The sequence below is a fragment of the Eretmochelys imbricata genome, chromosome 24, assembly GCF_965152235.1.
Source record: "Eretmochelys imbricata isolate rEreImb1 chromosome 24, rEreImb1.hap1, whole genome shotgun sequence".
Taxonomy (NCBI): Eukaryota; Metazoa; Chordata; order Testudines; family Cheloniidae; genus Eretmochelys; species Eretmochelys imbricata.
This window is the reverse complement of record NC_135595.1, coordinates 1,345,254-1,482,018: the sequence shown is the minus strand read 5'-3', so window position 1 is coordinate 1,482,018 and position 136,765 is coordinate 1,345,254. Positions and strand designations below refer to the sequence as shown.

The 136,765-nt window shown below is 54.7% G+C and overlaps 8 protein-coding genes across 15 annotated transcripts in view; 3 read left to right on the top strand and 5 right to left on the bottom strand.

Annotated features, from left to right (window-relative positions):
* The window catches only part of SLC39A1 (solute carrier family 39 member 1), a 7,152-nt gene extending 5,418 nt beyond the window's left edge, over positions 1-1,734 (bottom strand). Inside the window, exon 1 of one of the 2 annotated variants that reach the window (XM_077840960.1) lies at positions 1,669-1,734. The gene's annotated coding sequence lies outside the window, so the exon portion shown is untranslated. Of the gene's footprint in view, positions 1-594; positions 979-1,668 lie in introns of those variants that run through there. The other variant, XM_077840961.1, reaches the window with a different exon arrangement.
* A 4,399-nt stretch (positions 1,735-6,133) lies between these two features.
* CREB3L4 (cAMP responsive element binding protein 3 like 4) lies at positions 6,134-11,797 on the top strand. Its single transcript, XM_077841443.1, has 9 exons — positions 6,134-6,298; positions 6,896-7,121; positions 7,745-7,884; positions 8,271-8,366; positions 8,882-8,988; positions 9,238-9,306; positions 10,323-10,407; positions 10,850-10,946; positions 11,484-11,797. The coding sequence occupies exons 1-9, from the start codon at positions 6,134-6,136 to the stop codon at positions 11,795-11,797; spliced, it is 1,299 nt and encodes a 432-aa protein (XP_077697569.1).
* Positions 11,798-18,802: 7,005 nt separating this feature from the next.
* Positions 18,803-21,463, top strand: LOC144279945 (cocaine- and amphetamine-regulated transcript protein-like). The gene is made up of 3 exons (XM_077841650.1): positions 18,803-18,928; positions 19,567-19,650; positions 21,356-21,463. The coding sequence occupies exons 1-3, from the start codon at positions 18,803-18,805 to the stop codon at positions 21,461-21,463; spliced, it is 318 nt and encodes a 105-aa protein (XP_077697776.1).
* A 3,247-nt stretch (positions 21,464-24,710) lies between these two features.
* JTB (jumping translocation breakpoint) lies at positions 24,711-29,687 on the bottom strand. Its single transcript, XM_077841242.1, has 5 exons — positions 29,540-29,687; positions 26,869-26,909; positions 26,088-26,173; positions 25,737-25,816; positions 24,711-25,352 (listed from the first exon to the last, which is right to left on the bottom strand). Exons 1-5 carry the CDS (start codon positions 29,587-29,589, stop codon positions 25,196-25,198), a joined length of 414 nt encoding a protein of 137 aa, XP_077697368.1. The 5' UTR covers positions 29,590-29,687; the 3' UTR covers positions 24,711-25,195.
* Positions 29,688-31,521: 1,834 nt separating this feature from the next.
* Positions 31,522-44,749, bottom strand: RAB13 (RAB13, member RAS oncogene family). The gene is made up of 8 exons (XM_077841075.1): positions 44,586-44,749; positions 36,475-36,535; positions 35,934-35,994; positions 35,347-35,424; positions 33,463-33,552; positions 33,083-33,148; positions 32,524-32,574; positions 31,522-31,859 (listed from the first exon to the last, which is right to left on the bottom strand). The coding sequence occupies exons 1-8, from the start codon at positions 44,707-44,709 to the stop codon at positions 31,785-31,787; spliced, it is 606 nt and encodes a 201-aa protein (XP_077697201.1). The 5' UTR covers positions 44,710-44,749; the 3' UTR covers positions 31,522-31,784.
* Positions 44,750-47,514: 2,765 nt separating this feature from the next.
* Positions 47,515-50,108, top strand: RPS27 (ribosomal protein S27). Its single transcript, XM_077841440.1, has 4 exons — positions 47,515-47,648; positions 47,951-48,059; positions 49,047-49,157; positions 49,859-50,108. Exons 1-4 carry the CDS (start codon positions 47,643-47,645, stop codon positions 49,885-49,887), a joined length of 255 nt encoding a protein of 84 aa, XP_077697566.1. The 5' UTR covers positions 47,515-47,642; the 3' UTR covers positions 49,888-50,108.
* Positions 50,109-50,838: 730 nt separating this feature from the next.
* NUP210L (nucleoporin 210 like) lies at positions 50,839-94,515 on the bottom strand. The gene is made up of 40 exons (XM_077841180.1): positions 94,324-94,515; positions 92,992-93,128; positions 92,315-92,446; positions 91,303-91,396; positions 90,534-90,684; positions 89,336-89,468; positions 88,615-88,773; positions 88,021-88,089; positions 86,547-86,653; positions 85,400-85,540; positions 83,532-83,669; positions 82,460-82,615; positions 81,682-81,880; positions 81,180-81,325; positions 79,955-80,176; positions 79,247-79,420; positions 78,541-78,733; positions 77,129-77,217; positions 76,677-76,781; positions 73,489-73,590; positions 72,470-72,598; positions 71,123-71,250; positions 70,045-70,177; positions 69,351-69,413; positions 68,623-68,802; positions 67,492-67,572; positions 65,783-65,914; positions 64,987-65,145; positions 63,373-63,464; positions 61,970-62,144; positions 61,146-61,321; positions 60,651-60,871; positions 58,506-58,642; positions 57,843-57,969; positions 56,953-57,102; positions 56,405-56,655; positions 54,957-55,161; positions 54,042-54,146; positions 51,485-51,559; positions 50,839-50,975 (listed from the first exon to the last, which is right to left on the bottom strand). The coding sequence occupies exons 1-40, from the start codon at positions 94,494-94,496 to the stop codon at positions 50,884-50,886; spliced, it is 5,631 nt and encodes a 1,876-aa protein (XP_077697306.1). The 5' UTR covers positions 94,497-94,515; the 3' UTR covers positions 50,839-50,883.
* A 4,528-nt stretch (positions 94,516-99,043) lies between these two features.
* TPM3 (tropomyosin 3) lies at positions 99,044-134,333 on the bottom strand. Of its 7 annotated transcripts, XM_077841510.1 has the most exons (11): positions 134,220-134,333; positions 132,642-132,767; positions 112,700-112,833; positions 111,664-111,781; positions 111,340-111,410; positions 109,798-109,873; positions 109,035-109,097; positions 108,711-108,780; positions 106,780-106,858; positions 101,515-101,979; positions 99,044-100,242 (listed from the first exon to the last, which is right to left on the bottom strand). In XM_077841510.1, the coding sequence occupies exons 1-10, from the start codon at positions 134,331-134,333 to the stop codon at positions 101,958-101,960; spliced, it is 873 nt and encodes a 290-aa protein (XP_077697636.1). In that variant the 3' UTR covers positions 99,044-100,242; positions 101,515-101,957. The 7 variants fall into 7 exon arrangements, with proteins under 7 accessions (XP_077697636.1, XP_077697634.1, XP_077697635.1 ...); XM_077841508.1 differs by lacking the exons at positions 101,515-101,979; positions 106,780-106,858; positions 109,798-109,873 and adding an exon at positions 110,403-110,478; XM_077841509.1 differs by lacking the exons at positions 101,515-101,979; positions 106,780-106,858.
* Positions 134,334-136,765: the final 2,432 nt, after the last annotated feature.

Sequence of the window (136,765 nt, the reverse complement as noted above, 5' to 3'; positions counted from 1 at the left end):
CACCACATTCCTCCTGGGTGAGGCTGCCCTGTGGGACCCCAGTGGGCCGTAAGCCCCTGGCCCCCACGGTGGGGCTGGCACCAGCTGCGGAATACAGGCTGCATTCGGCGCTGGCGTGACCCGGCTAACTCCTGGGGCCACACCAGGGGGAGCTTGGAAAAAGGAGATTGAAGGACATTGAAGGAAAGCGAGGGGAGAGTGCTTCCTCTGTGAGCAGCATCTGCCCTGCAAACGCAAAACGGATGTCAGCAGCCCCGGCCCAATGCCACAGGGGCGAGTTAGCTGGGGAACCAGCAGGCATTTAGCAGGAGTGCTGGGATCCCAGCCTGCCCTCAAGCTAGCCGGGAATTTCAGGACTCCACGTACCCAGAAAAGGAAGCCCACATGCCCACCCGGGTTTGCCCAAAGCGTCCTGAGGTGCCAAACAGCAGCTGCGGGCACGTAATCCGGGCTCTGAGCTCTGCTGCATCATTCAGCCAACAATGAAGGGAATTTTGAACCCTCTCCCAACCACAGACAACCAATGGTCTTAAGATCAAAGTCCCCTTGGGAGTATTTATAAGCGGGTCTGCAGGGCAGGCTGGTACTTCCCACCTTCCTAACGATCGGAACATGGCCGCGGCCTGCGAGCCACCCGAGACGGGCAGCAATTCCACTCAGGGAAACTCCCGTCTCCACTCAGGGAAGCCTTCGCTCTTCCTCCCAGCATGCTCTGGCAAGAGCTGCCACTCGGTGCACGGTTCTCCGTAACTTCGCCCACGTCACCTCCTCGCAGCAGCTCTGCTGTGGCCATCCCCACAGGAGCGGGACCCACGCCTCAGCCGGCCTGAACTACTAAGCCACACGTGCCTTGGGAGGGCACCACAGTTAAGCAGTGTTAGCCCCTTTCCTGGAGAAACTGAGGCACGGAAAGGCACCTGCCCAAACACACAGGGCACCAGGCCTTCCCAGCTCCCAGTGTTCACCCCACCCCTGGCCCCCCGGCAGCGCCACCTTCTCCCAGCCCTCCGCAGTAGCAACCCCACCCTCGGTGTCATGACCGAGGTCGAGGGCCAGCAGAGGAAGTGACAAGGGGGCCATCGCCGCCTCCGGCTGGGGGGCTTTCCCGAGGGGGACCCCAGGGGCCAGCAGAGAGAAGTCCCGGGAAGCTGTTCACGGCCCCCCCGGGGCGCACAGCTCCTGGCCTGGACACGGCTGGGTCCGACCCGGGACCTCGCCCCTCCCGGGAGATCACACGCCGCGGGTCGAAAAATACCAGTCCCCGAGAGCCAGCGGCCGGTCCCGCTGGCGAAGCCCGGGGCGCTGGAGCGAGGCAGGAGCAGCCGCCCCGGGGCCCCCCGAGGCCGGGCCAGGGGCGAGCTCCAGGGGCCGGTTTTAGTAGCCCCGGGCCGGCAGCACAAATACAGACCGGGGGGGGGGACACTTAACCCCCCCGCGAAAACCAGCCCAGCTCCGGCTGGAGCAGGCGGGCGGGGTCATGCAGGCCCGGGGGGGCCCTACGGGGTCCGGCCCGGGGGGGCAGCCGGAGCGGGGGGGGCAGGGGGCGGCTGGAGGGGGGGTCCCCCCTCCCAGCCCTCCCGCGGGAACGGGGCTACTCGCGGGGGGCGGGGCTCAGCCGCCAGGCCCCGCCCCGCCCGGAGCCCCGAGGCTCCCCCCGCCCGGACTCACCTCCGGGCCTTCGCTACTTTGTCTCCGGGCCCGCTGCGAGCCGTGGCCGAGCGTTCGGAAGGGGCGTGGCCGGGGAAGTGCTTTCCGCCAATGGGGACGGGGAGGGCCAGCGATTGGCATCGCATAGGGGCCAATGAAAAGCAAGGAGATCCAGAGCCCGCCCCTTGCCTCCTTCCCCCCACTGTGCCCAGGCCAGGCTCCCGGGCCGTGTCTACACTAGGGGTAGTGACCGTGCACACTCCTTATGGCACACAACAAACCGCAGCGTGGGGAGAGGGAGGCTTGGGGGTTGGAGGAAACAGGGCAGAACTTTGGGGTCTGTGCCCCACGTGGCTCCCGGCGCGCCTGAGCCAGGCACAGTGTCCCACTCCTTCGCCCTGCCAGAGCCGTGCACCCCCGGGTGCAGATACCCACTGCAGGGCGGGCACCGGCTCTGCACCGGAGCCTGAACCCTCCACGCCATCGCCAGTGGGGACGAGGCCTCGGCAGAAGGTGCACTGCTAAGACGCTTCGATCTCAGAGCAGACGGGGCTGCTGGAGCTCTCAGGCCTGCTGCCTGGTTGAGGTGAAGCCTAGAGTTTGCCCCTGCCAGCTAACCCGGGTTACGAGTGGCAGCTGGCAATGGCAAATCCTGCAGGCACGCTCCATCCCCATGCCCTGGTCACCCTGTCCCAGGATAACTTCCCAAAGCTGCAGCCAACCTGTTCCAAAATGTCAGGGAAGGCTCTAGTCTTCATTGGACAAAACCCGGGTGATTCTGGAGAAAATCAGAGCAGGGAAATGGAGGATGCAGGGATAGGGCCACCCAGGGGGGAACCAGACAGTTTGCCCCGGGCCCCAAAACCAAACAGCATTGTGATCTGGCACAGGGGGTCGCAGCACCACCCACGTTTGGCCCGGCTGTCCTGTGACTGGGCCAATCCTGAGCGGTGCTGCGACCCTGCGCGCCAGGTCACGATTCCTGGAGCAGGAGCTCCTGCTGCAGGGGACATGCAGGGCTCCCCTACCCGTACCCCAACACAGGGGCCTTCCCTCGGGGGTCACTTTCTTGGCAGCATGGCAGGGGGCTTCAGCTGCAGATTTTGCCCCTGGGGCCTAAAAGCCTCTGTGCGGCTCTGAGAGCGCCAGACAGTTGGTTAGCAAACCCAGCAGCTGATGGCCCCATAACACCTTCCAGCAACATCCTGCACCTCAGCTCTGTCCTGCCCCCCTGAATGACAGCTCCCGGCCAAAGGAAAAGAAGAAGTAATGGCAGGGGGGGAAAGAGTGAGATTGGGGGTCGGGGGAGCCTGTTCTTTGCTGTGCCTTGTTCCCCATCAGTAACCCCGCTGGGATCCGGGGCTTGTCCAGCAATGAGGGAGTTATAGGCAGAGCTTCATTTGTAATGAAAGAGGCTATGGGGATTGGAACTGCCTAGCCCAGAGATGCCGGGGCTACAAAATGCCAGGCCCAGAGGTGCCGGGGCTCAGCCCTGGAAAGCCTCGATACAAATTAAGCAGTGGTTTTAGGCGTCTGTCCCGGTACCACTCCCCAGGTCTGATCCAGCCAGGCCCCTCTGCCTGCCCTCAGTTGGCTTCAGTGGGGTCACTCCTTATTTACACCCGCTCGGTGGAGCGAGAGGAGGATCCGGCCCTTGGCAGGATCATGCCAAGTACAGTTGCATCCTGCCGCCAAACCGGCTCCTGGGACAAAGCACTTTTCTTCGGCTGGCTGCACAGGGCTGCCTGCAGCCCCACCTCAGGGGGTCAATGTCCAACCTCCTCCGCCCGCCTGCAAGCTGCTTAAAAGGGCAATGCCAGCCTTCCCTGGCACAGCCTGGGGCCGGGCGCCCAGTGTTTGCTAATGGGTGTGGCCGTGAGCCAGCAGCACAGTGCCCCAGTGAGAGGGTCTGTCAGCTTGTCCTGGGGGCCAGTGACCACCCAGCAACTTCCCAGCACTGGCTTTAGTGTCCGCTCCTCATCCTCATCCACTGTCATCTAATTTATCCCCCACCACCTGTCTGTCTGTCCATCCCTCCCCTACACACCCAGCATCTATCTATCCCCCCAAAACGCCTGTCTGCCCATCCAAGCCTACACACCCGTCACCTAGCTAGCTAGCTATCCGTCGCCCCAAGCACCTGTCTGTCCATCCAGCCCTACACACCCATCACCTAGCTAGCTAGCTATCCGTCGCCCCAAGCACCTGTCTGTCCATCCAGCCCTACGCACCCATCACCTAGCTAGCTAGCTATCCGTCGCCCCAAGCACCTGTCTGTCCATCCAGCCCTACGCACCCATCACCTAGCTAGCTAGCTATCCGTCACCCCAAACGCCTGTCTGTCCATCCAGCCCTACGCACCCATCACCTAGCTAGCTAGCTATCCGTCACCCCAAACGCCTGTCTGTCCATCCAGCCCTACACACCCATCACCTAGCTAGCTAGCTATCCGTCGCCCCAAACACCTGTCTGTCCATCCAGCCCTACACACCCGTCACCTAGCTAGCTAGCTATCCGTCGCCCCAAGCGCCTGTCTGTCCATCCATCTGAAGTGACACTGGGGGGATCAGCAATTTCAGCAGGGTGGATCTGAGTGTGGCACCAAAGGTGTGTGGTCATGTGCACGAGACCCTGTTTGTGTGTGTGACAGAGATCATGTGACTCTGTGTGCGACCCTGTGTGTATGTGAGAGACCCTGTGTGTGAGCGATCACGTGACTCAACGTGTGACCCAGTGTGTGTGTGAGAGAGAGAGCCAGACCCTGTGTGTGAGCGATCACGTGACTCAACGTGTGACCCAGTGTGTGTGTGTGTAAGAGAGCCAGACCCTGTGTGTGAGCGATCACGTGACTCAACGTGTGACCCAGTGTGTGTGTGTGTGTGAGAGAGCCAGACCCTGTGTGTGAGCGATCACGTGACTCAACGTGTGACCCAGTGTGTGTGTGTGAGAGAGCCAGACCCTGTGTGTGAGCGATCACGTGACTCAACGTGTGACCCAGTGTGTGTGTGAGAGAGAGAGCCAGACCCTGTGTGTGAGCGATCACGTGACTCAACGTGTGACCCAGTGTGTGTGTGTGAGAGAGCCAGACCCTGTGTGTGAGCGATCACGTGACTCAACGTGTGACCCAGTGTGTGTGTGTGTGTGAGAGAGCCAGACCCTGTGTGTGAGCGATCACGTGACCCAGTGGTGCATCCCAGCAGGGTGGCTGGTGCTGCTGCCCGATGGGCTGGCCATGATGCGGGGCCCTGGCTATGTGGGAGGGCGGAGGGGCAGCATGAGGCTCCCCCAGCTCACTGGGCCTGGCTTGAGCTGGCCGAGCACTGTCGCAATCACACAGGCAGGACACCACAACCTGGCCTGTTTGCTTGTTCCCTCCAAGATCTGCTGCTCCAGCCAGGAGGGGACAGGGCGAAATATCAGGGCTGAGCAGCACCAGGGGACAATGCCTAATCAAGGGGCAGCCCCACACTGACGCGCCTCCGTTTGCCAGAGGGGGCGCTGGAGAGCACTACCCAAGGCCCTCTCCCCACGGCACCTGCCCCCGTCTTTGCAGGGCTCCCCACTCCCCTCCCCAGCCCCCCAGGCAGAGTCCTGGGGTTGCAGCCCTGTGTCTCTGGGCCCGGGGCCCTTGCAGGGAAATCCAGTCGCTGAATGCCAACAGCCAGGCCCAAAGCCTCCACCCACCACACACGCTGGTGGCTAAAGGCCCTGCCTCGTCTGGGTGCACTGGGGTGACAAGGAGCCCTTTGCCCTTTTAAGGCCTGGGGGTGGGCGTTGGCTGGGGCTGTCCAGGATGCCGGAGATCCTGGTCGGAAGCAAAAGGCTTCAGTGTTCGGTGCCGACCGGCCTGGCTGGGTAACAACCTGCTCCCTGGAACAAGGCGAAGGTAGGTTATGCGACATAATCGCCCCCGGCCCAGCCCTGGGGGCCCCGTACCAGCGGCATGGGGCCCCCGGCCGCTCCCAGCTGGCGCCTGGCGCTCAGTAACCAGGGCTGTTGTGGAAACGCAGCGTTCTCAGTGGGAACAGGGACTGACTTCCCCAGCACCAGCCCGCGTTGTCAGCACAGGTGAGGCTCATGCAGGTAAAAGTCAAGGCCTTAGGGATGGGCCTGGGCGGCGGTGCCCTGCCCCCTGCCCAGCTGGGCTGTCAGGACCAGCTGTGCCCAGAGCTGGGGCCGGCGCCGGAAGATGGCATCTTTGTTTGCTGACCGGCTCGCCCTGGGCCCGGCTGGATTTTCCCTTCCAGCCCCGACATGGGAGCCGTTCTGAATCGCTAGGTCCCCAGGGCACAGCCGCCTGGGCATCGGAGGGTCACAAGGGGACGCCCGCACTCAGCCATGCCCGAGCAGCCGGCCCGAAGGTGTGCAGGGGACCTCCGGCCCTGCCTGCCCAGGTTCGGCTGGCCTTGTGTTCTCGGAGCAGTGGGGTGGGGTAGGTGGGCAGGGATGCTGTCTGATGCGCTCTCTGTCTGTCTGTCTGTCCCAGATGGGGGAGCCGGACAGCCCCGCACTCCGGGCTGTTCTCTTCGAGCAGCAGAAGGAGCTGTTCCCCAGCAGCACCCTTCCAAGCCGAGATCCCCCGTTCGCCCTCCTGGAGCCAGCTCCCGCCCTGGAGAAGGGCTTTGACGAGTGGGCGGTCAGTGGGGGCAGTGTGAGTCGGGGGCCGAAGGCAGAGGTGGGAGGGGAAGAGCAAGCTGGGGGCTCGGACACAAGGTCCCCAGGTCCCTGTAGGACACCTGCTCTGCAGGAGCATAGTGCTGGTCTTTGCCCCACAGGAACCGGGTCTGTGCTTCCCAGGGCCCTGCCCCAGTTCCTTAGCCTCCCAGGGGCCTGCCTGTCTCCTCGGGGCGGGGGTAAGGCTGGCCTTGACCCTCCTGCCAGCCTTCTAAGGCAGCCACCTTTGGGGAGGGAGCCAGCAGCACGGGCCACTGCACGGGCCAGGGGCTGGAGAAGGGTCCCATTGGGGCTGCAGAGATGGGCTTTGGCCCGGGCAAGGGTGGTCATACCCCCATGCACAGTGGACGGGCCCTGGCACTGCCAAAAGTGCCAGCAGGCAGGGCCTGGCCAAGGCAGCAATTCCTGGCGCCTCAGCCCCATTCTGAGGCACGGAGACTGGCACTGCCCACAACCCCAAGGTGCCCGCTCCTGGGCATCTCCCAGCCGCATACCAGCCCAGCCTGGGCCTGCTTCCCAGGCCAGGCAGGCCAGGGCTGCCGGCTCCAGCCAACGTCCCCAGTGCCCGTTGCAGGGGCTGAACGACAGCGAGCCCGAGGACTTCCTCAACGCGATCATCAATCCCAACGAAGTGTACAGCCCGGGCCACGCGCAGGCCTCCCCAGGCAGCGACAGTGGCATCTCGGACGAGCCCGGCTCGGACAGCCCCCAGCCCGGCTTGGGGGGCCCCGGCACCTTCTGCGCCATCATCTGCGACCAGAGCGACCCCCTCCACAGCGACGTGGTCTCCATCCAGCTGGGTGAGCGGGGCGGGGGCAGCCGGCCCTCTGCTGCCCGGGGTGGGTGGCTCTGGGGCACAGCTCCCTGCCCCTCCTCAGGCTGGTGTTTAGTGGGGGAGGAGTGCAGCCTTAGGGCGAGGGGAGTCAGTCATCCCCCCGAATCCTCCATGCTGCCCCACGGCTGCCTATGGGGTGGCCGCCGGAGATGAGCGCTTCCAGCCTGCAAGGGGGCAGCTTCAGCCGTGTAGCCATCCGTGCCCCTCTGTCCATCAATTACCCCACCCCACCCCCATCTCTCTGGCCGTCTGCACTTTGTACCCCTCAGCCCCGACGTCACCCCGGGCTTTGCCCCTCACCCCAGGAACAATAATCAACATTTTAGCTCCTGCTGGCCCCAAGGCCCAGCGGCACCTCCCCCCTCACACCTGTGAAGCAGAGAGGCAGGGGGTCTGAGGGCAGCGTCTGAGGCCCCCACGCCCGGGGACACTTGGCCAGGTGGAGGTGGGCCATGGGGGTGGGCCGGAGGAGCAGAATCCCCACTCGGTCCCAGCCTTGGAGCTCCCCCCATTCCTGCCCCGCCTTTCCCAGGCTCTGCCCCAGGGAAGGAGCCATCCCTGACCCCTGTGCTGTGTTCTTGGCCCCAGGTGACTGGTCGCCCCCCCTGCTGATCCCTGACGCCTGCATCGTGAATGAGCTACCGTCTGCACCCCCGTCTGCCGTGGCCAGTCCTGGCACGGTGCCCATGGTGGTGAGCGCTGGGGACATGCAGGCAGCTGTGGCCCTGGTAAGTCGGCTCAGGACCCCCCTCCTCTCACACTGACTGTCCAAGCTGGCTTTCCAGCAGGGAGTAAAGGCCGGGCAGGGCTCAGCTCTCCATTGCCCACAGCAGCAGGGAACCACTTTGTGAGAAGGTGGCAAATACCCCTGGTCCCCACCCACAGTCCCTGGGGAATTGCCCCCCATGCCCACCACCAAGAGCCCCTGTAGCTGAGCAGCTGCCCACAGTGACCGACGTGGTTCCCCAAGCCCTCGCTTGTATCCTGGTCACTGCGGTTCCCATCTGCAGCAGAGAGAGGGTCATGCCCCTCCCCGGCCCTGAGGGATGTGGGGGGCTGGAGGAAGGGGAGGGAGGATCCTGCCCCGGGCTCTGCAGAAAGTGATTCTCTCCAGCAGCTGCAGTTCCCGGATCTGTTCCTGACGGACGAGGAGAAGCGGCTGCTGTCGCAAGAGGGGGTGTCCCTGCCCAGTAACCTGCCCCTCACCAAGGTACAGGAGCCAGCTGACGTGAGTGTGCAAGTGGGAGGCAGCACTGTCCTGAGTGCGCCTCCAAGTGTGCAAGGAGCGTGCAAGCCTGCACGAGGGCACGTGAGCGTACCCGTGTGCGCAGGCCCAAGCAGGAGAGGGTGACTGCTGGTGCCAGTTTGCAGGGCAGAGCGAGTCCACAAGGGAGCCTGTCCTGGCCCCAGCATGCGGCCAGCAGCTGCCAGCCCCACCAAACCGGTGCAGCCGGGCCCAGGGCAGGGAGGGGCCAGTCCAGCTCCACCCTCCTGGCCCCACCCGCCCCTGCGGGCCCTTGGGGTGCCCAGGGCAGGCGGGGCTCGGCCCTGGAGAGCAGAGCTGCAGCTGTTCACCCCCGGGGTGGGGGAGCCCTGGGGAGGGTCAGACAAGAGACAAGAACAGGGACTTGCCCCCCCAAACCAGCTCCCTGCAGCTGGGACCCCTGAGCCCTGGGGGGACGTGAGCCTGCCCCGCTGAGCTCTCAGGCTGTGTCTGCCCCCCAGGCCGAGGAGCGGCTCTTGAAGAAGGTGCGGAGGAAGATCCGGAACAAGCAGTCGGCCCAGGACAGCCGGCGGCGGAAGAAGGAATACATCGACGGGCTGGAGAGCCGGTGAGAACGGGGGCCCCTTGTGCACACACTGTGGTGGGCACACGCACGCACAGACCCCCTGCGAGGGCACTGCCTGCCCTGCTCAGAGCCAGGCACCGGGCTGCCCTTCTCCAGCAGATCCCGTGCCAAGGGCGCCAGCCGTCTGCCCTGACAGCCAGGTGTCTGTGCGTCCCGGGGGCAGGGAGTCCCTGGGCTCTGGTCGGGCAGCTGGCAAGGACCCGAACCCCCCTTGCTCTCTTCTCCTGGCAGGGTGGCAGCATGTTCAGTCCAGAACCAGCAGCTGCACAAGAAGGTGCAGGAGCTGGAGAAACACAATGTGTGAGTGCAATGCGACCACGAGCCCCTATGCCCCTCCCAGAGCCAGGAGAGAACCCAGGCGTCCTGGCTCCCAGCCCCCTTTTCCCCCCCGAAGATCAGGGTGCATTAGCAGAGCTGGGGGGAAGCCATGGAAGGTGCAGGGTGTCACGGAGTCCCCGGGCGATGCTCTGGAACTGCTCCCCACGAAGCCAGGCAGGACTCTGGGGCAGTCTCCTTTCTGTGAGCAGACTGTCTGCAGGACACACAGCTCACCCGGCTTCCACCTTCCTTGGTCTGACCTCGGAGCCTTCAGCCTCCTCTGCCCCTCCCTGCGCTTCCCACAGCCAGTCCGCCCAGGCGGGGTCTTGGGGAAGCCAGAGGGTCCTGCCCCCCAACTCTGCAGTCAGACGTGACTCTCAGCCAGCCAGTAACACAGAAGGTTTATTAGACAGGAATATGGTCTAAAACAGAGCTTGTAGGTGCAAAGAACGGGACCCCTCAGCTGGGTCCATTTTGTAGGGGGGGGGGCAGTGAGCCAGACAACCCCGTCTGCACTTCACTCCATGTCCCAGCTAGCCCCAAACTGAAACTCTCTCCAGCCCCCCCTCCTCTGGGCTTTGTCCCTTTCCCGGGCCAGGAGGTCACCGGATTCCTTTGTTCTCCAACCCTTCAGCTCTCACCTTGCAGGGGGGAAGGGCCCAGGCCATCAGTGGCCAGGAGACAGAGCGTCAGCCATTTATGTACCCTGGCCCTTTGCTCTGCAACAATTACACCCCCTTATCCCACCACCTAGAGACTTAAGAACTGCCTAGGGGAAACTGAGGCACCCCTACAGTATTCAGATGAAACATTAAGAACAGTCCCACTTTGCCACACAGAGGTATTGGAGGGTGGCTGGTGATGCAGGGGGCCCCAACACGATGGTGGCTCAAAGGCCACTGGGTGAGTGAGCAGCCAGCCTGGCTTCGTTGCTGGGTTGTGTGGCCCCCTCCCGCCCCGAGGAGCCCAGCCCCTCGAACGCTGTCTCCTCCCCACAGGTCACTGCTGGGCCAGCTGCGTAAGCTGCAAGCGCTGATGAAACCCACGTCCAGCAAAGCAGCACAGACCAGCACCTGCATCCTGGTATGGGCCGAGCTCCCACGCATGGCCCACTCCCAGGGGGCACAGAGCATGCGGCCTCATGCATGGCCCACTCCCGGGGGGCACAGAGCACGTGGCCCCACGCATGGCCCACTCCCGGGGGGCACAGAGCACGCATGGCCCACTCCCGGGGGGCACAGAGCACGCGGCCCCACTCATGGCCCACTCCCGGGGGGCACAGAGCACGCGGCCCCACGCATGGCCCACTCCCGGGGGGCACAGAGCACGCAGCCCCACGTGCGGCTGACTCCTCCCCCCACCAAACACCCCCCCACACTCCCCGCTCCTGCACACACCCGCAGAGCCAGGGCTGTGCCCACGCTCACAGACACACACAGGCTGGGCCCAGCTGTGCCCCTCCCGCCCCCCTACTCCCTGCACCTGCACAGGGGCTGGGCTTTGACCCTTCTCCCTCCTCCTGCAGATCCTGATCGTCTCCCTGGGACTCATCATCTTCCCCAGCTACAGCCCTCTGCGCAGGGGGTCGCGGGGCAGCCACGACGACTATCAGCCCACTGGAGGTGACAGCTGGGATGCTGGGGGGCGGGGCTGATCTTCCCCATAGACCCAGAGAGGGGTCAGCACCGAACACCCCAGCCTTAGGGCTGACCCTCCCCATTGAGCTCCCCAGAGGTGTTCCCCCTCAGGGCGGATCCGGGACCTTCCTGGTGCTGCCTGGCCTGGCTCTGCCCAAAGGGATCTGTCCAGAGACAGGGCCACAAACAGCATCTGTCTCCTCCTGTCAGCCTCTGACACAGGGCACTCCCCGCGCCCCCTCCCCGCTGGCATAGGGCCCCCCCAGCCGAAGGTGCCCCCACACTCCCGCCCTGCCAGCACAGGGTACCCCGCCCCGCCGACCCCCATCACAGGGCACCCCCCGCGCCTCCACCCCACTGGCACAGGGCCCTCCAGCACAAGGGGCCCCCTGCCCCACCACCCCCGCTGACACAGGGCCCCCCCACCCCCCAGCACAGGGCACCCCCCATGCCCCTGCCCCACTGACACAGGGCGCACCCTGCCAGCCAGCCCCTAATCCTGCCCTTCCCCCCACACCCCAGTGATCTCCAGGAACATCCTGAACCAGGGGGAGTTCTCAGAACTGGCCGAAGCCCCTGGCCCCAAGGAGCCGTGGGCCCCAGAGCCTGAACCACCCCCGGGGGAGCAGCTGGGGTCCGAGGCTGCAGTGGAGGAGGGAGTGGAAGGAGCAGACGGGGGCCCAACCCTTCTGGTTGCCGGGAGCCAGAAGAAGGGCACAAACACGTCCGCTCAGGCCCAGCCGGAGCAGCAGGTGGCTCCCAGGGGGCTGCCCCAGGGGAACAGACCCGGAGCCAGCAGGAATGCAGCTAAGTCAATCCACGCCGACGAGATGTGAGGGGCAGCAGGGACCAGACTGGCCAGAGAGCTGCTTTCCCAGGGCTGGCTGGGGGGGTACAGCATCTCCAGGGGTCCCCGGGACACCTGCCGTACCCCTCTCCCCACAGGCCCAGTTCACACTGGTGTCAGGGAGCCATCCCCAGCGCATGGGGCTCTCAGCTCTCACTCCCTGCCCAGCATCTCTGCAGCTGGGACATCCCACTCCGGTACCTCCTGCCGAGTCAGCTCCGGGGGCCCTGCTGGGGCGGGCGTCTGGAACAGCAATAAATCCCGTCCCTTCTGCCCTGCGGGGGCATTGCCAGACCTGGGACGAGGGGGGCCGCATGCAGCTCCCCAGCTGTGCTCTGAATGGCCCAGAGCTCCCTCCCCAACCCTCAGCCCCTGGGTCACACCAGGCTCCCCACGCAGGGGAGAGCCCTGGCCCACTGCTTCCCTGGGATGGGCAATGCGCTCGCAGCAGCCAGGCTGCCTCTCCTGCCTGCCCCATGCTGCCCTTCCCACAGGACAGCTCAGAGCCCAGGTAGCCCCAGGCAAGCGGACCAGCTCATCGGATCACCTACAGAGCTCGGATTGAGCCACCCATGCCCTTTCCTGGGCTACCTGAGAGAGTCACCAGCCAGTGCTGGGCTACAGGCTCCCCAGCCGCTCCCTGCCGTCTGTGCTGCTGGGTCGTCCCCAGCCCTGGGGTCCTGCTCTGCACGGCACCTTTGGAATCGGCTCCAGCTGCCTGGCCGGGGCATCTCCCCCTGCAGTGAGGTTTGTAGCAAGCCCAGGAAGAGAGGAGGCTCCTGACGCCTTCAGCCCTCGTATAGATTGTGCCCATCACAACACGTCTTCCGTTCGTCTCGTAGCCTGGCCTTCCTTCTCCCTGTGCGGCCAGGTCTCCTCAGGTCTGGGATGGGCGGCTCAGGGCGCGGAGAATGAGCACACGTTGCTCTGAGGATCTCAAAGCACCTCCTCAGTGCCCACGTTTCACTGCCGTACGACGCAGCTGGCCGTACCGTTGAGCTGACGAGGCCTTTCTTTGGCGGGCACTCGTCAAGATCTAAAGAACTAACGTCCAGTATGCCTGCTCTCCCATGTCTGCAAGCTGGTCACCAAAATAACAACAACCTGAGTCTCACAGAGTCTGGATGAGCAGCAGCCGAGAGAGCAGACAGGTTTTGAAGGAATTTCAGCACAATGGACCATATTTTCACTATAAACCGGAACACACGTTCCCTTTATGCATTGCCTTCATCAGGATGAAAAAGCATTCAACAGTGTAGAGCTCAATGCAGGGCTGAAAGCTCTCACAGAGCAGGGCATCGACACAAACTATACCAAACTAGTAAAGGAATTGGCCATTGCGCTACCTTGAAAGGGTAATTGCGGCAGATGAATTGGGAGGATGGTATTAACGGGGAGCAGTGAAACCAGCTCAGATTCGCAGATGATATTTTGTTGATTGCCGAAAATACGAGCGGACTACAGCACATGCTGCAAGAGCTCAACACAAAATCAGCCAAGTCGGACTGAAAAGTCACCGCTCCAAAATGAAATTTATGCGGCCTGGTACTTGGCGAAAAGCCCAAATAACAATCAAGAGAGAACCAATCGAAGAAGTTGAGCAATATGTCTATTTGGGCCGAGAAAGTAACATCAGGAAGATGAGCTCTCGTGAGAAAAGAAAGCATTCAAGTCCATGAAGGAGGCTTCTGACTGGAAGGAAATAAGTAGCCACAGTCAAGCTCCGTCCACAACCCCCAAACTCCACCCACAATTCCACACTGCCCAGCTGTTTCTACTAAAATGCTCAGCCAGGCAATTGGCCACCATTAGGTTCCAGAGTCAGCGCTGTGCCCAAGGCTGCTGGTGCCTCTCTCTGTGCTCTCTGCTGACCCGGGGATGCAGCCCCGCGGGGTGGGGGTGGGGGGCAGTTTGGTGGGAACCAAAAGGGCTAGAAAGGTTCAGTTTTAGACAAAAGCGGTAATGCTGTCAGCTGCACTAGGCGCAGACGGGACACAGCGGGTCTGGGCGGAGCCTGCCTCCAGCGCGTGGCAGGGAGCCGGGTTCATATCGCAGGGGGTGCTCGTGGCACAGCTGTTTTCTATTATGAGCCCCCACCCACCCTGTGCCAGTCGCAGGTGGCGTCTCCTGTGCGGGGAGGGATGTCGAATGTCTCTAGTTAATAAACTATCCTGTTTCGTTTCCCCCCGGCTCAGCATTGGTCTGGGATGGGCGGCTCGGGGCGCGGAGAATGAGCACACGTTGCTCTGAGGATCTCAAAGCACCTAACAGGCTCTGCAGAAACATGGGGTTTGCTTCACCTCGCCTGGAAATGCAGCTGCCTCTGGGGTGGGCCTCGGCAGCTGTTCAGCAGCAACATACACAACAGACTGGGCCCGGAAGTGAAGAGAAGCATCAGCTCCAAGTGGAGCTATGAGGGGAACCTGCCCTGGAGCCAGGGCTGAGGCACCGGGCGAGGGAAGCCCCGGCCTGCCAGGGGCTCATTTCAATCGAATTGCAGCACCCCCTCCCCCACACCCTGCAGCGCAGGGCCCCCGAGGCTTTGGGGTCAGCACGGCCTGCCAGGGGAGCGGCCCCCCACTGCATCCCCCAGCCCCTAGCTTGAGTAGCCGTGCTGAACCCCCTCCTTACTGCGCGGCCAGGCAGGGCCCTGTGTCCTCCTGGTGCTGCTGGCGGGACCAGGGCCTGGGAGCTGCCTCAGCCGAGGCCGGCCCCACCTGTGAGCGACCGGGCGGGCTCCGGCCCTCCCAGGGCTCTGCTGATGGGCGGAGCGGGGCGAGGGCCCAGCCGCGGGAGGTTGGCTCTACACGGAGATTCCCACGAGCGAACAGTGCCAGCCTCCGCCCGCCTCCTCCAGCTGCCTCCCGAGCGCCCCAGCCCCGGGCCTGCCTGCACTGGGTGTCCAGCGGGGACTCGTGGCCACGGAGCAGCCGGGGTCAGGGGCTCTGGGAGCCGCGTGCACGGAGCCCATCAGGCCACTCAGCCCCTGGCAAAAGACATCTCAGGGGCTTACCGGGCCAAGGCTGCCGGGGGCTCATTGTCCCTGCCCTGAGCCCTGCTGCCGGCCTCGTGCCCCACCGTGGGGCCTTGGGATCTGGGGCCCTCGGCACCCACCTGCCCCGCTGTCAGTGGCCAACACACAGGGAGAGGCCAGGCCACAGCACCAGGCTCATTTCCACCCAGCTGAGCTGTTAGAAGCTGCAGCCGGGGCCCCCCCGTGCTCCCCTCTGACAGCCTCCCCCCACGCTCACCTGCTCTGAGCCCCCGGGCGTTTGCGTCACTCAGGGAAGGAGATTTCCGTCCACGTGGGCGAGATGCTGCTCAGGGAGCCCCGAACCTCAGCCCTGCGCCAATGGGGCGGTCTCGCAGGCTCTTCCCAGACACTGCTCGGGTGGGGGGGGTGGGGGGGGGACTTGGAACTGGGCCTGTGCCAGGCGCCTGGCCGGGGCCGACACCCCCCAGGAAGTGGGGGTGCTGCTTCAGCCATTTATCACAGCGCAGGGCAGCAAATCAGAGGGCGCCCCTCCCCGGGGCCCAGCGGTGCAGCCCCCCCCCGATGCACAATCATGCATTCACACATACACTGCACACCCCCCCACCCCCGGCCCCAGGATGAGGCGAACTCACATCGCTGGTCAGGGCAGCCCAACACCCCTGCCCAGCCAGGGCCCGTTACCCCTCACCAAAAGGCTTCTCCCTGCAGGCAGCTGGGGCAGCCCTGGGCCTAGACTTCGGCCCCCCTCCTGGGGTCATGTAGTAATTTTTGTTATCAGAAGGGGGGTCGTGGTGCAATGAAGTTTGAGAACTGCTGCCCTGGAGGATCCCCGCCTATGCAGGGGCCCGGGGGTACCCAGATGCCCAGGGGCCCAGGGAGGTACCCGGCTGCTAGGACAGCTGGGTATAACGGTGACAGACTCACGTCTCTTGCAGAGACCAAAGAAATCCCCCCGACCCCCGGTGAATTCTGCCCAGCGCCGTGGCCCCATGTGGTCACTCTGCGAAAGCCCCTGAACTGCGAAGCCGGGGCTGAGGGTGAAGGGGGTGGCACTGGATCTTCCCAGGCGCCATTGTGATTGGTCTGCTCCAGCTGAGCCCCCAAGTTCTAGCCCCATGGGGGGGGTCTAGCCCCCTGCTAGCCCAGCCCCCACTCTGATGGTGCCCCTCAATCTCGACCCACAGCCCCCTGCTAGCCCAGCTCTGGAGCCCCTCCCCGGCAGCGGGAGGCAGATCAATATTAATGGCTTTTAGTTGAGGCTTCCGCACAGACTCATCCACCTCTCCCCTCCTCCCTTGGGGGCCACCAAGCCCCTTTTCTCCTCATCCCCGGCTGTGAGCCCCCAATCCCCGCTTCCAGCCTCCATGGGTGCCACTCCCCCCTCAGCCACCCCGGGGCGCTGCCGGGTCACCCCCTGCCCCCGGCCAGCCCTGCCCAGGCAGCCGAGGAGCCGCAGGAAGCTGCCCCCCCGGCTGTGGTTAATCCCAGTGCAGACTGGCAGGATTACGGGGGGGATTAGCGCTGCTTGTCCATCACTTACATAACCTGCCACATGGCGCGCGAAGCGGGGGACAGGGCTCAGGGCTCTGCTGATTTGGATTCATGGAGGGGGCTGGCGCTGGGCCAGTGTGGGGAGCGGGGGTTCCCTTGGGCCAGCGCCTCGTACTTGGGGGGTCAATTTGGAGAGTGACTCGTTCTAGCAGCTTGTGGGCAGCAAGGCACCTGTTAGTACCTGGGGAGAATTCGCGCAGCGATGCCAGGCGAGGCTGGCGGGGCAGGGCTGGACCAGGGTTTCTCCTCCCCGCGCCACCCATTATGCCGGGCGCTGCCCAGGGCCTCCCAACCCCCCATGACACCTCAGATCCACCTGCTGCATGTGGGGGGAGCTGGCAGGCCCCTACCTCCCCACAGCACTGGGCACAAATCCAGTGTGAGCTCACGGCGATGGGCGAGGCAGCGGGTGCCAGGCAGGAGCCAGGCTAACCTCCAGAGAGCATTAAAAGCCCCCACCCCCAGTGGGAATCCGCCTGCCACGGGATCCCACTGGCTGCTCAGAGCCATGCGGGGAGCTGAGCTGGGGCCCCCCTGAGACCTGATTCTCCAGCGCCAGCATCCCAGAAGCCAGGCCACACCCACTGTGTGAGTGAGGGCAGGACTGGGGGGGGCGGGTCCAGCCCCACGTGCTCTGGAGCAGAGACCGGCCTGAGACCTGGTGCCAGGGCTGGCAGGGAGGGGGGATGCTCGGTGGGGGCTCCCAGGGGCCCCGCCTGGGGAGAGGACTCAGCTCTCCTAGGCACAGGACTGGACCAGGCCCAGTCTTGGTGCTCGTAGTGCCAGGTTTGTGGCCGAGGGGCCAAGGATCCGGCTGCCTGGGGGTGCAGGACTAGGGTGTGAGGTGAAGGACCGCCAGGCGCCGGGGGATGGGAAGCAGGGAGGGGAATTGTTAGGGAGAGATCTTTTTAACAAGGGGGGTGGGGTTTGGCTGGGCTGGTGGAAAAATCACTGGGCTAAATCCCCCCCTGGTGTAACTGCGGCGTTGGGATCCGATTCACCCCGGGCGTCCTGGCTAGGTGCTGTGATGCTCGTGCCAACCTGGGCCCAGCTCGGGTGCCGCCCAGCACTGGACTCATGCTCTCACGCTTACATTACCTGAGCGAGGGGCACGACTGAGCTTGGGGCCATTGTGCCAGGCGAGGCCAGGCCCTGCCCCCAAGTGCTCACAGCCAGAGCAGGGCAGAGGGGCAGGGACTGGTCCATCCCCAGCAGGGCAGGTGCCCTGACCCCCAGCCCAGCTCCTTAGGCAGTGGGCGGGAAGCTGCCGAGCTCCTGGCTCAGGGCAGAGCCTCCCCCGGTGGCTTAGAGGAAAAAGCCTAAAGCTCTGGAGCACCCAGCGCAGTCAGCATCTGCCCAGAGCCTAGCAGGGGCTGGAGGCTCCAAGGTACCCAGATGCCAGCAGCCCTGCTCATGGCATGGGAGGGCAGCAGCTGCCAGAGGCACAAGGGTTAGCGTGTAACCTTGCGACAGGGTGCATTCGGGGACCCCCCAGTCTGCAGCAAGAACTTGTCACCTGGTTCCACTGGACAGCTGCAAACGGGGCCCAGGCCCTGTGCCCACAGGCCAATTCTGACACGGGCCAGGGTAAAGCTGCCCAGCAGACGCCCACCTGGCAAAGTCAAGCACAGCTGGGGCGGGATTTTATCTGTCCTGGGGCCGAACCAAGCAGGGAAGGGTCCTTTGTTCCCATGCTGGCTCCAAGCCCCGCAGCAAACGGACAAAGCGCGGGTCCAGGGAGAGCCCCGGCCGACAGACACCTCCTCTCTGCTCAGGTGCTGAGCAATCGCCGAGCTCCCATCCCCGGCCGAAGGGATTTGGCCCGAGCTCAAGCTGTCACCAGGATGGAGAGGTAGACAGGGCCGAGCTGAGAGCCAGAACCCCGGGGACGCCAGCCAGATGCTGGGATTAGCTAGATGAATGCACATGGGCCCAGCCAGAGCGCTCTGCCGACAGACGGATGAGCACTGAGGGGATAGATACCCAGACACCGAGATTAGCTGGATAGACGGGCGTGGGGGGGACAGACAGACACTGACAGAGAGATGTTGCTGCTGGTTGCTGGGGGGAGCCCTTGGGAGCTGGCGGACACGGGATTCGTTACATTTAATCCCCCTCTTCTTCGTCAAACACACTGTAACTCTCATCAATATTAACGGCCTCTCGGCCGCCCGGCTCCAGCCGCCCCCACCCCCCCTGACTCCTCCATTCATCCTAACTCAGCTGCAGCCTGTTTGGCAGCAACCCCCGCCCCCTCAATGGGAGAGGAGGTCTCAGGACCAGTCCCTGCCGTGTGCCCTCAGCCTATCAAGCTGCAGCCCCCTCCCAGTGCGTGGGCTGGGCCCGCTGCTTGCCAGGCCAGTCTCACTCTGCGCGTGGAGAGGCACATTGGCAGCAGGCACCGGTCCTGCCCCAGCGCCGAGCACAGCTCCCCACTGATTCCCCGCCATGCAGCGACCCACCATGCTCCTGCTCTGCCTGGCTCTCCTGGCCCACCAGCAGGCAGATGTGAACGCCCGGCTACCCCAGGACTTTCCCCTGAAACACTCGTACCAGCCGCAAGAGAAACAACTGGTGAGTTCCTGTCTCCGGCCTGGCGTGGGCATGGCCCCCAGTGTCTCCCACGGACCAGGGCATTCACCCAAACCTGGCTGCCTGTGTCTTTGCAGACACGCGCCTCCTGGTGCCACCCTGGGCTCTCTCACGGCCCCGAAGGCTGAGAGAGTCTGGAGAAGGGCAGGGCACCCCGATGCACACCCGGGAGGACAAGACTCTTAGAGGCCAGGAGGAGACCCAATGGGGGGGCAGCGTCACCCCATCACTACGGGGTTCTTGCTTTTTCCTCTGAAGCAGCTGGTGCTGGCCAGTGTCACAGCCGGGCGGCCGAGCTTGGCAGCCAGTCCCTGTGCTCCCATGTGAAAAGCTGGGTGGGACCGGCTGCTGCAAAGGAGAACAGAGGGGAGAGGGACTGGGCAGTCAGTTCTCTGCCCCCCAAATGGCTGTGTCAGTTTCACGAGAGGGTAAAGCTGGGAGCCCTGAATCAGAGCTCCCGGCAATGCCCAGATCAGGCAGAGGGAGGGGGCAGGGTAACTAGCTGTCACACCCGCTCCTTTAGCAAAGCAGCAATTTCCAGCAGGCCAGCTCCCCCCAGCCGGCCCTGGGGGCAGGGCTTTGCACTCACCTTCCTCCTTCTTGTCCCACGCGGCACCCAGCTGGAGGAGCTGCAGGACGTGCTGGAGAAACTGCAGAGCAAGAGGATTTCCACCTGGGAGAAGAAATATAACCAAGTCCCCAAGGTACCATCCGGGCCTGCCCCGGCCTGTTCTGATTCCATGGCTAAAGGATCCATGTGGGTAACGAACGCCCCAGCTGGGCAAGCCCAGTGCCCAGCAGTTCTGCGCTTCCATTTCTCTGCCTGCCCAGCGGAGCTTGCTGCTCGTTCCTCTTCCAGGTGCAGGCCCGGGGCAGCTCCCTGGCTGGTGGGCCCCTGTGCGGCCCTGCTGTGCTCCCTGGGGACCGGTCAGTGACCAGCCACACTCCAGGCCAAGGGTTTGTTTTAGCAGTCTAGGCACAGGGTGGGTGCAGTGGGGGCCCTCCCCCTGCCACAGCTGAGCCAGACAGGAGCATTTTGGAGCCATTAGAGTGATGGGGAAAGGTCACGTCTTTGCCTTCCCCCTCATTCCAAAGCTGCTGCCCCCCTTGATTTCCACGGGCATACTGGGGCACACCGGGCCCAGTGTCCTGTCGCTGGCGGGCCGGTGCCAGGTGCTTCACAGGGAAGGACCAGAACAGGCGATTCTCGAGTGATCCGTCCCATCGTCCAGTCCCAGCTTCTGGCAGTCGGAGGTTTAGGGACGCCCAGAGCATGGGGCTGCGTCCCTGGCCGTCTTGGCAAACAGCCATTGATGGACCTGCCCCCCTGAATTCTCCTTTGATCCCAGTGATACTTTGGGGCTTCACAACACCCCTGGTGACGAGCGCCCCAGGCGCTGTTGGGTGGAGAAGAAGCCTCCTTAGGTTTGTTCTAAGGCTGCTGCCGAGTCATCTCGCTGGGTGACGCTGGGTCCGTGTTACGTGAAGGGGTAAACGACACTTCCCGTGCCACTTTCCCCCTACACCAGCCCTGAGTCACAGCCCTCTGTCCTCGCCCCCGAGTCGGCTCTTTTCCAACCTGAACAGCCCCAGGCTTTATACTCTCTCCTCCTGTGGAAGCTGTTCCACTCTCTGCTCATTTTCCTTGCCCTTCTCTGCACCTTCGCATGGCAACGTGAGACCCGTGGCCAGAACCTGCAGCACCCACTGTGCCCGCCAGCCTGAGGTGCCTCCTTCCGCGAGGGGGCTGCCTCTCCCAGCAGCGTGGGCTGATGCTCGCCCGGGAGCTGCTGTTCTTGGCGCAGCTGGAAGGGCTTGGCTCTGAGCTCATGCTGCCCTCAAACAGCTGACGCCCCTGCTCTCCTCCCCTGGCTTCAGTGACCCAGCCATGCCCGGTGCTGGGCGAGGCCTCTGGGGATGGGCTGGGCTCAGCAGCAAGGGTGCCCCTCTCTGCTCCAGGGAGGTGGGATTCCTCTTAACACAGAGGGCCCAGCTCCCAGGGCAGCCCCCGGCACCTCAGCCTTATGCCACCAGCGCCGCAGCCTTACCCCCGGCCGCACTGAGGGGGCTGATGCGGTATGGGCACAGATCCGGCTGGGGCAGCAGCGGGACCCAGAGCCTGTTGCTTCTGGCAATTAACCAGAGGTGCCAACGCTGGGATCGGGCCCAGCCCCCACTTGGGCAGCCAGTGCCCAGCCTTTGCTCCCCCAGCGAGCTGCAGGCCCGCATACAGCCCCTGCCCCTCAGGGGGGATCGTACTGACCCCCCGAGACCCTGCTGCCCAGAGGGGTTTCAGGGGCCCGGCTGTAACCACAGGGTCGAAAGGCACCTGCCGGGGGGAGCCTTGTTTCCAAGTGCTGCCCGCTGGCACAGCCCCGCCCTTCAGCTGTGCCTCCCTTGTCCCCACAGTGCTCCATGGGCCAGGCGTGCGCGGTGAAGAAGGGGGCCCGCATCGGCAGGCTGTGCGACTGCCCCCGCGGAGCCACCTGCAACTCCTTCCTCCTCAAGTGCTTGTAGCCGCTGCCCGCGGGGGACCCCAGCCGCAGATCACCTTCCCACGCCGCCGTGTGTCGTGCTGCACATGCCTCCGCTCCGCCTGGGCGGGGAGCCAGGCCGGCCGTGGCCACGCTGCTCAGCAGAGCCCGGAGGAAGGGGGTGGTGAGAGACCGTGGCATGGCCAGCGTCTGCCCCAGGAGGCTGCCGCAGGGCTGGGGTCTCCTGCGGTCTCCAGGGCAGCCCCAGGTGCCGGCCACACCCCCACCCCCACCTTGGCAGCAGAGCAGACTGCAGCTGCCCTTTGGACTACGGAGACGTGGCCACAGCCCCCCCGGCATCACTCAGCCCTGCTGCACTCCGGCCTGCAGAGCCACCCCCCTCCCGGCCACCATGGCCCAGCCTCCAAATCCCCTCCAGCACCGAGAGGGGGACACTTCGGAACATGGGCTCCTGTGATCAGACTCCTAAATCCAGCTGTGAGCAGCCTGCACCCAGCGCAGCTGAACCAGCTCTATGCCCAGGGCCCCAACCCTGCCAAGACCTAGGCCCGTGTGCACCCTTATCCAACTGCTCCAGGGGGCTACTACTTGCCCCGGTCCCTAAAGCACTTGGCAGGGCTGAAGCCCCACGAGGGATTCAGGTGCCTGACCCCAGCCTCCTGCTCCTCCAGCCCCCCACTTCCCAGGGGCGCTGCTCGGCCGCTTGCACGTCACCCATGAGATGATGAAACCAGGGCCACGGGTTTTGTCTTCTTTCAGTTGCTGCCTGCAGCCCCCTAGCACACCCCGCTGCCCGCCTGGCTCCCCCACCGCTTGCCCCCTTAGCCAGAGGCCTCAACCTTACAGCCAAACCAAACCATTGCATTGAGTTTTTTTAATGACATTCCTGGTTCCATTCAGTTTTGTAAAAGCCTTTTGAAGAAAATAAACCCTGACTGTTCGAGCTAAGCCAAGGGTGGCTACCTGCAGCTTCTTTCTAGCAGGCAGGCGACACCTCCCCAGCGAGCTGGACCTCAGCGTGACTAGATTCGAGGGAAAGCGGAAGGGAGGATTTGAGCCAGCCTGCTGCCTGCTTTTGGGAACTGCCAGGCCTGGGTGCGGGTCTGCCCCAGAGATCCCATGGCAGCAGTGGGTCCCAGGGCACCGGCTCTGGAGCCTGGCGTTGCTGGGGAGAGGAACCAGCCTGGCACCAAGGGTCAGTCACCTCAGACCGACAGAGCAACTGAACAGGGCTCGGCCCCGGGGCAGCACTGCAGGGACCGGAACAGGAGGGAGCCGTGAGCTGTAACTCTCCCCTCATGGGGAGCAGCAGGAGCCCTGCAGGGCTGGCCGGGCACCTCCCTGGGCCAGTCACCCAGTGAGCGACACTAACTGCACCGGGGGGGCTCCTGCTGTTGCTCCGTCAGGGGGTCCTGGCCCAGCCCCAGCGATGGTTGCGGGGTGCTCTGCTGGGGGGAGATTGGAGAGTGCTGTGCAGCAGTGCACTGGGCTGCTCTCCACCAGGAGTGGGGAGCAGCTGGGCGCGTGGGAGGCCAGGCCCACCCGGAGCAGTGACACGGAACATCCCTCAGCTCACGGGCAGCCCCAGGAGGCAAGCCTGCCTCCCAACTCCCAATTAGCACTGCAGCTGCCTGCTCATCGGCACCCACACCCTCCCTGCCGATGTTTGGGGCGCCCCAGGGAGGGTTTGGCCCCCTGCACCTTCCATGCACCAGGACGCTTCCCGGCCTGTAACGCTGGAGACGGGCCAGCTCATGGGAGGGGATGTTTAAATGGCTCTCCAGACCGCAGCCCAGGCTGGGGCAGGGACAAGCAGGCTGCTGGGAAGCTGCTAAACATCCACTCATTCGTCTCGTCGGTCCCCATGCAGGGCTGCCCACACCCTGCTGTTAGCCCAGGCAGCCCAGAGAACACGGCTGGGAGCTTTCACCCCCCTCGCCCTTCACAAGGACTGAGCTGCAGCTGCGAGCAGGCGACGCTCAGCACTTTAATAAATGCTACTCTAATCTAGGGCGTTTAGGAGGAGCTGGCCCCAGCCTGCGCTGGAGGGAACCCACCTGCAGGGGGCATGGTTCCCTGGCCTTTGAAGGGGGTAATTAGTGACAGTTGTGCTGTGGGCTCCCTGGCACGCTCAGATCATTGTCCGCAGGGGGCATCCAGCAGGATGGGACAGGAACATGGACCACTGGTCTTCTGGCATCAATCTGAGCTAACGCCCAGTACCAGCACCAGAGACATCTCCTCCATCCCCTCCCCATCCAGCCCCTGCCCAGGCTCTGGCTCAGCTGCCAATCGGGGCCCGCACTAGAGCAGCAGGGCGCAGTGTGACAAGACCCTTGGTTCCCAGGAGATGGGCCGGCGGAGTGGGAGGTCAGTGCTGGGACTTACCCCTGGAGCTGGTCATGGATCAAAGCCCTACGTCCATGAGGCATAGGCAGGCCCCCGGGGCAAATCTTTGCCCTGCCTGTTAGCTCCAGGCCCTCAGCTGGGAGAGACACTGGCTTGACCATGACTTGCTGCCATAGAACTGGGGTGATGGGGGCATGAAGGAAGCTGCTAACCTGGGTGTTCCTAGGGGGAAAGGGCGCAATGGTGCCAAGAGGCCTGGCCGAGCTCCTTCTACGCCTGCAGGAAGCGCTGTGCTGGCAGGGGTAATAGCATCAGCCCAACATGGCTCCCAGGGCAGGGGCCAGCCCAGCAATTTCCTACCACAGGGATCCCCACAGCCAGCTGGGGGGAGCAGCTCCCCCATCCCCTGCAGGCGGCTGCGTTACCCAGCTGGAGGAAACCGTGCCCACTTCTCCCCCGATCCTGGCACTCGTTAAAAGCAGAGCCATGGAGCTGGTCTGATCAGCCTGTATGCACTGAGCTTGACAAGCTTCGAGGCCCAGGAGACCAGCCCTGGCATCAGCACGGAGCAGCAGGGAAGTGGGTGCCAGCACCTGGCCTGCTGCTCTGGGGTCATGGGAGGGATGCACACAGGGCAGGGAGAGGGCTGGCAGGACTCCCTGAGCAGACAAGCCAGCTGCCCGGGGCTACGCATCCCCCTGAGGGAATGGAGGAGCTGCTGCCAAGGGCACCCCTCCTTTGCTTGAGGGCTGCTCTGCCCCTCAGCCAGGCAGGGTCATGCTTCACTCCAGCAGTAACGGGACAGCAAGTCCCCCGCGCCCTGCTGGCCGCCCCAGTCTGGGGCCTGTATTAACTAACAGCCCTCCCTCCCACCCTGCACCAGGGTGGACAGCCGGCACTGGCAGGCTCAGAGGCTGCTCCTGCATCCAGGCTCAGGGTTTATTGTCTCAGAACCTGCGAAAGGAGAAGGGCTGGGTGCTGTGTTAATTCCAAGGGATGCAAGGTGGCAGCCCTCGCTGGGCACACACCCCACATCCCACCAGGCGCTGCCAGCCACAAAGCGATTCCTCGTGTGCTCTGATGGCAGGAAAGAAGGAGCCAAGAAGGGATGGGACTCTGGTCCTCTGCATGGCAGGTGAGATGGACAGAGGGGAATCCCCAGTGCCTGGAGACCCAGCCGGCTGCCGAGCCTCCAGGGAGCAAGCAGAGCGGCGTTTGGTGTGGCTCTGAGTTGGCTGAACTGCAGTGCTCTCTGCCAGGACACAGATGATTTCGGTCTCTGATGCCAGTCCCCTTCTCCTACAGCTCCCTGGAGCAGGAAAGGGGATTAGCATCCATGCCCCAGTTCCCCGCAAAGGGCACAGAGGAGGTGGGCAGCACCAGGGCTGCTGGGAGTCAACAGACACTAAATGGACTCGATCTGCTTGCGAACTTTCTCCAGGGCCTTCCTGTCCAGCACCCTCTGGCGGTACATGACCAACAGGGCGAAGGCCACAGCGACACAGATCGTGGCCCCCTCAAACTTCCAGAAGCTTCGCGCTTCTGTCACCACTGAGCGGCAGCTGTAGAGAGAGGAGAGAGTCGACAGGGCTGGGATCCGAGCCAAGGGCAGGAGTGCTGCGCGGCCGGGCAGCAACCGCAGCAGGTCCCAGCACACGCTGCCCTGGGCAGTCCAAGCGGCTTGGGCAGTGGATGCTGGGAGCTGCCCCACTGTATTACAGGGGAGGCTGGCTGCAGCAGACCCCATTATAGCCATGCTAGGTGCAGTCTTGGGGCCCTCCAGCAACACTGCCCTGGCTGCCCTCCCTGAGCTCAGGTGCCCTGGATACAGCATGAAGCAGCCACACCCAGGAGCCCAAGATGCCTTCCTAGGCTCTGTCCCAGCAAGCCCTGGCTGCCCCATGCTGCGCCCGAGACGAACCGCAGGGTCCCGGGGCTTGGCTCACCTCTTGTACTCCTCCTTCTTGGACACAGCGCAGCTAATTTGCTCGATGAAGCCAGTCATGCTGCACTCGGGCATCGTCTTCTGCAATCAAACGAAACCCGTGTTCACACACTCTGTGGGGCGGGATGTGTCATTCCCCCCGCCGGTCCCGAGGGGTCTCTGCTCTGCGGGGCATGACACCTAGTGTCCCCCTCCCCCCCCGACTCTGAACCTTCGCCTGACCCAGGCAGGGTGCATCCCACTCAGCACTCCCCAAGCAAGGGACCAGAGCAGGGTGTAACCACCAGCACTTGTCAGCGAGCCCCCCCGGTCCCCACTACCTGGCTACAGGGCAGTTCATCTCCACACTTACTGCTTGGAAGGTTGTGCACAGGGCACAATCCTGAACAACGACAAAGTCTTCCACTTGCCAGCACGGCGTGGCCACCAGCGGGCTCACTGAGAAAAGAGGGGAGAACGGATTGCCTGGGCAGCTGGACTGGGCTCTGAACCTAGCAGCCAGGCTGCAGATGGAAGGGCAGCAGACTCCCAGGCAGAAGAAAGATTTTACTGTCATCACTAGTCAGGTTTCCACTGAGCCTAACAAGCTCGTGAGTGACACTGACTCTTCCCCAGCTGAGCACGCACCACGGTGCCCCCCCTCAAGAACAGGGTCTTTGACACTTTCTGGCCAACAGCCTCCCCCCCCCGCGATGTCACCAAAGGAGCCCGCGTCACACCAATACTTAGGGTGGGGAGCCAGGAGCTCCAGGCGCTGTCCCCAGCTCGCTGCACAGCACGAGTCACCCACCCCCATTCCCTGCTGGAGGACCATCTCCGTCCCACACAGGAGAATTAGCCGGGTCTGGAGCATGTGTATCCTCGCTGAAATGGGACTCGCTGCTGGGATTCTCAGACCCACAGGGAGGATAAATCCCACCGGGGGCAGCTGAGGATTTGCATTATGGCACCACAGCCTGCAGCTCAGCCCGGGGGGCTCAAGTGCCCAATGCAGGTGGGGGCTTTCGTGCTCCTGCCCTGACCCCGCAGACAGCAGGAGCCCTGCAGGCCAGACGCGCCAGCTCTCCACGAACCGGGCCCCACAACCATGGGCCGCTAGCCACGCCGTGGCGGCTCCACCCCCCAGCACCCACCTGAGCGCTTGGCCTCGCTCGACACCGTTGCCTCTGCCAGCCTGCAAGGAAATCAGAAAGGGGCTGGCCTAGTAAACCGGGGGGCTCCTGGACTGAGCAAGGGGGCGGCTCCGCCCCAGGGCCCTGCCCAGCCAGGGGGCCCAGGGCCGCTCACAGGCTGCCAGAGCCACAGGGGCTTCGCCGCAGCTCCACCCGCTTGCCAGGCTGAACCTGCAACCCCCGCCCTGCACCCGGCGCTCCAGGTGGCCCAGGCCGGGGGGGGGCCGGGCCCTGGGGAGGGCGGCAGGGGGCTCCCTGTGGGGCTGGGCAGGGGGGCGGCGGAGGGTCCCCAGACAGGGCGGGGGGGGACGCTAGGCCCTGGGGAGGGCGGCAGGGGGCTCCCTGTGGGGCTGGGCAGGGGGGCGGCGGAGGGTCCCCAGGCAGGGCGGGGGGGGACGCTAGGCCCTGGGGAGGGCGGCAGGGGGCTCCCTGTCGGGCTGGGCAGGGGGGCGGCGGAGGGTCCCCAGGCAGGGGGGGCAGGACGGGGGGGGCCGGGCCCTGGGGAGGGCCCTGTGGGGCTGGGCAGCGGAGGGTCCCCGGGCAGGGCCCTGGGGAGGGCGGCAGGGGGCTCCCTGTGGGGCTGGGCAGGGGGGCAGCGGAGGGTCCCCGGGCGGGGGGGGCCGGGCCCTGGGGAGGGCGGCAGGGGGCTCCCTGTGGGGCTGGGCAGGGGGGCGGCGGAGGGTCCCCGGGCAGGGGGGTAGGGCGGGGGGGGCTGGGCCCTGGGGAGGGCGGCAGGGGGGCAGCGGAGGGTCCCCAGGCAGGGGGGGCCGGGCCCTGGGGAGGGCGGCAGGGGGCTCCCTGTGGGGCTGGGCAGGGGGGCGGCGGAGGGTCCCCAGACAGGGCGGGGGGGGGCGCTAGGCCCTGGGGAGGGCGGCAGGGGGCTCCCTGTGGGGCTGGGCAGGGGGGCGGCGGAGGGTCCCCAGGCAGGGGGGGCAGGGCGGGGGGGGGCCGGGCCCTGGGGAGGGCGGCAGGGGGCTCCCTGTGGGGCTGGGCAGTGGAGGGTCCCCGGGCAGGGCCCTGGGGAGGGCGGCAGGGGGCTCCCTGTGGGGCTGGGCAGGGGGGCGGCGGAGGGTCCCCAGGCAGGGGGGGGCCGGGCCCTGGGGAGGGCGGCAGGGGGCTCCCTGTGGGGCTGGGCAGGGGGGGCAGCGGAGGGTCCCCAGACAGGGCGGGGGGGGGCGCTAGGCCCTGGGGAGGGCGGCAGGGGGCTCCCTGTGGGGCTGGGCAGGGGGGCGGCGGAGGGTCCCCGGGCAGGGGGGTAGGGCGGGGGGGGCTGGGCCCTGGGGAGGGCGGCAGGGGGCTCCCTGTGGGGTTGGGGAGGGGGGCAGCGGAGGGTCCCCAGGCAGGGGGGGCCGGGCCCTGGGGAGGGCGGCAGGGGGCTCCCTGTGGGGCTGGGAAGGGGGGCGGCGGAGGGTCCCCAGACAGGGCGGGGGGGGCGCTAGGCCCTGGGGAGGGCGGCAGGGGGCTCCCTGTGGGGCTGGGCAGGGGGGCGGCGGAGGGTCCCCAGGCAGGGGGGGCAGGGCGGGGGGGGGGCCGGGCCCTGGGGAGGGCGGCAGGGGGCTCCCTGTGGGGCTGGGCAGTGGAGGGTCCCCGGGCAGGGCCCTGGGGAGGGCGGCAGGGGGCTCCCTGTGGGGCTGGGCAGGGGGGCGGCGGAGGGTCCCCAGGCAGGGGGGGGGGGGCGCTAGGCCCTGGGGAGGGCGGCAGGGGGCTCCCTGTGGGGCTGGGCAGGGGGGCGGCGGAGGGTCCCCAGGCAGGGGGGGCAGGGCGGGGGGGGGCCGGGCCCTGGGGAGGGCAGCAGGGGGCTCCCTGTGGGGCTGGGCAGTGGAGGGTCCCCGGGCAGGGCCCTGGGGAGGGCGGCAGGGGGCTCCCTGTGGGGCTGGGCAGGGGGGCGGCGGAGGGTCCCCAGGCAGGGGGGGACCGGGTCCTGGGGACGGCGGCAGGGGGCTCCCTGTGGGGCTGGGCAGGGGGGCGGCGGAGGGTCCCCAGGCAGGAGGGGACCGGGTCCTGGGGACAGCGGCAGGGGGCTCCCTGTGGGGCTGGGCAGGGGGCGGCGGAGGGTCCCCGGGCAGGGGGCGGCGCGGAGGGTCCCCGGGCAGGGGGCGGCGGAGGGTCCCCGGGCAGGGGGCGGCGGAGGGTCCCCGGGCAGGGGGGGCAGGCCGGGGGGGGCCGGGCCCTGGGGAGGGCGGCAGGGGGCTCCCTGTGGGGCTGGGCAGGGGGCGGCGGAGGGTCCCCGGGCAGGGGGCGGCGGAGGGTCCCCGGGCAGGGGGCGGCGGAGGGTCCCCGGGCAGGGGGGGCAGGCCGGGGGGGGCCGGGCCCTGGGGAGGGCGGCAGGGGGCTCCCTGTGGGGCTGGGCAGGGGGGCGGCGGAGGGTCCCCGGGCAGGGGGGTAGGGCGGGGGGGGCCAGGCCCTGGGGAGGGCGGCAGGTGGCGCCCCACAGGGGGGCAGCGGAGGGTCCCCAGGAAGGGGGGCAGGACGGGGGGGGGCCGGCCCTGGGGAGGGCGGCAGGGGGCTCCCTGTGGGGCTGGGCAGGGGGGCGGCGGAGGGTCCCCAGGCGGGGGGGGCCGGGTCCTGGGGATGGCCCCAGACGGGGGGGGGGGGGGGTGAGGGGTCCCTGGCGGGGGGGGGCCCCGCTCACCTGAGGCCCCAGACCAGGGCGCCGAGCGCGAGCAGGACGCGCGGCCCCATGGCGGGGGGGGTTCCCGGCCTCGCTCTCAGCCGCCTCGCCCCGCCCCCATCTTGGCCTGCGCGGGGCCCTCTGGGAGCGGCGGGAGCTGCCCGCGGGAGGCGGGGCCAAAGTGGCGGCGGCGCGGGGCATGACGGGTAGGGCGCAGGGGGATCCCAGCCCGTGACGGAGCGGCTCGCGGGGGCGGGGCCTCAGCTCCTGGGGCAAGGGGCGGGGCCTGGCTGGGGGCGGGGCCCGGGGCGGGGCCTGGCTGGGGGCGGGGCGGGGCGGGGCCCGGCTGGGGGCGGGGCCCGGGGGCTGGGGTCTCAGCTCTGGGTCTCAGCCCCACGGGCAGAGTCGGGGCGGCTGCGGCCCCCAGGCCGGGCGAGCGGTGCGGGGGGGGCCCCCAGGCCTGGCGCTGCCCCCTGGGTCCCCCTTCCTTCCCCGCAGGGGTCAAGGCCGGGACGGGCTGCCTCCCGCCCCTTCGCAGCCCCATGGCCGGGGGGCGACGCTGCTCCGGGGGCTGCTCCAGGGGCCCCGGGGGCTGCTCCAGGGGCCCCGGGGGGGGAGACGCTGCTCCGGGGGCCCCGGGGGGGGGACGACACGCTGCTCCGCGGGCCCCGGGGGGCGGGAAGATGCTGCTCCGGGGGGCCCTGGGGGGGGGGCGACGCTGCTCCGGGGGCCCCGGGGGGGGGACGACACGCTGCTCCGCGGGCCCCGGGGGGCGGGAAGATGCTGCTCCGGGGTCCACGGGGGGGGGAAGACGCTGCTCCGGGGGCCCGGGGGGGGGGGGGAAGACGCTGCTCCGGGGGGCCCTGGGGGGGGGGCGACGCTGCTCCGGGGGCCCGGGGCCCGGCGGCGAGGGGCCCGGCCCAGGCTGCTCTGTCTAGCCCCCCTGCCGGAGCACTCGCCTCGGGACCCAGGTCCTCGTCCTGCCCTGGTCCCTGCAGGCGGCTCCGGGCCAGGGCCCTTCCCACCTCCGGCTCAGCCCTCGGCGTCTCCTTGGCCCAAGCAAGCCTGCGCTGGGGTTGGGTGACAGCCGCTCCTGTGGGCCTGGCGAGAAGGCGGGCAGGGCTCCTGGGGGGGGCTCCTGGCTTAGGGGGCCGGGAGCGAGGCCAGAGCCCAGGCACTGCAGGCAGCCGGCCCCATGGCAGGGGTCACGTGGCAAACACGAGGCTGTGCAGCTCAAAGGCTTTTCTCGGCCCCCAGCAGACGCTGGTCCAATAAAAGGTCTGAGCTCGCCCAGCCTGGCTCTGGGGATGGCAGCTGCCTTGGTGGGGGCTGGACGGGCCGGCCAGGAGCACGAGACCCAGGACAGGAAACAAAAGGGACCCAGGTGCCCATTTTCACAGGCTCAGCTGTGAGAGGCCCAGGAGGAAAGCAGAATCCGTGTGCGGGGTGTGTGTGAAATTTGCCCTTTAAGGCTCTTCGTGTCGACGATCTCGGGGCTGCTGGCTGGCACACGGGAGGGTCTTTGACACCACAGCAGCCTGCCAACCAGCCTCCGCGCTGCCCATATTCAGTGCTGTCAAAGAAACACCCCGGAGCCGAGAGCGAAGGTACAAGCTGGGGCTTTATGTCGTTAATTAAATAGCGCCGGGCACCCAAGATACACAGGGGGCTCTGCCGGTGCCTGGGAGTGGAGACACTGGGCCCCACGTTGGGCTTGGGGGCCCTGGGTTTTCAGACAGTCATTCCTACACGTGATGGAGCAGCGAGTCCAATTTACAGTGTTTGCCTGGCCCCCGGGGGACCCGCAGGCTGGTTTGGGAGAAGGGATCCTGGCTTGCCAGGGCTTCGAATCAACGCGCCCCTGGGAGCAACAAGCGGCCGAACCCTGCACCGTGGCTGCAGCACGGCCAGGTCTCCCCCACATCACTGCCCTCTCCCCCTTCCTTCCTGTCTGCAGCCCCCCCTCTTCTCCAGCTCCCCCTCTGCTCCCTTCCCCTCCAAATCAGCCTGCAGGTCGCCCCCGCCCTCCGTTCCTCCTCTCTCGGAGCATATGAGCAGTGGGAAGGTTGACTGGCTGTGGGCCTGGCCCCTCGGAGACACCAGCTCCGGAGCTCAGCTCTGCCCAGCCGCCCGGCTCCAGGGCGCTGCCCGGCCCCCGCTGTCACAGAGGAGCAGGAGCGTGGCAGAAAGGAGAGGAGTGGCACAGTGGCTCCGGCGTGGCGCCTGGTGGGGGGCACTATGGGGTGCTCCAGGGGCTTGGCTGCTGCTAGACCATGGCGCATTTACTGCTGCTTCTCTTCGGAGAACTTTTCAAGTCCAGGTGCCCTTTGGGGATTTTACCCTGAAAGAGAGAGTGAACGAGTCACTGTCGGGCACCCCTTGCCCGCTGCTTTGGTGCCGGGCTGGAGGGAGAGCTGGGTCACTCAGTGGGGGCGCTCTCGTCTGAGTCAGGGCGGTCCCCATGCCCAGGGCGGGCACCCTATGAGCAGTATGACTGAGCCAATGCCCCAACGGGGCGCTAGGCGGCACTGTGCTGCTGGGAGTGCCGTCTGGGGTCAGGCTTCGCCACCAGGGGTCATTAAAGATCCCAAATTACTGTCCTGGCCTGTTCCAATGTGGGGAGTTTCCATCCACCTTAGATACCATAGCCCCACCAGCATCCTGGCCTAGCCTGCTGTATAGCACGGCAGTGTGATGCTTAAACAGCCTCTGCGCCCCTCCCCAGAGGTGGCTGCACCTCAGCCCCTGGCGAGGGATCCTGTATAACCAGCCCCCACGCCCCACCCCAGAGGTGGCTGCACCTCAGGCCCAGGCAAGGGATCCCTGTACTGGGACCCTTCAGCGAGGAAGGTGCTGGAGAAAAGCAAGATCATTCACGGGGAAAGGCAGATTCATGCTGCTTTTCTGTCCCCATCTCAGCGCCTCCTGCTGGAAGGGGGCCGAGCTGCGCAGGTCCCCTCTCACTCGGGGGGGCTCCCAAGCCTGCCCAGACCCTGCATGCTCACCAGTTTCTTGGTGGATTTCAGCAGGATGTCCTGGGCCAGGGTGTTGAAGGCCTGAGGGGAGAGAGGAGCCGGTTAGGGGCGTCCCAGCACACCCAGCCGGGAAGGCCACCCAGGGACATGGGTGGGGGCTGAGGGCTGGCTGGGGGAGGGGACACTTAGCAGTGGGAAACAAGCGCCTCTAGGTGAATCTTACCGTCCCCCTCTCCCCGCTTCCATGGGAACACATGGGAAGGACCTGCCTGCCGGGGGACAGAGGTCCCCAGGGTGGGTCTCACAGCCTCATTGGAGCCCCCACCCCATCCACTCCAGGGACAGGGAAGGGATCTGCCCAGGGTCCTCCTACAGCCCAGATACTGGGAGAGACTTCTCCTCCCTCCCCACGGGCACTGCACCACCCACCCCCTAGCAGCACCCCTCGTGGGTTCGCCTGTGGGCTGTTTCTCCCAGGCTGCCCCTAGGCAGTAAGCGCCCAGTGCAGGGGGTTGGTGGCACGACGGGGCAGGGCCCAGGGACCTTGGGGAGCCGCCCCATGGCAGGGAGCAGAGCCTGCCCCGCTTACCTCCTCCACGTTCACACTGGACTTGGCACTGGTCTCAAAGAACCGGATCCCATGTTCCTTCGCGAGCTGCCAGGAGAGAAAGGGGCATTTGAGCCAGGCACCCAAAGCCCGCCCCCTCCCCCCCGACCTCCTTCTTTCTCACTAATGGCCCAGACCCGGCACAGCTGCCTCTCCGTCCTGGGGAGACACGGTCAAGGCCTCAGAGACACCCCAAGATAGGGGGGTGAGATGGGAAGAGCGGGGCCTGGCCCTTGGGACTCTGCTGCATTCAGCGCCTGCTGGGGGCTGCCACCTTGTGCCCAGCTGCCCCCACCCCCAGATCCAGCCATGAATGAGCATCACGCGCAACACCGGCCTGAGCGCGCCCCCCCCGCAGGTACCTTCTCTGCACGCTCCCGCTGCACCTTGCGCTTGGTCTCCATGTCACACTTGTTCCCCAGGAGGAGGCGCTCCACCCCTGCAGAAGCATTCTGGAGGAGAGAGCAGATCTGGGGGAGATGCCTATTTCCCCTGGGCCCCGAGCCCACCATCCATCCCCCGCTCTGAGTCCCCCTTCAGCCATCCTCCAGGTATCCCACCCCTCCCTCACATCTCCAACCGGACCCCAGTCCTGCATTCCCCACGGTCACAGCTCTGCCGGTGCCCCTCACTCCCGACCCACAGCCCCCCACCCCGCTCTGCCAGCGCCCCTCACTCCCAACCCACAGCCCCCCGCCCCCCCCCGGCTCTGCCGGCGCCCCTCACTCCCGACCCGCAGCCCCTGCTAGCCCCCACCCAGCTCTGCCGGCACCCCTCACTCCCGACCCACAGCCCCCCACCCCCACCCAGCTCTGCCAGCACCCCTTACTCCCGACCCGCAGCCCCCCACCCCCACCCAGCTCTGCCGGCGCCCCTCACTCCCAACCCACAGCCCCCCGCCCCCCCCCGGCTCTGCCGGCGCCCCTCACTCCCGACCCGCAGCCCCTGCTAGCCCCCACCCAGCTCTGCTGGCACCCCTCACTCCCGACCCACAGCCCCCCACCCCCACCCAGCTCTGCCAGCACCCCTTACTCCCGACCCGCAGCCCGCCACCCCCACCCAGCTCTGCCGGCGCCCCTCACTCCCGACCCGCAGCCCCCCGCCCCCACCCAGCTCTGCCAGCGCCCCTCATTCCCGACTTGCAGCCCCTGCTAGCCCCCACCCAGCTCTGCCGGCGCCCCTCACTCCCGACCTGCAGCCCCCCGCACCCACCCGGGTCTGCCGGCGCCCCTCACTCCCGACCCGCAGCCCCCCGCCCCCACCCAGCTCTGCCGGCGCCCCTCACTCCCGACCTGCAGCCCCCCACGCCCACCCGGGTCTGCCGGCGCCCCTCACTCCTGACCCGCAGCCCCTGCTAGCCCCCACCCAGCTCTGCCGGTGCCCCTCACTCCCGACCCACAGCCCCCCACCCCGCTCTGCCGGCGCCCCTCACTCCCAACCCACAGCCCCCCGCCTCCCCCCGGCTCTGCCGGCGCCCCTCACTCCCGACCCGCAGCCCCTGCTAGCCCCCACCCAGCTCTGCCGGCACCCCTCACTCCCGACCCACAGCCCCCCACCCCCACCCAGCTCTTCCAGCACCCCTTACTCCCGACCCGCAGCCCCCCACCCCCACCCAGCTCTGCCGGCGCCCCTCACTCCCAACCCACAGCCCCCCGCCCCCCCCGGCTCTGCCGGCGCCCCTCACTCCCGACCCGCAGCCCCTGCTAGCCCCCACCCAGCTCTGCTGGCACCCCTCACTCCCGACCCACAGCCCCCCACCCCCACCCAGCTCTGCCAGCACCCCTTACTCCCGACCCGCAGCCCCCCACCCCCACCCAGCTCTGCCGGCGCCCCTCACTCCCGACCCGCAGCCCCCCATCCCCACCCAGCTCTGCCGGTGCCCCTCACTCCTGATCCGCAGCCCCCCGCCCCCACCCAGCTCTGCCAGTGCCCCTCACTCCCGACCTGCAGCCCCCCACGCCCACCCGGGTCTGCCGGCGCCCCTCACTCCTGACCCGCAGCCCCTGCTAGCCCCCACCCAGCTCTGCCGGCGCCCCTCACTCCCGACCTGCAACCCCTGCTAGCCCAGCCCTGAGCAACTTGTAACCCCACATAACACCTCATCTGGGTGGTGACCAGACCATGGCCCTCGCAAAGTTCCCCTCCCACAAACCTCCAGCCATGACACAGCTGCCCCCGCCCGTCCCTCTCCCCCCACAACCCCCCAGCCATGATACAGCTCCATCCCCAGGTCCCCTCTCTCCCACCTCCTTGATGCTCTTCATCCAGTTCTGGATGTTCTCGAAGGATTTCTCATCTGTGATGTCGTACACGAGGATGATTCCCTGGAAGAGACGCTCACTCAGTGGGGTTGGACCCGGGGCTGGGGTGTCCGGGCCTTAGGCCCCAGCTAGCCTGGCCCTCAGCAGTGTTTGGGTCTCTCCCTGGGCTGGTGCCCAGAAGCCCCCCAATCGTTAATGGAGCAGCTTGGACTGAGCACCCCCACCCCCTATTGCCTGGCAGGGGCCCCTCTCCTGGGCCCCAGCTCCTTGGGACGGCCCACTAGAGCCCCAGCTAGCCCCATTCCCTCCAATGGGACGTGCTGAGATAGAGGCCCTGCCCGCTCCCAGTTGTGCTGTGTGTGGGGGGGAGCATGGGCTCCTCTGAGGCCCCACATTTCCCTCCTTGCTTAGCAGGCGCCTGCTGCCAGGAGAACTGGGTGAAACTCCCCTTCCTGGGGCTCCTGGGCACCATTCCCAGCTTGCCCACGGGGGGGGCCTTGCAGGTCACCACAGAGTGCTCCTGCCCCACTGCCCTGGCCAGGCTGGGCCCAGCGGGGGGAGAGACACCGTACCATGGCTCCTCGGTAATACGCCGTTGTGATGGTTTTAAACCTCTCTTGTCCTGCTGTGTCCCTGCAAGAGAGGAAGGGAAAGAGGGTTAATGGGGTCAGCAGTGTCTCTGACCCCCAGGGCTACCCTGGGATCCACAGGGGTGGGGGGCTGGCGGGGATTCCTGGGGCAACCACCCTGCCCAAGGGGACTCCAGTTCTGTCTCCACGGCTCACCCAGCCCTGGGCCCCCCTGCCCAGGTGGACAATGGGGGCTGGTTGCTGCTCCATGGGACAGAGGCAGACTGGCAACCCACATGCTCCTTCCACACCTGCAGCAGGGCACAGCCACCATCCATGGGGCTGCCAGGGCCTGAACCAGCAGCCCAGTGCGGGCAGGCTCCGGATCTCCTCTTCCCAGCCCCGGAGCCATGCCAGTACCCCCATCCCGCCCCCCAGCCCTGCCCCGGCTCTGCAGGTGCTAGGCAGGGCTCGAGCTGTGGTTCAGCTGGAGGGGGGGCTGGGGGCAGGCGGGAGGGGGCGGCTTTGGTGGGGTCCCACTTACCAGACCTGGAGTTTGATCTTTTTCCCCTCAATTTCCACTGTCCGGATTTTGAAGTCGATCCCTGGAATACAAGACGGATGACGCCATCAGAGCTGCACGGGGGTGTGAGTGTGTGTGCGTGAAGGGGGTCCAGAGGCCCTGGCATGACCCCCACCCTGGGGCCAGGCAGCCAGGCCAACTGCAGAGCTGCTGGATGCAGCGGCGCTGGACTGTGGGGGCGGGAAGGAGACCCCTGGTGTGACTGGACTCACACCTGCCCCCAGCACAGATGGGGGGGGGAAGAGGATGGGCTGAGGGCTGTGCCAGCCTGCGGCTGTATCCCCACTCTCCTGCCCTGCAGTATTCTCCCTTCCCCCAAACACAACCCGGCCCCCCCGGCCCCCCATCTCCAGTCTCCCAGCAACAGCTTGACGCCCCTGGGAGCAAAGTCCAAGGTGGGGGCTCTCCCGCCGCAGTGAATAAACCGGCTGCAGGTGGGTGGGAGCACGGAGCCCTCAGCTTCCCACAGCAGCCGCTCAGGGTCCCTGGGCCACGGCCTCGCACCCACACCCCCCGCCATCCAGCTGTTGTCTGGCTCGCTGCACATGGTGGCAGGGTGGGGGGAAGCCAGACAGATGGAGCCTCTGGAGCATCGTGCAGTCCCCACAGCCTGGCCCTGCCCAGAGCCCCCCTGCCCGCTGTGCCAGGGACACTGCGTGTTGGGCCGGGGGGCTGTGCTCGGGCGTAGGCAGGTTCCTGCCCCGTTTCCCAGGGCGGGCAAAGGAATTATGCAGCCCCAGCCCCACTCTCAGCCTGGCACCAGGGAACTCACATGCAGCATCCCCAGTGCACCCCCACACAGCACCACGGAGCAGGCTACAGACTCGGGAGGGGGGCAGCTCCAAGCAGCCCCCCCAGGGAAGGAGATTTGTGGTCAGTGGGGTTCGGAGTTTCCAATGGGGATTAAAAATTGCAGCCCCCCCACTGCCTCCTCACCCCACTCCAACGCGCCCTAATGACTTCCAGCCCCACTGCCCCACCCCTCTCCAGCCCTGCTCCCAGGCATCACCCCCTGACCCCCCGGCACATGGGAAGCGAGGGGAAGAGGTGCATATGGAGCCGTCTGCCGGGGCACGAAGCTGAGCTGGACCCAGGTAGGGACTGTTCTGCCTGAGCAGCTCTGTGGGGCTGGCAGCAAGAGGGACCCACGGCAGAGGGAGACTCCCCAGAACCACAGCAGGCAGAGATCAGCGTAGTCCCGGCTGCTTCCACGGAGTGACGCTGATCTACACCAGCTAGGGGGTGTCTGGCCCTTGGACCCTAGTAATGGGGGTGTGACGAAGTGGGAATGTTCTTAATGTTTTCTTTGAATACTGTGTGGGTGCTCAGTGCGATGCATTTCGTAAGTCTCTAAGTGGGGGGATAAGAGGGTGTGATTGTTGCCGAGCCCTAGAGGGCCAGTGTGATGGTGTCTGCACAGAGAATGGCCAACACCCTGTCTCCTGATGGCCTGGGCCCCTCCCCTGCAAAGGTGCCCACTGAAGGGTTGGAGAACAAAGAGATCAGGTGGCCTCCTGGCCGAGGAAAGAGACGAAGGGGCTGGAGAGTTTCAGTTTGGAGCTGGCTGGGGAAAGAGAGGGAGGCCCAGACCCGCGGGGTCTGGGCCTCCCTGCCCCCCAAATGGACCTGACTTAGGTGTCTGGTTTCTGTACCTACAAGCTCTGTGTTAGACCATGTTCCTGTCATCTAATAAACCTCTGTTTTACTGGATGGCTGAGAGTCACGTCTGTCTGCGAAGTTGGGGGGCAGGACCCTCTGGCTTCCCCAGTACCCCTCCTGGTCGGACTCGCTAGGGGAAGCGCACGGAGGGGCAGAGCACGCTGAATGCTCCGAGGTCAGACCCAGGAAAGTGGAAGCTGTGTGAGCTTCTTGCCCTGGGGAGAGGAGGCTTCCCCAAAGTCCTGACTGGCTTCATAGGGAGCAGTTCCAGAGCACCGCCTGGTGACTTCGTGAACAGGGGGGTCTGTGGCGCCCTGGCAGCCAGAAACAGACAAACCACAGGGCTCTTGAAGGTTTTGGCTCTGTCCCTGCAACCCCCATGGGAAACACCAGCACCCCCAGCCAGCTGCACCCCTCCCGCCTGCCCCCGGGGGTTTGCAGACCTCGCGGCTCCCGGCCAGGAGGTGGAATCCGATCGGCCCAGAGGCCCGGCTGTAGCTCGGGGTCCCCACCCGCCGACCCAGCCTGCACCACTCGGAGCAGGACACACGTTTGTAACAAGCAGGACGTTTGTAACAAGCAGGACGAGTGGCTGTGAGACCTCGGGGGTGGGAGGAGGCTTCCTGCCAGCAGCTGGGGCACATCCCCACCGACCCACTGGGTGCTCAGGACACGCCTCCTGGGAAAGGGGGCGGCCCAGGGATTCGGGGCAAGATGGATCAAAACCTCTCCCCAGTGGAATTCCCTGCCGGCGCCTGCGTGCAAGTCACAGGGATGTGTCAGGCCGTTTTACGGCTCTATAAACACTGCAGGGCTGGCGGCCTCTCTCGCCCAAGGCTCAGGAAACTGTTTCACCATCTCAGGGGCAACTCCCCTGCTTGGGACGGGAGCTGCCAGCTCCAGAGGGGACCTGCAGCCCCAGCGATGCTGCCCCCAGCACCCATGGCCCCTCGGCTGGGGCCAAAGTCTCTGCCCGAGGATCACTAATGCCCTCACCGGGTAAAAAGGTGGTGGAGTCTGATGGAGGTGCCAGGTATGGTGTCCCCTGGGCTCTGGGCATTGCACACACTCACCCAGCCCTGGGGGGCAGGGGAGCACTCACAGGGACTTGCCCAAGGCAGCCCAGTGGGTCATGTGACAGAGGCACTGCTAGAACCCAGGCGTCCTGCCCTCCTGAGCTTGGGACACGGCTCTAGTCCCCTTGGGAGACTAGTGCAGAGGGGGCCACGGCCGAGGAGCTCACCCTGAGCCTGGGCCTCTGCACGGGGTGACCTGCCCCCCTCCTGTGGGACAGAGCCAGCCTTGCATCCCCAGCCAGCCCTCCTGCCCCCTCCCCGTCTGACCCACGGAGGGGAGGGACGAGCCTTCCATGGCTGGTGCACAAAGCAACCAGACCGACCCCCTGAGTGGAGCCGCCTGTGCCATGGGGCGCAGGGTGGGGGGCAGTGCTGGTGGACACACACAAGTGCTCAGTGGTGCAGAGGGCAGGGCACTAGTGAACAGGATGCCTGCAAGCAGTGTGGGGGGTGGGGGGCAGAGCTCACCAGTGAGTGAACCAGGCCGGGGCCATCCCAGGGGCTCTCAGCTCAGACCAAGCACTGGGTGACGTTAGTACCCAGGGAGGAGGCATGCTGCGTGCCCCCCCCGCCCTCAATGGGCCTCGCCTGCCCACCCCTTGCTGTTCTGCACTCAGAGCTGCCTGGGGCTGGAGAGAGACCAGACAGACGGACAGACAGGGAGTTATCCAGCAGGGTCGGGGGTTCCGGGTTGGCGCTCGACCCGAGGACCGACTGTTCTCCGGGTGCCTCACGATCATCAGTGGCTTTGCGGGGCATGACTCTGCCAGCGCAGAAGAACAGGGCCGTATGGAACAAGACGTCGTCCTGTTTGTCGGGGGGTGGCGCCGGCCCATCGTACACCCCAAACCGCTGCCATGGGGGACCCCGCTGCTCTGTTCAAACTGGGTGGCCGAGGCAGGGCCCGGCTCGCACTCTGTCTCTGCAGCACACCAGAGTCCGAATACCCCCACGCACTGCTACCAGCGCTTACCGGGGCGCATCGCAGAAGGGCGGCACCTCGAGGCCCCTGACCTGGCCCACGGGCAGTGCGGATTTGGAAGGGGCAATTCTTTAACTCCAGGGGAAAGCAGGATTTTAAAGCAGTAAGAAGAAATGGAGTTTGCTGCTACATACACGAGCCAGAAACAGCGACCCCGACCAGAAACCAGGAAGAGCACTGGCTGGGCATGTTCCCTGTGACTGTAGCGGTCTGCAACTGGGCCATATGGGGCTGGCCTGCGTCCGTGCATCTGTCTGCAACTCGGTCATGCGGGGCTGATCTGTGTCCACGTGTCTATCTGTCCCTGGGCTGTCTCTCCCCCAGTTTGGGGCTGCTTGCCAGGGAGACGGGCTCACAGGGTGTAACAACTTCCACTGCCAGCTCCTCAGGGCAGAACCCGTTTGTGCAGGGCCTGGCGCAATTGGGCTCCCACCCCCCAGTCCCGAGACCATCATAATACAGGGGATGGGGAAGTGATGCTGTGGGGGGTGGATTGACATAGGGAGCTGCTAGTTTAGGGGTGGCCTGAAGGCTGGGGGAGGTAGGCACTGGTGAGGTTGGCATGGGGTTCACCCAGGATGGATGGGGGATTCCCAGGGGGGAGGTTCCTGAGGAGGTTTCAAGCAGCACACACCAATGGTATGGCGGGCTTCCCAGGGGGCTGGACTGAAGGGTATCAGGGGACATTCACCAATGGGGGAGATGTAGGTGCTGGTAACGTTAGTGTGCGGGGAGGGGTTTGCAGGGGTTCCCCGGGGGAAGGTTCCCCTTGGGGAGGGGAGGATCCAGGGTTCCCTGGGAAGGGAGTCGGGGGGAGGGGTCCCCAGGCACTCACTGATGGTGGAGATGTAGGTGCTGGTGAAATTGGGGGGGTTTCAGGGGTTTCCCAGGCAGAGGGGTCCCTGGGGGTGCCGGGGGGCAGTCTGGGCGGTGGGCTGGGCACCCACCGATGGTGGAGATGTAGTGCTGGTGAGGTTGGGGGGCTGGAGCGGTTCCCCAGGCAGGGGGGTTCCCCGTGGGGCCCCGGGGGCGGGCACTCACCGATGGTGGAGATGTAGGTGCTGGTGAGTTTGGGGGGCTGGAGGGGTTCCCCAGGCAGGGGGGTTCCCCGTGGGGCCCCGGGGGCGGGCACTCACCGATGGTGGAGATGTAGGTGCTGGTGAGGTTGGGGGGCTGGAGGGGTTCCCCAGGCAGGGGGGTTCCGGGGGCCTGGGGGCGGGCACTCACCGATGGTGGAGATGTAGGTGCTGGTGAGGTTGGGGGGCTGGAGGGGTTCCCCAGGCAGGGGCGTTCCCCGGGGGGCCCCGGGGGCGGGCACTCACCGATGGTGGAGATGTAGGTGCTGGTGAGGTTGGGGGGCTGGAGGGGTTCCCCAGGCAGGGGGGTTCCGGGGGCCTGGGGGCGGGCACTCACCGATGGTGGAGATGTAGGTGCTGGTGAGGTTGGGGGACTGGAGGGGTTCCCCAGGCAGGGGGGTTCCCCGTGGGGCCCCGGGGGCGGGCACTCCCCGATGGTGGAGATGTAGGTGCTGGTGAGGTTTGGGGGCTGCAGGGGTTCCCCAGGCAGGGGGGTTCCCCGGGGGGCCCCGGGGGCGGGCACTCACCGATGGTGGAGATGTAGGTGCTGGTGAGGTTGGGGGGCTGGAGGGGTTCCCCAGGCAGGGGGGTTCCCCGTGGGGCCCCGGGGGCGGGCACTCCCCGATGGTGGAGATGTAGGTGCTGGTGAGGTTGGGGGGCTGGAGGGGTTCCCCAGGCAGGGGGGTTCCCCGTGGGGCCCCGGGGGCGGGCACTCACCGATGGTGGAGATGTAGGTGCTGGTGAGGTTGGGGGGCTGGAGGGGTTCCCCAGGCAGGGGGGTTCCCCGTGGGGCCCCGGGGGCGGGCACTCACCGATGGTGGAGATGTAGGTGCTGGTGAGGTTGGGGGGCTGGAGGGGTTCCCCAGGCAGGGGGGTTCCCCGTGGGGCCCCGGGGGCGGGCACTCCCCGATGGTGGAGATGTAGGTGCTGGTGAGGTTGGGGGGCTGGAGGGGTTCCCCAGGCAGGGGGGTTCCCCGTGGGGCCCCGGGGGCGGGCACTCACCGATGGTGGAGATGTAGGTGCTGGTGAGGTTGGGGGGCTGGAGGGGTTCCCCAGGCAGGGGGGTTTCCCGTGGGGCCCCGGGGGCGGGCACTCACCGATGGTGGAGATGTAGGTGCTGGTGAGGTTGGGGGGCTGGAGGGGTTCCCCAGGCAGGGGGGTTCCCCGTGGGGCCCCGGGGGCGGGCACTCACCGATGGTGGAGATGTAGGTGCTGGTGAGGTTGGGGGGCTGGAGGGGTTCCCCAGGCAGGGGGGTTCCGGGGGCCTGGGGGCGGGCACTCACCGATGGTGGAGATGTAGGTGCTGGTGAGGTTGGGGGACTGGAGGGGTTCCCCAGGCAGGGGGGTTCCCCGTGGGGCCCCGGGGGCGGGCACTCCCCGATGGTGGAGATGTAGGTGCTGGTGAGGTTTGGGGGCTGCAGGGGTTCCCCAGGCAGGGGGGTTCCCCGGGGGGCCCCGGGGGCGGGCACTCACCGATGGTGGAGATGTAGGTGCTGGTGAGGTTGGGGGGCTGGAGGGGTTCCCCAGGCAGGGGGGTTCCCCGTGGGGCCCCGGGGGCGGGCACTCCCCGATGGTGGAGATGTAGGTGCTGGTGAGGTTGGGGGGCTGGAGGGGTTCCCCAGGCAGGGGGGTTCCCCGTGGGGCCCCGGGGGCGGGCACTCCCCGATGGTGGAGATGTAGGTGCTGGTGAGGTTGGGGGGCTGGAGGGGTTCCCCAGGCAGGGGGGTTCCCCGTGGGGCCCCGGGGGCGGGCACTCACCGATGGTGGAGATGTAGGTGCTGGTGAGGTTGGGGGGCTGGAGGGGTTCCCCAGGCAGGGGGGTTCCCCGTGGGGCCCCGGGGGCGGGCACTCCCCGATGGTGGAGATGTAGGTGCTGGTGAGGTTGGGGGGCTGGAGGGGTTCCCCAGGCAGGGGGGTTCCCCGTGGGGCCCCGGGGGCGGGCACTCACCGATGGTGGAGATGTAGGTGCTGGTGAGGTTGGGGGGCTGGAGGGGTTCCCCAGGCAGGGGGGTTTCCCGTGGGGCCCCGGGGGCGGGCACTCACCGATGGTGGAGATGTAGGTGCTGGTGAGGTTGGGGGGCTGGAGGGGTTCCCCAGGCAGGGGGGTTCCCCGTGGGGCCCCGGGGGCGGGCACTCACCGATGGTGGAGATGTAGGTGCTGGTGAGGTTGGGGGGCTGGAGGGGTTCCCCAGGCAGGGGGGTTCTCCGGGGGGCCCCGGGGGCGGGCACTCACCGATGGTGGAGATGTAGGTGCTGGTGAGGTTGGGGGGCTGGAGGGGTTCCCCAGGCAGGGGGGTTCCCTGGGGGGCCCCGGGGGCGGGCACTCACCGATGGTGGAGATGTAGGTGCTGGTGAGGTTGGGGGGCTGCAGGGGTTCCCCAGGCAGGGGGGTTCCCCGGGGGGCCCCGGGGGCGGGCACTCCCCGATGGTGGAGATGTAGGTGCTGGTGAGGTTGGGGGGATGCAGGGGTTCCCCAGGCAGGGGGGTTCCCCGGGGGGCCCCGGGGGCGGGCACTCACCGATGGTGGAGATGTAGGTGCTGGTGAGGTTGGGGGGCTGGAGGGGTTCCCCAGGCAGGGGGGTTCCCCGGGGGGCCCCGGGGGCGGGCACTCCCCGATGGTGGAGATGTAGGTGCTGGTGAGGTTGGGGGGCTGGAGGGGTTCCCCAGGCAGGGGGGTTCCCCGGGGGGCCCCGGGGGCGGGCACTCCCCGATGGTGGAGATGTAGGTGCTGGTGAGGTTGGGGGGCTGGAGGGGTTCCCCAGGCAGGGGGGTTCCCCGGGGGGCCCCGGGGGCGGGCACTCCCCGATGGTGGAGATGTAGGTGCTGGTGAGGTTGGGGGGCTGCAGGGGTTCCCCAGGCAGGGGGGGTTCCCCGGGGGGCCCCGGGGGCGGGCACTCCCCGATGGTGGAGATGTTGGTGCTGGTGAGGTTGGGGGGCTGCAGGGGTTCCCCAGGCAGGGGGGTTCCCCGGGGGGCCCCGGGGGCGGGCACTCACCGATGGTGGAGATGTAGGTGCTGGTGAGGTTGGGGGGCTGGAGGGGTTCCCCAGGCAGGGGGGTTCCCCGGGGGGCCCCGGGGGCGGGCACTCCCCGATGGTGGAGATGTAGGTGCTGGTGAGGTTGGGGGGCTGGAGGGGTTCCCCAGGCAGGGGGGTTCCCCGGGGGACCCCGGGGGCGGGCACTCACCGATGGTGGAGATGTAGGTGCTGGTGAGGTTGGGGGGCTGGAGGGGTTCCCCAGGCAGGGGGGTTCCCCGGGGGGCCCCGGGGGCGGGCACTCACCGATGGTGGAGATGTAGGTGCTGGTGAAGTTGTCCTCGGCGAAGCGGATGATCAGGCAGGTTTTGCCCACCCCGCTGTCCCCGATCAGCAGCAGTTTGAAGAGGTGATCGTAGGACTTGGCCATGGCCCGGCCGGGCCGCTCGGCTCCTGGGCAAAACTTTCCTGCAGCCGGGAAGCGCCAAGGGGCGGTGCCGGCTCCGCCTCCGCCTGCGCCCGGCGGGTGGGGGAAGCCCGGAGCCCTCCTCCCGCCGGGCCCGGGAGAACCGGCTCTTGCGCGGGGAGCCCGGCTGGGGAAGCACCCTGGGCAGGGAGGGGTTAACCAGCAACGGGGGGCAACGGCCTCCAATTGGTCTGCAGAAGCCCCCAGCTGGGCTGGCAGGGGCTGCGGGTCGGGAGTGAGGGTCACCGGCAGACCTGGGGGCGGGGGGAGCCCAGGGCTGGGCTAGTGGGGGCTGCGGGTCAGGAGTGAGGGGTAGCGGCTGAGCTGGGTGGGGGGAGCCCAGGGCTGGGCTAGTGGGGGCTGCGGGTCAGGAGTGAGGGGCAGCAGCTGAGCTGGGTGGGGGGAGCCCAAGGCTGGGCTGGCAGGGGCTGCGGGTCAGGAGTGAGGGGCAGCAGCTGAGCTGGGTGTGGGGAGCCCAGGGCTGGGCTGGCAGGGGCTGCCGGTCGGGAGTGAGGGCACCGGCAGAGCTGGGGGCGGGGGGAGCCCAGGGCTGGGCTAGCAGGGGCTGCGGGTCAGGAGTGAGGGGTAGCGGCTGAGCGGGGTGTGGGGAGCCCAGGGCTGGGCTGGCAGGGGCTGCCGGTCGGGAGTGAGGGCCACCGACAGAGCTGGGGGCGGGCAGGGCTGGGCTAGCAGGAGGCTGTGGGTCAGGAGTGAGGGGCAACGGCAGAGCTGGGGGGGCAGGGCAGGGCTGGGCTGGGCTGGCAGGGGCTGTGTGTTGGGAGTGAGGGGCACCAGCAGAGCTGGGGGGGGGGTAGGGCTGGGCTAGCAGGGGGCTGTGGGTCAGGAGTGAGGGGCGCCAGCAGAGCTGGCGGGGCGGGGGCAGACCCCAGGGCTGGGATATGCTTGAGCTGAGCTGGGTTTCTTTGGAATTCCTTCTAAACAAAGTGAGGCGAGGGGCAGGTTTTCACCATAATTTACTGAAGCTGTTTTGTCTAAACGCAGCCAACTCTTAGTCGGGTGGGTCCCACGGCGGGGGAGGGTCAGTCCTACCCTCTTCCTCCTCACACACCGGATGCTTTTCTCCTTTACTTCCTCTTGCCCTTGGGCTGGGAGCCCCTGAAGCAGAACAATACTGATAGGGTCCAGTTCCTTTCCCCACCCTGCTCTGCCGTGGGAAAGCAGAAGCCCTTAAATCACAGCGGGTCCGGACTCAGGACTGGGATGCGGCATCAGCAGGTCTCTGTGTTTGTGTGGAGCCCGGGACTGGATGAGCAGCAGGGACAGGCTGTGGGTGGAGATTGAGGGGCCTCTCAGAGCTGTGTTGACCTGTGGGGAGCCCAAGCCTGAAGTAGCAGAGGGGCTGCGGGACTGAGGGACACTGGCAGAGCTGAGTGGGGACTCAGGGCTAGGATAGCAGGTGGCTTCAGGTCAGGAGTGAGGGGCACCCGCTGAGCTGACGGGGGACCCAGGCAGGGATAGCAGGAACTGCGCATCAGGACTGAGGGGCACTGGCAGAGCTGTGGGGGGCCCACTGTGGTGCAAACATGCTCCAAAAACTTCTTGACATTAATTCATGGTGTGACTGGTGTCCCTGGGTCACAGTCATGGTTTGCTGACACCACATAAATCCTAATCCTGCAGCTTGTCCCTTTATCTGTGTCATCAGAAAGGTCCTCCCTTGAACGCGCCGGCAAATGGGGTGGCTAGGTCTGGCTCCATGCCAAAGAGGGTGAATTTTTCTCCCGGGGTGTGCAGGAAGGAAGCGGCAGAAAGGCCTCCGTGCATTCCAGCTGGGCAACAAGCACCACTCGCCGGCACTGCCCTCCAGTGACCAAACCACAGGGTACCTCGCTCTCGGCCCGCTGTTGTTCCCTCTCTGCCCTGGTTGTCTGCAAACCTCTCTGAGGCGGAAGCCCAGGTTCCAAGGGAAGCAAGAAATCCAGATGTGCGGGGCCCGCACCTCATGCCTGTGGCCCCGCAGGCTTCCAGCTGCAGAGGAGCCCCGCACTGGAGCTGCTCCGTGCTGCTGGAGATTAGAGAGCAGGGGCCTTTGAGGCCTTTTCTAGCGTTCGCGCAGACTCGCCTAAGTGCCCTGCCGCTCTCGGACTTGCCCCGCCGACGGAGGCCACCGTTAAGCTCCTCCCACATCCACGGGTGCATCGACGAGGGTCACTTCCGTGCCTGTCGCCCGGGAGGGTCCCAAAGCCTGGGGCGGTCGGGGCCGCGGGGCAGCCCGCGTGTCGGCGGGGCGCGGCGGAGGAGCCCGGCTCCGCTCGAGGCCCTGCTGGGGTTCGGAGGGTGACCGGAATGAACAACACTGGGGCCCATTCGTCGTCGCGGGGCCCCCGGCGCTAGGACCTCATCGTCCCAGGCCCTCGAATGACAGCACCTCGCGCCTCCTCCCGCCGCCTGCTCCCGTCACCGTGGCACCCATGATGATGTCATGCGGGACCGCGGAACAGGGCCAATCCCGGGGCACCTCAGCAGCATGGGGCCTGTGGGGAAGGATCTCACGGCTCATCCCACCGGCCTGGGTCCCCAAGGACCTTCCCAAGATGGCGTCCTTTCCCGCTTCCTCAGCGCCTGGAGAAAAGATTGACCCTCTTAACATGGCCGCTACTTCCGACTACAGTATTTCTTCTGGTTGAAGGCAAAGACCTTTCCAACATGGCGGCGCTTCCGGTAGTCGGAGCACTGTGTTGGCCTGAACGACCTTCTCAAAATGGCGACAGCACCCAACTCTTCTTGCGCATTGGGTGGCAGCTTCGACCTTTCCAACATGGCAGCAGGGCCGTGCCAAGTGCTCACTTCCGCCCGTGCGGGGAACCCCGGAGCGGATATAGCGGCCCCGGTTTCCGCTCTAGCTCCTTTTCGGCCCCGGCTGCCTCCACGCGAACATGCCTGTGAGTGCGGCCGAGCGGCCCGTGGGGGGCCGGGCCCGGGAGCCGCCCCCTCGCCCGGGGCGGCCCCGCTCCGCTGGCCGGGCTCTGCCGGCGGGGGGCGGGGTCCGGGGGCGGCGATGGGGGCCCGGGCCGGGTAGCGGGAGCCGGGCCCGGAGCGGGGAGATGGCGGCGGGGGGGAGGGACCAAGATGGCGGCGGGGGGGCAGGCCGGGAGGGGGGCGCCCCTCCGGAGGGGGGCCGGGGTGGGGGGGGCTACCCCCGCCGTCCCCCGGGCCGGCCTAACGCGCTGTGCTTGGCTTGCAGCTGGCGAAAGACCTGCTGCATCCCTCCCCCGAGGAGGAGAAGCGGAAACACAAGAAGAAGCGTCTGGTCCAGAGTCCGAACTCCTATTTCATGGACGTGAAGTGTCCAGGTGAGGCCCCGGCCTGGCCCCCCAGCTCCCGCTCAGGGCACTTGGGGAAGGGCTCCCCCAGGCTGCGTCCCACCTGCTGGCAGCCGGCCGTGGGCGTCCCGCTGAGCTCCCAGGCAGGAGCCCGAAGGTAGCTTGGTAGCCCACGAAAGCTTGTGCCCAAATAAACGTGTTGGTCTCTAAGGTGCCACAAGGACGCCTCGTTTTTGCTGGTAGAGACTAACGCGGCTGGCTACCCCTCTGAAACTCGGTAGCCCATGTAGTCAACATTTCCTGACCCTGGGCCCGTAAGAGTTGGTCGTGGCAGAAGTTGTCCTACTCCAGAAATCAAACGGAAAGCTTGCACCTGTGCAGCATTGTAAGGCATGTTTTCTCCTCGAGCTGTGCAGGGGGTACACCGGGGTTCTCGGTAGGCGGACTGCAGGCCAAATCTGGACCACCAGGTGCTTTTAAAGGGATCCTGGAATCTTACCTTTTGCTAAATTTTCTCTGAAGTCTGGACCTTGATTATACTTTGACAAACAATAATAGACTATCACTGGGCTAGACCCCATGTGGGAGGAGTACCCTTAATGTGTGTTGACTAGTACCCTGCCCAGGGGATGCCCTGGGATTATCTTGTCTCAATTTAGTTGTCTGATGTTAGCTGAATTCATTATTGTAGCTAGCGGACAACTGATCATTCCCCACCGGGACCAGGTTCTTCAGTCTACTGTACCTACCTTTAAAATGCAAACTTAAAACGCTTGCTTTTGAGACCCCTTTAAAGCCCCACTATGGCCAGAGCAATGCAAACTGTTTGAACATTTTTCACTGTCGCCCTTAGTCCCCTTCTTTCTCCAGCAGATTAAAGTTTCATTTGCCCGCTGAAAATGTCAAAATAGTCTCAATAACATGCCAGCTTTGTCTTTTGCTCCAACAGTGGAAATAACACCGCCCCACTTCTCTTGTAGAGAAATAGGCTCACCTCAAACTTTTCCTTTGTTTCAGGTTGCTATAAAATCACCACTGTATTCAGCCATGCTCAGACTGTAGTTCTGTGTGTTGGCTGCTCAACTGTGCTGTGCCAGCCCACCGGAGGAAAGGCAAGGCTTACAGAAGGTAAGCAGCAATTTGTACTTTAAAACACCCAGGCAGCTAATATATTTTTCCATGTCATCATAACCCCCTTACCTGTTTTGTCTTGCTCTTGTCTGTCTTGAACGAGAGATTCTTCAGGACAGGGAATGTATATCAATGCATGCAATACCTCTGATCCAGAATTTTATCTTGAGTGGCACTTCAGAAGAGTCTCAATCTGTCTAGTATGTGCCTGAAGTGCTTGCAGGGAGTGGGTTTGCTAAGTATAATGAAATGCCTCTTAAGTGACCAGCAAAAATTAGTCTCCTAGAACAGCTGGCAGGACAGAACTACTAGAAACCTTGGGGATTCTTGAATGCTTAGGCTGGATGGCTATTTACTGGTCTTCCTAAGAGGGTCGTTGGGGATATACTTTGGCCTTCTTGGCTTTGAGCCATGCCTGGACTATTTGAGCTAGTTCTGTGTTCTGTTGGCTCCACTACAGTTTTACTTCTATAATGATGGATCTGACTTAGTGGATTTTGGAGCTGTTGATACCTGAGGGTTTCACTCTCCCAGTAGCCCTCAGTCCTTGTTGAGCTATGAGAATACGGTCTGCCTCCCTCAACCCCTAGAGGCCTTGTGGTGCTGTTACCCTCCTATGGACTGAGTTAACGACTCACGCATCCCCCCCACAGGCTGGTAATGTGCTTGGGATTACCTACTGTTCTTTCCTTATCTAGGATGCTCCTTCAGACGAAAGCAGCACTAAACTGAAGTGTCTGAGATGGGTGGGACTACCTGCGCAGTTGGCTGCACAGACAAATACAGATGGTTCAAGAGCATGGGATTCAGCCACAGAGCAACATTAAGTGTCCTGATGTGAACAGAAGGCTTTAAACACGTCTCTGGAACGTGAGGGGAGAACATGACTTTCATACTGTCCCTGTAGCCTCACCTATCTGACTGTCAATAAATTTTGGATAAAATACAGCTTAGTCTGTTGCTTTAACTTGATACTCACTGTCAACTCACATAGTGCTCTTTTTGGGTGATATAAGCAAAACTGTTCAACCGGAGTGAAAAAAAACACTTTCTGGGCAGAGTTTGACTCTGCCCTGCCTGTAATTGCAACAGATACTATGATGACCCTCAGCAGGGAAAGAATATGCATATGCAGCGAGCCCCTGTTCACCTTAGAGTGAAACCGGAGTTCTTCTCTAGTTCCGCCCTCTCCTGAGAAGTCAGTGTAAGTTTAAGACTATTCTTAAAGTGGAAGTTTCAACCACTGTGAATCCTAACTTTGCTCTGCCGGCAGCACAAGCTTTTACAAGTGACTCCAAAATATTCCTCAAACCACAGTAAAATACCTTGTTAACCTTCCAGTGCTCTGATCTGATACCCTACCGATATAGGCAGGCACAAGAAGCCTGCTGTATCATACATTACTGGCCTGAAAAAGGTCTAAAAGTCAAACGGCCTGGTGGCTTCTGGACTTTATTCTGGCCCAAATCATGAAGGAGTTTTCTTGTTGCAGGATCTACCACACTGATCTCTTAAAGTAGAAGGGCACGAACCCTATTGTGCCTTTGGCAACATGATAGTGGGGCCCCTGTCCAGTACCCATCACTGTAGCCTGAAGATTCTAGAGTCAGACTGTTGTCCCAGAGAACCAGGAAGGTGCTGTGACTTCCAGTTAGAGGAGTTAGAACTACACCTAACATCATGCTTCACTAGACATTTATTATTGTACAAACAGGTACTTCCTTCAAACATGCCTTCTCCGTACACTCCAAAGCCATAGCTGTGTCCTGTTTCTTTCATTGTGTTGCTGAGTACCAACAGGAGGATATGAATACCCTAAGTGTAGGGAAAAAGGTTAGTCAGATTAATACTGGACTGCCTGGATATCCTTAGGACACAGGAACAAAAAGGACAGGGTTTTACTTAAGACAGCTGCTGCCATCTAACCTTGCAATTTATAGAAAATAGTTCCTAAAACTTCAAGCCCTTTCCTGTACCTGAGACAAGGTAGGGGAGGGAATATCTTTTATTAGATCAACTTCTGTTCTTGTCACCAACAAAAGATACTATCTCACCCATCTTGTCTCTTAATATCCTGGGATCAACACAGGTACAAGCAAAAAGTACCTGGGGTTCAGGGGACTTCAAATTCACTTTTCGAGGCTGGCTATTCTGCCTCCAGAGAAATGAGTCTGTTTTACAGCAATGATAGGCTGGGAAAGGGAGCAACCAGGATGAGAGAATAAGTCCTATCTTAAGTAAGTGATGTTTGCTACTGACCTTTGTATACAGCTGTTCAAACAAATTATATACAATGTTACAAGTTTCAAAAAATTCCAGCTTACCTGTCTGAGGTGTAGCTGAGGTAGGAACATACACAATAGGTACAGTCTGCACTCTGGTCAGAAAGGCATTGTATGCTGCAAAAATAACAAATTATGTAACACTGGTGGAACAGGTGTGAAGGTATAGTTCAGGGGTCTCCAACGCAGTGCCCGCAGGTGTAATGGCACCCGCCGGGGCAGTTGTGTGCGCCTGCAGGACACCATGCTGCCAAAATGCTGCCACCGAGCGTGGCCACCTGAGAACCACTTGCCCAAATGCTGCTGAGAAGCGTTGCCGTTTCTTGGTGGCAAGGCTTCTTTCCGCTGCCACTTTTCGGCGGCATTTCGGCAGCAGGGTGTTTGGCACGCGCCACAGTGTGTTGGGAATAGGAATTTGCTATTCCCACAGAAAGGTTGGGGACCACTGGTAGTCTCATTATGCTAAAAGTTTGTGTACAGTTACAGCAGTTTAAGGTGTGATTTAAACCAACACAAAGCTGCGTGGCCATTTAGGAGTCTTGGGGCCACTACTCCTGAATGATAGTACTAGGCGGCTAAGATGCTCTAATTTAGAGGTTGATGTCACACGTACTGATTTGCTTTAACTCTCCTGAGTGCTCTACAGAGAGATGGGCTGTTTAGCTTCAGTCAATTAGTATAGGTTTAAGACCAAGTGCAATAAGCCATGCAAACATAAGCATGAGTTTTTCCACAAGTTTAACTAGACCCATGCAACTTTGTCTAAAGGCCAAACTGGCAAATAAGATATTCCAACTGAACACAATTTCACAGCTTGTATGGGTCAAAACCTGACCCTGTAGTGCTCCCTGCTGTGTATGCAGGGGTGTGAAGGAGGAAGAGAATATGCATTTTGGCACTGCTGGAAAAATCTGATCCATCAGAATTGTGGGGTACCAAGTACCAAAATCATCAGGCAAAATGGGCAGAAATGTTGCAGTATTTAGATACCATTGAAAGTGTAAATAAACTTCATATATTAAAGGTTAAATCAGTAGTGCTCAAAAGGTACCCCTGTTGGAGCCAATAATCTTATCTAGCCCCAGAAGAGAGACAGCATAAGTAGCTACAGGGCAAGTTTCCACCACACTGCCCTTTGCCAGTATACCTCAGCCCGGCTCCAGAGTGACCATGTCTAGAGAGGTTTCAGAGTAACAGCCGTCTGTATTCGCAAAAAGAAAAGGAGTACTTGTGGCACCTTTGAGACTAACCAATTTATTTGAGCATAAGCTTTCGTGAGCTACAGCTCACTTCATCGGATGCATACTGTGGAAAGTGTAGAAGATCTTTTTATATACACACAAAGCATGAAAAAATACCTCCTCTCACCCCACTCCCCAGCAGGAGAGTGGGTTTGTGTGTGTGGGGGGAAACCTGGATTTGTGCTGGAAATGGCCCAACTTGATTATCATACACATTGTAAGGAGAGTGATCACTTTAGATAAGCTATTACCAGCAGGAGAGCGGGGTGGGAGGAGGTATTTTTTCATGCTTTGTGTGTATATAAAAAAGATCTTCTACACTTTCCACAGTATGCATCCGATGAAGTGAGCTGTAGCTCACGAAAGCTTATGCTCAAATAAATTGGTTAGTCTCTAAGGTGCCACAAGTACTCCTTTTCTTCATGTCTAGAGAAGAGAAAGGAATTGGGCTTTTCCACAGGGGGAAGCACATTCTTTAGGTTGGTTAGTCTCTAAGGTGCCACAAGTACTCCTATTCTTTAGGAAGTGGACTTGTTTCATGCAGGCCACTGAGCCTGCTGCTGACTTCTGGTTTATTTCAGGCTCCGAGTAGAAGAATCAAGCTCTAGCAGTGACAGGCTCCCTGTATATACCAGTGCAAAGAACCAGCAGTGCTTTTTTTACCCTTAAAGTTTACCCAAAATGATTTCTAAGGCCCAGAAAGACAGGTTAATAAGAAGAGTAGGGCCTAGCCCTAACGTCGCCAGCAGCCTAAACCTCAGGAACGACAGGTTCTGACTGCAGTAGCAGGGATTCAGCCTGTTACCCTTCAGAGGCAGATTCACTAAGTTACATGACATTTACTATGGGTGGCTGGGTTTTTCCCTCCTGAGACTGTATAAACTGAGGGCCTGTCTGCTTTATATGGTCATTAAGGATGGTAGGTTACTTTATCTATCTTTCTTCCTTACTGGCCAAAATGCCATTTCCTCATTGGTGGATACTCGTTGGTGTCTACATGAAAGGTGGCTGCATCCCTGTACAGCAGTATGTACACAGGTTCTTGAAAGGCATTACAGAACTAGGACAGACACCAGGATGATCTTCAGGGGGTTAAACCTTTGTGTGCTAGACGTATTTTATTTTAGGACATGGTCTGAAATGTGGTTGTTTGTGTTGTGTAGAGTTTTTTTTTTTTTTTTTTTTACAAGGTGCTTGTAATTTTCAACCACACTCAAAACAGTATTGTACCCTTAAAAATATACACAAAGTATAACAGACAAATGATTGTATTCAGTGATAATGAACACACAGGTAAAGCTCTCTGTTTACCCCTCATTTAATAATTAGCTGCAAACCTCTCTTGTGTTTTCACTTACTGAGAAAGATTACAGCTGTTGATGCTAGAACAGCAAAGAGGGTGAAGAGAAGGATCTGGTAAGAGCCAATAAGCTGTTGGACAATTCCTGCTTCATTGCACTGACCTAACATTTTCCAGAAAAATGAGGTAATATTTAGTCTTGGGTGTAGGCAGACTCCTGGTTTCTGTAATAAATGATACTGTAGAGACATACATCTAACCACTCTGCAGCTTTGTTGCAAGAACTAACTGAAAAGAAGTATTAAATAAGATGTTTCAAAATCATTTATCCTTTTAATAGGAATTTGGTGTTGGAGCCTTAAGGAATGAAGTTCTCTCCCTAGACCAGGTGCAGCGCAAACAGCTGCAGTGAAAGTTTCCTGGCTCCGGCCCCTCTCAAAGTGCCTCACTAGGACTCGGAGGGACCACCTTATGGATTAAGGGCAATTCAGTCTCCCTATTCTACCAGAGACTCCCCTCTGTTCACTAGGAAATAGACCCAGACCACCACCTCATGTAGACTATTAAATAAAATCAGATGGAAACTGCTTTGCATCATTATTAACCCGCAACTCCATACAACTCCTCTTCCCACCCCCACCAAGTTCAGCTGTCCACACCTAGGGAGTAAGTCTCTTCCTTGTGATCCCACTGAGTCTTCAGTGTGAAATGAACAAAACAGGGACCCCTTGTTACTGAGTTAGCATTCAAAAGGACCAATGCTGTGTGCTGCGGGACACTGAACTGCCACTAAGGTCAATGAGAATTAAGATACCGCACAGGTTCAGGCCTAGACACAGTAAGGTAGACTCGTTTCACTTTCTTGCAACAGGAAAGCAAACTGGAATGTGAAGAATGAGGATCCAGTAACTAGCAAACCACTTTGATGGCACTATTGCATCTTCTCATACAAATAAGACCAGCTGATACTTACTAAACAGATGCTGCCCTGCCAGAACTCTCACAGCTATGGCAACTCTTTGGCCTGTGAGAATACAGGAGACATTGATAAAGACGGGGGCTGCCATCTGGTGGAGAGATGTGAGATTGACCACACTAACTGGGTAGAAGACAAGTCCAGGCATGTTGGGCGAATGTTCAGGCTGCCTCACTATTATCACAGGAGAGTTGGGGTGGACCTTTGAAAACAGACAAAAAGCAGTTATTTCAAAGGAAAACAAAAACAGTATATGCCAGTTCTGTATAATATTACTAGGGCTCTACCAAATTCACGGTCCATTTTGGTCAATTTCATTGTCATGGGATTTTTTAAATCATCAGTTTCATGATTTCAGCTATTTAAATCTGAAATTTCATGGTGTTGTCATTGTAGGGGTTCTGACCCAAAAAGGAGTTGTGGGGGGTCGTGGTCCTGCTACCCTTACTTCTGCGCTGCTGCTGACGGCGGCTGCCTTCAGAGCTGGGCAGCTGGAGGGCAGTGGCTGCTGGCCGGGACCCCAGCTCTGAAGGCAGAGCCCCCACCAGCAGCGGCGCAGATGTAAGGGTGGCAATACCGCAAGCCCCTTAAAATAACCTTGCAACCCTCTTGCAACTCCCTTTTGGGTCAGGACCCCCAATTTGAGGAATGGTCTCCCCTGTGAAATCTGTATAGTACAGGGTAAAAGCACACAAAAGACCAGATTTCACGGTCTGTGATGTGTTTTTCATGGCCATGAATTTGGTAGGGCCCTAAATATTACACACCCAGACATAGAATAGCGAGGTTATTTATGACAATGCAGTAGTGATAACAAGTATTCCTGTAATTACCATCATTCGCAGTGGGTAGCAGAATACTGGATGTGCTGATACTTCCAGAAATGGCCTGGGCCTGCTGGTATAACCTTGCCCACACAGTGCGCATGAGGTTACGTGGCATAGGAGGTGCCATTTTGAAGACTCCACCACCCTGCCCTGGTGGGTGTGATGTCGCATGTTGTGTGTGTGTGTGTGAAGTCACTTCAGTGGGGGAGGAGTGGCGAGCTCTTCATTATAACATCCCCCATCCGGTTTTCTTTCAGTATCAGACAGGCGAAAAACCACCCCAAAAGAGGACTGTCAGGTTTCCAACTGGACAAATGGCCTGCCTAGCATTGGGGTTACTGTAACTTAGGTTCTCCCTTGTCTACCTGCCCACCACTCCCCCCTCCTGATACAGAAGAGGGGGAGTGCTCAATTACTGTAAAAAAACCCACTACTGTTTCCAAACACAGAAGCAACTCAATCATTTCTTGAAGAATCTCCCACAAGGGACCAAGGGACTGCTCACACCGCACCTCGTGTACCGGGATCAGAGTCTCCCTACAGATACATGCTAAACAGAAGAAGGATTGCTATGTGTATTCCCCAGGAATGGAGGGGCAGGGGGAGCTTTCTATGTACCTCCAGCTTTTCTAACACTTTCTCAGCTCCCAGCACTCTGATCTTGCCATTTAGTTGTTTGCTGCTAAAAATCAATTCAGACTGGTTGAGGTAAAATGCAGGGAGGAAGGGAACTAGGATTCTTTGCATTCCATCCTTGCTTTGTTCACTGAAGAGACAGACCATCACATATACAGAGGCCTCAGCAAAACTCAAAGCCAGCAGGACTTCATCAGACTGGGGTTTAGCAGTGATTATGCAGGCATAGAGACCTAAATTCAAGATGGGGAAAACCAAAGAATAAACATTCAGAAGCCTTGTGTTTGACTGTTTTTAATACATAAGCCATCTATCACTGGAAAACTACAAAGAGTGAGGGGAAAGGAGAATTCACTACGCATATTCTTACCCCGTGCTAACAAGTCAGCAGAAACAATGTTTGTGAAACACCACCATGTTCTCAATCCGGTGGAGAAATGGGAATTTTGTGGGAAGAAAAAAAACAATCAAAAATGAAAAATCCCCCAAAATCCCTGATCCTTTCCCTTGAAAGGGGTCAGCGTGCCTACCTTTTTCAATACTGAAGTGTGACCGGACATGAAAGACTTTACTTGCTGGAATATCCAGCACTATGCTGCTGAACTCAACTTGACATAGCAGGTGAGACTCTGGGCGAAGCAGATTAGTGACTGCATAAACCTGACTAGGGCTGCATGGGCCTAGAAGAAAGAGAATTGGAAGAATGAAGAATGCATGAGCTAGTATTATCACAATGGATCTTTCTATCAAGCCCAGGTGATGAAGCTTTCTCTGGTGGATAGAGCAGTTGAGAGGCCAGTCTATAATTTCCATCCAACCTACATCTCCCAGACAGAAGATTCTTTCCCAGTAGGTCACTGACACCTACAATCATTTCAATAGCAAAGTACAAAGCTTTGTTTGAAACAGACAACATGTTTTTTTACTTAAAACCTAAGGCTTGGAAACTGAAATGTTTATAGACAGCATAAGAATAGGCCTTGTCCTTTTTTAATCCATTATGGTGCCAATTCCATTCACTGACATCTGAGCTGCACTTGGAGGGAAAGTAAGGCAGACAAAGCATACATTAAAAGAATTTCCTATTTTACATAAGAAAATATCCCTAATTTTGATAATCTTGGAAGGACAGATGGGATGTACTGGTAATCTGTAGTCTAGCAGTTACAAAGGTTGAGCTGTAGTTTCACCTCATTTTAGGGTTATAAAGCCTGCATGACTTTGAATAAAGTGCTAGAGGACCAGTTTATAAACTGCTTTTATACCTGCAATTCAGTGTCTCTCAAATATGAGGGCTCCTACAGAATAAATACATTTGCTCTCCCATGGAACAAACACTAGAACCACCCCATTAACTGCAGTAGTTCAGTTTAGGCCAAGCTGGAGGAATTTAGAAGAAGCCAGCAGTAATAGGTCTTACCTCTGAGGCTTGTTCCTGCACTGCCTGTGGCAACGAAAACCCAGACTTCAGAAGAGTTAGGAGTATTGGTTAGGTAGCTTTTGGGACCAAGGTGGAGGCTTAATCTTGATGAACCATTGACAACTACCTAAAACATAAAACGGGGTATAAATTTGTGTTCAAAAGACTGGTGTGTTCATATGGACAGTGGGGAGTTTTATTGCTGTAACTATTTCTCTGCTACTGAACATTCTTCCGTTCTCCAGAACCAAGCAATTTTATTACCTCTGGGACCAAACTGTCATTTACACCAAGTCCCCTTTACACTGTCAGAGTGGTGTAAAGACACAAGCTCTTAGTGTCTTCTTTTTAAAGACCCTATTAACTTACTTACAGGACTGTTTTTCCTACATAGGAACTGAATCCAGGTTTGCAAATTATCCCATGTCAAGTTACAGTAAAAACTCTGCTTTTGCAGCACCATAACACAGACTTCAGCCACGATGCTAATAGTGCTGCTTTCAGTTTCTAAGTATAGGCCCTGCAGTCTTATAAACAAAAGGATTCCAAGATAAATACAGACTAACTGCCATGGGTGCAGCGTACAAGTAATTTATGGGAAGAATTTCCTTGGCACAAGCAGTAGCAAGCTGGTCTCGTACAGGAGAGTGTATCAATAAATACCTCTCTGTATGTTTTCACTGTCCCTGGGATGTCATGAAAGATTGTAGCTGTCCCAGTATTCTTCACAAACGTTGCTCCGCTCAAAGGGTCTGTCTCAAGAATGCCAGTGGGGGAGACTTGCCACAGCCCAGGTTCACCTATAAAGGCCAAGTCATAAACCAGATTCCTCTGGTCAGTCTCCACTTCATGAAAGGAATCACTGAATGTGCTGGGAATAAGTTTCAGGTGTCACTTCCCCTATAGCACGTTCACAGAGTTCATACAGCGTAGGCCACACTCACAGATCTTGTATTTTTAGAGCTCAAAGTGAACCTTTCAGACAGTCACACTACACAAATGCCCCCCACCCAGTGGAATACACGGAGCTAACTGCCTGCCTGATTGCAAAGGCAGTCTATAAATCATATTTACTTGAACAAAATAGAACCATAAGGCTGCAGGTTAATTTTTAGGGTCACTGAGTCAAAAGCATGCTCAGAAGAGGTTTTCTAGGATGAAGGAAAGGCTTTGGCATTCCTGGCCCTGCTCTCCGGTTACCTTTTCTTCCTAAGACCCTGTCAAAGCTTAATGATGAGGAGCCAGTAATAAGACTGGAGCTGCAGGAGCACTGACTCTTGTGCACGGAGAGTGTTCTAATGCAGCTGCAGAACCCTTGGTATAAAGAACACCAGTCAGTAGCCCTGTGCAGCCTGCCCTCTTGGATGGTTGTGAAGTGCCACACTGGTGAGTGAGGGAAAAAAGAGGAAAACAGCAGCCCTGGAATGAAAGGATGCAAAATACTCCTTTGGAGTTAAGGCCAGGGACAGCAAGGTTGAGCCCACACTTGAATCCTAGAGCAGGGGTTCTCAATCTTTTTCCTTCTGAGCCCCCCCCCCCATGCTATAAAAACTCTACAGTCCACCTGTGGCGTAACAACTATTTTTCTGCATATAAAAGCCAGGGCCGGCATTAAGGGGTAACAAGCAAGGCAACTGCCCAGGGCCCCATGCCACAGGGGCCCCCACGGAGCTAAACTGCTCAGGCTTTGGCTTCAGCCCTGGGTGGTGGGGCAGCTCAGGGCCTTGGGCTTCAGCCCCATGCGGTGGGGCTTCAGCTTTCTGCCGAGGGCCCCAGCGAGTCTAATGCTTGGCGGACCCCCTGAAACCTGCTCGCGGCCCCCCAGGGAGTCCCGGACCCCTGGTTGAGAACCACTGTCCTAGAGCAGTGGAGAAGGGAGGAGGCTTTCTATTGACAGCAGAGATGGGCCTGATACTCCTTTGACTTGTATTGGTGTAAATTCATAACAGAGCCAGTGTAGGTGTAAGGAGAATTAGGGCCCCTGTCATTAGACAGTGAGAAGCAGAAACTCTCCTTTGAGGACCCACTAAAGCTGAAACTTTCTGGTTCTGGGCTAGGCAGGAATTGCCACTGGCAGCGCTTCACGGCACTAAGCTAGGCTCTAGTAGGAACAGGATTTCCACCAGAGCCAACAGAGCTCCCTTTGTGCTCCATCCCAGGAACAAACCTAGCGCAGAAGTCATGCCAATCCCGCTTTCCCCACGTGCAGTGGGGCCAAAGCCAGAGCCGTGCAACATGCTTCATCTCCTCCTTCTTACTACTGGATGCCAAAATAAGCTAAACAGGCTCTTCCTGGTCTGGCAAGCTAATGCTGAGAGTACTTTAACATGTCCAGTATTAACTCCTTGGTGCCAATAAGCATTCAAACTCCCATCGCTGAGCAGTTATGCATTTTACACTGGCCCATATCCTGTCTGTCACAGAGTTAATGGAGAAATTAGAAGCCATACAAACTTGAAATCGGACGACTTTATGAAAGTGGAATGTGTCTGGATTAGAATTTGGCCAGGAAACTGGAGTAAACACCCCTCCCACAGCCACAGTTTTACGTTGCCTTCAAGTCAACACGTTCAGCTGCGCAGAGAACCCTACCTCCATGCTGGGACACCAGTTCAGTTCTGCCTCTGGGGAAGATGGCCCCCTATTAAATCCCCAGCACCGCTCCACTGTCCCTTAGCGGTCTCTCATTCAAGTATGGGCTGCCTAGCTCTGCTTAGCTTGTGAGATCTAACGTGGTGACTGGAACAGGTCATGTTAACACCACAATAGATAGAGACTACACCAGGAGCAGAAAAACAACATACAAACCTTCTTGGTTTACAAGGGGTGTGCTGAAACAGATCACATCTCCTACTGCAATGGGCTCTGAGAGGTCTGGCTCAATGACATGCTCCACCGGCACGTGGATATAATCAGCCATGCCTGGGTGCCTCTCATCCCAGATTCCCAACAGTGTCACTCCTCTGTTCACAGCCTGAGCAATGTATGTGTAATTCTTATTCCCAGGTCTGATTAGCAGCAGGTCATCTCTGAAAGCAAACAAGCCCCAGTCAAAAGAAAACGAGCAGAGCTTCGGATGCCCAGAAGAGATAAGCAGCATATTTCAAGTATAAAAACCCCACAGCTAACATAGCCCAGTGAGTTATGTGAACCAGCTTTTCATTTCCGAAGAGCTCCCTTCAAATCTGCTTTAGCCCTGAAATACAGAACCTTTCACCTCTCCCACCACGTGTAATGCTAAAATTTTACCTGTGAGTTTTAGTCACCCTAGTCAACTATGTGCCAACCTCCTCAGGATTGTACCTGTTCAAAGCCAGGTAAAGCTGGGTGTTCTGGGCATGGAATTTTTCCCCAATATTGTCATAGAACTGGACTGTGAGAGTAAGAGCCATCCCCAGAGGAAATGCCATCAGAGATGTGCTGCTAATGGTGTAGAGTTTGGGACTGGTGCTTATCCTCAGGTATGACACTGGAGCCACCTGTAAGAGACAATGCTTCCTTTGGTTCACTTTAAAAAAACATGAAATTTATGTCTTTCCCACCGAAGCAGATCCACGTATTATGTACAAGTGTACAATGGTTCATAACTAATTCAGAAGAAAGAGCGCCACCTACTGAACCATCTCTCTTTCTTCCTGCAGGACCTAGGTTTTGCTTGGTCTCCCATCACTCAAAGCATTTAAGATTGCTCTTAAATTATCAATAGCACATGAATAAATGAAAAAGCATACAATATATATTTATTGCGAGAAGGTCAGCACTGTTTCTTAGCCCTTATTTTAAGCCCTAAAAAATGAAGTAACAGATAAAGATACTTTGCACTTCTGTGGGGCCTTTCACACAATAGGGTGATTTACAAATATTAAACCTCACAACACATCATCCTCCCCCATTTTACAGATGGGTAAATTAAGGCTCAAAGAAGTGATGTGACTGGCCTCCAAGGTCACACTTGGAGTCAGTGGCAGAGCTGAGGCGGAACCCTGGAGATCGGGGTCCTTACTCGCCCCTCCGAGACACTGATCCTGATCCAATGAATAGTACGTGATCTCTCAGCATCAGCAGGTTTTCGTGATTTGAAAAAATCAGACACTGGTGCTATTTCTTTTACTTGCAACAGTTCTTACCCGGACCCCGGTTATGACTGTCTGGTTGACACCAAAGAGTTCTAGAGAAGTTACTTCTAGCACTGCAGTGCCTGTTACAGCTCCTGCTCTCAGGAGTCCCTGGCCATGCTCCTCAATGACGGAAGAGTTGGGGAAACATTGCAGGATTTCAGAGCTCACAAGCGCCGCTCCCTCCCTAGGTCAAGGACAGAGTGAACAAACCCTCGGTTAGACTCTACCAGGCTGAACATTTCAGTCTAAATGGAGGGCAGTGAAGCTATGAGAAATCTCAGCAAGAAGAGCTTTTCTCAGACAAAGCCATGTATCCAGCAATTTCAAAACTCCCCCAGGAGAGTGTGCCTCCAAGCTTTTCCAGTTCACAGCTTACCGTATTTTATTATTATTTAAATGAGGCATGAAAGTGCTGAGCCAGTGGTTTAGTGACAGCACCACCCACTCATTCACAAGAGATCAGAGTTTGGGCCCCAAACTCAATCTCATTCCCTCTGCTGACAGACTGAGAGCAGGAGGAAGGCACAATATTCTCCAGATGGTCAGACCCAGCTATGCTCAGGGTCACTCAGATATGTTGCACATTTGAGGGTGGTAGGGTACCAGAGGACACCTCTCAGAAAAGTGCATATTATATTCCTAACAGAAAAGAACACATCTGGGAGTGTGCATAATCTAAGAACCACAAAAACTACCATCCCAGATTTCATTTCTCGCACTGACAGTGGAGCTCAACCTGGTCTCAATACTCATCAGATAAAATGCATCCCTGCACTGGGGGCTAGCACAGGGCCTATGCAACACTTAAATTTCACTTAAGCCCTTCTGTGCCAGGCTTGAGTTTCACTTAATATGCACAAAGTATGGCTTTAAAGACTAATGTTCAGGCAATTTCAGAGACTGAGCATGCCCAAAAGTGGTCTCATGCAACAGAATTCTGCAAGTCTGTGCAGCTCTTGGAAAGAAGATAAAAAGTTGACTGCAATGCAAAGAGGCAGACAGCTCCCTGCATTGAAAGGAAGAACACATGCTGTAAACCAGTGGTGCCCAACCTTATTACACAGGAGGGCCACGTAAATCTTGTGTGGGCCAAACAGATTCTACATATTTTAATGACACCTGTACTGATTTATCTTTTAAGTTCAGCTTGTTTCGTACGTATTTAGACAGAAATAACCTATGTCCAGTATTGTCTATTTACACAATTGTGTAAACTAAATGATGTAAACATGATGACAAAACACTGATGAATCAGCTGTTAGTATATTGTGTTGAAGCAGGCTATGGGCTTTATGAAAAGCTCTGGTAGGTCACATACAACCCACGGGCCATAGGTTGGGCACCCCTGCTGTAAACTATTTCTCTGTCCTATATTTCCTGGGTTCAGAATGGAATGTCTTTTCTTTGTTTACCTGTTTGTATACAGCTTGAGCTGTGAGTTTGTGGACATCAGAATCTGCTCTGCAGGGCACTCCGGAGAGAAAAGTAGAAGCTTATCGAACACCTGTAGGAACAGAACAAATCATTTTATAAAGAGAAATTCAGAAAAATACATCTGGATTAAATTAAATAGCAGGTACTTTTAGAACCAATGAAAGAAAATGCTTTTTCACACAGCATGTAATCATCCTGTGGAACTCCTTCCCACAGGGGATCAGAGATTTAGATGTTGTGACTACAACGCAGAGATTGGATAATTTTTCTATCAATAACTTTATACGTGACATAGTAGGGATTAACACATGCAATCTGATTGCTGTCTGACAGAATCCATCACCATCCATATGTACGGTAGAGAATAACAGGACTGAAACATATGGTTTTTTTCCCTCCCTTTTTACTCCTAGAGCATCAGGTATTAGTCACTGCCAAAGTCAGAATACAAAAGTCAATTGACAAATAACATGATCCAGTATGACAAATCCTATGTTCTCATGTAGGTTGGTTAATAAGAAATCAGAAGAAAGCCTCTCAATATGGGGGTGGAAATGATAATGGCTGCCTGGAGAGCAATGCACAGAGCTCATCAGCAGAGAAAGGCACTTTTATTGTTGGGAACCTCTTCACACAAGGAATATACAAATACAAAACATAGTAAGAAGAAAAGGAGTCTCCAAGGTGCCACAGGTACTAACAAATGTATTAGAGCATAAGCTTTCTTGAGCTACAGCTCACTTCGTCGGATTCATGCATTCCGATAAAGTGAGCTGTAGCTCACGAAAGCTTATGCTCTAATACATTTGTTAGTCCCAAAGGTGCCACGAGTCCTCCTTTTCTTCTTACGGATACAGACTAACACGGTTGCTACTCTGAAACAAAACATAGTAAGAAAGTACAGAAAGAAACGACTAAGCATTCAACATCCATTTCCAGTGGCTGTTATGTGAGCTGTATGGTTAAAGCCCTTCACATTGCACGGAAATGAGGAACTTTCTCCTGCTTACTGGCTGATATGATATTTGCTTTTATTCTGAAAATGCCAAGACTGTTTGGCTCCAGGCTCGAGAGCAGTCACTGAAACTGCCGCTGTGCAGGGGGTGATGATTTCTATTCCAAAGGCTTCAAGAGGCAAGTCTCAATGAAAATCCACAAAATCCATATCAAAAGTGTGGGCTGGACATTTAGTGTGGGCAGGCCAGCTCATTAACAGAACTCTCCCTTGCTCTGCGGCAGAAACACTACTGCAGAAGGTGGGGCTGGAGTTACACACAATCTATATACACCCCATGGGCAGCATGAATGAAGTCACCACTAACCAGGAGTATCAGTTAGCGAGAAATACAGAGACATGCAGAGAAGGGTTCACACATCTCTGTGCACACTGTGACTACAATACATCTTTTGTGATGCACCTGTTTGTGGACAGCCCGCAGTGTACTCCTATCCATGGCACACCTGCCAGCTTGACTTGGTATCTTGCCTAGGCTTCATTTCCTTTTTCCTCCTTGCTTCCGATATGAAATCCTGTCTTCTGCCTCTTCCCATGAAAGTAAGAGATCCCATTTGGAGCGACCAGGGCAACTTACCAATATTTGTACTTCATCTGAGAGTTCAGCCATATTTCCTTCAAACTGACCGGCGGATACATTCAGACATTGCACTGTCACTTTAATACTGGTTCTTCCAGCTGCCTTAGTATGTATAACCATAGCAAAGTTATTCTCGGGTAGAACCTGCAGGGAAACCTGACAGAGAGATGGTAGGGTTGTCATTACAGGCTGCTCAGGCCTTTCCAATCAACTGTTCATTTATAGTAAAGGAAAAATGCAGACAGATGCCATATGTAGGGTTCAAGAGGTCACTTTTCCCTTGCATTTTCTTCTTTATGATGAGAGATGCTATTATAAGTTAATTGGCTCTAGGTAGAATGGTTAATGAGTAACTCCCTCAAGAGCCTGGTACTGTTCCTCTTAAGATATACAAAGATAAGCATCCAGCTCAGTGCAGCTCCAGCTCTGCTTGGACAAGGGGACAGCTAAAGACAGTCCCTGTCTCAAGGAGTTCACAATCTGAAACATACACACAGCAGACATAGTATAAGGAAGTTTAAGGCAATGTCACTGAAGAGATCACTGTAGAAGACTTTGTGAAAGGCTTTCTCTGTTTCAAAGAAGGACTAGGAAGAGGAAGGGGAGGTCATTTGGTGTCCTAATTTATGAAGGCAGGGTGGCAGGGATGCTGGCACTCAAGCCATATGGTCTGCAGAGCAGTGCTAATCTGCCCAGCCAGGAATTCTAATGCAGCTTGCCTTATCCCCAATGCCTTTAGCCACCACCTGGCATGCAGTGGGTTTTAATCACGTTGTTGTGGACAGCTCCATACCTCTGAGTGTCGGGGGAGAAGGTCCAGAACATCCCGTTTACTCATTGACCAGTGGAATATCAGCCCTGGGTTGGCATTACCAAAGGAAAATGGAGTCAGAGTGCTGGTCAGCCCCATGACATAAACAGGCATCTGCAAAGTAAAAATACTGTCACCATGGCACTCAGGGTATTGCTGATGTTTTCTACATTACAGTTTGGGCATCTAAGCTCAATTCTGGACGGAAAGCTTCCACAGGAGGAGAGATTAAAAAGCCTGGGACTGTTCATCTTAGAAAAGAGCCAACTCCGGGGGGATAGGACAGAGGTCTATGAAATCATGGCTGGGGTGGAGAAAGTGAACAGGGAAGTGTTATCACCCCTTCAAACAACACAAAAACCAGCGGTCTCCCAGTGAAATTAATAGGCAGCGGGTTTAAGACACACACCAGGAAGTACTTCTTCAAACAACGCACTGTCAACATGTGGAACTCATTGCCAGGGGATGTTGTGAAGGCCAAGACTATAACCGAGTTCAAAAAAGAACTAGATAAGTTCATGGGGAGAGGTCCAACAATGGCTGTTAACCAAGATGGTCAGGGATGTAATCCCATGCTCTGGTGTTCCTAAACCTCTGACTGCCAGAAGCTGGGACTGGATGACCTGGGATGGATCACTCAATAATTGCCCTGTTCTGTTCATTCCCTCTGAAGCATTTGGCACCAGCCACTGCTGGAACTCTGGGCTACATGGACCACTGGTCTGACCCAGTATGGCCGTTCTTATGAACGGCAGACAAAGAAATGAATAGGACACAGACTATGAGGAGTTGCCAAGATGGTGACACAAGAAATTAATTGTAAACTCTTCAAAAATAGTTAGGGTTTGTAGTATGTGTCATGAATTTGTTACCAACAGCATATTCTCTGAAGTCCCTTAACATTACTGTAAAGCATACAAACAACCTAGCTAAATGCCTAGCCCTAGAGAAAATATGACAACCCCTTCTGACAGTGGCATATCCTTGTGTGCAGAAGACTCAGGTTCAGTCCCCCACGCCCTGGACTGGTGGAAGGAGCTGTGTATGGCAAATAGAGCAAGCATATTCTACCTGGACATACTCAGATCTTCGGCAGCAGCCAAGTAGTTCCCTTTTCAGTGTGCCTTCCATGCTGTCCTGCACGTAACTTCCTTCTCACTTATACACACAAAGCATTTGAGAGCCTTTCTAAATTCCAAGTATGAGAACGTTTCAGAAACTATCTTACAACAGTGGACTAGATGCATGATTCTCCACTAGCATGGTTTCTTGAGGCGTTTGTGAAGATATTCCAGGCTCCCTCTCCCCACTTTAATGATTTGTCTCTGCTGGGCCTTAGGGCACTGTCATTTCCCAGCTCCCATCCAGTGGAGCACAGAGCTCTAACCCGCTGTAGGACTTAGGTTGCTAATCATTGTGAGAATGGGGTTTAGAGCGTACACAGTAGAACAGGAGTCAGCTAAAGTCTCCATTTGGTAAATTGGTGCCATTTGCTTGAGAAGGTTGGAAGTTACTGGTCTAGATGAATAAAGAAGTCCGTTTTCAGTTACTACATCACTTTAGTAAACCCTATCTCAGGATTTTCAGCACCATTTGGATTTATACCTGCAATCAAAAACTCCAGCTAGAGCTAGAAAGTCATTCACTACTTGCAGGTCACTGTGGTTTCCGATATTAGCTACAGAACTAACCTTGGTGGCTGTTATAAGCCTCGTGGCAGGTGCATGAATTCTTACTGCTCTCAGCTGAACTACTTCCAATTCCACTTGACCCTGCAATATATGGCAAATAACATGCTTTGAGATATAGGAGTAAAATGGACAATCTGAGGAAGGAGACTGGGGACCTACCATCAAAATAAACAGTGTGTAGGCTGGTTAGGGGCTCAGTTGGTATCTTTAAAGGAGAACTAGATTTGCATGCAGTCCCAGAGGTTAGCAGAATTGCAGAAGTGACAGTCCCTGAAGAACATTAAGCAAACATGGCCACCACAGGCATCAACTTCTGTCGGCACCAGTGGGTGCTCGTGCCCCCCCACCCCCGGCCCCACCCCAACTCTGCCCCTATTGGATCCCTCCCCAAATCCCTGCCCTGGCGCCGCCCCCTCCCCCAAGCGTGCCTCGTTCCCCCTCCTCCCCCCTCCCTCCCAGGCTTGCGTGAAACAGCTGCGCACTCAGGGCCCAGCAGCGCACTCAGGGGAGGTGGTGGAGGGGAGGGGAGGCAGAAGTGAGCTGGGGGAGGGAGCGGGGGTGGAGCTGCCAGTGGGTGCAGAGCAGCCACCAATTTTTCCCCGGGGGTGCTCCAGCCCCGGAGCACCCACGGAGTTGGCGCCTATGATGGCCACCAACACAGAGGCTGCAGCAGCTTATTTGCTAGCCAAGCAGGGAAAGTTTCTGGTTGGCATAGAGCTATTTGATGCCCCATTGCTTTCTCCCATGAATTAAACATTTACTTTGTTTCAACAATGCACTTCCTACTGAGGGTGCAACAAAGCAAGAAACACAGAGATGTAAGAGCTGATGCCACTTAGTAAGGCTTTTCTCCCTCCAACAGGCAAAGGCCTTACCTCTCATTTCAGACATAAAACCAAAGAACAAACTACAATAATAACCCTACAATAACCTTTACTCCTGTCTAGGCACGACATGCATATAGTATGGGATCTTAGAGACGATGGGAGTTTTGTCCAACCAAGGATTTCAGGATCACTTCCACTGAGATGCCCAAACCCACCTGCAGATGTGCTTCCTCAGCAGAGGCCAGTGCAAGGAAAATACATCAGAGAAACAAATGAGGACTTACAAAACAAGCTAGGAAGATACCTTTGAGAAAACTATTACTTCTCCTGTGTCTTCACTGACAGCCTGAATGGTACCCTGTATTATGGCTGTTCCAACTGCCTTAGCCATCACCTGGCCCAGCCTGTTAACTATAGCCACAGTCTGGTTACTGATAGAGAAGTGAATGATGGACTGTGGCTGTGGGCCACCTTCTGACATCACCTGCAATATATTTAAACAGGAAACTGTAGCCCCAGAAAATGAGGTAAACTCTATTGAACCACATACCAGATCTGCGCTTTTCCTTGTCCACAAACAGAAAGCGTATGACATATTGGAAACAACGCAGTGTCTCTTCCCCGGCTTCTCAAGTGAGTGCATCAGATACACTTCACAGTGCAAATATATTTAAAAGAAACAGGAGAAGCTAGCCTGGAAATGATCTGGAGGCGAGAGTCTGAGAGGGAGGGGAAGAGAAGGCCAAACATACCTGATGTAATTTTGACTTCTACTGCTTAGGAAAGAGTGGGGAAGGTTAAGTGAGAAAGAGGTAGCAAAGTAGGAAACAGGAATAGGACCAATAATACGATACAGAGCCTTGACCAGCTGCTCTATCAGACATTTTTTACCAATACTATACTCTTTTAATATGGCAGGAGGAGTGGGGGGAGGGAGGGAGGAAGGAAGGAAGGAAGGAAGAAAGAAAGCGGCAAAGGGGATTGGGTAAATCTTATTTGTCTCTGGATGAACTAATATACTTTAAAGCTCACCTGCCTCATGTTGTGTGGAATGAGGGTCATTTCCTCTGGGTTGAGTTTGAATGGAGGAAAGACCTGGCAAAGGGAAAAGGAGGGAAAACTTTTTCTGCTGCAGGATTTCTTTTTAAAAAGACAAACCATTAATATTAAAAATACTCCTTGCTTAGTGGTGCACTACACAGGGTACCTGGCCAGTCTGCACTTAGTCTTGAAGTGCCACAGACATTCTACCAGCGCCCCCCCCCACAAAAAACCTCACAAGAGCTAAAATTACCTATATTTTAGAGAACAATGAGATTGATGGTAGCTCAGTATTTGAATTCTTTGCTACAGCATACAAAATAAATCACATGTGCATTTTTCTAAGCTGATTATGCCACATCCCTTTGAGATCTCTATAACAGAGAATGGGACTCCCAGTTAGCAAACACCCTCTGTTTTGTAAACATCAGGACAACACAGATTTTTATGGAAAATGGGTTAATTTGGTAAAATAAACAAACAGCAGCATGTTGCCCTTATAAGAAATCTGTGATTTCTTACAAGATCTTTCCATTCTTTTATGACTGCCAAACCCATCTAAACGCCAAGCTTTTCAGGCCAACATTATCCAAGTGGGTTTTTTCACTGCACTTTGAAGGAAATGGTTCTACACCAAGTGAGAAACATCTGAAGATAGACAGGCACAAATGGTGAGCATTCTTACTTCAACCTTCCGAGGAGAAGAAGTGAATTTTCTTCCCATCTTGTCCCAGGCTGTAGCCACCAAGGTTGTCTGGCCTATTGCGACAGCTCGGAGTACGTAAACTTCAGAGTATTCACCCACTTCCTCCATTAGCCTGCAAAGATACTTAACAGTTTTTTCACTTTTTCCAGCTTGCATTAAAATTATATGCCTTTAATAGTTGATGTGTTTAAAATGAGTCTCTAATACTGAGGTTTGTGTTTCTAGACAGCCAGCACAGTCCTAGACTTATGTTACACAAAGCTCTGAGAGGCAGAATTCACAATCTGTGATAGTTGTGAGAAAGTCTGTGGCTGTGTTCAATCATGTTAATGCTTTGGAATCTATACATTCCAGGGAAATTAATGTCTCTTTCCTCATGCACACACCATTTTTGTCATGCTATGGCAAGGTTTAAGTTATATAATCCATTAAACGGTCCTTCATTTTCTCTGACATCATTGCTGAATACTAAGATATTTGTAAATAAGTACATATATTTTCATCTGCCTCCACAGTAGGCAAGCCGAACAGTATTAATACAGGGATTCCAAGGAAAATTATTTCAATCAAAAGAGCTATACATTTATGGACTAACCATGCCAGAAAGAAACACTATAAACATATTTAATACACAGCTATATTTTCCTGTGGCAAGGGGATTCTGTGGCAGTGTAGAAAACCGAGTGATGGGAATGGAAATCAGCACTTTGCCTTCTGCATCACTTTTCATTGAGGATCTACACTGAGAGGTTTACAAATATGAATTAAACCTGGCAATCTACCTTATGAGGTACTTATGTATGATCCCCACTTTACAGAAGATTAAACCTCAGACATGGGGAGGTGAAGCGACTTTCCCAAGAACACACATACTGAGACAGTGACATAACTGGAGAGACTTTGGATATCTAGTCACCACAACACTCCTTTAGCCAGGGGATGGATAGGGTGCTGGATTTTGCTCTGTAGTAATCAGTTCTATTTTGCAGTAGACAATGGATATTACCAGCTGCTACTTGAGGTGGAAATGCACCAGGCTGCCTACTGTAGTACTCACACAAGTGTAACAATAGCAGATGCTGCCTGCAGTTTGAGCTTCATGTACTTGAAATATTTGCTCTTAAATGGATGTCGATGAAAACCAAGGACTCGCACGCTGACTAGGACAGATTTGCCAATCTCGATCTAGGTAAAAAGAGCACTTTTACAATTTTTGGTGGTGTCTTTGTACCTATGCTTAATCTTGGATGGGCTGCAAAAGGACACCACCCACCTTACCTCTCTTAAGTTCTCTTTCCTACCTGCAGAGAGATACTCACATAGGCAGGACACTCAAGAGGATGCACACAGGCTCCCACTTCTTTCAGTGTCACTTCTTGATCAGAAATATAGGGTTGTTGCTGTTAAAATTAGAGGCTCATCTCTTCTAGGAGCTGCTGTGGGGCTACCAGAACGTATGGCAGCCCCTACAGTATGAGGCACGGATTCACACTGGGTCTTCCATTGTGTACCGAGTGACATTATTATTGGGACACTTAATGGCCTTAAATACATTTTTTAACCCAGGTAAAATAAGATTTCACATTAATAAAGTGTGAAAAAAAACAAAAAGACTGGCCTGGTCCTTCTACAGCAGTATGATTTACTGCCAAAAACAAACCTCTGAAGTGGATGCAAGATCTCATGGTTTATCACCTAGCTAAGACACTACACTCAATCTTCAACATAAGCCCCTTGCAGCTCAGTTCCAGAAGAAGTTGTTCCTCCTCCAAGGAGGAGGAGAAGAGTGGATACTTGGGCAGGAGTTGGTAGTGTCTAACCAAGCATTGAAGAAAAAAATACAACTTCTCTTGCAGTCCTGTGTACAAATCTTGCACCAAGTGCATCAAGCCCAGCTATGTGGCTCATGTGAATTATCTCTGCTCCACAGGATTTGAAGAAAGAATCATAAGTATGATAGAACCAAAATGTAACTCATATTTTTGAAGCCTCAAACTCTCAAAACCGCCACCCATCATAGTTAAGAGTCTATCGTCTTTATTAAGCAACCTAGAGAAAGATGAGTTTCTTCATGATGGCGGGTGCACGAATGCACGTTGTGCAGTGACATTCTTTGTCCTTGGGAGCCAACAGCATAGTGGAATAGCCAAGAATTCTGTTCTCGGATGCCTAGGTGAAAGGCTTCCACTGACAGTGTCTCTTGTATTTAAGAAGATACATTCACACAGATTTCTCTAACAGTTTGAAAATAAAACAAATGTCTCTTGAAAGGAAAATTACTTCATAGATGGCTCCATACAATGCAAACAAACAAACAAAGAACATAAATAAGATTAAAAAAAAAATCACATCCCACCAGGCTAGGTTTTTTACAGACATTTGAGTTTCCCTAAAATTGTCTCACCTTATCAATGAGATCCACCTCCAACTCATGCATATCAGATACATGTAGATAGACTGCAGCTGGTCCCAGAAATGCCAGACAGAGATCGTAGACCTCCAAGGTTAGAGATCCAGGATGCAAAGGGACAATCTACAAGGAAAGTGAGGAGGTATTAGCCATATTATCTGCCGTGGATACCGATTTAATTTACATCTCTGTCACCAAAAAGCTAAAGCTAACTCGTAAAAGTGACTAAGTCTAGCATTCTGCTGAAAAGTCATTGTTCAAACAACATGTAAACGAAAGAGGGAAAAGCTCTGTTAGGGTCAACCAGAAGCCACCACAGGACTGTTCCTATAGCACAGTTACTGGAACATTGTCCAGTCTAGTTTTAAGTGTTTTCATCACTTCCCCTGGAAATTATTCAACAGTCCAGAAGGTCACACAGTCAGGATGTTTCTTCCTGATATTCAGGCTAAATTTCTCTCTACAGGAAAGCAAAGCTGACTCAAGTTTGATTTCTGACCCCACTGCTCACTCATGCCTCTGGGCCAGTTAGCACCAAATAGTATATTGTATTATATTTATTGTTACAGGAAACAGCAGCAAGGAAAACTACAGGAGAGAATTAATTTTGATCGAGCAGTTATAATGGTTGAAAGTGTCACCCTATACAGGATCTGGAAGTCAGCGAAGTCCCTAAACGTATAATAAAACCCAAAAGGTAAATTAAATCTATACACAGTAACTGATACAGTGTATTTTGTACTATTTGGTGACAGGTAGTCCTTAATTCATTATTCTAATGTTTTCTCTTATTAAGAACCTATTCCAACAAATATCAGGCTCACTTTACACACTTGCTGGCAATCAAGTACTCCAGCGTGTTAAAGTGAACTGCATAAACAGTTCTGAAGGTAAAAAGAAATGAGAGATGGAAAGTAAGAAAAAATATCGATTTCTTTCCAGGAGGGTGAATCTCACTGTGAGATTCTGAACCCAGGCTGTTCTCCAGGGGAGAACATCTTGAATGTGCTCACCTCGATGGCACTCTCTGCTTCCAGGTATGTAGTGTTTACGATCTCCTCTTTGCTGCTGTTGACGAAGAAATACCCAGATCCTTCCACTAGATCAAATATTTCCTAAAATGGTACAGAAAAAGGAGTAAAATCCCAGTGCACTCACTTCTCTACCAACTCAGAGTGCTGGCTCACTGACTGAGGGGTTTAAATCCTGCAGTCCTTACTCAGCTTTTACTCAGTCTCCAAAGGGAGTTTTAGCCCAAGTAAGAATTGAGAATTGCAAGCTGCATGAAATATTTTTAAAACACTGTAATAAAGGCTCAAATTATAGGTGTACCCCAACTAAAAAAACCCAAAACAGTAAGAAGACCAAAAAAATGCCACCATGGCTAAACAGCAGAGTAAAAGAAATCAAAGCCTACTGAGGAAAACAGAAAGGAACATACATTCTGACACATCACGTGTAAAGGAATACTTCAGCAGGCCAAAAAAGAATTTGAAGAGAAATTAGCAAAAGACACAAAAACCTAACAGCAAAATTTCTTTACGTACATCAGAACCAGGAATGCTGTCAAACAATCAGTGAGGCCACTGGATGGTAAAGAAGCACTGAAGGAAGACAAGGCCATTGCAGAGAAGCTAAATGAATTCTTTGCATCAGTCTTCATTGTGAAGGATGTGAGGGAGATTCCCAAACCTGATCTAGTCTTTTTATGTGACAAATCAGAGGAACTGTCCCAGCTTGAAATGTCAATAAAAGGAGGTTTTGGAACAAACTGATAAATTAAACAGGACTAAAAGTCACCAGGACCTGATGGTATTCACCCAAGAGTTCTGAAGAAACTCATACATGAAGTTGCAGAACTACTAACTGTGGTATGTAACTTATCGCTTAAATCAACCTCTTTACCAGATGACTGGAGGTTAACTAATGTAACACGGATTTTTTAAAAAAGGCTCCAGAAGCAATCCTGGCAATTACATGCCAGTGAGTCTAACTTCAGTACCAGGGAAATTGTAGTAAAGAACAGAACTGTAGTAAAGAACAGAATTATCAGACACATAGATGAACATGATTTGTTGGGGAAGAGTCAACATGGCTTCTGTAAAGGGAAATCATGCCTCACCACTCTATTAGAATTCTTTGAGGGGTCAACAAACATACGGACAAGGGTGATCTAGTCGATATAATGAACTTGGACTTTCAGAAAGCCTTTGACAAGGTCCCTAGCCAAAGGCTCTTAAGCAAAGCACACAGACATGAGATAAGAAAGAAGGTGTCACCAGTAACTGGTTAAAAGATAAAAAACAAAGGTTAGGAATAAATGGCCAGTTTTCACAGTGGACACAGGTAAATAGCAGGGTCCTCCAAGAATCAGTACTTGGACAAGTGCTATTCAACATATTCATAAATGATCTGGAAAAAGGGGTAAACAGTAAGGTGGTCAAGTTTGCAGATGATACAAAAGTTACTAAATACAGTTAAATCCAGAGCTGACTGCAAAGAGTTACCAGGGGATCTCACTAAATTGGGTGACCGGGGAAAATGGCAGAAAAATTCAGTGTTGATAAATGCAAAGTAATGCACATTGGAAAACAATCTCAAGTATACATACAAAATGATGAGGTTTAAATGAGCTATTACTGCTCAAGAAAGAGATCTTGTAGTCATTCTGGATATCCTCTGAAATATCTGCTCACTGTGCAGCAGCAATCAAAAAAACTGACAGAATGTTAGGCACCATCAGGAAAGGGACAAATAATAAGACAGAAAAGTATCATAATGCCACTATATAAACCCATGTTACGCTCCCATTTTTTGAATACTGCCTGCAGTTCTGGTCACCCCATCTCAAAAATCATATAATTGGAATTGAAAATAAATACTGAATTGGAAAAAGTACAGAGAAGGGCAGCAAAACCGATGAGGGGGATGGAACAGCTTCATTTGAGGAGAGACTAAAAAGACTCTGACTGTTCAGCCTGGAAAAGAGACGACGAAGATGGCATATGGCAGAGGGTTGTAAATCACGACTGGCGTGGGGAAAGCGAAGAGGAAAGTGTTATTTACCCCTTCACATAACACAAGAACCAGGGTCACCCAATGAAATTAACAGGCAGCATGTTTAAAAAAGCATAAGGCAATACAGTCCTTCTTCACACAACGCACAGTCAACTTATGGAACTCATCTCCAGGGGACATTGTGAAGGCCAAAAGTATAAGTGGATTCAAAAAAGAATGAGAGAAGTTCATGGGGAGAGGTCCATCAATGGCTATTAGCCAAGATGGCCAGGGACGCAACCCCATGCTCCTGTGTCCCTAAACCTCTACTGCCAGAAGCTGGGACTGTATGACAGGGGATGGATCACTCAATAAATTGTCCTGTTCTGATCATTTCCTGTGAAGCATCAGGCACTGGAAGACAGGACACTGGGCTAGATGGACCACTGGTCTGACCCAGTCTGGCCACTGTTATGTTCTTATAAGTAAAAACCAAGTAAAGACCTCAAATTTGGCCTTAAGTGATGAGGTGATTAAGAATAGCCAGCTGTAATACACAAAGTCATGATTCCCCCAAGGAGACCCTGCTGACCCAACAAAGAAAGGAAGCTCAAGGGCATCAGCTAGTACCATGTATCCAATTAAAATAATTGTGAATGGTCCAGCCTGGGGGTTAGTGCTTTGAATTTTCAAATGGAAAACCCAAGATTGATTTCCCATCACTCACTGGCCAGTGGGCAGGGATTGGGAGTGCTACAGAGACACTCAACAGAAGGGCAATGAACAGTGATTCCTCCACTAATTGCACTGTCTCTTCAGTTTCACTGAAACAGACCAGGACAAGCCTCATTAAGTGTTTTGTGAAGAATACTTGCAGACCATCTCTCTTAACACTCATCTGGAACAGTGGCCTTCTTTTCAGAAGCACCGCTACCCTTGAACATAAGCAGCACTTGCAGTCCAACACCACACTGTATTTACATTTCATTGAGCAGAAAGAGGAAGATCAAAGCGTTTATCATTCCATTAAGTGATGATCAGTTATACAACAGATGGGCATGAGCTTTATGCAGGGACACATGTTCACTGTCTTCTAAATATTCATGAAGGCAGTTGAGGGGAAAAAAACATCTGATGATAAAATCCTGCGTAATATACAAAAGACTGATGTGATATGACTTAGCCATACTAATAACCTTCTTACCTTCACAGCAGGATGATTATAGATAGTGGCATTGTCTGGCACCACCGTCACATCCTCTACCAGTAACAACTCCACAGCCGTGGAGGTTGGCAAGTTAGATACTTCCTAAGTGCACAACCAAAAGCAGAGAGAAGTTACATTAGTATTCCTTCTAGTCCTGAAGCCCCAAACCTCCTCTTTCGCAGAAGGAACTAATGATTGCAGTGGTAGTGCACTAGCCCTTCTCCTAACTGGCTGCGATGGCAGAAATAGGACTTTCCTCTTGAAAGAGGACAAAGCCCAGTATTCAAACCTGAAGATAAAATTATCTGCACAGTCCTAACCTACTCAGCTCAATGTGTCAGTAGACTGCAACAGTTTGCTAGACAGATCAGTCAGAGATTAAGCAATCCATACTACACTCATCTCAGAAGCGTTTGAAAATGTGCCCCAAAATGTCCTCTTTCACTCACTCTTGGACTGCCTCTCTCTGAATACTTCACAAAGCTGACTCCAATCAGAATAGTCCCTTTGATGCGGTGCACCTCAAGGAGCTGATGCCCTATAAGCAACAGAGAGCAGAAATTTCACTGGAAACGAGATAGAATTTGAAAAGGAAAAACGAACAAAAAACAATTCCACCTTCAACTAGGAATAAGAGTGAGTAGGATGCAGTATTTGCAAATGAGGTTCACGAGCAATAATTTCAGTGTTAAGAATTGGACACAATTAATTAATTGTTAGAAATCTGCTTGACTTGTTCTTTGACAGCTTTCTTGTGCTGTATGTTTAAAAACATATATATATAATCCATTAGCCATGCTATGGCACTTTTAAAGGCTGTAACAGAGTAGCAGTGTTTGTCTGACATACCCCACCCACCCTGTAAGCAGGAGGAAATTCTGTTGGGAAAGGGCTAAGAGGGTGCTGATGACTCACTTAGGCAGGTGGCTTGTTACTCCATTTGCAGATTAAGGGAACTGGGACTGGCTCTCTAAAGAAATGATCTTGCGCAGGGGTGGGCAAACTTTTTGGCCTGAGGGCCACATCTGGGTATGGAAATTCTATGGTGGGCCATGAATGCTCACGAAATTGGTGATTGGGGTGCGGGATGGGGTGAGGGCTCCGGCTGGGGGTGCAGGCTCTGGGGATGAGGGTTTGCGAGTGCAGGAGGGTGCTCCAGGCAGGGATTGAGGGGTTCGACTGGGGGGAGGGGGATCAGGGCTGGGGCAGGGGTACAGGAGGGGGTTGGGGGTGCAGGCTCTGGGTGGCACTTACTTCAAGGAGCTCCCAGAAGCAGTGGCATGTCCCCCATCCGGCTCCTACTTGGAGGCGCGGCCAGGCGGCTCTGTGTGCAGCCCTGTCTGTAGGCGCCGGCCCGCAGCTCCCACTGGTCGTGGTTCGTGGCCAATGGGAGCTGTGGGGGCAGCGCTAGGGGCAGTGTGCAGAGCCCCCTGGTTGCCCCTGTGCGTAGGAGCTGGAGGGCGGCGTGCTGCTGCTTCTGGGAGCCGCGCGGTGTGGGTCAAGCCCCGGACCCCACTCCCCAGCAGGAGCTCAAGGGCCAGATTAAAATATCTGGAGGGCCGGATGCAGTTTGCCCACCTCTGATCTAGTGAGTGGGCTGAACAGTCCTTAGGGAAGAACCTAGGAGGAGCCCAGCCTAGGGAGAAAACTTGAAGTTTGAGCTTAATTTATGTTAAATTCTTTATTAATAAAGCCAAAATCATTAGAGAAAGTGAAACCCAGATATCATGGTGATGCATAGATACAGAGATTATATTAGGAGGAGGGAGAGAGAGAGTTTGAGCTAAATTCAGTGCTGGGGTAAGCAGGAGCAACTCCGACTGACTTCATTGGAGTTCAGTGTATAAAACTGAACAGGTACCGTGCAATCTGGTCTGTCCACTCCCATCATCCTTTGCTACCATCTGCATGGACTTTGAGTCAGTAAAGTGTGCGAGAGTTTCATTGGCTGATTTCCACTCCAGCACCAGGGAGCTAAAGTTGTCAAACTTCCGCCGGTGCTGATCAAACACGGCCAACTCCAAAACTGTATTCCTCAAACTGGACACGGGGATCTACACCCAAAATAACAGAACTCAATCTTATTAGTAACTCGGAGCCTGATTCTAGAGAAAAAGCACCTTGCAGCCCATAGCCACCTTCATCTGAATGAGAGAGGCATTGGCCACTGTTGGAAGACAGGACTCTGTGCTAGATGGACCTTTGGTCTGACCCAGTATGGCCGTTCTAAGAGACTACAGGGCCCAGGATGCTGTGACTCCTCTTTGGAGTTTTCTTATGCAGAAAGTGAGTTACTGCCAAATTACACAGTAATTTGATGTAATTACTCAGCCAGTTTGATGGGAAGAGGAACTGAGCAGAGATCATCAAGGTAGTTTAATTTGACAGAGGTGATTCCATCTTCAGATAATGGATTTCCTGGTAATAGCTATTAAATTATCAGTTAGTGCTACACAAGCGTCATCTGGACATCAAACATATCACACACATCATGGGTTTCCAATCATCCTACAAATCATTATAGAGAGGAGTGTTATTCATTCTTTTTAAAACATATAAAGTCTTACCAGCTGTTTGTTGTGCTGAGGCAACGGGCAAGGCTGAACACCTGCAGCTATCTTGTACACTGGAGTCACAGACATACTGGCTGGATGAGCACAAATGAAAGTCACCTGCACAGTTTCCACGGCAGGACTAGGGTTCAGGACTCCTGGCTGATTACCTACTTGGAGCATAAGCACCTTCAAGGACATACAAGGGAGATGGTTAGCCAGCAGGCTTTTCAATTTCAGCTATATCCATGATGTCATGTTGAACAGCATCCCAAAATGGGTTTATTTACAGAAAACAAAAGCCAGACCATGCCAGGTTGTCAGGAGTTGTGATAAAAGTCTAGTCTATAAGCAAAATACTGAGACTCAAAAACAAACACACAGTCTAGGGGAGACTCTCTAGAGGCCCAGCGTGTCCAGGGAGCCCCCCTCACTAATGGGGCACCTCTGCACTGAATACTGTTAAGTATCAGATGCAGCAATACACTATCCCTTTCTCTATTTCCACAGCTAAGTGGACAGTAGGCATTTCTAAAATGATTTTCAGGTACACAAGAGTCAAACTGTCCCTTAGTTATGGTGTGCTGGTGCAAGCCATGAACTTTCCTGGCAGGAGAAATGGAACATGTTTTTTTCACACTGTATTGCTTTATGTGTGAGAGATTAGCCAATCTGTTGCCAGCTGGTTATTACACTGCAGAAAATGTAGGTGTGTTTCCCTACCTGCTCCCCCAGCTCCAGGCAAAAAATCCGGTAAATGTACTGGTTCTGTTTCCTTTTAGTTGGCAGTCGGATCTGTGTAACCTCAATTTTTTCCTCATGCTCCACGGTCAATTCCAAGAAGAAACGAGATGGTTCCAAAACCCATGGCCCTGGCCCGCCTTCAAATACCATCTGCTTCGCTGACTGCCAAGTCACCAATGCCACCTCCACTGGGTTTAGAGCCTGATCACACAAAGAGAAATGAGCAGACTCTGCTATTTGAATATATAGTCTCAGCAAGGGCATACAAAAGGTAATATCTATAATACAACCAATGGGCCTAATTCTCAGTTACACTCAGGCTCCTTCATACCACTCAGCAGTGGGAAGGGCCTTTAAGTGGAGCCAGCTGGCCACTGTTTGCCAGAAGCTGGGAATGGACAACAGTGGATGGATCACTTGGTGATTCCCTGTTCTGTTCATTCCCTCTGGGACACCTGGCATTGGCCACTGTTGGAAGACAGGACTCTGGGCTAGATGGACCTTTGGTCTGACCCAGTATGGCTGTTCGCATGTTCTTATACAGGCCTGAAAGGTTGAGAAACTACACAATATTATAGAAAGAGGCCATTTGCTATTGGATCTGGGTTGGACTATATTGAGCTATCTGTAAGAAAACTAATACTTTATATAATAATCTGCACCAAAAATAAAAAAGACACCCTACTGGGGCAGAAGAAAGCTCAGCTAACAGGAAAAGAAAAATTACTACTGCAACAGAAGACCTGCTCCGATGCATTTGATGGTTTTTCACAAAAAGAATTTATTCAATCCTCTGAGTCTGGGAGGATGGTAGTTGAAAAACATGGTTTCAACTGTGGGCAGGTGTAATGACAAGGAAAAAGACATATGGGAGGAACTTTCTCCTCCCAGAGAAAAACATAGCAATATTTCAGGGTGATATACATTAAACTCCCTGCTCCAAGGGACTTGCCAAATGTTAATTAATAAAGCCTCACAAATCCCTCAACGGGGCAGGGATAAAGTGCCCTCTCTTTCTGACCACAATTCCATGACAACATGAATACGGGCAGGCAGTCCACAACAGAAGGGAAGTGTGCACTAGCATCGCTGCCTCACGACCATCAGTGGGTTCGCTCCCGAAGTAAATACGGGAAAACAGCAAAGACAAAAGAAGGACTCAAATAGCAGGGAACAAAGTAGAGAGAGGGGAGCATCTCCTCACCTTGAGAGGCTCATAAGCAGCAAATGTGGCACTGGTTTCAAAATACTCCTGGTACACTGTCGCGCTCACCGTTACTAAAGTGTGTCCCAAGGACTTCGCCGCTAACTGGATACTGGAGCAGAATGGCAGGCCAGGTTTCTGATTACCTGTAAATTTGAGAGCATTTTTTCAGCACTTTCTACATCTCCGACGAGCAGGGCTGATGTCTGGACACAGGGTTACGGCTGTAATGGAATCCATGACTTCCCAAATTTTTCCTAAACGTTTCCCAGACTGTCACCCTTTCGCCACTCGTCCTGTCCCCGTTAGCTGTTGGAAGACTTGAATTATACAGTTCCAGACATTATGACAGGATGACTAACCTTCTGTCTAGACCTTGTGACTGATTGACACAATACTCATACTGGAAAATGGGGAATGACACTTTGGGAAATAAATTATAAACGGACTTTGCAATCAGGTATTTTAAAAAGTGATCAAATTTGGAGCTCATCTATCTTACCCTCTTCAGCAAGGATGAAGACTCCTTGCTTATCCATGCTTATGTCCAGGGCTAAGAGGGAGCAGTCAGTAAAAGCAATGGTCTCCCTTGTCTCCCTATCGGTGTGGTACATCATGAGGGAAACTTCCAAAACTTGGCCAATCTCAATGTCTGCATGAAATGGCAAAATCTCCATCTTTGTCAGTTTCAAGACATACACCTGCGCAGACAAAGAGTCTCAGTCAGCAAAGTAGGAAGGGTTAGATCACCCAGGGTTAGAATCACGTCACACTGCAAAGTGCCACCGGTTCAAGAAGGAAATCTAGAATCTCTCATGACAGGCAGGCAGAGTACATAAAAGTGGAAACCACCTCTGGCTTAGAAGCTGAATTCCACTTGCAGCCTTAATCGTATAGACAGAATTCCACTATACAGGGGTAAGAGATTCAGTTACAGCTGATTTTATAGTTACTGTACAGCAGCAGACACCCTGACTCAAATAAATCTTAATATTGTTGTGCTTAGCAGACAATTGTTAATATGTTGATAAGAAGTCTGTGCTTAGCAAACAAACAGCAACATCACTGGGGGGTGATTCTACTCACTCCCTCCAGTGAGTATCAGCAGTAACTCGTCTGAAGTGTTGAACTGCAGTGTAAGCCTGAGGAGAATCAAATCCAACATTTCTAAGCAGGTGCCCATCATCAACTTTGCTCTTCAAATATGAGTTTTAAATTCCTAAATGTGGACAAGCAACCCTCTCTGTCACTGAAGCAAGATTTGTCAGGAAAAGGCTTGCCTTTATTTCTCCATAATGGAAGGGGTTCTGCACATCTCTGGCCTGTACTGTGCTCTGCCCTCTGACCACCCCTGCAGTCACTACTCCTTTGATGGTGACTGTGACTACAGTCTGATTAGAAGAGGTCCACGTGAAATTGCCACTGCCTCCTTTTACCTAGGAAACAGCAGAGGATAGAAAAGGGAAACAGCTCAGATTACCATCAATGAGAGTACTAGAGCGGGAGGAGGATTGTGTGCAGGGATCAAGATTAGTGTTAATTCTTTGGCAAAATGTGTGCTTGAGCTGATTTGGCTGTGGAACAACATGCTAATAGGGTAAAAAATAAAGTAATAACAGTATTTCTTCAGTTCCCTTCATCTGAGGACCCCAAAGCACTTCACCTGCATGCATTAAGTCTCACAATCCCCCTATGAGGGGGATAGGAAAGTATAAACCGTACTGACACAAATGAGACACAGGAAGGTTTTTTACCTAAGGCAAGTCAGTGGCACAGACAGGAACAGAATAAAGAAAATAAGTTTGTCTCTGCCCCCTTTTCTAGCTGCTTAGAACTTACAATACAACTTAGAATGATTCAGAAACCCAGGGGCTTGAAGGCCACGTAGCCAGACTAAAGATAAGCGGTGCTGGAAACGTGGGCGTATGATCAGTAAAGAAGGGAACAAGAAGAGATGACAGAGGAAGACAAAACCTTGGAGAAAACGGACTCAAAAAGAGCAGTTTAGGACAAATGTAAAATGTGACCACCTGTGAGGGAGGGAAAGAGCAAACAAGCCTGGTGAGGAGGGGTGGGGCTTGCAGAGGAAAGCACTAGTCATCCGCCTGTGATGTTGCTAGCATGGGGGCCTGCTCCTGTCCCCAGTAAATTCAATGAGCATTTTGCCCTTTATTTTAATGGGCCTAGATCAGGCTAGCAAAGAAACAAAGGCTGTCGTGCCCTCTCACTCACTATTGAGGATACTCTCAGGGTGTCTATTTGGCTGGAAGTAATTAATAAGCTTTTTTTCTGGAAGGGGCTCTCATATGAAAGAGGTCTTCTTCCTGATGTTCCATGCCATATATACTTCACCTGAACTTTGTACCGATACAAGATTGCCATAGGATGGTGTGGAAATGCGAGGAAGAAGGGTGTCAGCTTGATGGGGAAGTAAATCTTCACCTCCTGTTCATGGCTGATTGGGACAGGTAAGTAATCCTCAGAGCCAGCCTACAGGCACAGAAAAAGGAACAATAATCTTTCAAGTAAAGAGGCTGCCCCACTCACAAAAGTGGTAAACTAGTGTTTAACTGCCTGTGTACAAGGAGGTGGCAGCATGTGCAGACAATGCATACCATGTTCCTCCCTTCAAGCTGCTGACAGATTTGACACTTTGTGAAGTAACAATGGTTCCTATTTGTATTGATTACCTGGAAAACAAGGTGGGAATAACGAACACTATGTTTCTGCTTTAAGTCAATTGTTTTTTTTCTCTTTTGTATAAGCTTAATCAAAATTCCCCCAAAACAGCAGTAATACCTCCAGCTGTTCCCAACAGCTGTTCCCTCACGTGTAAAACTATAGGAGATAGTTAAACACTACAGGACTGAGAAATTTACAGTATGTCACCAAACAGAGGGAGAGGGGGCAAAATCTAGACTGCAAAAGGAAGACTGATGCTACAGTTATAAAAACAAAAATATAATCCTATATAAAAGCAGCCCTTAATGCTCCTGTTTGTATGGTCTATAGGACAAGTAAGCACACTGCAACCAGCAGAGAATTAAAAGAGAAGAAATAACACTAAACTGCACTTTACATCAAGTTGAGAGCAAGGGTAGAGGAATCCCAGCTACTTAGTTACACCTAGACCTCTCACTTGTTCAAAACCATTTGAAAGAGAACATTACAACTGGACAGAAACAACCAGCCAGCTTAGTGGGCTAACCCAAGAATTCCTTGTAGTCAAGCCTATTAATCCAAGAGACATATACTGTCCTCAGTGCCCACTCAGTTCAGTTAGAGATGTTCTCCAGATCAAGGGCCACATGTGGCCTTAATCTGTGCACATTAAGCAGACTTCTGCAAAATCTTCCCTATATAACACATTTACTAAAGCCTGGAATTGAACAGAGAAAAATGTTTGAAACATTAAAAATACATGCTCCCAAAAACTAACGCTTAATAGGTCATTTTCTTTTACTTATTGTCTACCCACTGATTTTAAGTAAGGTTCTTTATAGGGGAAGTACAGCCTGCTTCTTTAGTCAGTTAACACAGTATCCTGGGAGTTACAAATGGAAAAGGTCTAACAGGGTCCACATCTTGTCCATCCTATAACCAGCGCAGGATAGTTCCCTATACTATGTTCTCAAGGGCTGTGTCCAGTTCAGTTTTGAAATGTCCTGAGAAATGCATCTTCCATCATTTCCCCTGGCAGAAAATTCTATAGCTTTTCCTGATATTCAATGTACATTTTCTTTTTCTTCATTTCACCCCCTTACTCCTGTTTGTAGCCCCTAGAAAATTCAGAATAGTGTAGGAAAGGTGCAGCACGAACAAACTCACATGAGCAGCTTAGTGAAGCCTATTGATCTTCAGCACTACTGATTAGTCATGGCATTTCTCTCTAGTCCTCAGATTCCATGTCTCTGAGGAAATCACACTGTCCTTCAGAGAGAGCTTGCTATCCCCAGAGCCCCAGGAGGAGACGCTTATCCACACAGGTTTTATAGGACAGCCTGCTACGATTCAAAGTAAATACGGCATTAGCAATACTGCCGTAACTTGAAACATACAGGAGTTCAGGTTCTGCATTTGTGAACAGTAATATCACAGGGTCTGAGTCAACGCCCATTAAAATCAATGGGAATCTTTCCACTCACTCTAGTAGGCACTGGACCAACTCTTTAGACAACAGCAAAGTCTGGAAAGGGAAGGGTACAACCTTCACCTCTTACCTTTAGAAGAACTGATACTAGGGCAGCTTTTATTACGGTGATGCCCTCCTTCAGAACTTGAACTATTTGATAAGACCCATTAACAGAAGACAAGAACTCTTCAAAATACTCCTTGGGAAACTCGTGAGTTATTCTGAGGTTCTGCAAAACAAAAACCAGAAATAAATGAAGGAACCACTTCCCAGAGAAATTGGATCCACGTTCTATCAGAAGAATCGCAAGACATGCAGACAGAGAAATCTGCACGGCCACAAGCGCTCGCACACACACGTTGGGTGTTCCCGGAGTTTGGAAATCAACATGGTTATGAAACAACTATAAACCAGGAGTGCATTCTGGATACAGCTGGTAAATGAAGGGCCCAGTCATCCTACTTTGGTTTCTGTATTGGACTGAAGAACATTTTTCTTAAGGAAATGACCTGTTAGGAGAACAACCCTACAAATCCCCAGGAGTTAAGGAAACATTGTCATTGCTATTTTAATTACATTGAAACAAAGGCTCAAGGAGGATTAAGTGACTTGCATAAGGTACCTATAAGCCACTGGCAGACAGCTCAGACTATCACTAATAAGACCTAGCATTTATATAGCACTTTTCAATTAGTAGATCTCAAAGCACTTCACAATCTTTAACGTATTTATCCTTATAACACCCCTGTGAGGTCAGCCAGTGTTATCACCCCGTGTCTGACAGATGGGGAAGTGTGGCACAGAGAAGCTAAGTGACTTGTTCAAGGTCAAACAGGAAGTCTCTGGCACAGCAGGGCACTGAACCCAGCTGTCCTGACTCCTAGGCTAGTGCCCAACCACTGAACCTTCCTTTCTTTCAATAAACCAGGCTGCCTTTCTCCTAGCAGACTCTCCCCACGTGCTGAAGCTGCCCTAAATGTAAAGGCATACGAAAAATTACATTTATTAGAACACTACAGCTTCTAAATGAAGATGGTAGTTTAAATATGAAAATAAGTTATCCTCTCTTTAGTAACATCACATTAAGCTGAATTCCAGAGACCTGAATACTTCTCAATCCTAAACATCTGAATAAGCTATTTCCAATAAGACTTTGAAAGGATCTGAATCCCTCAATTGTTGCAGCTGCGGGTATGTAAAGAATAAAGCACAACAGACCCTTCCCACATACTCACATCAGATAAATAGACTTTAGTGCTGGATTTATCATACACCTCAACAGTGATTGTATATGCTCGCTTCACTTCTAGAACCCACCTGTCTCCTGGCTGAACAGTGAAACCTGAAATAAAATGTAAAAGAAAGTGGCATATTAAAATAAAGAAAATCATTTAATAAAAATCCAGCTAGGTTTCAGTTTCATGAATTTAATGTTGGTGAAAGGTGCTACATTAACAGCTTTGAAGACTGCAGCCCCCTTTTTATTCCCTAAATGGTAGAACACAGGCAACAGTAAATGCAAATTTCTCTGCAATGCTTCTTACTCCTACTCTGGACCACTTATAGAAGCAAGAAGGAAGTGTACAATAAATTATTTCCTGGGACAGCAAAGGGGCAAACCAGTGCCAACAGAGGTGGTGAGTTTTGTGATGCAGGCATCTGTTCGATACAAAGCAAACGGAGATTCGACAGCCTATCAGGTGGTGGTAATTTCATGGTCACTATGCATTTACTCTGGATGACAATTTGTGACACAAAAGGGTTCATTACCCATCCCTTTAACAATCCAGTCCCTCTTCTCAATACTTCTTGAGGTCCAGACAACTCTCCTATGGGAAATAGCTCTGTAAACAGCGTAGTTACTTTTAATAATGTAGCACGACTGCATAGGTTCATAAAGCAACTGAGACCAGTTATTTCAAACTCCGGTGCCCATTCTGTGCCATTAGTCTTTAAGTTTCTGTAACTTCTCTAAATTACAGAGCAGGCAACCAGCTAGATTTCTGGGTTGTGAATATGCAAGATTGAATTTTCAAGCCCATGTACCTGGAAGGAGACAAGCAAAGTCTGCTTTTTCAATAAGACATAGTCTCATCCTCCTATCGTGACCTGTTTCTTTCACAAAGTGAGACTAACTGATAATGATCTTTTCTTTTACAGAAGGCATTTCACTCCTAAGGTTCAAAGTGCTTTATACAAAGCAATCATACAAACTGTGTGTGCACATGTATATACATATATCACTTTGCCTGTCAATTAATGCAGTCATGTGCAAAACATGGCAAGTGTTGGAATTTTACCATAACATAAGCTTTTAACCCTCTAACACCTAATTATTTGAAAATGGCCCTAAATGAGGTATACAATAAACAAAAATATGCAAAAATTAACAAGGGGAAGCTTGAATAGCATGGGGTTATTTTCTTTAATAAATATAAGTTTTCTGAAAACTACATGAAGAATTTATTTTTACATTTATTATTAAAACAAAACATGTATTATTAAAAACAAAAAGAGCTGTAAGCTTACACAGCACTTTACAAACAAGAACAGCAGGTTTCTGTGTGATGGATGTAAAACAGATTCTAACATGAGCAATGCTATCTATCATATAATTAAGTCACTTTTTTAAAAGTCAAACATTTTATTGGTCAATAACATGAAGCAATAAGAGTTTAAAAATCAAGCTTTTATCTTCTGATTAATTACCTAGAAACCCAGCTTCTACAACATAGACAGTGCAGTTTGGAAGTCCAGATGCAGCTCGCATGTGAATATCTTGGTTTGCGCATAAAGAAGGAATTCAGTCTTATTGTGTGGGAAAAAAAAATAGGAGAGACATATGGGAGCAACAGAAGCATTTAAATAAACCATATATCCTTGGACTCCTTAAGCTCTGGGGCCTGAGCCAACTTCCACTGAAGTCAATGGGTGTCCTTCAATGAGAACTGGACTGTGAACCTGGCAAGGAGGCTCATTCTCATTCCAGAAGCATCACAGGTGATGGAGTTGAGCTAGGAGGTGAGTGATGGGTACTGGCCAAAAAGAACCAACGATATTAACCTCAAAGTGGATGAATGAGTATGTCATCATGCTCAGCTCGAAGAAGGAAAATCCATCTTCCTGAAGGAGGGAGTTACCCTAAGAAGTTATAGAATTCTCTGAGGTGTTGCAGGGTGGAGCCTAACCAAATCTGCTTTCTGAAGCATGGTTTTACTTAATTCAGGTCTGACATGCTTATGAAAGAGAATGGCCACAGTAATAAAGAAGGCTGACATGGTTACAACTTTATTTAAAGGATACTTTTATGAACAAAGACCAGACTAATCTGTCCTAACTGCATTGCTGTCACAGTGGCTGTGTCCACATCCAGTTTGGCCACCGGAATAAGATCAGATCCACCAGGTGCAACAATGGGGTCACGCAGTTCAAGCTCATAATGTTCAAGAGGTAACTCTACTTCTGCAGGAAATAAGTTACTTTTTCAAACAGTTATTTCACAATAGTCTACTTCTGTCTTATACAAGATTCTTTCTTTATAAAGGCACATATTTGGGTTCCTGGCAACCAAAGAAGTAACTCCCCCCCCGCCCCACACACACACAAGGGAAGAGGTATGTTAGCCCTGAAGACTATCAGATATCTGTGTGCAAGCTTTAACAGTCTTGGTTGGTTAACACTGAGTGCATCCAGTATCTGGAGTTCAAATGTTCTACTGCCACAGACTGAAGCACTGTTCCACACAATAGTCATTGGCCTCTATACAGAGGCATCCACTGCTATCATGATTTGAGGTTTTCTGTAGGACACAGACCCATCACAAGGGACATTAGACATGCAGGGGAAATGTCTGCTCTGTTGGGTTTCAGGGTTAAGTTTAACCCTGGCTTCCCCAGGAGTCAGGAACGGCCACTGCAGGAAAGTGAAATATCACCTGGCCATGAAATTTTAACTTTTGTAACTTCACTTAGAAAAAAATTCTGAAGATTTTGGGAAACTTGGAGGTATTAAAAAAAGAATTTACCTGTGATCTTTCCCTGTACAATTTTAGCAACTTGGTACTTAATGTAGGCTCCAACCAGAAGGTAAATGTCATAGGACGGCATTAGGAATACATTCTCCAGAACCAACAGACGCACCAGTGCAGCAGAGGCTTTCTAATGGAGGATGGATAAAAGCCAGAAGCTTACTATCGCTCTGCAAAAACTGGATAGAAATGTTTGGGAGGGGACAGCTCCCACAAGGCTTCAATATAAGTTTAAACAATCAAAAGTAGAACTTTAAAAAGAATTATTTAAACAGAATGCTTGGTTTTAATGAGCAAAAGATTTGCCATGGTTATGAACGCAGCCAAAAGCAAGAGGGAAACTAGTTTTAGAGTTTGACATTGACCAGACATCCCACCCTGTCAATATCACATTGTCATTTTTCAGCAAGAGGACCACCAGCAGCAGGAGATTTCAAAATTAAGACTCTATTATTTAAAATATTATTTTAAAATAAATTTCAGTTACTCATGGGAACAAGTGTCTCACCATTTGAACCTAGATACAGTAAAATGTGGCAATTTTCTTTTAAAGGGATGGTCAGCTTGAACTCTATAGTTTATTAAAACAAAGGTTAAAAGTAGTTTCAGATACTACATCTGCCCAAGTCCTCTTACTAATTATTGTGGTTTTACAATCACTTATTCCTATTTTTTAAATGTTTTTCTTTCTTCTGTTGCTGTGTGAAAGACTCACAAAACCAACAAAAAATACGAATTGAATTAATCATTTTGGGAACATAACAGTGAAACTGACTATCCATTAAATACTGACAAATGCAGTAACCAAAGAAAAAAAAACAGTATTTTTCTCCAACCTTTTAGTTATAATAGCCTTACGTGTTGTTTTTTATCTGCTGTTGTTACAGGCAAGTTCAGACAGAAATGTGATTTTTTTTAATCGAGTGTCCTCCTAACCCGCTATACATGGGTAGGTTATATTTTAGGGATTTATATATCAATATATTTCTCAATACTGTATTATCAAAACTGTCCAAATTTATACATTTTAAATGGAAAATGGTTTGAATGGTGTCATTGCCTGTAACTTCTGAAAGACAAATAATGGTACTGATGGTAAAGAAAATATAATTTTAAGAAGCATATGCCTGGAACTGCAATCTACCTAAGGCACAAGTTTCATTTTAAAGGTGGGAACTCTACAGTAAGAATTCACCTTATAAGTTGGTTCCTGAATTCGGACCTTTATGATAGCTGCACCAGTTTTGATACCTGATACCAGAATCCTATCCCCTTGTTTTCCTGCTCGTTCCATCTCGACAATGTAGTCTGGTGGGGAATACTCTGCTTCAGAGTATTTTAAAATCCTAAAAAGACCAAACTAGGCTTTTACAGGTAGAAAAGCATCTCCACGATCATTTCAGTACATATTTTCAGTGTTAGTAATCGAAGGACAAACTTTACAGGATTATGTGGAATGAGGACCTATGTTAGCCAGAATAAAGGGATAAAACCCTTGTAACTTCTATGTTGATATGTGCACATCCATTAATCACCAAGTCAGGGAGACAATATACCTCCCCCTGGTGTACATGGCAATAGAACAGAGTAAGGTAATGTCTACACAGAGAGCTTAAACTAATCCACTACAGAACCCTCCACCCGCACTCCGTGTCTACTTATCACCGACATGCAGACCACAAGTATTCTGTATTCTTTCAGCCAGCTTCCACTGCATCTGACTTTACCAGCAGCAGTACTTCTGTGTGCCTGAAGAGTCAGCCCATAACCTGGAAATCAGAACTCCTGGGTTCTATATCCATGTCTATCACTGACTCACTGTTACCTTGAGAAAATCAATTCTCGTCTCTGCATTCCCATTTACCCACAAGTAAAATGAGGATAATAGTACTTCCTACCCCATTATGAGATGCCGGGACGAAATGCAACAGATGATATTTATTAATCATTCTAAATATAGTTACCTAATTTTGCTAGACAGTTCTAAGCCTTCCATGTCATCATCCTTAGCAATGCTCCACTCAAATGTCATTCCTGACAAACTACTGAATGTGTTTCCTGAAGACAGAAACCAGACAGACAGATTCAGAAACATGTGCTGGTGAATACATATATTTCTAAGTATGGAGTTCTACACAGCTAAATGTGTTAATCTATCTTCTACTGTCTACTGCTGTGAAAACAGGAAAAACCCTGCATTATCACTATGCCACCACCAACTGTCCTTACGTTGCCTTGCTCCTCACATCCAGTTACAGAACTGTGAACAAACAGGCCACAGGCCCATATTCCAGGTGTCGAATATTTCTGATGGCAACTCTCCCTTCTTAATCTTGTATACTTGCCCATGCCTGTTATATTCCAAAATATTTCTGACCATATCCAACTTCTCCCTAAACACAAACCCATGTATACGTAGACAAAAAACAAACTAGGATGAAAAGAAGAACATTATTTTATTTTCATGCTTGAAATTAACTGGAATGAGCATATAACAGTTTTAAACAATTATTAGTAAATCAGCTCTATGGTTGGAGATAACAGCAAAGAAAACAGGAATTCTGATTATTGTTATCTAGGTTTTTATACCAGTTTTATTAGTGTGGCATCTGAGAACCTCGCAATGTCACAGTTGTTATGCTTGCACTAAGTGGGATACTACTTTTACTCAGCAGTCCTTATATGCACTCCAAATGAAAGATAAACAGAAGTACAATAATTCTCATGTTGCTCATATTAAAACATTTTAGGAACTAGTTAGAAACAGGCACATTTTCTCTACCTGAAAGTTACATAGCACATGAAATATAGGATTTTGTGATACACGCAAAAGTTGCTACGTTGGGGGTGGGAACAAAATTTGCTACATATCATAATACATTCTTTAAAAAACTCAGATTAAGGAATGTCCTTGTTATTCAGGAGGTAGAGTTTAATCCTGGGAGTTGCCCCAGAAGTTTATCCTATATACAATACCTTCAACATCCAGAGCTCTCACGGTTAATTCAAGTGGAGAATCTTCCACATATATTTCTCGGGTTCGGGAGATAATTTCAATACTGTTTATCATATCGACAATGATGTCACAACGCAGTAAATGGCCTGTCACTAAAATGTGAGAATAAATGAGTGTGCCTTAATTCAACATCCCATAAATCTATGTTGAATTCCCAAATCTTGAGAAGGTAGTACTACTGAAAACAAAAACAAAACAAAACAGTGGCAATTCTTACATCATTGGGAGGAGGAGGAGGAGGAAGCACCTTTGTCAGAAAGCACAAATTCCTCAACAAAGTCCCTGATAAGCTCATTCTGGGACTGTGATGGGCATGGATGTTACACTGTTATACTTTCTGTTTTTGTCCTTCCTTGAGCCACAGGCAGACTGTGGTGTGCCTACTATACGTCACTGTTATTTTGCATGTACATCACTCAAATCTGTGTTTTTGAAACAAATAATGAAATACACCGCAGTTCCATATCTTTCATTATTAAAATCAGATGGGACAAAGCACTAGTGTCATAGTGCCCAATCCTGTGTGTGTCTCTTTGGGAAGGACTGGGTGATTTCAAGAGCCTATTCTATCTCAGCCCTGGAAGTCCCTACTAGACACCCAATTCCTTCCCTGTCATGTTGCTCTTTATCCACCTACCAAGTTCCTCAGCTATAACAACACTGTTTAGCTTTGTGGCCTGTGTAGACTGAGTAGACAGCAAAGCTTTTTGCGAACAAGTGGTACCATTCTCGTAAATTGGCTCAATGGTGACTGTATCATGACGTGTGGAATACCTGGAAAACAGAGAGATTTGGATTCTTCTATTCATATTTTTATTATCTGGGCAAAATAAGGGAGGTGAAGATTTTTTTCAGTATATTACACATGGATTCAAAATCAGATGGATCTGCAACTCAGAATAAGGAAGTGTTTTAGGGAAATGCTACCCTTGGTATGAGTGAGCTGCATGCTATTGGAGAGGATACATAGGAACTGCCATATTGGATAAGACTAGCGATTCATTTAGAAAAGTACCCTGTCCCACCACAAAGGCCGGTAAGACGATGTTGCAACAGGCAGTCATGGAATGCCCACTCCCAGGAAATGTTTCTTCCTAACTGGCAACAGTTAGAGGTTGGCTTAAGCCCTAAGGAATAAGGGTTACATCACTTTCAAAATTTGTGCAGGTTTATTTATTTTGCCAGGAGAGGGGAGTTAGTATTCTCTATTGCCATTCTGGAAATTCTTGTTATCCATATAAACGTCTAACGGTTTCTCAAATCCCACTCACGGTTTGGTCTTACCAATATATTGTGGCACTGAGCTCCGTGGGATAAAACCAATGATGTGCCAATGATTAGTTTTGAAATTCACAAGGACCTACATGACTGAGAAGGGCTCAGCAGGGTAAGGAGGCCACTGAACCAACCCGGTACCAGATCATCCGGCCTGTCGCAGAGCTCTGACCAAACAAACTAAGAAGGCAACCCTGCTTTCCCCATGGTCCCTGCCTTCCTCATGGGCTGTGACCCCTCTAACCCTCCAAAGGCCCATATACTCCTCCCAAAGAGTGGAGCCCCTCCATCCATAACTTCCCCCAAAATCCTTCTCGTCCCCTCAACGCAGGCTCAGCTGCTCCCCTCAACGCAGGCTCCTCCGGAAGAGAGATCTGGGCCCCTCTCTCCTACCGCAGGCCCAGCTCCTTACCCCCAACCACTGCCATAGACCCACCTCCTCCACGTCTCTCGGGGCTGGCACTCACTGAGCCCCAAGGCCAAGCTCCCTCCAGCCAGGCCTCTCCCCTAGGCCAACCCTATGCTCCCCTTTTCCCCCTGGTAAGGGCCTCCTCCCCCCATCACCAGGCCGGGCTTCCCCGAACCCTACACCCACAGTCCCAAAACCCTGGTCCCCCCATCTCTACACCGACTAGCCACAGCCCCACCCCATTCCCACAGGCCCCGCCCATCCCTGCAGGCCCCGCCCCCTCACCAGGAGTAGCAGCCGCCCTCCGCCTCCAGCACGAAGGGGACGTGGAGCTCCCGGCTGAAAGGCAGCAGCACCTTGGGCACGTTGAGCTTGAAGGGGCGGGCGGGGCCCAGGAGCAGCAGGAAGGGGAGGGGGAGCAGGAACGGGGGGGGCCGGCCCCGCCTCGGCAGCCTCATGCTGAAGACGAGGACCGGAGCGGGGACAAGATGGCGGCTGCCGTAGGGCTCAGCTCCCGCTCGCGGGCACGCAGCCACAGCTCTGCGCATGCGCCTCTCCGCGTGCGGCGCGGCGCCCGCCTCTCCGCGTCCCACAGCGCGTGCGTCGGCTCTCCGCCCGCCGCTCCTTAGCCCAACAAGTGCGCATGCTCCGCTAGGTTCGGGGCGCTGGCGGGTGGGGCGCAGCGTCTACCCACTACGCCTGCGCGGGTTGCCCGCGAGGTTGGAGCGTTCCCAGGGGCAGACTTGACGTGCTGGCTGCAAGCCTAGGTCCCCCCGGGTCGGTGCAGGACTAGCTTAGACCAGGGGCACCGGTGCTCGGCCTGCACCTGGCACATCCCGCTGCCATTTCCGGAGCCCCAAAGTCACCGACCCCGCCGGCTCTTGGGGCAGCTCCTGGCGCGCAGCCGGTTCCACACCAGAGCCAGCTGCACTGGAAGGTTTCAGGAGGACCCAGGCATGGGGAGCACAGAGAGGAAGGGGCCTGCTGCCTTATCCTGAGCCGGGCGAGGGTAGGGGCGGGAGAGGACAATGGGGTAAGGAAGGAAGATACGGGGTCGGAGGCAGAAGCTGGAGCAAAAGACTAAAGATAACTAGATTGCCAGTCCTTAATAGCCACGAGCTAGGCCCCCCAAATCATATGTTTTGGTGTTTGCTTTCCAGCTGTTTGGGCACATACAGGTCATGGCTCGAAGTTTCTCTACAATTGTGAGGCCTAAAAATGCTTTTTTTAAATGACAGCTGAGTTTCCCCCCATGGTGTGCCTCCAGGCACTGGGGTGTTGAGAAATACCCCACAGCTTGCAACTTGTGATAAAAATCCTTATAGAGTTGGCAACAATGATTTTACCCCACCCAGCAAAAGCCAACCCCAAATGTCTTGGAGGGATCCCCAGAGCAGCCTCTAGGTGTCCCCATATAGCAGAAGGAAAGCACAAGCTTGGAGAAACCAGCTGGGCTTCGGCTCTTTCCTAGTTCATTGAGTGGCTCGGTTCAGCGAAGTGCTTTATTTGGTGAGCACTGATGGCACACTTAGCCCTACCCAAAGGCTGAGTCCCTCGCCCAAGAGTTTACAATGCAAGGAAATGGGTTCCCCTGAAGCATGTGAGTGTGGGAGAGGCAGAATCAGGCCCTTGGGCATGGCTTGTGAGCATACAGGCAAAACTGGGGGGGGGGTGCTGCTGCTCTGGCTGGCTTGAAAGGGTTTCCATACTCTCTGGGTTTACAGTTTGATTCAGTGGCTCTCAGCACCCCTGCATGCAGGAGAGGTGCCTAATGGAAGGAGTACTCATCAGGGCATTCTGTGCCCAAAAAATTTAAAAATTCTGCACACATTTTAAAATTCTGCATATTTTGTCAAATAAATGTGGAGGCTCCAGCATGGCATTGGGGACCACAGGCCAGTGGCTGCACAGAGGTGGGCGATCACTGTGCAGCTTCCCCCTCCTGGGACACAGACTCAGGGGTGAGGCTGGACACAGCCCTGACACAGAGCAAAGACTGGGCCTGCCCAGAAACACCCCAGAGCCCTGCCCCTCTACAGGGAGTGCGGGCAGGCAGGATCCAAGTGTGAAGGGGCTTTCTGGGTGGGGCACTCTGGGTTCAGGCAGCTCAGTGGGGGGGGGAAATCGATGTGTTTGGGGAATCTGGATGCACAGGGGCTTGTTGGGGGGTTCTGGGTACAACAGTAATGGGACTCTGCACGGGGGGGGGGTCCAGATGAAGCTGGTTAGGGCTCAGCAGGGGAATCTGGGGGAGTGGGGCACAGTAATGTTGGGATCCAGGTGCAACTGGTAGGAGCTTAGTAAGATGGGGATCTGTTGGGGTGGTACAGGTGCAGGGTAAGTGCAGCTCATCTGGGGGGGTTCTGAGTGCGGGGGGGGGAATGAAGCTCAGGGGGAGGGACTGGGTATGAGGGGGTCTGGATGCATGGGGCTTGAGCAGAGGGGGAGCAGCTCCCTGTACAGGGATCCCTCCCCCTGCAGCTGAGAAGTGATGGATGCAGGAAGAACAGGGTAGGTTGTAGAGCTTTCTACAGCCAAGGGAGAAATTTGAGAGTCAGTCTAACTCAGCCCTGGCTGCCATGCAGCAGAAGAGGATGTCCTGTCCTGTCCTCCCCAGCCCAGCCAGGACTACCAGCTGAGCCTGTCCCTCAGTAGGAGCCACTAGCTGTCTTCCCTAGTCCTGCCGCTACCCGCCCAGTAATTTATCTCTGATGGGTGCCCTGTGCACCTGAAACATACTGCCAGGGCACGTTGCATGACTGCTTCTGTGGCTTCCCTTTGCTTCCCCCTCAAAGTCATTTTTCTGCAGGAAAACAAGCAAGCATCGGAGTCCTCAAGTGGTCAGGCATGAGGTGGTGGCAGAAATGAAATGGGTGGAGAGATAGGGCAAAGACTAGCAATGAAGAGCAGGTCTATGCAAAGGCCTAGAAATCACACCAAGGAGCTTGAGCTAGAAGGCAAGCAGAAACCAGCACAGCATAGAAAAATACCCTCTGTTCTATGATTATGTATTTCCTGTGCTCTCCGCCACCTAATGACTTCTCATCTTACACTAGGACTGAAAGCTCTGTGGAGGAAAGTGCAGCTTTGTGCAGGGTCCAGGAGGCTGAGGCTTGGGCCTGTAGCTACAGCACCAAAATTCCTTGTTCTTTGATCCTTAGAAAGCTTTGGTGCAAGGGGAAACAGAAGCAGAGCTAGTGACATCTGCCCCATTTAGCTGAAAGGATTTTTTCCTCCCCTCCCCCCCTTTTTAAAAAAAACTTCTGCAGCTGATCAAATAAGGTTTTGGGGGGTTCAGTTTTACTGCAACCAGGGCTGTAACAAGAGGGGTTGGAGCTCTGCAGTAGGCAAGTCAGTGCAGCATCTCCCTAGCTGCCCTTCCTAACCTGTTGCCCTATAATTGTCAGATCTTTAGTTTCAGAGGCTGGTGCCTATGCCACTTGCTCCCCACTCCCCTGACATGCCTGCAGGGAGGCCAGACAAGCCCAAGCTGGAATTGTTTAGCTACAGTGGAAGCCAGTATTAAAATCTTTTTTTAATTTACTCTCCCTAACTGGATTTCTACATACACAGATAGAGCTTCTGCCTTCCAGTTTCATGTACAACAGCTGGTCTAATTTAGCTCTTATTTTTCCACAGCCATTTTAGGTCCCAACTGGAATTTAAAGCCAGCTGTAGAACTGCCATAATATTTGCTCCTTATATTTTATTAGACTCCTGCCTAGTACAGCTAGAGGCTAGAGAGGAAAGCGACTGCCCTATAGGTTTAGTTAGTGCTACTGCTCAGATCGTAGACTTTGTCCTCTCTCAAATTTAAGGGAGAAGCACATTGTACAGGCATAGGATAACAGGAGAGACAACTGAGAGCTAAGGTAGCTGTATAATTAGATCAGAGCTTTTAAAAGTTTGAGGAACTTCTAAAATAGAGAGGGTCTCACTAGAAACATTTACATGTTTCAGGAAAGAAACAAGTTGTTCTAGCTTAAAATGCTTGGCACAAGCGGCCCTATGTTAAAATCCTCACCACCAAAATTTCTTGAAGGGGTTTAGGCTACACATTAAAGGTAAAAAGGGATATGTAGATGGGAAAAGCAGCTTCCGAGATCACTGCATTTCTATATGGGATGAAAAATGAGTTATTCTGTGGAAAAGGAAAAAGACTGAAACAGCAATACTTCACACCAACACTTTCTTACGAGCCTAGAGCTGTCCTCTGCCATGCACCTAGAAAGCTGCAAACAGCAGCCATTTTAGTTAACATTTCTTCTGGCAGTAGGGATCAGGTAGTTCCACTCCCTGTCCTAAGGCTAGTTGGACTTTCCTTTTTTGCAGCGGGTGTGGGAAATATTCCAAGGGGAGCTGGACTCTGTCCCTTATGGTGTTTATCAGCTATGTGAACAGGTTTTGCAGGGGTGGTGGGTTTTGGTTTATCTTGCCTTAAAGAGGAACTTCTTCCTTTAACTCCTGAAAAGAGAAAAAGGTTTGATAGATAACATGAGCTCAGATTTGTTACCCAAAAAAGGTAGGCTTTTAGGCAGGGGGCTAAGCTTAACCCTGTGGAAGATACAGCCCTTGGAAAGAGGGATGATTATACATTGCTGTAGCTGTGAGTAAAGTAGCTACATTTCCAGAGAGCTTGCTTGTGGCAAGGTCTAGTTTGGCACCTTGCTTTAGTTACTGACTCTGGCTGCAAAGGAGGCAGAGAGTCATTACACCCAGTTACCATCTGGTTATCTGGTGCAAGCAAGAATTGTCCATTGAACTGCTTACCTGTATCCAAGTGCCCCCTTCCCCACCAGGTCAGCTGGGACCCTGAAGTAGCTTACAGAGCATCAGTTGAGCATCGAGTAGCACCACTGGAAGTTTTGTATGGGGCTGTGGTCAGCTGCAGTTGACGGAAGAACTAGTGACCAGTTCATGCACATCCCAATCCTTAAACATAACGGCGCCCATGGGTGTAGAGCAGCTTTATTTTAATCAAAGCCCATTATGTCTAAAACCAGCATGGCGGGAATGGTTTTTATTTCAAAAGACAATTGTCAATTTTAGTATCAAAACACTTGATAGAGGTTGTCCTCTAACTGGCCCCTAAAACCACCACAACCAACAAGCCTCTCTCAAGCCTAAGCTACACGATGCAAACCTCTTGCAGATCTCACTACTGTGCCTCACAAACAGAACTTCAACAGTGCACTGCAATGTGGCTTGGACCCGATTCAAGACAATAAGAGTACTCCTGGGTAACAGGGGGACTGAAGGGATCCCCTCAGTATAAGCAAAGCTCTTCACACAAGAGGCAGTTTTATAGATGAGCTGTTACAATTTATCAGCAATGAGTGATAAAGCTCAGTGCAATAGCACTTAGTGAAGGCAGATTCAAACCCAGTGGCAACAATGAGTTAGAGGGCTGCTTCTCTAGTCAATGGCCAAAGGGGTGTGACTGGCACACACAGGGCCAAGAGGCCCCTGTGACTAATTCTTCCATTCATGAGTGTTCAAAGAGAACAGGTTTGGTCTTTTAGAAAAAGAAAGCACTCTCCTCTTTGCTCCAACGGCTCTACCATGCAAGGAGAAACTTTACGGCTGAGAAACTGGATGTCCCTTTTTGGGCCATCTGCTCCTGCAGGAGTTCCTGTTCTGACAGGATGCATTAGTGCCCAGCAGAAAGGCTCCCTGCATTCCTAGCCAGGCAACTTGAACTTAACAGCCAGAGCCAGAATTGTCCCACCTCTGCTTCTCCCTGGCAGCAAGGCAAAGGGGACCAGAGCTGATGAGCTAAAGAGGTCAACATCAAATTTTAAAGCCAATAGCTTCTTTTAGGTGCAGCTTGTGAGCCCCAGAGTTATTTGGAATGTTTACAATGGTTGCTACAAAAAAAGGTAGTTACAAAATGTGTACATCTCTCACGTTCTCCAGACATTATTGCATTGGTTTGTATTTCCCTTAATGATGCTGTTTAAGGCTCTGCCCAACCTGGTGACCTTTAACCCTCAGGTGACTTGGCAGAAGTTGGTTTGGTTGAATTGGCAAGAGAAGGTAACCCTTGGGGTTAAAGGGCAGCTCTGGCTGGGCTGGCCCCCAGCGAGTCGCTGGGTGGGGCAGAGGCGATGGCAGGGATCCTTTACATGTCGTTCAGGTCCAGCAGGGTCTGGTCCAGCATTCTTTGTGTGCAGAGATGCTCCTCTTTGGTGGATTTCAGTTTATCTAGTGGGAGGAAGAGTTAGACAGGTTAGTGGGGCTGTACCTATGTGACTGGTGAGACCTGCATTAACTCTTCCCCCAGCACACTGCTTTGGTTAGCTCCTCATTAGACTTTGGACACAGGGCCACTTGCAGCCACAAGCTGTGGAATTCAAAGTGTTGTTCCCGGCCTCTGCCTCTTGAAATGCTGACGCTTCCTGAGCAGCAAGATCTCCAGAGTCAGAACTTGGCATGCAGATGTGTCAGACTGAAGCTAGCCTCCCCCATTGCTTCAGTAGTATGCCTCTTACATTCCCAGATCTCAAAACCCAGAGAGTTGCTTTGTTTGCCTAATGGTAGTGTGCAGAGACTGCTGCAAACCCAAGTCAAAACATAATGAGCAATCCCTTTCAGCCAGACTAACCGGTCCCCCTCCAGGGGATCACTGGCAGATGTTAAAAGCCTGGTCAGAAAGGTCATGGGACCACCTGCTAACAGCCAGACTCTTGGGGGGGGGGGGTGAGTGCTTGAGGAAGGAGAGGGACTAATCTAGGTCAACAGCGGGCTAGCAAGACCATGGGATGCTGGTCTGCCCTGGAGGCTAAAAATGTGTTTCAGAAGCCAGGAAAGTCAATCCCCCACAGCTGACCTGGATCAGCCTTATTCCAAGGGTGGCCCTGACATACCAACATGCAGGACCCCTTCACAAGCTGTCGAGCTGTTTGCTTTTTAGACAGCTTGAAACAGGCTGCCCACTTACCCCCACTGCTGTACACAAACCTAGGGTCTCCATAAAGTGTAATCACTGCTGAGTGGCAAGAGAAATTGTGTGCATTACTCGGACCTTCAGGGCAGTCCAGAAGTGATGCAGTGAGGGCAAGGCATGGCACCTTGCTAGAGACTCCAGAGGCAGCTCTGCCCAAGACACACACGGACTGCAGGATCTATGGGCTTTTCCCAAGCAGGCTCTCAAGGGGGAGTATTTCCAAGCTTACGCATGCTTTCCATTACAGTGGCTGCAGCCACAGCCTCCAACTCAGTAAGTCCTTGGACAACAGCAGCTCACTCCCAAGATGCCTCTCCACACCCCAGGCCATGTGGTCTTAACAGTAACCAGGCTTCTCCACAGGCCTTCTGAATGGAGCTTGGCTTTATTCAAGCAGCACAGGTTTGCATTTTGTCTTACAGACCACAAGGCCAGTGGTTTATCATCATCAGAAACAGCCATCAATCCATGCAGCAGGAGATCCTACAGACATTCAGCATATAGTAAGGTGGTCAGCCACAGCACTTAACAGACATCGGATATTGTCAAAAGCAGCTTCTACATCAACTCATCTAACAGATTGGTCTCCAGTGTAGCCAGCCCCTACATCACAGTTGGGTGAGGGAGCCAGAGCAGCAGCCCCCAGGGACTCCCTGTGGCACTAGTGGAGTGAGACTGCCCAGACTGATCAGAACCAGGAGGAATTACACGCCTGGGGAGGGTTAGGCATGGAGAACAGGTTACCTTTGAAAAAAATAAGTACATTAGAGGATAGACTTTAGCTGCCTCGTTAAATAGCAGTAATTGCACAAAATCTGCTAATCTGCCAGTCTGTTAAGAATGATCAGATTTCACTGTGGTCCACAGCCCTGGTGCTCAAATAAGCTTGTTTAGTGTCATTAGTGGGCCACCTTCTCAGCCACACAGATCATGCAGCGTTAACTTCAGCTCGTTAGAGAGCAGGCGACTTTTCTCAAGCTGGCTGTACAGGCGCTCTGCATCAGCAACAGGAGGATCAGGGGAAACAAGAGGAAGAGAGAAAGAGAGAGAAAGGGAAGGTTAGTAGAGTACCAAGATGAGCAAGTCATACAACCTGTCCCTAACATGTGGGGCTTAGAGATAAGTCACAGCATGGTTTTACGGATGGAGGCATGGAGACAGGAGACCAGCACTGCTGACTTGCTTTTCAGCTCAGAAAGCCTGTGGTAGAAGCCACGTGTGGCCAGAGTAGGAGTCCCATTGAGGGCTTATGGAGGCACAGGAAGGAAGATGGACTGTCCCTGGAAAATGAAGCCTGAAGGGTAATGGGTGTTCTTTATGCCCAGGAACAGGAGAGCCTTTGAATACACCCTTTGGACTCTGAACAATTCAGGAAGGACATGGCTAGATCAAGACTAGCACTCAGGCAACCCCATTTGCTTACAGTGCAGCCATGTGACCAGAAACTGATGAGCACTGGCAGCTCCCCAGTATCCCTCAGAAAGGATGCAGGACAGCAGTCATGGTCCATGACTTTGCCAGTAAGTCATGCTTAGCAACTCATGATGGGTTTATAACATGGACACAGGACCAAAAGCCTCATCTGCTTTCAAAGCTAACTGAGGAGCAGAGGTAGATCCCAGGACCAATAGCAGGATGATCCACCACAGAAGTGCCAAGGGAGACCTGCCAGCCCTGCACCCAGCAGCACCACAGACTGAGATGCTGGAAGTCTCCAATCTTCTCAAGCAGCAGCCAGTTCATGGGAGCCTGCCAACTTTCCAAAACCAGACCAGTGGGCTCCAAAGCTATGTGCTATCAGAGCACAACTAGCCAAGCTAACCACCAGACTGGTCCCGTGGGTAGCGAGAGCCCAGCTCAGGCATAGGTCCTTCCCAGTAACCTAACAGCCTTCGCTCACTGCTTTCTTGAGTCCCTCTGATTAAACACCTTCCCACCCCACACACAGGACAGTCATCTCTTGATAGACTGCCCCAAGGGACTCCTGTGCTCCCAGTACTCCCTCTTGCTGGGGGAAGGAAGGATGGATGGAGGGGGCATGGTTTTGTTCAGCTGCACTGTACCATTAAGATCACACAGGTGTATACTGGTCAGTAGAAGCTGCTAGCTTATACAAGTGCAGGCCCTTAAAATGTAGCTCTTGCAAAGAGGCAAGTCAGCAGGCCTGACAATGGCAAGCTCCTCCTAGCCCCACTGAAACCCCACCTTGAGAATGGAATTCCAGGTTCCTGTCAGCATCCTGGGGTCAGGGGGAAGTCACTAGCTATCCTCTTGCTCACCTCCTGAATCAAGCAACATGCTTCGGGGGAACTGTTCTAGGTGTTTACAGGTGTTCTCTGCCCTCAAACTGCTCTTTGAGCTAGTTAATCTTCAGCCTAATGTTAGGACATCAAGACCACGGAGACTGTTTCGTAATGGCTCTGGCCTGGACAGCCATTGTGGTGGTCCCAGTACCCAGGCACCTGGACCAGCAGATGGCAGGAGCACAAGAACCTCCCAGGTTTAGTGACTCGGAGCCTCTATAGACACCACACCTGGAACCAATACAGCCAGTTCCCCATGACAAGATTTCTGGGGGCAGGGCTGTGCTTGCTGTGTGCTCTGAATGCTATGGTATTCTAGAGGGGGCCCCTAATAGAGAGAGCCTAGACTACAGGTCCCAGCACAGACACCCCTTTCTCGGAGGAGGAGGGGGGGGGAGCTGGGACCCACTCTGCCTTGAAACAGAACAGGCAGTCACTTCAGCCCTTGGTTGGGCAGACTGGTCACCCTGGTGAGCAAAGCATGAACATGTAATGCCAGTCTGAGTGTAACTGCCTGTGGCCTTCAGTGGTGGAGCCAGAGAAGGGCTTTATGGCAACTGCCGGAGTCATCTCCATACTGGGGAGCAGAGGGAGGAACCAAATGGATTCCTCCCCCACATTTATTTACTGCCCAGACCCCAGGAAGGGGAATCCAGTAGCTAGACAGCACTTGTTCTTGAGCCCATGATTTCAGCTAGACTGGTATGAAACACCCCCAGCCTTGCAAGGGTGGCCTTGAGGCTCTCACCAGCATTGCAGGCGGCTTTCAGTCACTTCCTCCACTGACCACTCTGTGGAGAGCTGCTGAGCCTAGTCCTCATGTCAGCCTGCCTGTGCATGTGCCAACCAAGCTGGTTAGGCCACAAAGCTTTCACAACCCCAGGTCAGGAATTGCAGCACCCAAGCATCCATTCAGAACACTACTGGCAGGTGTTATCTAGCATGACTGGCCGGAAGGGGGCCTGCTGACACCCCAGTCCCTGGAGGTTTCAATTTACATTGAAAAGTCAGACCCCAGGGGAGCTACTTAGAGCTGTTGATTTCAATACAATTTATTGGAAGTGGCGGTTTCTTGGCCTCCCAGCCCAAAGTGAGAATGTTTAGTTCAAGGGCAGGAAGCAATGGCACTTTGAACCTCATCCCTTCAGGAGTGGTGACAGACAAGTGGGGAATGTTTCCAAGGGCAAAGATTTCAGTGTGATGACTAGTTACTTGTGCTTTATTACACTGGGGTGGTTGGAAATGTGTTTGAGAGATGCTAATGGTGGCTTCCATGAAGGTTACAAGTGCCAATGTCTTCATATGATGCAACAGGCAAACTTCAGCATCTCAGAGCTTCAAGCCACTACAGCTGCTTCCCAACAAGTCAGCATGTAGCCTTTTCAGGGCAGTGACTCTTACTGTGTTTGCACAGCTCCTTGCAATGGTACCATCCTGACTGGGAGCTGCTGTAAGCCAGCTGAGTGAACTGGAAGGGGCTACATAGCTGAAGAGTAGAGTAAAGTGAGAGCAGGCTGGGGCAAGTCTTCTGAACTACAGAGTACATAGCCTCAGTTTCCAAGATCTGGCTCATGAAGGGTTATGTTTGGACTTTACACCAGGACTTCCAGGACAAAGTGAAAATTTGAGGAACAGGAAAGGAGAGAGATTTGGTGAGCCACAGACACGATTATGTCAACCTGGGTAGTGTTCATAATCCCCAAAAGTTCTAGTAACTTGTGCAAGTCAAATGACATGTCTTTATGCAGCATGACTGGTTCTAGGATTGGTACCTACTACCAGCTGTGAACCCAGCACCACACTCCCCCATATCTGCAGTCCAAGCACTTTGGCCAAGAGGCATGTATGGATTTCCTACATTGCTTCTACACCCCTCAGATGGGCATTTTGCACTACAGAAGCCAGGATCTTGGTCTCCACACAAGTAAAATTCAGTGCAGCTACTGGTACAGCTTTAGCATCTGACCAATCCTGTCCAGCTGGAATTCATATATGTGCTTTCCTATGTTTGTTAGCTTTTGCATCCAGCCAAGTGGATCACTGACCAGGGTAAAGCAGACAAGGTGTACATAGTGACTTTACAGTGAGCCAGCATTTGATTGCCCCAATGCTGACTGCATCCTAAAGGGGAATCAGGTGTGATAAAGCCATTAACTACCAAGACCAGGGTACAAATGCAGCTTCAGATTTCCTACTACAACTCCAAGGAACCATTCAGTCGTTCGTAGCACTCAGCACTTTGTATTGTTTGCAGATATGCAATTCAGACATGTGAGCCAAGAACAAACAGCAGAAGGAAGAACTTCTTACATCAATGTCTATATATTCCATGGACACGGGGGAGTTATATGGGCCTGGAGGCAACACAAACTGTTACCATCAGGCAGCAAGTCCAGAAATCCATGGCTCAGCAGCACCAGCCATTTCACTCATCACCAATGTATACATCAAGTTGTTCCTTAGAGTGACATCATGCTCAAGCAATAGGAAGTACAAAAGGAGCTTTATGACTCTACATGAAATATGCAGATGAGAACAAAAACACCCCCTGCTACATTCAGCCCCTGTACCCAGACATACTGAAACAGCAGCCCCTCTGAGCACAGCAGTGTCTGGCACAATAGGTCATACAGAGGAAGCTTTGTTTGAGGGCAAATGCAGCACAACTGCTCCTGAGTTTCAGTGCATTCAGTGTTTATTCCCAGGGATGCCCTGCATACAGCCTAACTGGACAAGGGCACTGGAATTCAGAGAGTAGCAGAAAGAGCATAGTGAAGAGTGCAGATGCAGAACAAGCCACCAAGCAGAGGCAAATCCTAAGTGAAGTTTGGAATCACAGATTTATCTGTATGAAATAGAGAAGGAGACACTTGTTTTAAGAGGCCCTTAAGGCTTTGTACACAGCAAACTGGGTTTATGGAGTTTTCAGATGTTAGAAACAAGGATGCTTACTTCTGAGTGAATATCAGCCCCTTCCTTGGTTAGTGGGCAAGGGAGCATGCAGAGTCCACAAGTCACAAAGCTAGAGTAACAAACTAGTTTTGGCTATTTCTAGAGCAGTTTATGGATCTTGATCCCAGGATCATGCATCCCTGAGATTTGACTAGCACTAACTGCAGCTTCTGCCACACTAGATCTTGCAAAACAATGACACATTGTCACTCCTGCAGGAAGCCTTCTCTGAGTAACTGGGAACTGCATTACTTGGTACAAATTAAATGGATTCACACCCATCCCGTTTCATTCCCAGCTAGCACTGCATCATACTAGTATTGTTCATGCACATCACAATAATCTAACTCAAGAGTTAGTCACGGCATGCTGACAGACACCACTGCATTAATCTAGAGGCAGAGACCTGCAGGAAACACTACCAGTCCATGTAAATTATCTCCATAGCCAGTCTATCAATCACAGCAAACCAAGCAAGTTCTGGCTGTTTAGCCTGCTCAAGCAGAGGCAAACCCCACACCACAGCCAGCTGATATTTACATGGAAGTCATATCATTGAGGGCGTGGTCCAGTTCCTCACTAATAGCTTTGTACTTCAGTTTCTGTGCATAGAGCTCATCTAAAGAGGTTTGGAGGAGAACAAAGGGAAAAACCAATAAGAAAGGCAGGAGGAATATAGTCCAAATACCCAGAGGCAGGAAATGCAGCATGGAATCCAGGAACAGGAGAAAATGAAGTCAGAGGTGAAAGAGCTGCAACTCAATGTAGTTAGGAACCCATCTATCGATTTTGTTTAGAGACAGGACCCAGGTTTGGTCTAGTTTAATCAAGAAGTGCCTTGCAGGTTACAGATACAGGTTCCTTGAGGAGAAGGGCCAATAACTTCAAAACAAGGCAACTTAAGATGTGTTGACTCACAATGGTCACCTGCCTGACTGGATCTGCAGTAACCAATGATGAGGGGTTTAAGCAATGAAGCAAGAACCCCCCCCCCATTTTGTGGGGGAGCTGAACTGGTTTCCTGAACTAGAGGACAGAGATCAGTTAAGTAGGTATTTTCATCTCAGTTTCAATAGGAAACCCCAAGGTTACCATGCTTAGTGGCTTTAGTCATCTAGTCTAAAGATGTAGGGAATTCCCATTACAGAGAGAGCATGTACAATTAACAGGAAAAATCCTAGCATGCAAACTACACCTGTGTTACCTGCCTTAATTGGAGGCTTGGAATCCAGTCTTATGAGAGTTTTAGTACTGATCTTGCCAGCTCCACTTAATTCCAAGGGAATAGGACTTCTGGCTACAGTACAGCTGTTATTCCACAGAGTGCCCAGAGGACCATGTCTTGCTCAGTCTTAAACTGTCACTTCAGCAGGCTTGTAGATCAGAGCCAACTGTCTCACGATCAATGTTTCAAGCAGAGCATGCAACAGATATTTTTGCAGTTGTTGTAATGAAGTTATCCCATGGAAGGCTTAACTGGCTTACCATAAAACATCTAGATCTGTTTGTGGCTGAAAGTACAGCTCAGGTGGTAGTATTCACTGTGCTGACAGCATGATTTCTAGACTGAAGCTATCTTTGCAAGAGTCTAGCTTCTTGGCTACATCAGAGCTTGTTAGACCAAAGTCTTCACCATTTTGAGCTACCAAAAGCTAGGGAATCAACAGGAGACCCAGACTGCTTAAGTCATTGGGTCAGGGCAGGTTGAGTCGTGGCCTTCCACCACCCTTCAAGACAGATGAAACCTCAACTATGACTTTTCAAAAGAGGAATTTAAATGGGTTTTAGGGTAGGGCTGAAGACCAGAGAGCCATTTCATGTGTTGGAAGTTGCTATACTCCATGGTTGGCACCACCTAAGCCAAGGCTTAGTGGGTCTTTTATGACTACTTGCTTGTACCTAGTTATAAAAACCTATACCATGGGTTTCAGCTACACTAGCCTGACAAACATCTTACTGTCCCCTACCTACTGAGGTTCTCAGGACACCGTACAAAAGCTTTTCCCAATCCCACTCCAGAAATTTCAGACTCAAGAATGAGTTATCCTGGCTATACAAATGCCTTTTAAGCAACAAAATGCATGGAAATCCCAGTTCTTAGTCTGGAGTGGCCAGGTGACACCTGAGTGCCAAGCAGTAATCTAGGAACATGTTACAGCAACACTTATTCAGCCTCAGTGCAGAGACTGAGCTGGGTTGTTTAACAGTAAATACCAGGTCCAGAGTCTGACTCAGCAGCTCTACCTTCAGCTCACACCACTTGACAGCCAGCTAGCTGAACCAGAACAGGCCATGCCCATGAAGTGAGTAATCAAGAAGATTCTGATCAGGGGTAGCCTGTCAGCTCCCTCCCATAAGCTCCAGCACCACCCATGCCCCATGGCATCTTGGGCAATAGACTCAGCTGGCCCATCTGAGTGATCTTTGCCACTCCCTAGGTTTCATTTGACACCCCAGTCCCCAAAACATACCTTCCAAGTCATCAATGGTCTTCTCCAGTTTGGCTACTGATCGTTCAGCAAATTCTGCACGGGTCTCCGCCTGACAGAAAACAGCCAATCAATACCGAACTAGTCAGTGGTTCTTCACTTTGCATCTGTAGACACATGGGGCCCATGAGACTGATCTAGGAGGAGTCTGCCACAGTGAAGTCAAGCTAGTGTGGCCAGCCTCAGAATGAGGTGCCCTGATCCTGGCATCCAGACTCTGGTGGCCGACAGCCCCTATCAAGAGGTTTATCCAAATCCCATACCCCTGGGAACATGCTTTCAGACCCTGGAGAAGTGGCCACTCACCTCTTTAAGTTTGTCTGTCAGGATCTTAATCTCCTCTTCATATTTATCCTCTTTTTGAGAGTACTGTGGAAGAGGCAGAGAGTCAAATCCCAGTGCCACTAACTGCTATTAACCACCTCCCACAAATAGGTCCTGAAATCTGAGAGTCACTAAGTCCAGACCTCAGCTGCAGAGGGGAGGTTAGAGGCTCACTCTTGTACCACAACACAAAATTCCTTCCTAAAGATGTTGCACCAAGTGGGCCAGCCACAGGGAGGCTGCCTCAGGACAGTAATTCACACCATGCTTATCCACCAGGAGGTGGTTAGGAAACCAAACCCCAGACCCATGTGTCTGATATTCAGCATTAGGCACATGGATGAATAAGTCTGCTTCACAGCCAGGCAGCCAATGCCTTATACTCATGTTGCCTGTGAAGCTTCCCCGCCCCAACCTTGGAACAGCTTAAGACAATGACCACCACCACCACCACATACACCAACAGACATTGGACCAATGGGAGATTACCTCACCCACCTTGTCTCTAGAGACAGGGAGTCAGACAGACACTCATGACTACTAGCTCTGCACTTCAAACCATTGGCACGCCCATGTCTGCAGCTCCCAAGGACATGCAGACTGATTCTGTAGCAACTCAGCCTCATGCTAAGGCCATTACAAGTTCCACAGACCAGGGAGCATTCCCATCTCACTGGGTGCTCTTTAGTCAGAGGCCCATGCAGGAGTGCCTGCAGGCTTCTGGCCCTTTGCAAGGCAGGCCTACCTTCTCAGCCTGAGCCTCAAGAGACTTGAGATTGTTGGTGACATTCTTCAGCTCCTCCTCCAGCTCGGAACATTTACTGTGGAGGTTTTACAAAAGGCAGGAGAGAAGGAAAGAAAAGTGGGAGGGAGACAACACAGGAGAGATGAAAAAAGTGAATCCATGTGCAGAGGAGACTGGAGAGCTATTTAGGAGCCAGATCTCACGTGACAGGTGGGATTTCACTTCCAGGCTGTCAGGAGAGTTTAGAAGCAGCTTTGTATGAAGTGAACACCCACACAGGCACTGACTACAGACACCTATTCTTAGTGCCTTGTCCACACTACAGCAATAGCAAGGCCTTAAAACTGAGCAGCTGGATGCAGATTCATGCTGGACCCAAAGGCTCACATGTAAAAAACTGAACATTAATAAGTACGCTGTGGGAGGGAAGCTATGGGGCAGCTGCAGCTGCCACCTGCTCAGAGAAAGGGAGGTCAGTCAGTCAGCAGGAGAGACTGGAGCATTCCAGAAGTGAGAAATGAAGGAGAGAAATGCTATTAAGGAGCAGAGGGCAGGAGTGTGATGAGGAGGCCACAAGACCTGTTTGACACTTGAAGGGTTAGTACCTTTTCTTCAGCAACAGCCAGACACTTCACATTCTGGTCCATCAATCGAATCTGTTCATCCAATTCCCGGCAACGACTGTTAAGGACGATCACACGATGGCACAAGCAAGGCAAGGGGGGCAAAGGTCAAAAGGAGCAGCAGCATCACAAACAAAGCCGAGCAAAAAAAGAGGGAAGGGAAGGGGAAAAACAAAGAAAAGTCATGGTCACGACATGCACATCTGGGTGGGAAGCACAACTACACTTGCTGTACATGCAAGCAAGTGACTTTGTTATACAAGGCCTAAAAGATGCAACGGAAAGGCTCTCACTTCCCCCTCAAAGAGGAATTAGAGCAGCCACGCTTGAGGAAATAAAAGCCCTTACACTGCATCTCTTTGTGTTCTGGATAGAAACTAGCCAGCTACTCAGCAATGCTCTGTTCAAGAGTCTCTAGTACTTCTTGATAGGATCTTAGAAGCCAGATCAGACTCAGGCATGGATATTCTATGGTTCCATGGGCTGCTTTAATTCCCTGTCCAGAGGGCCTTTGCAGTAGGTTGCATTGTGTATGTGCCTCAGTTTCCCACATCAATTTAAAGATAAGCTAGTAGACACCAACTGCTCTAGTGACCAACAAAGCAGTGCTGGTGAAAAGAACTAGGCTGAGAGGGACCTTCTGATCCTGTGGGTACAAAGTCACTCCATGCAAAGAGAATGGACATGTCCACTACAAGGCAAACATTTGATTGTGATATGCATATTGCACTCCATGCCCCCAAGTGTTGATTTTCCCCTGGTAGGAGTGAGAGATCAAGGAAGTAACAGCTCCTTTGGAAGAAGAACTAAACCTCAGCCCACACTTCAGGCCTTGTTTAACAAGGTTTGGGAGGTTTCAGTCATGTTAGTTCCCATGCAGAGGGAGTCATGCAGAGGAGGTCCAAGGCAAAATACTCACGACTCTGCAAGCTCAGCCCTCTCCTCAGTGCGCTCCAAGTCTCCTTCAATGATCACCAGTTTCCGGGCAACCTGGAGGAGAGAAAGCCACAGATAGTTGATAAGGCAAGAGATTCATTCTTCAGGAAGGAGCTCACAATGGACTGCTGTCCTGAAGCCCAGCTGGCCAGTTTCCTTACAAGGAAAGGATGGCATGATCTCAGCTGAGTGAAAAACCAACTCCTGCTCTCACTCAGGAGAGCACTTTGGACAACAGGATCCATTAGGAGAGCTACCTTGCACCTGGGTGAAGCCAAGAGGGGCAAGATAGCTTTGAGAGCCTCACCTCCTCATATTTCCTGTCAGCCTCTTCTGCAATGTGCTTGGCCTCCTTGAGCTGGATCTCCTGCAGTTCCATCTTCTCTTCATCCTTCAGGGCTCTGTTTTCAATCACTTTCATGCCTCTGCCCAAGACAAAAGGAAGGGAGGTGATGAACAGAACTGTGACCTTAAATTGGCATATTATACACTACAGCACCTTTATAAAAGTGTTCTTGAAGCAGGGCTGACTGCAATCAGGGTTTATACCTACTCTACATATTAGGGTTCAGAAGGAAGTTCACCCTCATCCACCAATGTTACAATTCAGTCTCAGATAACATCTCTGGAGAGTCTCAGGCCATGTCTACACTACCACTTATGTCAGCAAAGCTTCTCTCCAGGGTGTGAAAAAATACAGCATGCTAAACAGCTTTGCTGGCATAAATAGTAGTGTGCACAGCCCTGTCGGCAGGAGAGCTTCTCCTGCTGACAGCCAGCTCACCAAGTGGTAGTAGCTCTGTTATGTTAATGGGAGAGCTCTCCCATCAGCACAGAGGGCTACACAAGCAACCTTACAGCTGTGCTGCTGTAAGCTCACCCATGTACACTTGGCCTAAAGCCCCACCCATGATGTTAATCTTTTTTTACACAGAGAAAGCATAGAGGCAAGAGGCTGATCTCCTTGCCTGCAAGGAGGATTGCTACATGGGTTAAATAGCATCCATGCTCATGGTAAAATACAGAAACCCATGGGGCCCAAGCAGCAGCAGTCTAAAGCATGACCTGCCAAGAGCAAACCACGAAGACTGGATAAAGCTGGAGGTTGTGACAGGGCAGAGGATGGACACCTGAAAAGACATCTAAAGGGATGTCTGACCATCCATCTGAGGAGCTGTCTCTCAGACTACACACTTTACCCCAAGATCCAGATACACCTGGTGAGTTCAATGTTATTTTGCATTAACATTCAAGAGCACCTCCACCACACATCTGCAATACTAGTGTAGAGCCAGAGAAGAGCGATATCTGCGGAAGCCTCCTGCTTCTGTAATGCAGCTCACCTTTCACTCTCATCTGCAGCTTTCTCTGCCTCCTCCAGCTTCTGCAGAGCTGTGGCAAGACGCTCCTGGGCTCGGTCCAACTCCTCCTCTACCAGCTGGATACGGCGATTCAAGGATGCAACTTCTGCCTCAGCCTAGAGAGTTGATCACACCATGAGCTAGTCTACAGCGCGTCCAGCACTGACAGCAAGGGAGGGCTCCTGGGATCAATGTCCCAGTCCACCATTGACTGAGATGGAAAAGAAAAGCAGTGCCACGTCTGGCAAGTGAAGACTGCCCTCCCAATGGTGGGGAGGGACAATACTGGAGTGTCCTCTGACGGGCAGAGTTTCATGCCGTTAAGCTGCTCCACACAAGTTCCCAGCATACCACAAAGAACTAGGATTTCAGCTCAAGCAGACTTGCGACAGGTACCTCCCCAACTAACCTCTGCTTGCATGAGCATCAGATCTGCCAGAGGATTTCCAGTTAACACTACTCCCTTGATCCTCAACTGCAGCCTGCCAGTCCATGAACACTGCAGCCAGTCACTTTACACAGAACTAGTGCCATTTGCGTGGCTGAGCTGTGACTCAGCGTGGCTGGAGGAAAGTTTCAAGCAAGTCAGCAACTGTAAGTTTATCTGAACCACATTTGGAGGAAGCAGCAGCTCTTTGGGATCCCCCGACCATGAGGGACACCACCAGACTTCCAGGGCTGATCACTGTGCCTAGGCCAGCCAATGCACATCACTGCCGGCCTCCAGAGACAGGTTTCCAAGGACACCTTGGAAACACTGAACAGCAGCTTGATTTTGCTCAGTCCTTTAGCAGGAATTTGGAGCTAGAGGCAAAGTTTGGGGAGATCCTGTCTCTAGAACAGTTCTTTGGGAAGGGAATTCTACAGCTATAGCAACAATGCAGCCCCTAGTTTCAGGGTCAGCCTCTCAATACGGGCTAGTGAAGAGCCACTGCAGCTATAAAAAGCTTTAGGTCTGGTCTATACGTAGAACTTGGTCAGGCTAGCTCCAGCACTCAGAGCTGTGAAAAATTTCATGCCCTCTGTGCCCCTTAGATTGGCCTAATGCCCACTGTAGATCCTGCTAGGCTGCCAGAAGAATTCTTCCCTTGACCTTGCTGCTGCCTCGGAGGTGGGTTTGCTACAGTGACAGAGGAAACCCTTCCATTGCTCTAGTAAGTATCCGCTACTGCACTGCAGCTGGGCCATGGTAGCCCTTGCAGTGTAGCCATATTATCTTGGATCATGAGCTGTGGTCACCTGGGTCTGTGCTGTGAAACAAGCCAGCTGGGAGCCTGGTTCTCCACTCAAATCTAGACATTGCTGTGATAGCTACAACAGTTATGCAAGCGATTACTCTAGTGCTAGACACACCTTATGGGCTTCTGAGACACTGCAGGTAGGTATCCTATGAACATTACGACCCAGCCTGAAGCTGCAGATGAACTAGTACACTTGGCCAATGCCCATTCCTCCCCTTCCCCCATCATGGGGGGGTCTCTACAGCTTAGGGATGTCTGCTTGCCACTTAAAGGCAGTAATAAGAACCCTCCCCATCTGCCTTGGGCAACTGGATTTCTTCCCAGTAGCTTAGAAGAAGTCCTGCTGAGAGGAAGTGCTACCAAAGAGCTGCAGCTCACTTCAGTGCAGCAGTGAGGAGTCTGGCAGGACCTTTCAATCTGAAATACCTTAACCACCACATGTAACACAGCCGCCTGCAAGTTGCTGAGGCTTCAAAGGGAGCCAGCTTGAGCTTAGGGAAGTAGAAGTGCTGTACCAGCTGAGCAATGGGGAAAAAAGCTAGTGTTAGAATAGGGCTCAATATATTTGGAGTTAAAGCCTGGACAAGCCATTTAGTTCTTCTCCTTGGCTGGACCATTAACAGATGCATGGTGCCCTGATGAGCAGGGGTGAGGCCAGTACCACCCAGTGGCAGGTTTGAAGGAGTGCATCATGGGAAAGGGACTTTTCGGTGAGCACTTCCATGCAAGTGCACCTCCACGCCTCTTCTGTGAATGCCTGAAGGGTGCTGTCATGGACCAAGCCCTGCTGGAGGAGTCAGTGAGCACCTATACTTGAGAGGAAGGGGGTTAAAACTGGAAAAAGTTCAGCTAAAGGTCTGGTCTAGTTGCAATCAGTGCACAGCCTGAGGAAAGAGAGACAGACCAACAGGAGAGCACTCTCCTCCCCAGCAAGTCCGGAGGAACACCAGAATGGTAAGGCCCATCCCCTCACAGAGTAGCTGCAGAGGGTAGGATGCTGTCCCCACCATGGCTGTGGGGAGAACCTAACCGTCACTTCAGTTTCTGGCTATGAGGTGTTTTAAGCTGGACTCAGCCCAGCTGTGGTAGGGAGAAGGCTCCTTTACTGCTGTGGAACTGCTTCTCTACCCTCTCCCTCAGCCACTGCAAGGGGGCTCCACCTTCTACCCTTCCACCACTCACTTCACTGCTAGTTTTGGCTCCCTGCAGCTTGCCCCAAGAAGTAGGGAAGTGAAATTCCTGACAGCTTTGCTGTCACAACAAAACCCTGCTTGGTTTAGTTACCTTCTGCAGAAGGGTGCCCCCCCCCCCCCCCCCACCTGCAGCATGAGCAGCACCTCAGGAAGACTGCTGGCAGTCTTAGGAAGACAACCCCAAGCCAGCTTGAACACAGAGCACTTTGCAGTCCTCAGGGTATAGGAACTTGCATTTAGAATCTTCTACAGAGTTTGATGGCTTAAGTACAACTTCCCTCCAGCAGCCAAGAGGGCTCCTCACAGGAGTAAGGGAATTCTTTGGCCCTGTTAGTGGTAGCCTAAACCAGAAGACACCTTTGCCCAGCCCCCAGCTCTAGAGATCTATGCCTCTACCCAGAGATGTGAATGAACACTATCACAGGGCCGCAACAAGCCAGGGTGGCAGTGTACGTTTCCATGACAACTGCTGGCTGAGCTTTAATATGACAATTCCTCAATTACAAAAGAATTTCTTATGAGGCTGCAAATAAAGAGCAGAACCAAGACCTGGGCATGGCTTCATTTTATTGCCCTGCAGTGTCTTTCCACGGCCAGATGTAAACTGGAGCCAGCATGTAGGGCAGCCCCTGGACTCTCAGGGCTTCAGTGCTGACTGCTTAAAACAGGGCACTCCTTAAATTCACATGTAAGGTAGGGGTGTCTTCCACACCTGAAGCCCAACTGCCTCATTTTAACCATCCTGTTCTTCAGCTTAGACTTAGCAAAGCCACTGCATTGATCCTGCTGTAGCAGGCCATGGTGACAGCCAGCAAGACAATCAGTGCATCAGACCTAACCCTCAGCCATTCATGGGCAGGCTATGCTATCTGGATCAGACTCTTCATCCCTATGCACCCAGGATATCAAGCAAGCTGCCTGTTTTCAGACCAGCTTGGACAGACTTGAGCTCAAGTGTCAGGAATCAATATGAAAATTGAAAGGTGGATAAGGAACTGGTTAAAGGGGAGACTACAACAGGTCACACTGAAAGACTAAGTGTCAGGCTGGAAGGAGGTTACTAGTGGAGTTCCTCAGGGATCGGTTTTGGGACCAATTTTATTACTGACCTTGGCACACAAAGCAGGAATGTGCTAATAAAGTTTGCGGATGACATGAAGCTGGGAGGTATTGCCAATACAGAGAAGGACCAGGATATCATACAGGAAGATCTGGATGACCTTGTAAACTGGAGTAATAGTAATACGATTAAATTTAATAGTGAAGTGTGCAAGGTCATGCATTCAGGGATTAAGAATTTGTTATAAACTGGGGACGCATCACTTGGAAGTAATAGAGAAGGACCTCAGAGTAATGGTTGATCACAGGAGGACTATGAGCTGCCACATTGGCCATGAAAAAAAGCTAGTGTGATCTTGGGATGCATCAAGCGAGGTATTTCCAGTAGAGATGAGGAGGTGTTAGTACTGTTATACAAGGCACTGGTGAGACCTCCTCTGGAATATTGTGTGCAGTTCTGGTCTCCCAGTTTGGATTATCTTTCTTAAACATGAAACAGGTACAGAGAACTCTTCAGGCAAGGAGTTCCACAGGTTGACTGTGCACCAAGTGAAGAAGAGCTTCCTTTTATTTGTTTTAAACTGGCTACCCATTAATTTCATTTGGTGGACCCTAGTTCTTATATTATGGGACCTTGATGTGATTGCTTCTTCCTGCCCCTGTTCTAGCAATTCCAGACCAGTGTCCATACCCAGCCCTGCCTTGAATACTGAAGTCCTTGTTATGAACGTACTCAAGAGCACCATGTACTGAACAAGTCAGTTTCTGATTAAGCCAGTATTTGAGCAGGATGGAAAGTCTGGAAGTTTTCCACAGAATTCCCGCACTGGCAGCATCACATGTGATGTCACTTCCATTCTCTCAGAACACTTCAGTTCATGCCAAGTGCCACTTACTTATACCTATGTGCTTATAGCACTGAGTGAGCAAACATGGATGAGCTCTTCCCTCCACTTCCCCTTTATGGTTCAAGATTGAGTCAGAGACGGATAAGACAACCCATCACAGCTCAAGCCCCAAAGCATTTTAAGTCAATGCTGTTTCTGAATGACAAGCTAGTACCACTAGACTCACGAGAGGAGTACAGGAAAATACACCAACTGTCTGTTGGAGAATCCTTCTCACAGCTCCAGTTAATTTACACTGTCAGCATGTTTAGACTTCAAGGGAATCATGTATCTGAGGAGCTGGGAGAAGGCTGTGTTTATGTCAGGGCAAACGGATTCAGGGCCAAGCATGAGACATTACTTTGTTCCCCAGTGTAGATTCTCAGGCCCCTGCTCAAAGAAAGTTTCAGTGAAAGGGCAAAAGGGGTAACCCAGAGAAGCCAATTCATCACTGCACACCAAGAAGTCAGTGAACCAGTAACTGAAATACAAGGAGCACACACAAAACTGCAGTATGACAACATTGGATTAGAACCCACCCTTCCTTCCTCAGAAGTCATTCCTTCTCAAATACTGCTGCTCCTATTCAGGATATCCTGAAGTTGAATCTCCTTAGATAGAGGCAGAAGAGTTTCCCTGGCCAGGTAAGCTGCAGTCCAGAAGGCCACCTGGCTGAGTGATCCATGCCAGCTCCAGTTCAGAGAGAAGAAAGCCAAGGCAAGGTGGAGTTGACAGGCACCATTTTGGAGTAGCAGTTTCCAAATAGTTGTGTACTGAGGTCATGCTGGACTTTATAAAAAACCCAGACAAAGTTTACACAGATGTTCAAATGGGCCCAGACTTTATCCGAGTGCTGCTGTACAGATCCGAGTTTCTAGTACATGCCAGATAAACTGGTGGATTTCTTAGCCAATCACTACAACTTCCTGAGACGAAAGTGACCTACCCTAAATTGCCACAATACCCAACCTGAGTCACTACTGCCTCACGATAACAAGTCAATACAGTGAGCAAAAAGATAATCAGTATTCTAAGTATCACCTGATATTAGTGGGAGTGTTCAGCAAAGCACTGCTGTAGACATGGGCAGCCAGCCTTTCAGCAAGGAACAGCCTGGAATGTGAACATGCAGGGCTAACTACACACCTCTTCAAATAACTACACACCTCTGCAAACAGAGCCTGGGAGACAAAGGAGGAAGGCAAAAGAGGCAGTCTCAGCAAGGGAAGACTGAGAAGGGAAGGTGGGACCAGATCCCTGGGACTAAGTAGGTTCAAAACCTAAAGAAAGTCTTAAAATGCTGCTCTGTAAAAATCTTTACCTCCCCCCACAGGAATCTGTCAAGCCTGTCTTTCTAAAGACCTAGAAACAGAGTAAAAAAATTGGTCTACAATCTGCACATTCCTATTGCTATCTTTGGATGGGGCAAGTCTACCGCATACAGTACTGGAGGGAATACAACTGCTGCTTGTTACACTATTGCGACATGCAAGTTGTATCTGTAGGTCAGCCAAGGGCCATAAGGAGTTTGTGCAGACCTGACCATGCCTGACACTACATGTCTGACCAGAAGCAAGGTAACCAACTGAGGAGAGTTCTGCTGCAGGACCACACCCCTCCAGTAGCTAGTTCCAGTGCAGCTGGAGAAGCTGAACACAGAAGTGATTTAAGTGATACAATGAGGATGATTTAGGGTAATGGCTTTCACTTCGGAGACTGGCACACCCACTCCCTCTGTTTGGTATGAGAGAGGGGCAGAGGGCTTCAAATCTAGTTAGTGAGCTAGGAGTGTTCCAAGAACTGGAGAGATTTTATCAGAAATTTTGCCTAGCCCCACTGGCCAAGCATGGATATTTACAGTTACTTATTCTACTGAAGGAGAATTGGGAGTGTTCCTTGGCATCTTTACTCTAGCTGGAGCATCCTCCAGAAAGTTTTAGCAGCCAGGGCTACTTTACCACCACTTCCCAGCATGTAGGGTATGGCATTGTTCAGCCTGCCAGAGCCCTTCCTCCAAGCTGGCTTCAAACTAGTGCTTCAGTGGAAGAAACAGATTGTATCTTTCTGCACGTACTAAGTTTCCCATGTACGTCTGAGGGTGGGTTAGCATAGCTCTCAGCCTACTTGGCTAGAATCCCACCAGTAAGCTAGATTTTCTTCAGTGGTTCAGGATCCCTTCCCGCACACCATCCTAGGATTTAGGCAGTGATCAGATTTGCTAAATTAGTATCAGCTTCTGCCATATTTAGCATGTATGCCAATGGTCAGAGAGCTCATCGCAAGATGAGCCGGCTTATAAAGGCTACTTCTGGATTTAATATATCCCCTTGTTATCATCATCAAGGCAAGAAAGTTACTAAAAACAGTAAGGCTTTTAATTTAGCTATATGCAAAGCTTACTGAAGTTAAACACCTCCAGGAACCAGGGTATTAAGCCCTGGAAGTTGGCACAACTAGTATTCAAGGCACTGTTCTGATCTGCTAGAGGCTGAACTGGGCTTTACCAGTGACAAATCAATCATTAGCAAAGCCACAATTTCAGCCTGTCAAAGGTTACTGGACCAGCACCACTAGTAAATTACATCTTGAGCACAGACTAGTCTCTACATTTGCTTTCAGGGCATGCTCACAATAAAGCCAAAGGGCGCAGTAACAAAACCAATCTGATGATTGAGTACCATAGGAGATACTGCTTCCATATGCGCTCACATCCTTGAAATATCAAGCCATGATGCTTTCAGCTCTAGAACAAGCCTGGAACTCACAGCGTTGGCCACAGTACAGTAAGTGGCTTCCCATTTTCCAAAGTCAGATCTTTTTCTGACCACAAACCCAGTGCTGGGCTGAGCAGCAGAGTTATTTCTTGAGCTCAAGTTACTGAGTGGCTGCTTCAAGACTGAAAGCCCAAAACATCACCGGTTTCAGAGTAACAGCCGTGTTAGTCTGTATTCGCAAAAAGAAAAGGAGTCCTTGTGGCACCTTAGAGACTAACCAATTTATTTGAGCAAGCAAATGCTCAAATAAATTGGTTAGTCTCTAAGGTGCCACAAGGACTCCTTTTCTTTTTGCGAAACATCACCATGAGCCAGCTGTATACTCAGGGCACTCAGCTTGTAATCTTTACCAAAAATAGGCCTGAAACTCCAAGTCACAGAACTGACAAAGCAGCCTGATGGGTCACCCCAACAGCATCAGACTTCAGCCACATCTAAAACTATTTTGGCATTTTCTTTAACACCCATCAGCATCTTATGTAGGTGCTCAGCCTTCACAATACAGTGATTGTTGCACTAGAAGTGCTTTAGCTCAAATAATGAATTACTTAGTAAGGCAGTTCCTTTTGGCCAATCAGGAGGCTCCCAGAACCTCCAGCGTACAGCAGCAAACCGTAAAATCCACATGTACAGCAGTTACAGGCCTGCTGCCTCACCTCTACACAAGGAGAGCACCAGATGCCACCACACCCAGGCAGGGAAGCAGAGCTCACAACCCACTCACTCCAGCACAGGAGGAGGAAGGGGGATGCCCAGCACTACATGGTGCAAGCAAGCAAGCACACAGCACCAACGTGCCCATCCCCCTCCCAAGCCTCCCTACAAGGGATCCCTCTGGGGCTCTCCCAGCACGTGGGCAGGAGAACACCCACCACATTACCCCCCTCCGCAGGCTCCCGAGCCCGCGAAGAGGCAGGGCCCAGCCACGGCAGAGCAGGCCGCACCCCGTGGAGCACGCGCCCCACACACGGGGAGGGAGCATTTCCTCGGAGCCAAACTTGCGGCCTCATTTCCTGAGCGGGGAACGGAAGAGACGCGGCCCCACCCCCGGCCAGCCCGGCTACGGCCGGTGACCCTCCCCCTCCCGCGGTTCATCCCCACCTAGCCCAGCCCCCACCCCACCAGTGACCCCCCCCCCGGAGCCCAGCCCCCACCGGGCCAGGCTACGCCAGTGACCCCCCCCGCCCCACACACACACCCCGCCGGCCGGTGACCCGCCCCCCACCGAGACCAGCCCCCGCCCCACACACACACCCCGCCGGCCGGTGACCCCCCCCCCCACCACCGAGCCCAGCCCCCGCCCCACACACACTCCCCGCCGGCCGGTGACCCCCCCCCCACCACCACCGAGCCCAGCCCCCGCCCCACACACACTCCCCGCCGGCCGGTGACCCACTCCCCCGCGGTTCATCCCCACCTAGCCCAGCCCCCACTCCGCCGGTAGACACCCCCCCACACAGAGCCCAGCCCCCACCGGGCCAGGCTATGCCAGTGACCCCCCCCCCTCGCCCCACACACACACACACACCCCCCACCGGGCCAGGCTATGCCAGTGACCCCCCCCCCTCGCCCCACACACACACACACACACACACACCCCCCGCCGGCCGGTGACCCCGCCCCCCCACCGAGCCCAGCCCCCGCCCGCCTCACGGGCGCGCGGGGGCTGCGGCCTAGTCCCGGCGCGCGCTACCTGCTCGCGGTTGCGGCGCTCGGCCTCCACCTCGCGCTGCAGGCGGTCCGCCCGCTCCTCCGCGTCGTCCGCCTGCTGCTGCAGCACCTGGATCTTGCGCTTCACCGCCTCGATGGTGGTTACCCCAGCCATGGCTCCGCCGCCGCCTCCCGCTCCGACTGCAGCCCGCTTCCGCCGGCCCCGCCCTGAAATACCGGAACTCGCCCCTCCCCCGCCGGGACGTGACCTCACTTCCGGCCGGGCGCGCGAGGACCCCGCCGGAGTCCGCCGTCCCCGCCCGCTCAGGGGTTGCCATGGTTACGAGGCAGCCGGCAGCTCGTCCCTGCTTCACGCTGCGCGCAGGCCCCACCCCCAAAGCCACAGCGCCCCCCCCCGTTCCCCCTCCCGCCCGCCAGCCCCCCAGTCTGAGTTACACCCCAGAGCCACAGCGCCCCCCAAATCCCCCCAGTCTGAGTTACAGCCCAGAGCCACAGCGCCCCCCCGTTCCCCCCGACCCCCCCAGCCCCCCAGTCTGAGTTACACCCCAGAGCCACAGCGCCCCCCCAAATCCCCCCAGTCTGAGTTACAGCCCAGAGCCACAGCGCCCCCCAAATCCCCCCAGTCTGAGTTACACCCCAGAGCCACAGCGCCCCCCCAAATCCCCCCAGTCTGAGTTACACCCCAGAGCCACAGCGCCCCCCCAAATCCCCCCAGTCTGAGTTACAGCCCAGAGCCACAGCGCCCCCCCGTTCCCCCCGACCCCCCCAGTCTGAGTTACACCCCAGAGCCACAGCGCCCCCCCAAATCCCCCCAGTCTGAGTTACAGCCCAGAGCCACAGCGCCCCCCCGTTCCCCCCGACCCCCCCAGCCCCCCAGTCTGAGTTACACCCCAGAGCCACAGCGCCCCCCCAATCCCCCCAGTCTGAGTTACACCCCAGAGCCACAGCGCCCCCCCAAATCCCCCCAGTCTGAGTTACAGCCCAGAGCCACAGCACCCCCCCGTTCCCCCCGACCCCCCCAGCCCCCCAGTCTGAGTTACACCCCAGAGCCACAGCGCCCCCCCAAATCCCCCCAGTCTGAGTTACAGCCCAGAGCCACAGCGCCCCCCCGTTCCCCCCGACCCCCCCAGCCCCCCAGTCTGAGTTACACCCCAGAGCCACAGCGCCCCCCCAAATCCCCCAGTCTGAGTTACAGCCCAGAGCCACAGAGCCCCCCCGTTCCCCCCGACCCCCCCAGCCCCCCAGTCTGAGTTACACCCCAGAGCCACAGCGCCCCCCCAATCCCCCAGTCTGAGTTACACCCCAGAGCCACAGCGCCCCCCCAAATCCCCCCAGTCTGAGTTACAGCCCAGAGCCACAGCGCCCCCCCGTTCCCCCCGACCCCCCCAGCCCCCCAGTCTGAGTTACACCCCAGAGCCACAGCGCCCCCCCAAATCCCCCCAGTCTGAGTTACAGCCCAGAGCCACAGCGCCCCCCCGTTCCCCCCGACCCCCCCAGCCCCCCAGTCTGAGTTACACCCCAGAGCCACAGCGCCCCCCCAAATCCCCCAGTCTGAGTTACAGCCCAGAGCCACAGCGCCCCCCCAAATCCCCCCAGTCTGAGTTACACCCCAGAGCCACAGCGCCCCCCCGTTCCCCCCGACCCCCCCAGCCCCCCAGTCTGAGTTACACCCCAGAGCCACAGCGCCCCCCAAATCCCCCCAGTCTGAGTTACAGCCCAGAGCCACAGCGCCCCCCCAATCCCCCGAGTCTGAGTTACAGCCCAGAGCCACAGCGCCCCCCCAAATCCCCCAGTCTGAGTTACAGCCCAGAGCCACAGCGCCCCCCGTTCCCCCCGACCCCCCCAGCCCCCCAGTCTGAGTTACACCCCAGAGCCACAGCGCCCCCCCAAATCCCCCAGTCTGAGTTACAGCCCAGAGCCACAGCGCCCCCCCGTTCCCCCCGACCCCCCCAGCCCCCCAGTCTGAGTTACACCCCAGAGCCATAGCGCCCCCCAAATCCCCCCAGTCTGAGTTACACCCCAGAGCCACAGCGCCCCCCCAAATCCCCCCAGTCTGAGTTACAGCCCAGAGCCACAGCGCCCCCAAAATCCCCCCAGTCTGAGTTACAGCCCAGAGCCACAGCACCCCCCCGTTCCCCCTGACCCCCCCAGCCCCCCAGTCTGAGTTACACCCCAGAGCCACAGTGCCCCCCCAAATCCCCCCAGTCTGAGTTACACCCCAGAGCCACAGCGCCCCCCAAATCCCCCCAGTCTGAGTTACAGCCCAGAGCCACAGCACCCCCCCGTTCCCCCTGACCCCCCCAGACCCCCAGTCTGAGTTACAGCCCAGAGCCACAGCGCCCCCCAAATCCCCCCAGTCTGAGTTACAGCCCAGAGCCACAGCGCCCCCCAAATCCCCCCAGTCTGAGTTACAGCCCAGAGCCACAGCGCCCCCCCGTTCTCCCCGACCCCCCCAGCCCCCCAGTCTGAGTTACACCCCAGAGCCACAGCGCCCCCCCAAATCCCCCCAGTCTGAGTTACAGCCCAGAGCCACAGCGCCCCCCAAATCCCCCCAGTCTGAGTTACAGCCCAGAGCCACAGCACCCCCCCGTTCCCCCTGACCCCCCCAGCCCCCCAGTCTGAGTTACACCCCAGAGCCATAGCGCCCCCCAAATCCCCCCAGTCTGAGTTACAGCCCAGAGCCACAGCACCCCCCAAATCTCCCCAGTCTGAGTTACAGCCCAGAGCCACAGCGCCCCCCAAATCCCCCCAGTCTGAGTTACACCCCAGAGCCACAGCGCCCCCCAAATCCCCCCAGTCTGAGTTACAGCCCAGAGCCACAGCACCCCCCCGTTCCCCCTGACCCCCCCAGACCCCCAGTCTGAGTTACAGCCCAGAGCCACAGCGCCCCCCCAAATCCCCCCAGTCTGAGTTACACCCCAGAGCCACAGCGCCCCCCAAATCCCCCCAGTCTGAGTTACAGCCCAGAGCCACAGCGCCCCCCCAAATCCCCCGAGTCTGAGTTACAGCCCAGAGCCACAGCGCCCCCCCAAATCCCCCCAGTCTGAGTTACAGCCCAGAGCCACAGCACCCCCCAAATCTCCCCAGTCTGAGTTACAGCCCAGAGCCACAGCGCCCCCCAAATCCCCCCAGTCTGAGTTACAGCCCAGAGCCACAGCGCCCCCCCAAATCCCCCGAGTCTGAGTTACAGCCCAGAGCCACAGCGCCCCCCCAAATCCCCCAGTCTGAGTTACAGCCCAGAGACACAGCGCCCCCCCGTTCCCCCCGACCCCCCCAGCCCCCCAGTCTGAGTTACAGCCCAGAGCCACAGCACCCCCCAAATCCCCCCAGTCTGAGTTACAGCCCACAGCCACAGCGCCCCCCAAATCCCCCCAGTCTGAGTTACAGCCCAGAGCCACAGCACCCCCCCGTTCCCCCGACCCCCCCCAGCCCCCCAGTCTGAGTTACACACCAGAGCCACAGCGCCCCCCAAATCCCCCCAGTCTGAGTTACAGCCCAGAGCCACAGCGCCCCCCCGTTCCCCCGACCCCCCCAGCCCCCCAGTCTGAGTTACAGCCCAAAGCCACAGTGCCCCCCCAGCCCCCCTGCTCCCCCCGACCCCCCGGCCCCCCAATCTGAGTTACACCCCAGAGCCACAGTGCCCCCCCAAATCCCCCCAGTCTGAGTTACACCCCAGAGCCACAACACCCCTCCAAATCCCTCTGACCCCCCTAGCCCCCCAGGTCCGAACCCCAGTCTGAGTTACACCCCAAAGTAACAACAGCACCCCAGTGGGTTACACCCCCTACACCTCAAAGCCGCACCCTGAAATCACCACCCCCTGGACCCCAACGTCTGAGGTGCTCTCCCCCCGACTCTAAGACGAGCCCCAGAACAACCCGAAAGGCACAAACGCTTATGAGCGTAAAGGTCAGAATCCCTGCTAAGGCCCCGAAAGCCACAAACACCCCAAAGTCCCAGTGTCACAACCTTCCCACAACCCCCCAAATCCCAGCCACCCCTTGTAGGTCAGAAAGCTCTACTGATAATAGACCTAGGACCCGCAAACTCTGCACACTGGCAAGCTGCAAACAACAGTCACCCCTGCACACCTGTGGGCTGCCACCTGTCCAGGTTTTTGCCAGGATCCTCCCCTTTTTTAGGGAGCTGTCCTGAGAAATCCCAAGCTGCCAGCTGGCCAATGTTATGGGCTTAGGATCATCCTGTACGTCCACGTTTTTTGTATCTCAAACGTGGCAGCCCTAAGCCCAGGAGTCACCAGTCCATCCCCACAGGCCCCAAGCCCAGGAGACCATATACATATATGGGCATGAAGACTATAATTCATGATCTTCACCTCCCAGAACAACAGCACAAGCCTTCGCGGGTGCAGCTAGACATTCCACTCAGCTGAGATCACCCAGCACATGGCTCCCTCCTTTCCCATTTCCCCCCAGCATGACAGCATTGCTCAGGCTCTGGCCAGCATTTTGTCCAGGTTACTTGAAAAGTAACTGGGTTAATACTCACTAGCACATTTTTCATTTTGAAATATCTTTAGCTTTAAGGAGAGGTGTCTGATCAGCCTCCTGGAAATCAACTGCCTTTATTCTGGGCCTCTGCCCCTGACCTAGAAGGACCCCCCGCCCCAGCCCAGATTTTCTGCTTGGCACAGTAGAGAGCAGGCCTTTCAGGGAATGAGTTACAGCTCCCTGACACTGCCCATCCCGACCACTAGGTGTAGGTTACAGCACCCTTGGGGTTGCACTAAACTGTGCCAGATGACTGTGATCCCCAAAGGACCATATGCCAGCTGGGGATAACTGAAGTGCATTGTACACTCCCCTGTCTGCCCTTCTCTGTCCCCGATGTGCCCCCTATGCTAGGGGCAGTGGGGAAGGAAGAATAGAGATTACAAGCAGGCAGGCAGCAAAATAGGTGCTTAGCAAGGTAAAGAATCTGTCCCCCTTCTTCACAGGGTGAGAAGAAAGTTTATACTCCTTGACCCATTCAGCCCTTGGCCTCTTTCGGAGGCTGCCAACCTGTGTGGCAGTTAGCGCTGTCTGTGACGACAGGGGAAATATGTCCACTGAGAAACGGGCTGAGGTGCCCACTTCATTTCACCCAGGCTGCTGAGCAGCCGTTACATTGGGACTGAGTTATGAGCCCAGCTCCCAGCGTTGTACAGCAAGTCTCATGCTGTTTGGTGTTTTCCATAAAGCCCCGACTCCCAGCGTCATGTGATTAGCTTGGACTCTCCGCTGTCATAGTTTCTAGCCCTCAGATTTGGAGAAGAGTTTGTAAATGTGAATCCCGCAGCCAGACTCTAATCTGAAGGCAAATAGAAAGAGCTCGGAAGAGATCACTTTCCCTGTCCCATGGCTTTTACGCCACCCTTCTGATTTTTGAGGCTTGATTCATTATTTTTAAATACTTGGTGTTGGCAAGATTCCCAGCAGCTCAGTGAAGCTCTGACAACTTACACTAGCTGAGAATCTGACCAGGGTCACTTAGGACCTGGGCTGCATGGAAGGCTCCAAAGCACATAGACACTCCCTTGAGCCAGTTTCTTCCCCTTCAACGGTTACATTTTTTTACAGTAACTCACTGCTACCCCTGGGTCCTGTGCTTTAAAGTGCTGCAGGGGTTTCCCCATAGACATACCTGGAAGCCCACTAGTTTTAGCTAGAACTGAATACTCCCCCCACACCTCTAGCCCTGTGTGCTAGGCGATGCAGGACGCTTTAAACAGCTTTCCTGTGTTGTGAATTTGGCAGAGTCCCAGGAGAGATTGCTGATTTGCTGCTTATTTTCAGCCTAACTGAAGTTCCCTTTTGTTTTTACTCATGATGATAACCCCTGTTTCGCACAGTTTGCACTATTGCACCGTGGAGCTTTACAACAGAAACACAATTTGCACTTCAGCTCCAGCCAGTCTGCGACTGCAGCTGCTGCCTGATTGCTGCTAGCAAAGGACCCGCACACCATTTCCCTGGCACTATTTCTCTTCCCCTGACAGTGCGCTGTGACCGTCCCATGACGGCGCATGCTGTAGCCTGCCCACATGTGTGTGGAAGCTTTGGCACAGGTTCAAGAAGCCATGTCCGACCAGGCTGCGGCCAGAGCAGCCACCGTTCAGACATGCTTGCCACACGCAGTGTCAGGCTGGGAAGCGTGAAATACACTCGACTCCCCAGCCAAGACCTGCCCACACAAAGCTGCACTGGTGTAATTTCACAACGATGTAGTTATCTGCGCATGGACTGTCTTAAATCGACTACAACCCAGCGGGTATTGGTTCAGCTCGCACTGGGAAATGTACAGGTGCAAGTAAAGCCACTAGAACCACTTTTAAACCGATATAGGTGTGTCCACACAGAGGTTTAACTATACTGGTTTTCAATCTGATTTAAATTAAACCAGTGCAACTTCAGTGCCTGTGTAGATAGACTCTAGGGAAAGTGCCCTTTTTCTGCTGGGTAAAACTGACAGGCAGTTTTGCCTTACCTGTACTTTGCATTGTCCAGGTCCTGAGCTCTTTACTTCATCCATACTCAGAGAAAATCCCTCCTGACTCAATGGAGAGATCTGCCTGTGTAAGGATGCCCAGATTTGAATTTACTGTGCATGGTGAGACCAAGCCCCAGAGGACCTGGAGAGCCCAGAAAACTATAGCAAGAGGGGACTGGAAAGTGGGGCTGGGGGAAAGTGGAAGGAAAGAGGGCAAGATGGAGAGGAAAGAAAACCCCAGAACCCACTGACAAAAGAGGCCTTGTCTTTATTGCTTAAGGCACCGATTCAGAAAGGTCCTTAAGCATGAGCCAAACTTTAAGCACGGACGGAGTACACTGGGATTACTCGCATCCTTAAGTACCTTGCTGACTTGGGGCCTAAAGGAGGAAGCCCTGAGCAAAGCCACAGAGGTTGAAGAAACATCCCCAGCCTGGCCGCAGCTGGTGTGGAGCCAAAGTGTTCCTGTTTGCACGCCCATTGCACCAGCGCTATGGCTCTGCAGCCTGCCCCTCCCCAAGGGCTTTAACAACCATCTAGGCTGCTCTTTAATAACTGGCTCTCCAGGCTGGGGGGCTCTGAGATCACCCTGCCTTCTTTGTCCCATATCTCCCTGCAGTGCCTGATTGACCAGCAGGGCTCTGCACTGAAAGGTGCATATTCCTAACTCTCACTGCCTGGGGAACCCAGCTGCACCTCCGGGCTGAGGAACTATCAGGGGACTCGTTTCTGGTTCCCAGCGGCAGGGGACCCCTTCTCCTCCTGGTTTCAACTCAGGCATTCTCCCATGAGTCATCACGTTCCCACCATGGCCGGGGGGCAGGGGAGAGTGAAAGGTGGTGAAAGCTCCTTCATCCCTCAAATCTCTGTGGAGGATGAATCTGAATAGCTCATCCCCTTCTAATTCCATGCAGCAGCTGCATGGGACTCTGATGGCCCTTAGCCCCATGACTGATGGGAGGACGACAGCACTGAGCGAAACCCTATGCCGCTTGTGCCATTGTTTTCCTGGAAACCGCCGACAACAATTGCAGCGCTCTGCAGTTGTCGAGAGGGCCGCAGAGCTTCCACCCTACCCCAGCCCAGGCCAACAATGGCTTTTCTGTTTCCACGGGACCGAGCTCCTTCCACAGCACAGGGGATACAAGGATTCCTAAGGTCATGGAGAGGCTGTAGCTGGCCTGGATCCCGGGCACAGGTCTCAGAGCCATATAGCCCACATCTGTCCCCCGTTGTCTTGGCTTTCAAATACAGGTTCTCTCTCTACCCCCGTCAACGGCAACAGCATTCTCAGTGCCACTTCCTCACACCACGGCTGTGCAGGAGCCTTCTCCTCTGCAGCTCCGCTCACCTGGGAGCTGCCTCCCTGCATCCCCCCAGCCCATCAACTCTGCCCCTGGAAACACGCCGCTCCCCACCCTGCTGTCCTCCGGCCTGGCACCGTTTCCTCTCTAACTCCCCAGCCTGGGTTGCCTGGAAGCTGCTCCTCCAAAGGGAGCTGTATTAGGCTTGCAAGGGAGCAGAAGGGAGTGAGTCTAGCCCCTGATGATGATCTGGATCCCAGCACTGGATGTGGCCATGACCATAGGCCCAGATTCACTCCTAAGCCAGCCCTCGGAGCAGGAGTTCAATGGAGGGGGTTGCACCTCCTCTACTCAGGAGCTGCTGGAGCCTGGTTCCAACAGCCCCTATGCCTAGACTTGCAGTGGCCGAGTCTCTCTGGGGCACAGGACCATCCAAACCACTGCCTTTCCCGCCATGGACACGCCCTCGATCTTCCCCTGTCCTGCCCCAGAATCCCTTGCACCTGGGCCTCCTGCCCAGGGGATGCAGACTGGGCCGTGCTTCCTGCCCAGGGCCTTTTGCTCTGGCACTATTTCCTGGGAGGCTCTTTCCCCCCCTTTGCATCCATGTCCAGGGCGTGGAGCAACAGGAGCAAGTTTCTGCTCTGCTTTCCTGGCTGCTCTGTGACAGCGGTGAGATGGGCACACACCACGGCAGGCTGCACAGCTCTGATCCCTGCCTAAGAGGCTGCCTAGCAGCAGGGGCCGGAAGAACCCAGCAGCTGAAAATATCCTTATCTCTCCCTGTTGCTCGTTGTGCGGTCAGTGACTCCACATTGCACATCTCTGCAGCTGCTTTCCCTGCCATGCCGCAGGGCTGCCCTGGGCACCACTGACCAGCACAGGGAGCCGGGGACGCCCCTTCCTGCGGCTGATTTTGACTGTGCACTGCACCACCACGCTCTCACACACACAGGTACACCCACTTCCTCTGTGTGTGCACACTGCACAGCCCTGTGCACACCTTGCACGCTGCACAGCCTCTCACACCCTGTGCACACCCACTCACTCCGTGTGCACACCGTGTGTGCCGCACACCCGCTGCCAAGTTGGCACGGCAGAGTCTCTTCAAAAGGGGTTTTCCTGCTGGTGAGAGGTGCCCTAGCGGAGGCCCCTTTATCCACAGGAGAAGGGCACCCTGGGTGCAGGGCGAGCTTCCCCACACCCAGGCTCCCACCTTCCACCTCTAGTGGTGAGAGGGTAGTTCAGGCTCCGAGCCCCACCCAATCCTTGGCCTCTGTTGAGACCCACAAAAAGAGGCTCGGGTAGGACGCTGGCCACTCGTTCTCAGTTCTCTGGTGACGATTTGTGCTCGAGGGCTGGGGATAAGCACCCTTATTCCCAGAGCCAGACAGCCCAGCCTCCGGGCAGGAGCGACCGTCAGGGCTAAGGAGAAAATCCCGGGTAGGATGTCATCTCTGTGCCGTCAGCCTTCCCTGCCGTCTGTCCCCTCTCTGATTATCACCTTCACGTGCTTTAATTGAGCAGAGACCAGCGGAGCGAGAGCGTAAAGCACCCTGCACGCACACCCAGACACGCACGGGCCCATAAGTGCCCACACAGACACATGCACATACATGGCTGTCCGCACGCAGCCTCACACACACACAGCCATTCGCTGCTGCTCCTGCCCCTTCTCTTCGCTCTCCCTCTCCCCTGGGGCGTCCCATCTCCAGTCCTCTCACCTCTAGAGCCTTCCTCACTCTGTTGCTGGGCATGAACCCAAGCCCAAGATCCCCAGGTGCGAGCCCTCAGGTGACTGCATGGGCTCTATCTCGGGTGGCTGAGGCCTGGCCTACCCTGGGGCTTGCTCCAGTTCCAGCCCTGGTACAGCTGCCTGGGCACAGATCCCTGGTGTGGACAAGATAAAACCCGTTTAGAGCAAGATCTGCACTGGGTTTCCCGGAGGGGTCAGCTCCACTGGTGTAAGCAGCAGCTGGATCACAGCTGAAGCTCCCAGTGCGGGCAAGGCCTTTAACGGGAGAAGGTGACTTCCTCTCGCTCCATCCCAGGGTGGTGGTGGGTGGGGGCAGTACAGAGGCCACGGGTAAAATCCCATCTGCATGAACAAAGCAGCCCAAAGCAGCATCCTGCTTCCTGTGAGCATGCCAGGCCCCGGAGGGGCAGCGCTGAGCGAGCTCGTCTCATGTGTCAGCCTGAAACCCAAGCTCTGCCTGAATAGACAGGTATGTGGGCAGCCTATTAATACCCCTGCGTAAGCCTGGCGCTTGCATGCCGCTGACGCACAGACCCAGTGACATGTTTTTGTCAGGCCGTGTGCCCAGGTCCCTTTGTGAGGGCAGCACCTGGCTCCTGCCTGGGGAAATCCTTGGATGGCATCAAGCTCTTGTAGCAGTTCTTATGTGCCCCCCCCACCCCAGCCTTCAGCATATTATGGGGAAGGGAGACACAGCTAGAGTGCCCCTGTGCCCCTCTGAGCTCTGGCTACCAGAACGGCCCCTCAGCAGCTGGGTGTTAGATAGAGAAGCCCTGAGGCTGCTCTAAGTTATGCTAGGTAAACTAGATAAATTCATGGAGGATAGGTCCATCAATGGCTATTAGCCAGGATGGGCAGGAATGGTGTCCCTAGCCTCTGTTTGCCAGAGGCTGGGAATGGGTGGCAGGGATAGATCACTTGATGATGACCTGTTCTGTTCATTCCCTCTGGGGCACCTGGTATTGGCCACTGTTGGAAGACAGGACACTGGGCTAGATGGACCATTGGTCTGACCCAGTAGGGCCCTTCTTATGTTCTTAGGGACCAACGTGGTCCCAGCCACCCCCAGGACTGGGGAGCATACAGGTGGAATAATGCCACCTTTGGCCTTCTCACTTCAGCCCTCTGATGAGCACAGCTCAGCCAGCTGGGAGGCTCCAGCCCAGTGACCGCAGTGGTGTAAGAGAGCCGGATCTGACCTCTGGTGCCCAGCCCGGGGGCTCCCTCTCACCCCAGACAGCTGCTTGCTGAGGCAGGGGCTCCGGCACCGCTTTGGTTGATGCTGGTTCGTTTCTTCTCTAAAGAAGCAGGAGCCGACGGTAAAGCAGGATGGCTGGACAGAGCCCAAGCCCGGGCTGTGGGAGGTACGGTTTGCTCTCCATGACAGCAGTTCTGCTGTGTGTGTGTGTGTGTGACCTGTTCCTGGGTGTGGCTGTGTATGTGTTATGCAGACATGTGTGTCACCATGCGTGTGTGTGTCACTGTGCGCGTGTGTGTCATTGTGCGTGTGCTCCCAGGCAGGTGGTGGGGCCTGGCACTGCCATACGTACATCTGCTGCCTTCTTCTCAGCCAGCTCCAGCTTCTCCTGGGCATCTTTCAGGGCCTCTGAGTATTTGTCCAGCTCGTCCTCCGTCCCCTTCAGCTTCTTCTGCATGGCCGCCAGCTCATCCTCCAGCTGCCAATGGCAAGAGGTGTCACTTACGGCTGGCACCTGGGAGCTGCTGCCCACCCAGCCACCCCATCTGTGCCCTCCGGGACGCTGAGCACCCCTAGCTGGGATCCCCCCTGGCTTGCCCAGTTTATGCCCAGCGCTGGCCTTAGGCACAAGCAGACACTGCCTCTCATCTCCTCCCCCATGATCCGGATCTGCAATTCATGGGCAGTGGGATGAGTGGGGACGGGAGTCGGTTCTACATGGGCACGAAGAGCCTGACTCAGCTCACAGAGGCCAGTGGGGCTCCATTGACCTGGGTGCAGCCGCTCCTGGTTTGTAGCAGGGCAAGCGAGGGGAGAATCATGCCCCAAGTGGAAAGTTTCTTCTGCCCGGTGAGTGGGGAGCTACACGGGGCCCCAGTTTAATGGCTCCTGCAGAGCTGCCCTCCTGAGTCATCTCCCTGGTGCGCTGTGGCAGGATGTCAGAGCCCAGGTTCTGCTAAACCCCAGCATGGCACAAACCCACCTCCCATCCCTCCAGCTGTGACTCTGGACTCCGCAGCGGAGCTGCTGCTGCATCGCTTCCGGGGGAAAGGCAGGGCTGAGCTGGGCGGTGCGTGAAAGGAGGGAAGCTGCCCTTGTGGAACTGGAGCAGGATTCAGCACTGGGCACACGTTTGTGTTTGTGTGACCCACAAGCGATGGGGGTGGGTTTGTGAGTGTGGTATTTAGGGGGCACACAATCCATGGGGTGGGTGTGCTCAGGACACACAATCTGTGTGTGTGTACGCTGTATATTGGGCACAGAAGCCGTACCGTGCGTCTGGGTGCGGTACACAGCCACCTACCACATTCTCCCCCAGGTATGCAGCTCTACGTTGTGAGTGACCCCCTGGACTCCAGCACCGTGCATGGCCGTGCATGGACCTGTGCGTGTTTGCCAGGCTGGCGGTGTGTGTCATGGGTATGGATTAGTGTGTCTGGAGCAGCGTCTGCGTGTGCCCAGGCATCCGGGAGATGACGGGCATTCCCAGTTTGTGGACCTGTCCCCTCCCAGATCTGCTGCACCCCCCGGGGCTCATGGCAGCATCACTTGTACCCACAGACTTGACTCCAGCGTGTCTGTGCCCAGGGCTGGAGGAGCCGAAGGCAGGTCCCGCTCCGCACTCCTGAGGGACGCTGACACGCAGCACTCCTCCTGCTCCGGGGGATATGGGACGAGCCCCATCCCCGGCGGAGCAATAGGAGCCTCCCCAGCCTTCGAGTGAGTCTCCCCGAGGGGGAGCCACTGGGCTCCTGGGGGCAGCTGCCTTTCCCTGGGGTAAGTGCCACTCTTGCCACGAGGGGGGCGAGGGGCTACTAGGTCTCTGGCCAGGGCAGGAGTCCACGCAGGGAGCCAAGGCAGGAGTCCGGGACAGGGAGCCAACCCCGGGGAGAGGGGTGGGTTAGGGACAGTGCCGGCCTCTCTTTCCCACCTGTTTGCTCCTCTCCTCTGCCTGCTTCTGCTCAGCCTCTGCCTGCTCAGCCCGGTCCAAGGCGTTCTCCTTGTCCAGCTTCAGCATCTGCATCTTCTTCTTGATGGCCTCCATCTTCACCTGCGGGGCTGGGGCACCTCTGGCTGGGAGGGACGAGCAGCAATGTGGGATGCGTCGGGCTGGGGCTGCCGAGTGTCTGGCCCCCTCCCTGGCCGAGGGTTTTATCAATACGCCCCTGACAGGTGGCTCGGGGCCTTTGCCTTTCTTGGGCTGAGCCGCCTCCTCTCACTCCCGAAATGTCTGTCCACAGGGCCCCATTGTCTCCGCGCCCGCCTGGGGAGCGTGGGGGGTGGGGGGATGCCTGCTCAGTGACTTCATGGACAGGGCCATATTTGGGCCCCCGTGGGACAGCTGGGAGATGGTTATAAAAAGCACAGGCAGCTTGGTGGGCTAGGGGTGATGGGGGGAGATCCCCTGCTCTTCTGAGAGTCACAGATCCCAAGGCCAGAGGCTAGCCCAGGCCAGAGACCTGCCCCCCTCTCCCCCCCCAAACTCCAAGGGCAAATCTTCAGAAAACAGACAATCCGGAGTCCAAACGCAGCCATGATGGAGAATCCCCCCAGCCCCCTGCCTTGGGACATTGTTCCCGGGGATAACGCCCTTCACTGGCGCTGTCCGACATTAACACCTTGGGTCCAGGGTCAACTCCCAGCCCTGGGATTGTGTCAGACCTTCGGCAGGTAGACTGAAGGGCGAGACATCACTGATCTGTTCCCCGTATTGGTTCTTGGTGTCAGGTGAGCGCATGGTCTCCTCCCCAGGGAGAGCTGCTGGGTGAATACGGACCTTTCTGGCCCTCTCTCCAGGCAGCAGTCTGAACAGAAGACTGGGAGCCAGGACTCCCAGCTGCAATTCCCAGCTCTGGGAGGGGAGGCCAGTGATTAGAGCTGGGGGGCCTGGGAGCCAGGATGCCTGGGTTCTAATCCCAGCTCCGGATTGGAGTCTAATGGTTGGGTGGGGGTGGGGGGCCTGGGAGCCAGGATTCCTAAGTTCTATTCCTGAACAAGGGACTCTTTCTGTGGCCTTAGGTGAGTCCCTTCCCCTCTGAGCCTGACCCTGGCTGGCTTTCCAGGGGATTCTCCCATTACCAGATAAAGCCCTTTGCAGATGGAAGGTGCCATATGAAGGCTGAGCGCCATGGGGCCCTCTCCTGCTCTCACGCACCCCCAGTGGGGCTGCGCCGCACTCACCCCACTATTCCCGTCCCACTGGGGGGAGCCAGCCATTCCACAAGCTTTATAAAGGGGTGTGGCAAAGCGACCCGATCCCGCTCCTTTCGGCACCAGTGGGGAAGCTCCTGGGGGGCCTGCAGGGGAAAAGGGCAGGGAGCCGCATAGCGAAGTCAGCAGCTGGCAAGACTCGCTGCCCATGGGGTCTCCTCGGTTCTGCGGGCAGCACAGCTCCTGTGCGGGGCCTGAGCCAAAGCCTGTGGGAATGACTCCGGCTGACCTGAACGGGCTTCGGCTCAGTCCCAGGACCAGGTGCCCCTCTGCACGGCCCTGCCCGCCCAGGCCTGACATTAGTGCTGGCCCCTGGGCATGGCCGAGGTGCTGACCTCCCTGAGATCAAACAACAATGGCATGAAGGCGGCCCCACAGAGAGAGCTGGGCTTAGCCGCAGCGCCAGGCTCCCTAATTACAATGAAATTGTCTGGCACCGGGGGTGAGGGGGGCGTGACTGACTGGGAAGCAGCTCCCAGGGCCTTGGCATGATGGGGAGAGAGGGGGCTGGACCCGCTCACGGCACCTGCCCCGGAGCACAGGTGTGGCCTGCAGCTGCTGCCAGGGCCCAGGGGAGGGCAGCCCGTGAGACAGGTGTGCAGGGGCGAGCCTGCGTTGCAAGGCCCTTGAGATGCTCTATGGGGGCACAGGAATGGCACCCTCAGGCTGACTGGCTGAGCCACTGGGGGCTCCGTGCCCTGCAGGCTGGTGGGCAGGAACGCGTGTCCACGGATGCATATCTCTGCTGCCCACTGTCTGCCAGGCCCCATCTCCCATCATGCGGCGGTGCGCTCCTTAGCTCACAGCGCTGGCCTTGGGGGGCAGAGGCCTGCCTGTGCCCTGAGCAGGAAAACACCCTCTCTCAGTCCCATGCCCACCGGTTCTGCACCATCCCATGCCCCAGGGGGGCGGATGGGGGCAGGAATGTCTGAGACCCGCGGTCAGTGAGGAACCTCAGTCCCTGAGTTTTATCCACATTCCTGGAGGATTTGCAGTGTCCCAACCCCAGGCCAAGTCCCTGGCTGTACCCCACTCCCAGGCCTCGGCCCAAAGCACCTTCCTCTGTTCATGAACAGCGGGGGAACCTCAGAGAGAAAAGAACGGGGGCGTGGCCGCATCTGTGTGGGTGTCAGAGGTGAGGGGACTCCCGGGGGCTGGGAGGGAGGAGGGCTGGATGGGGAGGGGTGGGGTAACGAGGTCTGTAGTAGGGCTACATAGGAGAGGGCTCTCTCAGGCAGGCCTGGGAGCAGGGGGGTCTCTGCTGGG

Bases quoted from the DNA above. Each gene is read 5' to 3' on its own strand.
- CREB3L4 (XM_077841443.1), top strand. From the start codon at position 6,134: ATGGGGGAGCCGGACAGCCCCGCACTCCGGGCTGTTCTCTTCGAGCAG. The intron at 7,122-7,744 runs GTGAGCGGGGCG...TCTTGGCCCCAG, and splicing joins CGTGGTCTCCATCCAGCTGG to GTGACTGGTCGCCCCCCCTG. The intron at 9,307-10,322 runs GTGAGTGCAATG...TCCTCCCCACAG, and splicing joins GAGCTGGAGAAACACAATGT to GTCACTGCTGGGCCAGCTGC.
- LOC144279945 (XM_077841650.1), top strand. From the start codon at position 18,803: ATGCAGCGACCCACCATGCTCCTGCTCTGCCTGGCTCTCCTGGCCCAC. The intron at 18,929-19,566 runs GTGAGTTCCTGT...CGCGGCACCCAG, and splicing joins AGCCGCAAGAGAAACAACTG to CTGGAGGAGCTGCAGGACGT. The intron at 19,651-21,355 runs GTACCATCCGGG...TTGTCCCCACAG, and splicing joins AATATAACCAAGTCCCCAAG to TGCTCCATGGGCCAGGCGTG.
- JTB (XM_077841242.1), bottom strand. From the start codon at position 29,589: ATGGGGCCGCGCGTCCTGCTCGCGCTCGGCGCCCTGGTCTGGGGCCTC. The intron at 26,174-26,868 runs GTGGGTGCTGGG...CTCTTTTCTCAG, and splicing joins GAGCGAGGCCAAGCGCTCAG to TGAGCCCGCTGGTGGCCACG. The intron at 25,817-26,087 runs GTAAGTGTGGAG...GTTTGATTGCAG, and splicing joins TGTGCACAACCTTCCAAGCA to AAGACGATGCCCGAGTGCAG.
- RAB13 (XM_077841075.1), bottom strand. From the start codon at position 44,709: ATGGCCAAGTCCTACGATCACCTCTTCAAACTGCTGCTGATCGGGGAC. The intron at 32,575-33,082 runs GTAAGCGGGGCA...CTCTCCCCTCAG, and splicing joins CCAGTGTGAACGTGGAGGAG to GCCTTCAACACCCTGGCCCA. The intron at 31,860-32,523 runs GTGAGCATGCAG...TCTCTCTTTCAG, and splicing joins TGAAATCCACCAAGAAACTG to GGTAAAATCCCCAAAGGGCA.
- RPS27 (XM_077841440.1), top strand. The intron at 48,060-49,046 runs GTGAGGCCCCGG...CCTTTGTTTCAG, and splicing joins CATGGACGTGAAGTGTCCAG to GTTGCTATAAAATCACCACT. The intron at 49,158-49,858 runs GTAAGCAGCAAT...TTCCTTATCTAG, and splicing joins AAAGGCAAGGCTTACAGAAG to GATGCTCCTTCAGACGAAAG.
- NUP210L (XM_077841180.1), bottom strand. From the start codon at position 94,496: ATGAGGCTGCCGAGGCGGGGCCGGCCCCCCCCGTTCCTGCTCCCCCTC. The intron at 60,872-61,145 runs GTACAATCCTGA...GTTTGCTTTCAG, and splicing joins CTTTACCTGGCTTTGAACAG to AGATGACCTGCTGCTAATCA. The intron at 56,656-56,952 runs GTAGGCACGCTG...TCTTGAATTTAG, and splicing joins ACACTTCAGTATTGAAAAAG to GTCTCTATGCCTGCATAATC.
- TPM3 (XM_077841510.1), bottom strand. From the start codon at position 134,333: ATGGAGGCCATCAAGAAGAAGATGCAGATGCTGAAGCTGGACAAGGAG. The intron at 132,768-134,219 runs GTGGGAAAGAGA...TGCCATTGGCAG, and splicing joins CAGAGGAGAGGAGCAAACAG to CTGGAGGATGAGCTGGCGGC. The intron at 101,980-106,779 runs GTAAATATCAGC...TTGCTGATGCAG, and splicing joins CTCAATGATATGACTTCCAT to AGCGCCTGTACAGCCAGCTT.